The 137,616-nt window shown below is 41.8% G+C and overlaps 1 protein-coding gene across 1 annotated transcript; it reads right to left on the bottom strand.

Moving 5' to 3' along the window:
• Positions 1 to 69,667: 69,667 nt before the first annotated feature.
• Positions 69,668 to 136,714, bottom strand: Tecta (tectorin alpha). The gene is made up of 23 exons (XM_063255946.1): positions 136,651 to 136,714; positions 133,431 to 133,564; positions 130,433 to 130,720; positions 126,756 to 126,893; positions 126,096 to 126,261; positions 121,996 to 122,408; positions 116,170 to 116,740; positions 113,681 to 114,273; positions 111,880 to 112,453; positions 105,889 to 106,490; positions 97,884 to 98,445; positions 91,625 to 91,824; positions 87,059 to 87,442; positions 84,846 to 85,132; positions 82,862 to 83,142; positions 80,191 to 80,301; positions 78,791 to 78,993; positions 77,687 to 77,850; positions 76,983 to 77,231; positions 72,402 to 72,564; positions 71,342 to 71,429; positions 70,964 to 71,080; positions 69,668 to 70,444 (listed from the first exon to the last, which is right to left on the bottom strand). The coding sequence occupies exons 1-23, from the start codon at positions 136,712 to 136,714 to the stop codon at positions 70,344 to 70,346; spliced, it is 6,453 nt and encodes a 2,150-aa protein (XP_063112016.1). The 3' UTR covers positions 69,668 to 70,343.
• Positions 136,715 to 137,616: the final 902 nt, after the last annotated feature.

The following is a 137,616-nucleotide window of genomic DNA, read 5'->3' as shown; positions in this document are numbered from 1 at the left end:
CACTTAAGTATTTAACCATACTCAATATGAAAATGTTTTAAGCCAACCAACATACCAGAAACAAAATGCTTTAATTTAGATTGTGTCCCGCCTACTGTCTTATTTGTCCATATAGCTTACAAATGTAGTCCTCTTGCTGTCTATTCCCCACATTAGGCACTACAGTTATTATTTTAAATGGAAAATTTCTTTACATTCAGTCACATAAAAGAGATCATTTACCATTATTTCTTGTATCTCAGACCTTTATTATAAGAAAAATTTTCCTTTATTCTGAAATATAAACTTTAGAACTCTCTTTAGGAGGATTTATTAGTGGTAAATTCTCTGTTTTGTTTATCTAAAATTGTTTTATTACTCCCTCATCACTGAATTTTTTTTAGGGAATAAAATTTTAAGTGAGCATAGCTTTTTGCTCAGCAGTTTGTTTTCCATTGTTTTCTGGCTGTTGTTGCTATTAACAATCTGTTGTCAATTCATATTCCTTCATAGATATTAGGTCTTTGCTTTCTGTTGCTTTTACAGTAATCTCATTATCTTTAAGGTGTTGCACAGTTTCATTATTATTGTATAAATGTGGCTTCTTTAAATTTAGGATTTATTTTTTTTCTGTATCCAAGGATTCTTGCCTTCTATTAATTTTGCAAAATTCCTAACTATTGTTACTTTGATTATTTCCTTTCTCTTGTTCTTATCCTGTGCTACATATCTCCTAACCATCAGATATGTTTCTAAAATTTAATACCTTATGGTTTCTTGAACTATGTGATTTCTACAAAATTCAAACTTTGGAGTCACTATGCATAGACAATGTCTACAAATTTTCAAAGCTTACTTTTATCCTTTCGACAGCTCATGTCAACACAAATAATTTCCCTTATGGTTTTCCTTTGCTTCTATGTGAGTTTTTCTGGTTGATCCATTTTCATCATGAAAATTACCCTTTAAAGGTCCACAGATTCATTTTCTGTCTTCCATTAGTCATTAAAACAGCCATTTTGGAATTGCCAACATCACTAAATATAGAAAGGGAGAAAGTGAAAGTGGCCTTGTCCGTTTTCTGTTCTGATTTCCTACTACCTTTCATCCAGACAGGGTCTTGCTATGTTGACCAGGCTGATCTTAAACTCGTTAGTTTACCTAATCCTCCCAGCTCAGCCTCCCCAGGGGGAACTATAGGTGTTTGTAACTGAGCCCTTTTATTTTTGAATGATGGAATAGTTTTACTTCCTTGTTATTCATGTATACATTTGTAAATATGATAATCACATTTTATCTAGTCTTTCAAGGTGTTTGTAATTGAAGAAATGTTTAGTTTATTTGATCCATGATGTCACTGGGTGTATAAGCCCCTGATCCAACCACCCATCCTGTCCCACAATGTTGCCATTTGTAAAGACTGAGACCTCAAGACCTCCATGAAAAACATTATCTCTGCCATACAATCCATCCCCACCTTCCCATCCACCTATTGTCCTCTTAATTCCTGCTTAATTTTCACAACTCTAGAAGTCTTTGTTCACTTCTTCTTTACTGCTGCTTCAGGAATTACTTTCAATGAACAAGTTCCTCAGCTCTAGTTGACAAATAGACTACCACTACTCAGCATTTCCAAAATTGTACATAGCACCTCCATGTTCTGTTCTGAATTACAGTTCCTTTTTCGAAGTGAGCATTCCTGGCTACAGCAATAGCTCTGTCCTATCCCTGCAAAACCTTGACATCTACAAAACTATAGCTGCTTCTGCAGTCTGAAGTTCCGTGATATCCCTTCCTGCCTCAGAAGAAAGTTATCTGAGATGAGAACCCTATGTCCTCAGTTTAAAATCTTAGGCAATTTTTGGGCTAACATCAAACTGAATCCATTTTCTTGCCAATCTACTTACCATTTGGGACCACAGCAGCAGGCTGGGTACTCTGCCTGTGAATTCCAGCCGCCACCAGTTGTCAGACTGACAAGCACCCCTGTCACTCTCAGTGATCTCATTGCAGTTCACCTTAAAGTCCTGTTTCCATAGTTGGCAGGCTGCAGCACACAGTGTTCAGAGTGACACTAAATGACTTTAAACAGCACTATCCATTTTGCATTCACCACAGATGTATATTTATAAAGCTAATGATTGTGGCAGAAGACATCCAAATTCTCAAATCTTGAGAATTTGCTAATTCATGCAAAGACACCAGAAGCATTTCTACACATGGCAGTGTTCCCATATGCTGGTTTTTGGCACCAATATGCAAAATATTAGGGACTAGGAAATTAAATACCCTTTTATTTAGAGGTATGAGCAATATAGGCAATAAGTGATACTAGACAATAAGTTACTTGGAGAATTTAGCATAAACCAGAGAGCCTTTTGAGACCTGCTCCTGGATGCAATAAGCATTCTTCAGAGCAAACCACTCAATTTTAGAAGAGATACTGGGTCAGAACCTGCATGCATAGATATATCCCCTTTTCACAGAGTACACCTTTCCATGGGTAAAACATGTGCCAGCAATCTCCCAAAATACCAACAAGGAGAGGCTGCACTACGGATTACAAGTCCAGCATGGCAAGGCAGCATGCACCTGCCCCCAGCAGTGAAGCAGAAATGTGACAAGAGGGAACTGTAGCTTCATCTTCCCTCCTTTCTCTGTCACTCTTTATTATCTTGCTTTAAAAACTGCAGTGTGGTAAACAAGATGATATTACTTGAAAGAAATGTAAAATATTATTTGTAAATAAAATTAAAAATCTCAGAAAGGAACATACATATATATAGAAAATCATATTTTGACTTAAAGAGAAAAATATATATGAACTATGATAGCTCGGACCCTGGAATGAAATCCAAGGAAGCAAGAGATTGAAATTTGGGGAGCAAAGGCTTTATTTCCAGGCCTGGTGGCACAGTCTCTCTAGAATCGACCCAAAGACTGTGCACCTCACAGCTAGAAGTCAGGGCTTTTATCTTATAAAAACCACAAACAGCTGCTGGTCTCACAATGCAAGGAAGGGGGGCCTGGGGTGCACTATAGGACAGAAACGGGGCAATTACATTGGGAAGATCAAAGTTCAGATAAGGATTGGGCTAACAAGCAATTCTCCCTGCATTTAGATTGGGCAAACATCTTTTTTCCCTTAGCAGAGAATAGAGAAACCTAGCAGTAATTAACAACCCTTGTTAGCTTATTTTAGCACCATATCTGTTATTTGCAGAGGGCAACAATGGTTAACATATCAACTAGGTAAGATCTTTTTTTTTTAATTTTTATTTAAGGAGAAAAGAAAAGAAAGAAAAAAACAGTGAAGGGGTACAAGTTATACAGATTTACAGAAGAAAAAAATGCGCAGTAGGAAATCACTAGTTAATGGATTACATATTGCCATCTTAGAAATAATTGTTCAAGTCACAAAATTAAAGCTTGTAGAGTGGACATTCCAACAATGATACTGCAAACAGTTCTGTTCAATGATCCAATAAAACTCTGTGATATCATTTTCTATCTTATACATTTAAATATACATGCAGTTATATAGTTTAGAGCACTTTCTTTTCCTCTCTTTTGTACAGTGACTATTACACATTTTGGGTTTCATTGCTCCCACGGTTCTTATTGCTTTTTTGGAAGAGAGTAAAACCAAATGTGACATAACAGAACAGAATCGGTCAAGTCAAAAGGGTGGATATAATAGATAATATAAAAACATAATACAAGGTGATCAACAATGGTTACCATAATGCCTCCCGCTATTTCTAATAGAATTGCCTATATCATTAGTTGTAATACAATTGAACAAAACAGTAAAGAACAAAACCGACAAAACCAAAATATTGGAGACATTGTAGGTCTTCAAAAGTAGATAAAAGTCAACGAGAATGGGCGTTATAATGAATCTCATTATCTTCTCAGCTGATGCCTAAACTTTCGAACCTGATACTATCCAGCAAAACAGAATAGAGGAACCTCAGTCAAAAACAAGATGGTGAGAGTAATACAGGGCTTCAAATCGAGATAATAGAAAGTCAAAGTGGGTTACTATATTATATCCTGCTATATTTTTCCCTTTAATTAAATGGATAAAAATAAAAAAGTAAATAATGGAGTGGAGATTGAGAAAAAAGAGGGCATAACAGCAAAACAGGGCAGATCAAAACATAACCATTTAAGCAGAATAGTGTTTCACCACCAGATAATTGCGACCCAAAAGTAGTTACCATATTGACTCCCTCCCTGAAGTCCTTGAGTACAACTTCATATACTGTAGCATTAAGTATATCAAAACAATGTAAAACCATTTAAGAGAATGACAGCATTATAGAGTATTTAGAATCGACTAACAGAAAATGAACAATGGTCTCTGTATAATCTCCTTGTCTTTAAAAGGTTTTTGCTTATACTATCATACATAATAAAATCCAATAAGATACAACCTGTTTAGACCATTGGAGACAGAAGAACAAAAGCTAGATGAGACTTCAAAACAAGATGGTACTAAATCAGCATTACCTATTAAGATGTCATTTTCTCCAAAATAGCTGTTCCTATCATCCAATCTTCTCTGTCTCATTTCTGTTGAGCTCTTTTTCTGTCAGTAGCTGTCAGTTTGTCTTCTTCATTTTGTTCTCTGCTCCATTCGTTGTGGCCTCCCTGCCACTATTTCTGGGTTCTTTGTATTTTTCTTTTTTTAGAATATCCTGCAATACTTTCTGTAGGGTTGAATTGGTGGTTGCAAATTCCCCCAGTCCCTCTTTATCCTGGAAGCACCTCGTTTTTCCATCAATTTCCAGGGACAGTTCTGCAGGATATCTTAATCTTGGCTGGAGATTATTATCTTTCAAAGCTTGAATTATTTCCCCCCATGCTCTTCGTGATTTGATGGTTTGTGCAGAGAAATCTGCTGTAATTCTGATGGGTGTTCCCTTGTAAGTGATCTGTTTCTTGTCTCTTACAGCTTTTAATATTCTGTTCTTGTATTGAATTTCTGGAATTTTTATTATTATATGCCTGGGTGTTTCTCTGTTAGGGTTGTAGGTAGCTGGGGTCCTGTATGCCTCATACATCTGAGTATCTTTACCTTTTGCTAAATTAGGAAAATTCTCCTGGATTATTTCTGTGAGTAGCTTTTGTAGTTCACTTGTTTGTGTCCCTACTTCTTCTTTTATGTTCTTAATCCTTAAGTTATGCCTCCTCTTATCATCTTCTTGTCTTTGTATTATAGCTGTTTGTTTCTTTGTTATTTTTAAGAAGTTTTTCATTTCATTCTCCCATATTTCAAGTCTGCCCTCCAGTTCAGATAGTCTGTCCTTAGTTTCTTTCAAGCTGTTATGCCAGTCTTGGATAGACTTCTTAATTTCTTGATAGTCCCTTTGAACCTGCTTCACATACTCAATGCTTTCTCTGTTTTCTCCATCAAGCAATTCTCCCCTCTTTTTCTGTTCTTCCATTCCACCATCTGTTTTTTCCTGGGTGGTGCTTAGCATTTCTCTAACTATTCTGCATACTTCTAGCTTCAGGTCGTTGATAACTTCATTCCTGAATTGGTCTATGAGGCTCTTTATATGGCGCTTAATGTATATTGGTGCGGTGTCCACTATTGCCTGTTTCTCAGGATTGGGGGCCGAGGAGCCTTTTTTGTTGCTTCCCTTCCCCATATTTTCTGTTCCTTATAAAATGCAAGCTTACGTAGGAGGCCCGGCTTCCCTGCCTGTCAGCCACAGACTGATCAAATTGCGCTGGCTAGTTGTTCCCGCCCACCGCTGTGCACCAGGGAGTTGCGGAGGAGGCAGCCTACGCAGGAGTCAGTCGCTCCTCCGGGCCACCGTCAGGCTCTGGGATCTGGGTTAGGCCAGCCTAGGGAGTCCGCCAACAGCGTCACTCAGACCAGGCACTTTTCACCAATCCCGTCCAAGAGGGGAATGTGTGGCTGGAGTTGCCACCGCGCCCTGCTCTTACAGGACTGCCTGAGCCCAGAAAGTCCTCCGCTGGAGTCAAACTGTGGTAGGGGTTCAGTTTCTCACTCACCTTGCCACCAGTCAGTTTTCGTGTACGCCTCCTTGTCCGTCCTGTTTTCGACTCCATTCGCAGACTCCCGTTCCCAGAGCTCTACGCGTCTCTCCTTGCCGAGCCGCTGTGGAGGCAGCCAGCCGCCGGGCGGCAGGAAACCCAAATCGCGGTTTCCAATGGCGCGGGGTCGAGCCTCTACACTGAGTCTTTTCTGTTCCTATTTTAGCGCCAGGACTGTATTCTAAGTTGGTTTCTCTCAGCCCAGTTCGTTCCTGAGTCAGCAGAGCATATCTCTACTGGTTCGTGTCTCCTTAGTCCGCATCATTCCTGGCCTCTGAGCCGAGCCTTTCAGAGAGCCTCCGGTAGTTGCTGATGTCTGTCCGCCATGTTCTCCCGGAGTCCTTGGGCCTCTAGGTAAGATCTTACAATCTTTATAGAGGAGAGCATTTCTTAAAGAATAGCAAATTTTATTACAGATAGCCGGATGAGGGGTAGGGGAGTGGGTTACAGGAAACCGATACCTAAGGCTTTTATAGCCTTTTAAGAATTGAAATTTAACCTAGCTGGATAGAAAGGGGAAATGGGGAGGGGGAGGCTGAATCACGCATACAGAACAGACAATGAGGTGCAAGGGTTAGATTTAGGCTATAACATTCCCCTCTGATGTTGTGACTGAAGTCAAATCTTTGACCTAATTTTGAGGACTTCTGGGGACTAGTTCATATGTTTGTTGTCTAACCATCATTAATTTTATGTTTTGCATCTGGTGTCTGATAGATGTAGTCAACTTGATTATGCAGGGACCTAAAGTAACTAACACTAGAATCATAACAAGAGGACCAGCTACAGTCTCTATTATACTAGTCATCCTAGTCATCCACGGTGGGAGGGAGAACATTTGTTTCATCCACCCTGGAGTTTCTTGCCTTAGTCTTTTTCTTCCTTATATACTTTTCTGGAGTTCAGCTAAATTTTGTTTTACTATCCCAGACTTATTAGCATATAGGCGGCATTGTTCTCCCAAAGTCAAACATAACCTTCCTTTTTTGGCTAATAGGAGGTCTAGCCCTCTATGGTTTTGGAGAGCTACTTCACCTAATGAATCAATTGAGTTCTCTAAGGCCTCAATGGCATTGTGAATCCATTTTATTCCCTCATCTACCTGTTTGGATAGCATATTGTACTGGTGTATACTAACCCCCAAGGAGGCAGACCCCAGCCCGAGGGCTGAGAATATACTGATCCCAGCCATAACAGGAAGAATCAGACTTTTCTTGTCTATTTGGTGGCTAGTTGAGATAAGATCCCTATTTTCTTCTTTTTCAGAATGCCAGTAAATTCTAGGCAAGATCTGGGTTAGTACACAAACTTCATCTTGGTCAATAACAAACTTTTTTTGAAACAATACAGGGGTACCATCCTGAAGTATAAGCCCACCAATGACTGGCTGGGGCCACAATGGGAGTGTAGTCACCAGCCACCGTAATGCAATAGGAATGAGAGAGATCACAATATTCAGGAGCTATGTGACTGAAGTGATATATGCAGGTGCCATTTATGCCCTCTAGATTGGTACTTCTCCACAGAGATTGAGAGAGGAATATATCACATCTGGAGGGATTAGGCACCAGTTTATTGGTGACTGTAATGTATCCCTCATAGAAAGGAGGTTCAGGGGACAAACATAGCCAACATAAGGTTGTCAGCCCACTGTCAATGGTGTTATTAATTAGCTCAGCTACTATCTCTAAGGGCTGAAATATCTCCGTCGCCAAGCAAGGCGGTATAGGCTCAGTAAATGCTTGTCTAGTCTTTCCTGAACTCGTCTCTTGCGGCCTCTGAGTGGTTGTAGGTTGAATTAGGGTCTCATTATATAGGGCCCCAGCCACCGGAGGCACCAGAGTGTGCCTCCGGAGCTGACTGTGTATGGACTTAGTAGGCACTTTTACTGAAATGGGGACCACCACTGGGTGACACTCTTCCCTGTATTGAACTATAGGAGTCTTTCTAGGTGGTTTATATAGGATATTAATACTAACTCCGAGGTCATATCCAGTTTTATAGATCTTAATAGTATGAGTAAGCCCCTGTCCTAGCCACCGAAAATCTCTTGGATTTAGAAAGGTTAGCTGGACTGGGTTACAAGTATATATAGTTTGACAATTTTTGTTTCCTATGTACTTGACAGCGAGGTATTTTTCAGAGTTATAATACCCATTTAGGCCTCCTGTAATACATGACTATGCATAACAATATTGTTGCTTTGGATTCGAGGCACAATAAACATTATAATTGGGGTCAGGTTGGTTTTTGGGACACACATACAAGGATACACTCTGAATTTGAAACATAACTTGCAGACTTTTCGGTCCACAGCCAGTATAGAGGTTGCGTGGGACCGTTTCACCCATTCTGCTGACCATAGTATCATCATTAACTATATTACCATCAAAGAGTGTACATAGGTCAATGGTGATTTGATTGGTCGTGCCTTTAGCCCTACCTAATTCCTTTTTAGTTTTCTCATCTGAAATAATCCAATCCCTATTTTTGGGGCTCACGGTTACAATTTAGCACCAAATCAAATACCACAATATAGTCATTTTTTTTATGGTTAAGGGTCTTTAACAAATTTTAACTTTTTCGGTTACCATTCCATTGTACAATCCACCAAGAGTGTTCCTTGTCGTCAGTTGCGCCCAGAGGCTTGACGTGGGTGTGGTGAATCCAAACAATCTTTCCTGCTACCTTGACAGCTGTGGGAGTGCTGAGCACCATGATGAAACCAGCGAGGTTCAAGAGAGTCCTGGTGGTGACATTGCACCAGGACTGAAGTGCCCAGCTCAATAGGCACCTTCAGTGGTGTCTGTGATGGCTGGTCTGGATGTTTTTGTCTAAACAGCTGGTGGGTTGAGGTCAGCACAGGCTGCAGACTCTGCAGGGACTTAATGAGATCTTGATTAGTAATTTCAGCTAGTTTGTCTTCTGACAACTTAGGGACTAATGGCAGAGGCCTTCCAAACATAGCTTCAAAGGGGGAAATTCCAGAAATATATGGGGTACACCTGGCCCTTAACAGTGCAAAGGGAAGAAGGCTCACCCAATATCGCCAGTTTCCAAGGATAATTTAGTTAAAGTATCCTTGATAGTCCGATTCATACGCTCTACTTGCCCTGAACTTTGTGGCCGATAGGTACAGTGAAGTTTTTAATCAATCTTTAATGCCTGGGCTAACTTTTGGGTGACTTGGGCTATGAAAGCTGGGCCATTATCGGACCCCATTGATACTGGGAGGCCAAATTGAGGTATGATCTCATGCAATAGCTTTTTAACTACCACTAAGGCTGACTCGGACTTAGTAGGGAAAGCCTCTACCCAACCAGTGAAGGTGTCTACTAATACCAAGAGATAGCGGTGCCCCTGTAAACCAGGCTTTACCATGTCTGTGAAATCTACTTCCCAATGTTCTCCTGGAACAATTCCTCAATGTCTGGTGGTCTCCAGCGTAGAGCCCTTGGCTGAGTTGACTAATGAGCACTGTGGACATCTGGAGCTCAAAGAGGCAGTCAGTTTGGAGAGTTTTGGAATAAAAAACCAAGTTCTGAACAATTCAGCAAGTTTAGTTCTCCCTAAATGGGTAGTTTGGTGAGCCCAGTGTAACAGCTCCCACCCTAGTGCCTCCGGTAACAGTACCCATTTATCAGGTAACTGGTATCAGCCCCCTGGGGTGCAGGACTTCACTCCAAGCTGAGATGCTAACTGTAGGTCTTTCTTTGTGTAGACTGGTTCTGACAAGGTCGGAGGGACTAGCATCAGAGCAGTTACTTCCTTGGTTGGCCCCTCTGATGTTGTTATTTTTTGAGCGGCTTGATCTGCCAAACTGTTTCCTAAGGTGACAGGGTCATCTCCTGTCTGGTGAGCCTTGTAATGAATAATAGCAACCTGTTGAGGCAGCCAGACAGCTGCCAGCAAGTCTAGAAACTGTGGAGCATTTTTAACCTTAGTCCCAGCCAAGATTAAGAGACCTCGCTCCTGATAGATGGCTCCATGTACATGTACAGTAGCAAAAGCATATCTACTGTCAGTATAGATGTTTACCCTCTTTTCCAGGGCTAGTTTTAACACCTCAGTCAAAGCAATGAGCTCCGCCTTTTGGGCAGAGGTGCCAGGCTCTAACTGCTTAACCCAGAGTTCCTCCTTTTTGGTGGTCACTGCTGCCCCAGCCACTCATTTGCCATTCTAGATGAAGCTGCTTCCATCAGTGAAATAGTTGTTGGCTTGTTGACATTTCCCAAAGGCTGGTTGGTAAGATCAGCCCGTAGGTTCTGCTGCAGTTTGAAGAATGTCAGCACACTCATGAAGAGGTGTCCTTTGTTCCTCCAGGTCATTGTCAGGCATAAGGATGGCTGGGTTTAAAGCTGAAGAAGTCTTAAAAACTACTGCCTCTGGGTCTAGAAGCAGGGCCTGATAGTGTAAAATTCTAGCGTTCAAGAGCCTTTTTTCAGGAGGGGTTTTGATAAGAGTCTCTAAACTGTGGATCACCACAGAAATCTTTTGTCCATAAGTAAGTATTTTAGCCTCTTTAAGTAACATTGCCACAGCAGCTAGGATTCTCAGGCAGGGAGGCCATCCTCCTGTCACTGGATCAAGTCTTTTGGAGAGGTAAGATATAGGCCTCTTCCAAGGGCCAATGTCCTGGGTTAGGACTCCTTTGGCAATGCCCCTGAGTTTATCTATGAACAAGGTGAATGGCTTGGTAACGTCAGGGAGTCCCAGGGCCAGGGCCTCTGTCAAGGCCCACTTGAGCTGCTGGAAGGCCCACATTTATCATCCAGTTCAGTGAGTTTTGAGTTTCTAGAGGCAAGCTTTTCAGTAAAATTTAGCCTATAGTATCCAACCACCCCCAGAAACTCTCATCTGTTTTTTTAAAAAATTTTCTCTCATAGAGCAATTCTAACACTTTGGTTATCTTCTTGTTGGTAGCTTCTTGTAAATTCTTCCTTTTTTAAAAGACCTTTTGTGCTATCTCTATTAACTGGCTGAGGGGAATTTTCCCAAATCTCTCAGACCTTTGCAATTTTTTTTTCTAACATGTGGGGCCGACTAAGTTGCAAAGAGAACAACTGGCAATATTCGGGAAACCTCCTTACCCCTGGTTGTCCAATCAGGGTGGGACAAAAGGAAAACATGTTTTTGGCATTCCAGATCAGAGAGCAGGCTTCATCTGGATGGCACACTGCTTTTTGTCCCAGGGTGCTGCATGGCGGGCCATCATTTTACTGAAATTACATTCTTAACAAAAAAGGGTGCTTTTTTTTATTTAAAGAGAGAAGAAAAAAAAAGAAAGGACATAAAAAACAATACAGTTAAAGGGTACAAGTAATACAGTATTTCTAGAAAAAAATATGTACAGTACGAAATCACCAGTTAACAGGCTACACATTATCTTCCCATAAACAGTTGTCCATATCACTATATTAAAGCATATAAAGTGAACATTCATACAGTGAAATTGGAGACAAAAGCTCAGTTATATGGTTTTCCATCTACACTCTCAAACATACCTGTGGTTATATCCCTTAGTCCACCTTACTTTAAAAGGGCTTTTTCATAGGTAACAAAATTGTGCTGCATAATCTCCCAGATGTTTACAGCACATACAAGAACTTGTATCTCATCTCTATAATCACCTATAATCTCATTTTGATGGAAACATTTTGCAGCAAAGGTTTACCAATCTTATGAATAAATCTACCAAAACTGATCTAATACTGTCAAATTCTGAACACATTTACTTCTTGTCAAACCTGTTATTTGCAGTACTATAAACCAAGACAAATAAAATTCACATCCTCTCGAGCTTTCTACAACTGACAATATACCCCCAAGTTGAGCTTTTATCTTCTTCTACATTCTGGCATAGCCAGACATTTTTACTTGAAGACAAAACCACTTTCTTTGTCCCTCTTTTTTTTTTTACCAGTCAATTACCTTTTTTCTCGCTTCTCAGACAACATTAAAACTCTCAACAAAACCCTTGAAATCACCTTTTAGTAGTCTAAAACATATTTAATTATTTTATGTCTTTTTACCACATAAAAATGCTGTATTTAAAAAAAAAACTAACTTTTTAACTATCTCAAATATAGTATGACCTGGTTTTTACTTGGTAAAGTTGATGTGATTCTTCAAAACCATAAATATACATATATATGTGCACACATGTTTACATTTTAACCAGAAAGAAAATACTCTTTTTAAAAGGCATTCTGAGGTTGCAAGTAATCAATTGAGAACTAAACATTAAACAAAGCACCACGACATTAAAGACACAAACAAAGGTTGCTTCATGCACAGTTTGGTCAGCTAAAGGAAATAATTTTTTACTATGAACCTTGAGTCTAATAAGCCATATGGATCCTGCAACAGAAATGGGCAGTGAGCCCCTAAGTTAGTAACAAATCCAAACTGGCAGACAATTCTAAAGTAGAAAAACACTGAACATAAATATCTAAATCCCTTTGTCCATTTTGGGCTCGTAGAACAGGTTCCTAGGAGAGAATATTTTGTTAGATTTGGGGTAACCAAAAGGAGAACAATTAGAACAAATGGACACACAGACAGACATACAAGATAAGACAAGCTGCAGCAAAAATGGCCTTTTCTCAAAAATTGGTCAAATTTTGGGATCTGGAGGAATTAATAAATTAACCAACAGAGCGGTTTCCCACCCAGGGCCGAGTAACAAATGGACAAAGTTCGTCCTGAAAACTATACAAATGGACAAGATTTGTCCCAAAAAACCAATTGACTCTGTCCTCGGGAAGTCTTTGCTTCCCAAATTGAGGGTGTCCCCTCCCCAAGAGTACAAACTGACCATGGCCCAAACAAATCCTCCGGAGTACTTACTTTCAAATGTTCAGAAATGAGTTTGGGGTCTTGCTCCCATCCCGGACGAGCCCCCAAATGTGATAGCTCAGACCCCAGAATAAAATCTAAGGAAGCAAAAGATTGAAATTTGGGGAGCAAAGGCTTTATTTCCAGGCCTGGCAGCACAGTCTCTCTAGGATCGACCCAAAGACTGCGTGCCTCACAGCTAGAAGTCAGAGCTTTTATCTTGTAAAAACCACAAACAGCTGCTAGTCTCACAATGCAAGGAAGGGGGGGGCTGGGGTCTATAGGACAGAAATGGGGCAATTTCATTAGGAAGAGCAAAGTTCAGATAAGGGTTGGGCTAACAAGCAAGTCTCCCTGCATTCAAGCGAGTTTAGATTGGGCAAACATATTTTTTTACCTTAGCAGAGAATAGAGAAACCTGCAGTAATTAACAACCCCTGTTAGCTTATTTTAGCACCACATCTGTTATTTGCAGAGGGCAACAATGGTTAACATATCAACTAGGTAAGATCTTATAATCTTTATAGAGGAGAGCATTTCTTAAAGAACAGCAAATTTTATTACAGATAGCTGGATGAGGGGTAGGGGAGGGGGTTACAGGAAACTGATACCTAAGGCTTTTATAGCCTTTTAGGAATTGAAACTTAACCTAGCTGGATAGAAAGGGGAAGTGGGGAGGGGAAGGCTGAATGACACATACAGAACAGAAAATGAGGTGCAACAGTTAGATTTAGGTTATAACATGAACCATTAAATATATAATAGTAGTTTTTAGATATGAAAATCCATTTAAACTAAGATGTTAAATGCCAGTGGATTGTAGTTGAAACATTCTTTGCTTTCCTTTATTTTTAATACTACTCTTCAAAAATTCATTTCCATGATAAAAAATTTTGTAATAAAAAGGTATTATTTTAAATGAAATACAAATATCCTGAGAAATAAGCTTAGAGTTAGTTGTGACAATTAGAGAGAAACTCTAGTAAAGTAAAAATAAAAGACTATAACTTAGCCTGGGAATTGTGTGTTTACATAAGATAAGATTTGAAATAAACTGGGGTACAGAAAAGAATATTTTAGAGATCTATGATACAGTAGTGAGAAATAATTTCCAAATTATCAGATAGTTTGTATTAATATCAATCAAAATTTTAATTTGTTTTATGAACTCATTGAATAATATTAACATCACTTTGGATAAATTGGCAACCTATAAGGATAATAAATAATCTAATATTCAAGAAGACTGTTGAGGACCACAAATAATAAATTAACACAGAGTCTGCCTGCGGACTTGCTTTCCATGTAGGCCCATTGGAATGTGAAATCCCACTTTTTCTTTTGGGCACAGTTGAGACCTCAGTGGCCCATGGTGGCACAGGGCAGGATGAGGTCTGCAGAGGATAACACAAGGAGGGTTAGTACCAATATGTATTAACGAGTTTCTTTTGTGATGTTAAACTAGTCCATTCCACCAGTACTTTGATGATGTTCTAGAAAAAGTACCCTCCCCTCCCCTTGTACTGACCAATAAAAATAGTGGCAAGGTGGAGGGACTTTGTCTTTGCCCATCTTGAGGCACTGATCTCTTAGCCCCCTTTTTAAGAATTACTAAATTTGTTTCTGTTTTTTTCTTCAACCTCTACCATAGCTCTCCTGCAGGCAGCTGGGGAACTTGGCCAGGTCCCTGATAGAAGATGATGAAGGACAGAAAGGAAAAAGGTGTTTTGGTTCTCAGGGCTTTCACATTTTAGAATCTATTTTAAATGTGATGCTGACACACAGAAATTTCAAATAGTGTATAAAATCCATAAAAATAGGAAATTATACATAAAAATTTATATTTAATGAAATGAGTATCTTACGAATATATGTGTGTATATATGTGTATGTATACCCATGTATCAGACCTTATTATTCTTTGTAATCTCATTGGTAAAGACATGAATAGTCCCACTGCAGAAAATAAAAAACAATTATTAAACATTTTAAAATCTCACCTTCCTAGTCATTATTACACAAATCTAAATAAGAAGATCTCATTTAGATTAATTAAGCAAATAAGAAAAATAAGCATATTTTATTTAGGTCTGTCTTAAGATAACTGGTGACTTCTTGATATGTTTAGGAATCATTTATTAATCTCTTTTGAATCTCTATTTGACAATATGCATCAAATCAATAAAAATTTCTACATTCCTTGTTCTAGTGATGATCATGAAGATTTATTTTAAAGTAGGTCAAAGGATAAAACTACATTCATGATGATGTTTACTTCAACATTAATGGTATAAGTGGAAATTAGGGCAAATTTAAATGTTTGACAGGACCAGGAGCTGTGGCAACAGGCAGGAAGAGGTCTCAGTAGGGCTTTTGTTCAAGTCATTGACCCAGAGTCAATGCATGTGGCAGGAAGGGTATCTGAGAAAGGCTTGTGCTCCCTCCACTGACGCCTCAGGGGCCAGAGACCATTGGGAGGACCCCTGTTAGGTATACACAATGGACAGGTGGGATTAGTGATGGAGAAAAGTCCAAAGCAACAGTAAGAATAAGAGGCAGCAGGTTCCCCAAGACACAAGACAGCTGGGACACAGTTCACAGGTGCACACATGCCTTTGCAGAGCAGAGTAATCTGCAAGACCAGAAATGAGGAGGGGTGGGGAGAGCAGCCAGGAACCACCAATTGGGCTATGGAGAATTCCATGGGAGACCAGTCCCAGCCCCACATGCAGCAGGAGGCAAAGACCAGCTGCACACCCAACACATTTGTCAGATCTAACTTGGACCCTATCACAGAACTGTAAACACCAGAGTATTTTATTACTTTCATTCTTTCTTGCGTTTTTGATTGAGTACCCCATTCCTGTCTGGTTGGACATTGTCTTGTTTTGTTTATTGTGCTTATTTTTATTTTAGGACTTTCCCCCCTTTCTTTCCCTGGTCTCCTCTTTCTTTCCTTCCTTCTGTTGTTCTCTTTCTTCCTTCCTGTTTTCATTATTTAGATTTCTTACCTTTCTTTTTCATTTTCTTCTGTTGATCCTCTTCTTTTTCCTCAACTATTTCTTGAATTTAAATCTTCAAGTGAGTAATCATTGCCTCGGCCCTTTCTGATTACTCTTTCACACTCTATTTCATTCTTTCCCTCTTGTATCCTCCAGTTTCCTAAAACTCAGGTGATCATCCTTTGACCTCCAGACTTGACCCTACTATACATGAACTCATTCCTCTGTTTGTCTTATCCCCTAACCATCTTAACACCCCCCACTTCTGCAGAAGGGTAAAATCACCCCAGTAAGTGGTAAATCACTGCATTAAAGTGCATGATATGTTTGATTTTGCTATATAACCCTAGAGTTTGCTCCTGTGGATGGAGGTAGCAGGATAATAGTTACCATAGTTTGCCAGTAGTCAAGCTGTACTTGAAATTAACATTATTACTAACCATACTACTTTAGTCAGAATGGGATACATAGACAGTTTTTGTCTCCTGTGTGATAACACTGGATTGTATGTAGTCCTAATCATCACCAGAGTCCAGTACCAAAGGATTGAGAGCTGAGCCAAATAGTAACTTTCCATCCTTTACAAATTGTGAAGGTAGGGTTTTGGGGTAGCTATAAAGAGCTTCCTATATCTAGAAGAAATCCCTGAAGCACAGACATCTCCTAGGGAAGCCTCAATTCTAGTGATAAAGCTATCTGTCATAAGACATTGTCAAGTATCAACATAGAAAACAAAATAAAAAAGAGGAAATAGAAAATGACAAGACACAGAAACAAAATGCAACCCCAAACCCCCAGCCCACCTAGGACAGGTCCAAAACTCAATGAGATAGATGAAACTAAAAGTCAAACACTGAAACTTCCTGAAATGATAGCAACAGAAGTGAAAAAACAAGGAGAAAAGCTACAGAAAATAATCTTTCATGTACAAAAAGAATGATACTTAAAATCAAAGATATTAGTGAAGATACAGATAAAAGAATAGATGGTCTTAGAAAAATGATGAAAACAAAAAATGCCCAACACAGGAAATATATGAAATGCATTAAACAGATCCAAACACAAATTCAACACATTAAAACCTTCATTGAAAGTATATGCAATGGACTGAATGGAGAGGATAGAACTTCAGATGTTAAAGACAGAATTGCAGCTACTGATCATGAAAAGGAAGATATCTTAAAATAGCAAAAGACAATAAAAATTCAACCCAACAGCTACAAGATAAAACAAAGAAGAATAGTAGAAGATTGATTGGGATCAATGAGAAAGTTGGAGGAAGCTCAAATGCCATAAAAAACACTCTTTGCCAGGTGTGGTGGCTCATGCCTGTAACCCCAGCACTCGGGAGCCTGAGGTGGGAGGATCGTTGCGAGTTCAAAACCAGCCTGGGCTACAAAGTGAGCTCAAGGCCAGTCTGAACTGCATAGCGAGACCCCATCTCAAAAAAGACAAAAAACAAAACAAACAAACAAACAAAAAAACACTCTTCACAGAAATAATGACAGAAAACTTCTCAAGTATGGATAAAGAATTGAACATATAAATAAAGGAAGCATATAGAACTCCAAACAGCTATGACCAAAATAAAACTATACCAGTACTGTCATGGTTTATGTCTGTGACCCCCAGGCCTCATGAGTTTGCATTGTGTATTTGTGATTGGTTCATTGTCTAGTGCTTGAATTGATGGTGTCAGTGCTCCACCCACATAGGGATAGAGCCAGGATGTGATGTAATGGCAGGAAGATGTGTCTTGCTCTTTTCCAGTTCCTGTTTGCTGTTTGCAGCCGCCATGGACAGCAGCTCAGCCATGCCTGCCTGCCTTGGATCCAACTGAGTGTGGACTGAAACCTCCAAAAACTGTAAGAAATAAACCTTTCCTTTTCCAACTTTGGGCTTCAGGTGTTTTGTCTCAGCAATGAGCATAAAGTAACCAAGACAAGTATGTATAATAATGAAGATTCCAGAAATTCAGCACAAAAACAGAATATTTAAAACTGTTAGAGAAAAGAGACAGGTCATCTGTAGAGAAAAACAACATCATAATACGGCAGACTTCTCCACACAAACTCTCAAGAAGAAGTTGCGGTGAAATATTTTAAGTCCTTAAAGAAAACAGCTTTCAACCCAGATTGAAGTACCCTGTAAAACTGTCTTTGAAAATTCATGAAGAATTCTATGACAAAGAACAACTGACGAAATTCAGGGCCACCAAACCAACTCTAGAAAGAGTACTGAAAGATATTCTAGACAGAGAAAAAAAATGACCACAATTCCAGGAACACAAAGAAACCAACAGTCAAGGCAAGCAATTAAATTGCAGAGAAAAGCAGAGGACCAACAGCAGGAATACACCACAACAAAGATATGCCAGTATATATCAGTTATAACCATTGATGTAAATGGCCTCAATTCCCCAATCAAAAGAAATAGACTGGAATTATCCCATGCCTATTATCTGGCCATAGTGCAATGAAAATGGAAATTAATGGAAAAAGAAAGAGCAAAAGTTCCATAAACAAGTAGAAATTAAATAACACCCTCCTAAATGACCAGTGAGTCACAGATGAAATTAAGGAAGTAATTAAATAGTGTCTCCTATGAAACAAGAATGCAGATACAGCATGCTGGAACTTATGGGATGCAATGAAAGTAATTCTGAGAGCAAAATTGTAATGGGGAAACCAGATTAAATCTCTCACTCAGGGCAGGGAGAGGTGTAGTTGCCCTAGATGCCTGCAAATCCAAAGTGGGTCAAAGTAGAAAGGCCCTGCCAGTAGGAGAAGCCCTTAGCAGAAACCAGAATGAACAGAAATAAACCACCTCACATTGCACTTCAGTCTTCTAGGAAAAGGAGAGCAAGACAATATTCATACATGGGAGAGAATTATAAAGATCAAGCAGAAATTAATACAGTTGAGACTAAGGAAACAATACAGAGAACTAGTGAATTGAAGAGTTGTTCTTTGAAAGAATAAATCCTTAGCTAACCATATCTTTAAAAAAGGAAAGAAAAGACTCAAATTCATGCAATGAGGAATGAAAAGGGTGAAATCACTACAGATCCTGTGGAAATTCAGAAGATCAGCAATGCTTACTCTTAAATTTTTACTCTCATAGAATGGAAACACATAAGAAATGGACAGATTTCTAAGTATGTATGAATTACCAAAGCTGCATTCAGAGGTTATAAAAATTCTGAATAATCTAATATCAGTTAATGAGATTTAAAATGTACTTAAAAACTTACCAACAAAGAAAAGCCCAGGTCCTGATAGATTCACTGGTGAATTCCACAAGAAATATAGAGAAGATTTAATGCCAGTATGCCTCAACATCTTTCTCCAGTGGCCCATTCTGTATTCTGCAGAGTATAATTCTTTCCCTGCTTTTAATTCAGCTACACTCACTCTTCAGAGCATATTTTTCTCCTTATCTTTAATAAATGTAAAACCTCACTATTTTTTGTGCTTGTCTTGACAAATTATTTATTCATAACAACAAATACCTAGAAAGTCTCTCTAGCAGGAGTGCACAGCTTCCCAGAACCCCAATAAAAGAAGAGTCACAAGTTCAAGACCAATATGGGCCTTGTTTCAAAAAAAATTTAAACACTGAATTTGAAGCATGTGTGTCACCACTATTGAGGACTTTCAGTAAGGTAGATATCTGTGTGTGTGTGTGTGTGTGTGTGTGTGTGTGTGTGTATTCTATGGCTCTCACAATTACTCTGCAAATGAAATACTTTTCATTTTCAATGTAAAGTGCTGAAATCTAGTGCTCTCATGAGATTAAATCTCTTACCCAGGGCAGTGAGAGGTGTAGTTGCTCTAGATGCCTGCAAATTCAAAGTGGGTCACAGTAGAAAGGCCCTGCCAATAGCAGAAGCCCTTGGCAGGTACACTCTGCCCTCTAATTTCTTATCTTTTATCTACATTGCCCTTCTCCTTATCTTTTATCTACATTGCTCTTCATACCATCATCACGCCTGAGTCTGACTTGAGGGCAGCCAATGTGAGATCAGGCTAGTTCTTTTGATATGGTCTGACAGAGAAAGTGCTTCCAGAGAGAAGAGCAGAATCATCAAAATCATCTAACTCTCTCATTGGTTAAGGTTTAAAAATATATTGAAGGTTGGAGGAGGAGCAAAGATGGTAGATAGATAATAACTGGCTACAGAGGCTCCCTGAGATAGTGAACTTAGAATTCAACATAATACAGAGTGGGGAGCCCCAAAAGAGAGAGATGAATCCTTTCATCCCAAGAAGGAATGAAGGCAACTTGCCAACCATCCGAGGTCCTGCCGTGACTTGCTGAGCCATCTGAGGTCCTGCTGCTTCGACTCACTGGAGGCACAGCTACATTGAGTTCAGGGTAGGCAAGCCAAATGGAGAGCTGAGTTGGCCTACATTGACCTGTGGTGAGCAACAGGAGTAGAGCCATTCCATAAATAGAGGAGCTTCAGCAGATGACATTCTGGAACTGGGCAGGACTGGCAAGTACAAGGGGCAGCAGTGACTTCAGTCAGTTGTTCCCTTTCTGAATGAGATTGGTGGAGTAAGGTAGGCCTAGGTCACGTGACCTGGCTGAGACCCAATAGGTTATCCAGAAGCAAGTCCCTACAGCAGTGGTGCACACTAACCACACTAACCTAGGGAAGCCTCAGAAGTTTGACTGATCTGGAGGGGAGGTGGCACAAAGAAATACAGTGCAGGCCACAGCAGCTTGACTGATAAAGAGGGGAGGGGCCAGCATACGCTGTCCCTGTCTGCAACTCACTAGCACACTGCTGTAGGAAGGGTCACCTAGCTAGGGCGATTCAGAAGAATTGTAACCAACAAAGAAAGAAACTGGGTCCTCCTGGAAGAAGCAAAAAAGATGGGAAGAGGAAACAACAACAAAAAGTCCCCAGGCCCCCAACCCTGAGAACATTGACCCAGGACAGGTGAATACAAAGGAGAATGAGAACAGCAAACATGCAATATCAGACACAGCACCAATGGACATAAGAGATATATTCAGGACCTCATAGACAAGTTCAAAGGTGAAATATTTAGCCAAATAAAGCAAGATATAAGAAGATTAATAAAAGAAATACTAAGTGTAGGGAGCAGCTCAGAATGGCAGCTGCTGCCCTGCCCCTACCACCTGAGGGCATTTTGTATGTCAGCCTACATTTCCCATGATCCTCCCCTTGCCTACAATGCGCATGATGTAAGCAACTTCCCGCTTCAGCCTACATTTCCCATGATCCTCATGTCTGCCTACATTACCCATAATCCTCTCCTGCTCACGTCATATATCCAGATGTGACAATGACCTATCAGATAACACTCCGTGCCCTCTTCCTGCCCCATTGGCCCGCCTCCACCCTATATAAGTTGTAGCCATTTTAAAAATAAACGAGACTTGAATGGAATCCCTCCAAGTCTCGGTCTCTCTTTTTTCTTGCCCTGCCCTTCATCCCCGTCCCCTCTCCAGGCGAAGGCCCATGGACTAATCCACAGGATGGATCAAGCGGCACCCAACCGTGGGGCAGACCTGGCACGAGAGATAATGACATGGGACCATTCACGGGAGTAAAGCGCTGGCCAGCGTGACTGTTTCGGGACTTCATTCCTGTGATCTGTGCAGACAGCCACCTTACATCTCACCTGAATCACGGTAAGTGAACGGAATTAGCATGGGGCAAGCACTCAGTGAGCACGAATTGTTTGTGACTAGCCTCAGGACTAGAAGGATTAAGGTTAAGACAAAAGAATTGATAAGGTACTTTCAGTTTATACATTCAGTGTGTCCATGGATCCCCCTAGAGGGTACCATTAATTTAAACAGGTGGAAAAGAGTAGGAGACACGCTTAAAGACTATTATGAAGTTTTTGGCCCAAAAAAGATTCCCGTAACTGCTTTTTCATATTGAATTTTAATCTCTGAGCTGCTGACACAACGTCATGCAGATCCCCAGGTCATGGAGACACTCACCCAGGGTGAGGCTGCATTATCTGCCTCCCGCAATTGTACTCCACCACCACTGGACTTATCTAAGGCGCCCAGCCCTCCCGGCTCTGTGGTTCTTGATATCCTGGAGTTTTTTCAAGATGGCGACTTGCTGCCACTTCCTTTGTCTAGAGACCACGAGGGTACTCAAAATGGCGTGCACTGCCCCGGTACCCAAAATGGCATGCATGGCCCCGATACTCAAAATGGCTCTGCCTCCATACTGACTCTGGTGGTGAAAAAAAAAAATAGGGGCTGAGGATTTAGCTCAGCGGCATAAACGCCTGCCTTGCAAGCAGGCGGTCGTGAGTTTGATCCCTGGTACCGATAAAAAGGAAAAAGACAAAAAAAAAAAAAAAGCAGCAATTAGATGATGCAGAAGAAACTCATTCTAAAATCAAGTCAAGAAAACAACTGGATAGGATCATGCTGAAATATTAGTCTACTGCAAAGTGTCTCCAACTAGAAATGATCAGTGAATTAAGAAAGCAGTGAGAAGCAATGACAGGCAATTAAAATAAATGTCAATTACAGTGTGTACCCATATAAAAAAGGCAGCTAATTAAGTGGTTTGCCTTGGGAGTATTTGTAAAATGTTTGTTCATATTGTTTTGTCTACCCTTATGTTTTTACTGGGGGCAATAAATGTAGGGTTGTTTTTATTAAAAAAAGACAAAAAAAAAAATGGCGCTGCCATGCTCCCTTCTCCGTACCGCCCTATCTACCCTGGAAATAGGAGCTTATCCATTCTTACAAGTCAAGGTTTAAAAAAAAAATGGGAGCTTAGTCGCTGGAAAGACCAAGAGGTGGTTTGGACTTGGGTAGGATCAGGAAGTCCATGGTTTGCGCCCACACCCTGTTGGTTCTTTCCGGGCTCCAATGTCCCAGACAAAGTCAATTCTACCTTTGTCCGGCAGCAACAGGGGGCAGATCATATTGTAATTCCCCAGGAGAATATTTTTGTGCTCGTTGGGGCTGCAAAACAGTTGCAACAGGATGGCAACCCGCCTTCCCTGTTAAACACCTTAAACTGACATAGGGGCCGCCAGGGTGCAGCCTAGATGACTACCCACCGGCCAATCAAAGACCCTGTCAGGTTCTAAACATCACTGTCACCACTTCTGAAGACCCTGGCTGGCTGACAGAATGCACCTGGAGACTTCTAGTCTATGAGTCAGGCAAAGACAGGGGAAATCTTATTCTCATAAAAAAGGTTCCCCTACAGATTTCATCCACGCCCATAGACCCAAATCCTGCTCTAAAGCCAAAATATAATCCAAATCCAAAATACAATCAGTCTAATGCAGATCCTGTTACTGCTGTTCAAACAACCACAGTAAGTTACCCAACCATAAGGGTTTCTCAAGCCCAGCCACACCAGGCAGATCATATACCTGCCCCTCAATATTCACATTCTAACCTATTCAGTTTGATTAAAGGGGCATACACGGCTTTAAATCATACCCAACCTGATCTCACCCAATCCTGTTGGTTATGCTTGGCTGCTCCTCCCCCATATTATAAAGGAAAGGCCCTCAATTTAACCTTTAACAGTTCTTCTATCTCATCTGCCTGTGACTGGGGCAATCACCACAAGCTGACTCTCCCTGATGTCTCAGGTAGAGGGACTTGTCTTGGGGACTCCAGCCATCCACCAGCACTGGCAGCACGACTCTGTGCCCAGCTTCATTCAGAGTTTAAGCCAAATAATTACCTTATTCCACTCCCAGGAACGTCTTGGGCCTGCAATTTTGGCCTCTCACCCTGTATAGCAACTACTGTTTTCAACAAGTCTACAGATTTTTGTGTTCTTGTACAGGTTCTTCCTCACATAACCTTCCACCCAGGAGACTACTACCTCCAGGCATCACAGACCGGTTATATATATATAAAAGAGAACCCGTGACACTCACCTTAGCTGTATTGCTAGGGTTAGGAGTAGCAACAAGAATAGGAACAGGGACTACAGCTCTAGTGTTGGGAAATCAGCATCTAGCTCAATTACAGGCAGCGGTAGATCAGGATTTAAAAGAAATAGAAACATCTGTGATGGCTCTACAGGCATCCCTGACATCTCTATCTGAGGTAGTCCTGCAGAATAGAAGAGGGCTAGACCTCCTATTTACGAAGGAGGGTGGCTTATGTGCTGCGCTCAAGGAAGAATGTTGTTTTTATGCTGATCACTCGGGAGTTGTCAAACAGTCCATGAATAAACTAAGAGAGCGCCTCAAAGAGAGAAAAAGAGCATCTCGGAGAAACCATCTTCTTCTCCATGTGGGGGGGGGTCTCTTCCCTTACATTGCCCCCCCTCTTGGGACCCCTAGCCGCCTTGCTGTTACTGCTTACTGTAGGACCTTGTATTTTTCAGAGGATCATGACGCTCATTAATAACGTTAATAATAGGATTGACACATTTATGGCAAAGCCCATTCAGGTACATTACCACCAGTTGGAAATGGCAGAACAACAAACTTATCAGGAAAGAACATCCACCAACGGCCCACATGATACTGTAGCCCAAATGCCCTGAGGCACTGGACAGGCAGCCAGAGACGGGCAACTAGGACACATATGTAGTGCCAATCGACCACCTAAGACAGGTTCAGGACCAACAGCTGTCCTGCAGGCCCATGACGGGTAAGGCTCGATTGGGTTCATATGAGGAGTCCTTGACCCAAGACAGGCGCTGTCCTCCCAGGGCCAACCATGTTCCTAAAAAATATATAAAATAATAAGGGAGGAGATGTAGGGAGCAGCTCAGAATGGCAGCTGCTGCCCTGCCCCTCCCACCTGAGGGCATTTTGTATGTCAGCCTACATTTCCCATGATCCTCCCCTTGCCTAAAATATGCATGACGTAAGCAACTTCCCACTTCAGCCTACATTTCCCATGATCCTCATGTCTGCCTACATTACCTATAATCCTCTCCTGCCTACATCATATATCCGGATGTGATGATGACCTATCAGATAACACTCCATGCCCTCTTCCTGCCCCATTGGCCCGCCTCCACCCTATATAAGTTGTAGCCATTTTAAAAATAAACGAGACTTGAATGGAATCCCACCAAGTCTTCATCTCTCTTTTCTCTTGCCCTGCCCTTCATCCCCGTCCCCTCTCCAGGCGAAGGCCCATGGGCTGATCCGCGGGACAGATCAACTAAGCACCCCTCAAGCAGACACAGATGGAAGAAGGGAGGAATTCAAACAAAGGAGAGAACCATTTGATGAAGAATATAAAAAATATAGAATACGTGGGCGGATCCGGAGTCCCTGCAGAAGCCCGTTCCTTTGTCTGAAGGACTGAATACTTCTGCAAGCAGAGAGGCATCGCAGCTTCCTGAGGCACCTCAGCCTGTGGTGAGTGCCCAGCACAGTCTGCCCAAATCTCAGACTGTTCCGGACCCCCCAGGCTTCTGGGTGCAGAGAAGTGGAACAGTGGGTTAGAGGCCACTACAGCTGCCTCCCCATCCCCCCCGGCTACACTTGGAAGTCTGCTGAGCTCCTGACGGATGGGCGGGCCTACACTAACCCCCGAGCCCAGCCGCACCTAGCCATCTCCTGCAGAGGAGGAGCTGGGCGGATCCGGAGTCCCTGCAGAAGCCCGTTCCTTTGTCTGAAGGACTGAATACTTCTGCAAGCAGGGAGGCATCGCAGCTTCCTGAGGCACCTCAGCCTGTGGTGAGTGCCCAGCACAGTCTGCCCAAATCTCAGACGGTTCCGGACCCCCCAGGCTTCTGGGTGCAGTGAAGTGGAGCAGTGGGTTAGAGGCCACTACAGCTGCCTCCCCCCCCCCCCGGCTACACTTGGAAGTCTGCTGAGCTCCTGACGGATGGGCGGGCCTACACTAAACCCCGAGCCCAGCCGCGCCTAGCCATCTGCCTGCAGAGGAGGAGCTGGGCGGATCTGGAGTGCCTGCAGAAGTCCCTTCCTTTGCCTAGAGGACTGTGGATATCTCTGCAAGCAGGGAGGGATCACAGGCTCCTGAGGCACTGTGGCCTGTGGAGAGCACCCTAACCCGGCTGCAATTGAAGAGCTGTGGATCTTCCAAGGGGCAGGTGGGTGCACAGTGTCCCTGAGGCCCAGCTTGTCTGGAACTGCAGAGTTCTGAGCAGGCAGAGGAGGGACACTGGTTCTGCAGGCCCAATGGCTTGGGGTAGTGCGGTGTCAGAGGCTCAGTAGCTCCAAGCATAGAAGGGGATTTTCAACAGATCCTGAGGAAGCTTTCAAATAACACTTGAAACACAGAAATATACAAAATGACAAAACGAAAGACCAAATTACAACCTCAAACCTCCAGCCCATCTCAGGAAACCCTAGGAGCAATGTATATAGAAGAAAATATATCCCATCCACCTCATATATCGGACATAATAGCTACTGAAGTTGACAAACAACTCCAGGAAGCTTTAAAGAAATTCAAACTCGAAATAATCTCCCAGATAAAAGAAGAAATGATAAAAGAAATGAAAGAGATTCTAAATATATCTAAAGAAAACACAGATAAAAAATTGGAGGAACTAAACAAAAAGATAGAATCCCTAGACGAGCAATATAAGAAACAAACAGAATACATAATGCAGATGCACAGAGATATACAGGAAATAAAAAACTCCACTGAAAGTTGTAAAAACCGCCTTAATGAAAGTGAAGATAGAATTTCAGACCTTGAAGACATGATTGCAGCTAGTGAACAGGAAAGGAAAGATCTTTTGAAAATAACAAGGAATCAGGAAACAACAATTCAACAACTGCAAGACGATGCAAAGAAGAATAACATAAGAATGATAGGGATTAATGAAAGAGAGGGAGACAACATAAAGGATGTCAAGCGGATATTTAGAGAAGTAATAGCTGAAAATTTCCCAAGCATGAGATCAGAAACTGACATCAAGATCAGTGAAGCATATAGAACTCCAAACACTCATAACCAAAATAAAACTACACCCAGACATATAATAATCACCATCCCAGAAACCCAACACAAGAATAGATTACTAAAAGCTGTCAGAGAGAAAAGACAGATCACTTATAAAGGAAAACCTATCAGAATCACAGCAGACTTCTCAGCACAAACGATAAAGTCAAGAAGAGCATGGAGTGAAATATTCCAGATCCTAAAGCAAAATGATTTCCAACCAAGACTGATATATCCTGCAAAACTATCATTCAAAATAGATGGTGCAATACGATACTTCCATGACAAAGAACAGCTGAAGAACTTCATGAACACCAAACCGACCCTGCAAAAAATATTGAAAGACAGTTTAGATACACAAAGGAAAAAACCACTAAGCAAAGCAAATAATTAAACAGAACAGAAAGATAAAGATGCAACAGCAGAGAGATAACATTCCTACAATTAACCAGCATTTAACAGTAATAACCATTAATGTAAATGGTCTCAATGCACCAATCAAAAGAAACAGACTAGCAGAATGGATCAAGAAACAAAATCCAACCATATGCTGTTTACAGGAAACCCATCTAACCCAGAAGGACACTCACAGACTGAAAGTCAAAGGATGGAAAACAATTCTTCATGCAGCAGGAATCCAGAAAAAGGCAGGAGTAGCCATTCTGTTTGCAGACAACGTGAACTTTAAACCAACAATGACCATAAAGGACAAAGAAGGTCACTACATACTTGTAAGGGGAAAACTCCAAGAGGAAGAGATAACTATCTTAAATATATACGCACCAAACTCCAGAGCACCAAGTTATATAAAACAATTATTAACAGAAATGAAAACTCAAATTATCAGTAACACAATTGTAACAGGAGACCTTAATACGCCATTGACACCAAGGGACAGATCAACCAGACAGAAAATGAGCAAAGAAATAACAGAACTGAATCATACCTGTGAACAAATGGGTTTGATAGACATATACAGGATGTTCCACCCAACAACATCAGAATACACATTCTTCTCAGCAGTACATGGATCATTTTCTAAAATAGACCATATATTAGCTCACAGAACATATTTAAACAAGTGCAAAAGAGCTGAAATCATCCCTTGCATGTTATCGGATCATAGCGCTCTGAAATTAGAAATTAATGATAAAAGATACTGCAAAAATCCCACAAACACATGGAAACTGAATAACACACTCTTGAGTAATCAGTGGGTCACAGAGGAAATTAAAGAAGAAATCAAACAATACCTAAAAGAAAATGAAAATACAGATACAACTTACCGGAACCTGTGGGATGCAATGAAAGCCGTCCTGAGAGGAAAATTTATTGCACTGAGTTCCCACATCAGGAAAACAGAACGAATACAAATAAATAACTTGATGCTACACCTCAAACAGCTAGAAAAAGAAGAGCAAGTCAAGCCCAAAGCCAAAAGAAGAGAGGAAATTATAAAAATCAGAGCAGAAATCAATGCAATAGAGACTAAGAAAACAATCCAAAGAATCAACAAATCAAAGAGTTGGTTCTTTGAAAGAATAAATAAAATCGATAAGCCCCTAGCCAACCTTATTAAAAAAGGGAAGAAAAAGCTCAAATTCATGCAATAAGAAATGAAAAAGGAGAAATCACTACAGACCCAATAGAAATACAGAAGATCATCAACACCTACTTCGAAAACCTCTACTCTCAAAAGTTTGATAACACAGAAGAAATAGACAGATTCTTAGAAGCATATGAAGTGCCAAAGCTAGATCAAGAGGATGTAAAACTGTTGAATAACTCAATCTCTGTTACTGAAATTGAAAATGTAATTAAGTCCTTACCCACCAAGAAGAGCCCAGGCCCAGATGGATTCACTGCAGAATTCTACAAGAAATACAAAGAAGACCTAATGCCGACACTCCTCAAACTGTTCAATGAAATTGAAAGGGAAGCAATCCTTCCTAAGTCGTTCCTGGAAGCAAATATTACTCTAGTACCAAAACCTGAGAAAGACCCAACTAAAAAAGAGAACTATAGACCGATCTCCCTAATGAACACAGATGCAAAAATCCTCAATAAAATATTGGCAAATAGGATCCAGCAAATCATCAAGAAGATTATACACCATGACCAAGTGGGATTCATCCCAGGAATGCAAGGATGGTTCAACATACGCAAATCAATAAATGTAATCCACCATATCAATAAAGCCAAAAATAAGAATCACATGATCATTTCTATAGATGCAGAAAAAGCCTTCGATAAGGTCCAACATTTATTCATGATAAAAACTCTACAGAAAATTGGAATAGATGGTCTTTACCTCAATATAATAAAGGCCATTTATGACAAACCAACAGCCAGCATCATTCTAAATGGCCAAAAATTGAAAGCCTTTACTTTAAAATCAGGCACAAGACAAGGATGTCCTTTATCACCACTCCTATTTAATATAGTACTGGAAGTACTAGCCAGAGCAATTAGGCAAGAAAGAGAAATAAAAGGGGTAAAGATAGGAAAAGAAGAAGTTAAGTTATCATTGTTTGCAGATGACATGATACTCTACATAGAAGACCCCCTAAACTCCATTGAAATACTCTTACATACAATAAATAAATTCAGTAATGTGGCTGGATACAAAATCAATACTCAGAAATCAATAGCATTCCTATACACGAACAACAAAATTACAGAGAGGGAAATAAGAGAAACTGGACTATTCACATTAGCAAGCAAAAAAATGAAATATTTAGGAATTACTCTTACGAAAGAAGTGAAAGACTTATACAGTGAAAACTATAATACACTGAAAAAGGAAATTGAAAATGATCTCAGAAAATGGAAAGACATCCCTTGCTCATGGATAGGAAGAACAAACATTGTGAAGATGGCCATTCTCCCAAAACTCTTATACAGATTCAATGCAATCCCAATAGAAATACCATCAACATACCTTATAGATCTAGAGAAATCACTCCTAAATTTCATCTGGAACCAGAAGAGACCTAGAATCGCAAAGGCAATTCTAAGCAGCAAAGGCAAAGCAGGAGGCATCACAATCCCTGACTTGAAATTATACTACAAAGCAACAGTAGTAAAATCAACATGGTATTGGAATCAAAACAGAGGCGAAGATCAATGGAATAGATTAGAAGATACAACCACAACTACAAACACACTCAACCACCTTATCTTTGATAAAGGAGCCAAGCAGGTTCACTGGAAGAACGATAGTCTCTTTAATAAATGGTGCTGGAAAAACTGGCTCTCCATTTGCCGAAAACTAAAGCTAGACCCATGTCTATCACCATGTACTAAATTAAAATCTAAATGGGTCAAAGATCTGAATATTAAAACAGAAACACTAAATCTATTGGAAGACAAAGTGGGTAGAAACCTTGGAGACATAGGAGTAGGCAGAGAATTCATGAACAGGACTCAAACCGCACGGGAAACACTTCCCAGAATCAATAACTGGGACCACATCTTATTAAAAAGTTTCTGCATGTCAAAAGAAATCTCCAGCATAGTGAAAAGAAAACCCACAAACTGGGAAAAGATTTTAGTGAACTCTCTCTCAGACAAGGGACTCTTGTCTAAAACATATAAAGAATTAAAAAAACTCAGACCTCCAAAATTCAAAGATCCAATCCAAAAATGGGCATCTGAGATGAATACGCAATTCTCAGATGAAGAAATGCAAATGGCAAATAAATATATGAAAACATGCTCATCATCATTGGTCATCAGAGAAATGCAAATTAAAACCACACTGAGATTCCATCTCACTCCTGAAAGAATGGCCAGGATCAAGAAAACCAACAACAACAAATGCTGGAGAGGATGTGGGGAAAAAGGAACTCTCCTGCACTGTTGGTGGGAGTGTAGACTGGTACAGCCTTTGTGGAGGTCTGTCTGGAGGTTTCTCAAAAAGTTGGGATTGGAAATCCCATTTATTCCAGCTATTCCACTTCTAGGCATATTCCCAGAAGAACTGAAAGCATCATACCACAGTGATTTATGTGCACCTATGTTTATAGCAGCACAATTTGTAATCGCCAGATCTTGGAAACAACCCAAGTGTCCATCAACTGAGGAATGGATAAAAAAGTTGTGGTATTTCTATACAATGGAATATTATTCAGCTATAAAGAAGGATCACATTGAGATATTTATCAATAAATGGGCGCAGCTTGAGACCATACTCATAAGTGAAATAAATCAATCTCGCATGTATGAATACCAAATAGTTTCCCTAATGTAAGTAATGATTCAAATATATGAAAATATGTGGCAATCATGATTCCCCATTATGTGGCCTTGAAGCCTTATAAAATTTTCACTTATTAATTAGAAAGGCTTTATTCCGGGCTTCTTGATATGGAAATATTTGAAGCTATAGTATATGAAGTTTTATCCAAATATCTCAAGGAAAAAGACAGACACTATGGTAACTATTATTCTTTAAAAAAATTATTTAGTTATTTCTTATGTTTATTTTAATTAAGGGAAAAATTTAAAAAATTAGGATATATAATAGTAACTCTTTTCAATTTCCTATTAACTTGTTTTGAAGTCCTGTAATGCTCCCACGATCTTGTTTTGACTGATTAGACTCTGTTCCATTCTGTGGGATAGTATCAGGTCCGAGGGTATAGGCAACTACTTTGAAGGCAGTAAGATTCACTAAGATGCCCATTCTGGTTTGACTATTGTCTCCTTTGGAAGTCCTGTAATGTTTACAATGTCTAAGTTTTATTGGTCTTGTTCTCTACTGTTTTGTCCAACTTTATAATATCTAATGAGATAGACAAATCTTTTTAAGGAAACAAGAGACAACATTGATAACTATTGTTAATAACCGTATACTCTGTTCTACATCATGTGCTAAGTCTATCCTTGGTTTTCACTGACAGCTTTGTTCTGCCATATTTGACTTTATTCTCCCCCCCCAAAAAAAGTAATAAGAACTAAGGAGTAATAAAATCTAAAATGTGTAAATTTTGGTGTAAAAAGAGAGGAAGGGGAAAAAAGAGCTCTAACGGATATAACAGCAAGTGTGTATAGGGATGTTGAATAGCTGACTATATTAATGTTTTTGGATCATTGAACACAGCTGTTTGTAGTCTCTCTGTTTGAATGTCTACTTTGTATTCTTTGATACTGTGATTTGAGCAACTATTTCCAAGATGATAATATGTAATCTATTAACAGGTGATTTCTTACTGTTATGCTTTTTTTTGTAGTTCTGTATTATATGTAACCTTACACTGCTTTGTTTTGTTTTGTGTTTTTCTCTTTTTCCTCTTAAATAAAAAAAAATATATAGAATACATGAAGCAGATTCAAAGAGATCACCAGGAAATTAAAAATTCTATGGAAAGATGGAAAATCGCCTTGTAAGAAACAGGATAGATTATCCAAACTGGAGGGCCATTTTGCAATGTGGGAGTATGAAAGGGAAAACTTTTTAAAAATAACAAGAAACAGTAACAATACAAAGGCTAGAAGATGACAAAAGGATCTATAATTTGAGAATAAAGAAGCTGGGGTACAAACAAAGGAACTACAAAGGTTATTCACAGAAATTAAGGAAAACTTCCCAAACATAGGAAAAGGAAATATTCTGATATTCTGATATATGAGGCATACAGAACTCCAGCCACCTACAACCAAAACAGAGCTATACCCAGGCATATAATAATCAAGATCCCAGAAATTCAATATAAGAACAGAATATTAAAAGCTGTTAGAGACAAGAAACAGATAACCCATAGAGGAAGGCCCATCAGAACAATGGCAGACTTCTCGACACAAGCCATCAAGTCAAGAAGAGTCTGGAGCGAAATATTCCAAGCCCTGAAAGAAAATAATCTCCATTTCAGATTGATATACTCTGCTAAACTGTCTCTAGAAAGTAATGGAGAAACAAGATGCTTCCAAGACAAAGAGGAACTTAGGAAATTTGCAACCACCAATCTAACTCTACAGAGAATACTGCAGGGCATTCTAGAAAGAGAGAAAAGTACTAGGATTCCAGGAACAGTGGCAGAGAAGCCTCAATGAATGGAGCAGAAAACAGAATGAAGAAGATAAGCAGACAACCTATGGCAAAAAAAAAGAGCATAACAGAAATGAGGCAGAGAAGATGTTATTCAAAACTGATATAATTGATAGTATCAAGTCTGCAAATATAGGCAAGTACACAGGATGACAAGACTCTGCGATACACATTCTGGCTTGATAACTGCCGGTTTTTGAAGTTCTATACTATATATACTATATACAAAGTTGTGTTCTATACTATATACTATATAAGTTCTATACTATATACTATATACAAAGTTGTGTTTTTTATTAATACTGTTATATACTGATATATTCAATTATACTATGCCTGATGATATAGCCACTATTGGAGATAACAAGAGACAACACAGGAACTATGGTGGAATTCTTTGTACAATGGTCTTATATGTTTACTTCATTTCATGTGTTTAAAGGAATATGTTTTGTTTTGCCTTGCTTGTTTTGTTTCTCCCTCTAATATAGAAAGGATAGAAATACATGTTAAGACTCATGCATGTGTAGAATCTATAAACAGTTTATAAGAACTGATCTTATGACACATGATGAAATGAACAGATACTCAGAAGAAAAAAAGACACTGAAATACCCAGTGCTGATCCTGGAGTGTCGTAATGTGAAACCCAGCAATAGTATTATTCTTTGCTCAGAGCAATATTAGCCCGCTTGGGTTTATTCAATCTCAACATAATTGAAGATATGGATAACAGCATGTATGTTTAAGTATATAGGATTGTTAACCATATTTCTAAGTTTTTGTTGGATAGTTGAACAGAACTGGTTGCAATCTCAGTGTTTGAATCCCCACTTTATATGCTCCACTTTAGTATCTTGAATAACTATTTGTAAGAAGACAATCTGTAATCATCAACTAGTGATTTCTTACTATTTATTTTTTTCTTTGAAATTATATATTATTTCTACCATTTTCTGTTTTGTTTAGTCTTTCTTTAAATTAAATTTTTAAAAAAAGACACTACAGTACTCAGTACTGATCACGGAGTGTAGTGTCATGATGTGAAATCCATCAATACTATTATTCTTTGTTCAGAATGATTTTAACCAGCTTTAGTTTGTTTAATCTAAACATAAATGAAGATATGGATAATTGCATGTATGTTTAAGTGTATAGGATTGATAACCATGTTACTAAGTTTTTGTTGGACAGTTGAACAGAACTGTTTGCCGTCTCACTGTTTGAATTCCCACTTTACATGTTCCATTTTTGTATCTTAAACAACTATTTGTAAAACAACAATATGTAAACATCAACTAGTGATTTCTTACTGTTTATTTTTTTTCTCTGAACGTATGTATTATTTCTGCCTATTTTCTGTTTTGTTTAGTCTTTCTTTAAATAAAATTTTAAAAATAAAATTAAAATATATAGAAGATCAAGCAATTGTTGGAAGCTGACGCTGGGAGCATATGTGATAAATATAGAATGTCTGTTCAATAAAAGTGACCCGGGTCACTACTGTGACTTAGCTGGGGTAGGGCTGTAACAGGTCACATTAAAAATTAGAATGGAGTCACTCATGCTAAAGTTCGACCAAACTGAAACTACATTATTAAGTAACTTGAGAAATCAAGAGAGATTAGCCAAATTTCCAAACTGTGCCTTTTGCAACCATGATAATAAATTATCTTCTGTTTATCTTTACCTCCTCCCCTTCAAAAAAAACTGGTCAACCAGGATATTTTTTTTCTATTGTTCTCATTCTGTCTTGCCTTATAAGGAGAGTAACTTTTAAATAGCAGCCCATTCTTTTTTTTTTTTTTTCTTTGTTTCTGCTTTCTTCAGACCTTCAGGTAACTGAGATGACTCCTCTCTTTTCACTGGCAGATAATTCAGTCAAACCATATCAAGGACTACTAGCCTGGTCTTTCACTGGCTGCCCTGAGATCAGATTCAAGGCTGCTAGTGGCAGAAAGGGCAAAGTGGATAAAAGATAAGACATACAATTCATGAGCAGAAATGATTTTCTGATCACCTCATTGGTTTGGTTTGATTTGATTTGATTTGTTTAGTTCAGGTAGACTAAAACTCACTATGCACCCCGGGCTAGCCTCAAACTCACAGCAACCCTCTTGCCTAAGCCTCCACCTACTCTATTTTATGGAAGGACAGATTGATTCCTGAATCACAAATAAAGCCAAGTAAGATCATTAAAACTAAATGTGTTGTAATTTTGTCTCCTAGCTTATCTAAAATTTGAATGTTTTTCCCTAGAGGCTATGTATGGATGCCCTTAATTCCCAGTACTACCATGTGGAGAGGGGATCTTTAAGAAGTGATTAGGTTGACTATGCAGGTCTTGTGAGAACGGTTTGTCATCGTGACAGTGGTTTGTTAGAAAGCCATTTGCCCCCTTGTTCAGCTGTCTCCCCTTCAGCCATAAAATCAGGAATCACAAAGACTCTTTCCTACATCTCTGGATTTGGACTTTTCCACCAGTAGAACTGTAAAAATAAAAGTCTTTTTTTGTAAATTACTCAGTATTCCACTATAGGTACACAAAACAAAGGCCAAGAGCACTTAAGAAAGCTTTCAAGAACAACTACTACTAAAGTGTTAGATCTTGAGTGACAGAAAGGCATGCGTAACATGGGATGAATGGAAGAACTGAGGCAAGTAAAGGGAGATAGTTCTCATCGCAGTCCATTCTGCAAACAGTGTACAAGCTATGAAATCAGGCTCTTTTTATGATCTCATCCCTTCCTGATCTCGCCACATCTTCTGGTTCATCTCCTGCAAGCCCCTGCCTGATCTCTGCTCTCCAGTTACCCAAACTGCTGATATTTTTGCAATTGCACTGTGATGGCTGTTAGCATATTACCTCTCTTCTTCAAATGTTCCTTTTTGTCTAGACTAGTAAGTATACTGCCCTGGAGGACAGTATGTTAGCCTGGATTTTTCCATACATCCTCCAAGACCTGGCTTAAGAGAAACAGCCTCAGAGAAGCTTTCTAGGAGCTTTTCCATCAGATTAAATCCATCTAAGCACAATCTCCTTGAGACTTCCTTGGCTACTACGTTAAAGATGTTAGTCAGAGAGCTTTAAGCAATGAGCAGGCAGGAAACATGTAGAAAACTAGAGAGAACATTTAATTACAATCAAATGATCAATTGATCAATTAATCAATTGATCAATCAATTAATCAATTACAGCAAGTACTGATTCAAGAATGGGAAATATACCAGAAAGTATGCTGTGGAGAGAAGGAGGCAGATGCTTGGGTTACAATCATTCTCACTTCCTTATTTTACCTCCTGAGTTAAAGTAGATAAATTTTAGGATATAGCTGAAGACACACATACACACATATTCAAGGGATCTTATTGAGAGTCTAAAGGGAAAGAAACTGCTCAAAAGGATAGAACAACTGGGATGGGGGAGAGGAGACTAGAAGAAAAGGAATATAAAATATATAGCTAAGATAATTGTACTCCTCATTCTATTAGTTCATTGAAAGGAACAGTTAATGCTTATATTTATTGATCAGTTTTGCATGCCTGTACCTGGTAATCTTAGCAACTATTCTGAAGACAACAATATGCAATATAATAACCATTGTTAGTTTCCTATCATCTTGTTTTGAAATTCTGTGTTGCTTTTATTACTTTTTAAAAAATTCTCTTTAAAATAAAATGAACAGACTTTTTAATCCATTTTAACTCACGCAAACCTGATCTGGTCCTAAGCTAATGAGAGTAGCACACTGAAATAATGATTTGTTATAAAGGATTTTGAGATAACCATCTGTACTGCAACAAATGAAATTGCCTCTGAAACTACATGGCAGCATTCCGCTGAGCCTACAGAGAATGCCCATGCTAATTTGCCTGGCTTGGTGCCTTTGCTTTATCCATTTGGCTCACCAGCTTGTGAGCAAATTTCTATATAAAATTTCAAAAACTGGCTGAGGACCCTAGAGTGGATGAAAAATAATGGCAGTAATTTGTATTTGTGTAAGTAGAATACTTGTCCTAAATGATCAGATCATTTCAAAATATTCTCATTCATTTCTACCATAATTCCACAAGCTTGGGGAGAATAAACACACATTTAGAAAGGATGATTTGGTAAGACACATTCCCAGTCATGTACATTAACTTGAACAAAACATGAGTGCTGTGATATATATGTTCCTAGGGAATGATTTTTGTTTAAATTCCTAAATAGATTTTCCCCCAACTGACTGAGATAGGATTGATTTTATTTCTTAATCTCCTGTATATATCTAAGATCCACCAAATGTAAACTTGAAACTAGAAATAAAGTCATAAGACACAAACTGTGTAATACAAGAAATTTACAGTCATTATGCATTATTCTTTTAAAATTAAATTTGTTGGTACAATTTAGGAATATCATAGGGAATTTGTTCCTGTACATGATATATCTTGATTCTTTTCCTCCTTCCTAGTTCCCATTCCCAGATTAACATTTTCTTCCTATTTCAGAATATCAGTTACACAGTTTGGTCCTTATTTACACTTTTGGCTTCTCACACCAGTGAAACCAAGTGGTATTTCCACATGTATATTTGATCTATTTCATTTAAGAGTGTGGTCTCAGGGTGCATCCATTTACCTAGAAGTGTCTCAGTTCTACTTTGTGGATGAGTAGTACCTCATGTACATGTAAAAAAAAATCACATCTTTATCCAGTCATTGGTTGATGGGCATTTGGGCTGTTTCCAAGATTTAACTATTACAAACTGTGCTGCTATAAACATGGGTGTACGTATATCTCTGTGGTAGGATGCTTGTAATTCTATCGGAAAGATACCAAGAAGGGGAATAGCTGGGTCCAATGCAACTCTAGTCCTAGTTTTTTGAAGAGTTTCCTCACTCATGTCTACGGTGGTTGCAACATTCTACATTCCCACCAACAGTGAAGATGGTTCCTTTTGTCCCACAGTTCCACCAGCATTTGTTTTTGGATGACTTCTGGAGAATAGCTATTCTTTCTGGAATGAGATGGAATCTTAAGTGTTGTTTTAATTTGCATCTCTTGAATGAACAGTGATGTTGAACATTTTTTCATATATTATTTGCTGTTCCTACTTCTTCATCTGAAAAGTGTATATTGGTCTCAGTAGCTCATTTTTGGATTGAGTCATTAAATTTGGGGGAGGTCAGATTTTGTTGAATTCTTTATATATTGTAGATAGTAGTCCTTTGTTTGAGGAACTGCTGGGGAAAAACTTCTTCCACACTATGGGTTGTTTCTTCACTCTGATAGTGATTTCTCTTGCTGTGCAAAAAGTCTTTAATAAGATGAGTTCCCAGTTGTTGATTCTTTGTCATAGTTCTTGTGTGACTGCAGTTTTTTGTAAAGCCTTTGTCTACTCCAAGAATTCTGCCTGTTCTTTTCTCCAGCATATTCAGTGTTTCTGTTTTAATAGTTAAATCTTTGATTCATTTTGATTTTTGTTCAGTGCATGATGGAAAATATTTTTAATCTTTAGCATGTGGGAAGCCAGATTTTTCTACACTGTTTTTTAAAGGGTCATCTTTTTTCAAGTGAAGGTGTCTGTTCCTTTGTCAAGGATAAGGTGACTGAGCATGTCTAGAGTTGTTTCTACATCTTCTAATCTGTTCCACTGATCCTCAGGTCCACTTTTTTGCCAGAACAATGTGTTTTTATCATAGTAGCTCTGTAGTAAAATTTCAAGTTGGATGTTGTGACACTCCCTATCTTGCATTTGTTGCCCAGAATTGCCTTTGCTATTTTAGGTCTTTTCTGGTTCCAAATGAATTTTAGGATTGTTTTCTCTAATTCTATGAGATATATTGTTATAATTTTGATAGGAATTGCACTATATCTGTGTAACAATTTTGGAAGTGTGACCATTTTCACTGTATTGGTTCTTCTTACCCAAGAACAAATGATATCTTTTCATTTTCTGATATCCTCTTCAATCTCCTGTTTCAGAGTACTGTAATTTTCATTGTAAAGATCTTTTATTTCCTTTGGTGAATTTATTCCTAAGTATTTCATATTTTCGGATGCTATTGTGAAGATTTCCCTAATTTCTCATGCAGTGAATTTGTTTTTCTGTCAGGAGTGCTGTTGATTTTTTAGTACTAACCTTGTATCAGTATACTATTGAATGAGGTTATTAAATTTAGAAGCCTTTTGGTGGAGTTTCTGGGGTCTTCTGTGTACAGTATTGTGTCATCTTCAAATAATAATAATTTAAATTCTTCCTTTCCCATCCTTATTCTTTTTATTTCTTTCTTTTGTCTAACTTTTCTGGCTAATATTTCCAGAACTATATTTTATAATAGTTGTGACAGTGGATGTTCTTGTCTTGTTCCTGATTTTACAATGAGAGCTTTCAGTTAATGACCATTTATTATGATGTTGGTTGTTATAGATCTAATAAAAGACAGCTTTTATTAGATTGAGGTAAGGGCCATCTATTTCAATTTTCTTTTTTTTAGAAAAACAAGTTTTCTATTTACTTGAAAATAAGTTTATAGTTACTACATTGCAGAGTTAGAAATTCTTACACATACATTCTAGTTTGCATAAAAGGATCCAAAGAATTACACATCAAAACTAACATAGAAGCATCCATGTAATAGTAAAGAAAGGTCCAATCAGTATATATGAAAAGAAAGGAGACTGCTGTTGTGGTGTGAGACTACTGTTTATAACTTGATACTCTAGGTCTGGAAGGAAAAATACAAAACCTTAATGAGGCTAAGTCATTAATTTGCTTTTAATTCTGTGTTATCACATACAACAGATTCACATTTGGACTGTTTAACCTCGTTGTCCCCTGAGTTTCCCTTTAGTGAGTTGGAAGTCTGAGGTTGCATCTCGTTTGTCTTCTCAATTTCTCTTTCTTTTTCTTTGTTTACATGAAATTATTCCTACCTCCTGCTGTACTAAACACATATGGGAATTTCTGTCCCACACTTCCTCCTGCTTCAATGCCTCTGCTCTTTCCTACGTGCATGGCCTCTTTCTCACGCTGGCTTCCTACATATGGCAGGAGATAGGTCCTTAGCAGCTGCCCTGGTACCATACCTGTGTATGGTAGGCTTGACCTGTGCAGCTTTCTCCTGCAAAAGAAGCCCAACTCTTCTTAGTGTCCAAAGTGGAAAACTCAGGAGTGGAACTTTGATGGGCTTGGTTTAGGTTGAGCACAAACCCCTGAGAAAAATGGGTCATGGCCAGTAGCAGGCCATGAGAAGGCAGAAAGTTGGGGCCTTCCCTCTCCCATCACTGTAATACAAGAAGCAACGGCATTCAGATATGGGGTGAGTGAAACAGAGAATGATCTGGCAAATATGGCTCATCTTCTGAGCATGCTACATTTATAGGACCTGGGTAAAAGGTATGAGTGTGCTTTACAATGAATAAGGAAACTTTTGAGCTATTTTTGAACTTTTTATGCCTTAGATTATCCTGAAATAAAATTGTTTAGCAAATGTTATATGTATGTCTTTACCACAGTTTTTAAAAGGGTCAAATAAAAGCAGAGCATAGTGCCGCATGCATGTAATCCCAGAATTTGGGAGGCGGAGGCCAGAGGAGCACCATGAGTTCAAGGCCAGCCTGCCTCAAAAAAGACCAAAACAAGGGTAAAATAAAATGTTTAAAAATGACAATGAAGTGGGGTCTATGTGCTCCAGTTTCTGCAGGGCAAACACCCCCACTCCCTTATGCTGGATTGCACAGGTGCTGTACCAGGCTGGCCTCCTCAGGCATGCAGATGAGGTGACCGAGAGCACTTAGGGGGCTGGTGTCATCTTATGTCCACAGGTAGGTCATCAGAGGTTATGAAGAGTAGAGCCATATTGCTTAGGAAAAGAATTCTACATGGAGGATGATTTGGAGGGGAAGAGACTTCCAGAACAATGAAACAGGACATTGTCATGGGAAAGGAAAGGAAAGATGTGAACTGAATTTTAAAGGATGAATTGACAGAATTTGGCTACTGCTAGCGATGTCATAATGAACACAGAGGACCCTGTTGGTTGGCAGTAAAGAGACAGGGCCAGAGGAGAAGCAGAACAATTTCACTGTGGATAAATTGAATTTGGAGTGCTCGAAGGGTATTGTAGGCAATAATTAGTTAATTAGCATTAGAGGTGCAGATCTGCAGATAATCCTATGGAGGGGACAGATGAAACGGTGGAGGAGAGGGAGGTTGTCCCTAAGCTACTAAAGTGACACAGGGTCAGACATGAACCTTTAGCAGAAACCACCCATTTAAAAAAATGATGGAGGAAGAAAAATTCGGGAAGCACAGTGAGAAAGAAGCAAAAGAACTCCCCCCACAATGCCAAAGCCTCAAATGTGAGCCAGATCACATTGCAAAGGATTAACGAAGTGTTCCCTTCCCCCCAGTCCCACTTGTCTCATACCCTGAGCCCCCTCATGCCACACAAGTGTTTATCGCTTTGCTCTGCTTTGTCTATTTGCAAATTATATTTTTAATTATATTTTAAACTCAGTTATCTATTTTTAAAGTATAGATTAACTGAATACCAAAGGCCGTGTGATTTATAAAGAATGGAGGTTTATTTAATTCCTGGTTCTGGAGGCTGGGCACCAAGGTGCTGACATCTGCTGAGGGTCTTGCTACATCATAACACAGTTAAGGCATCATCACATGGTGAGACAGAGCCAGTACACTAGCTGTACCTCTTTTCTTTTTCTTATAAAGTCACCAATACCACTGGGAAGACCCCACTCAAATGACCCCATCTTATTGCTGTTACCCCAGAAGGTCCCACGTCCAAACACAATCAACATATGAATTTGGAGATTAAATTTCAACATGGGTCTCAGGGGCCTTTCAAACCATGGCACGACTTTGGCAAACAGACATAAAGTGAAATAGGAAAGACAAATGCTTGGATTTTGAGTTTCAAAATACCAGGTCCAACCTTTAAGGTACAATAATAAGAAAGCAAAGAAAGCAAATTAAAAACAGGCTAAAAATCTGAACGGACACCTCATCAAATAAGGTATATATGTGGCAAATAAGCATATTAAAAGATAGTCAATCTCATTTGTCATTAAGAAATTGCAAATTAAAACTACAATGAGGTACCACTGGGTACTTACTAAGAACTGATAAAATCCAAAACCAAAACAAAAATTGACAATAACAAATGCTGGCGAGGATGCACCAGGCACTCTGACTCCCTGCTGTGGTGATGCAAAACTGCAGAGACACTTTGGAAGATAGTCTAGCAGCTTTGTCACGTTCAACTTGGGCAAATTGTAATTTTTAAATTGGAAAACAAATATACAATTTGGAATGAACTGAGGAAAATTACACCATATGCAGATTTCCTTTAGGTGGCTAAACAAAATGTAAAAAGCAGGAAACAATAAAAGAAACTGTTTCTTGTACAGGAACAGCAGTACCAAAGAGTAAGTACTTGTATAATAAGCCAATCTTGCTGTAATACAACTTTATACACATGCTCGCTTCCATAGTCCATGAAGTTATCCTCTGTCTTCAACAGCATCACACTGACAATTCTAAGGAAAACTATTCCTTAAAAAGCATACGTCCACCAATAGAGGAATGGATGAAAAGCTGGTCTTACCATGTTTTCTTTGGGTCCATGAAAAAGAGACTTTTGATCCCTGGCAGGGTAGCGTCAATCTCCTCCTCATAAGAAGATGACTCTATGGGCCTTCTATGTTCTTTAAGAATAAGCAATCAAAGCTGGGAGAATGAGACAGAAAAAGAAACATACAATCAATAGAAAAGAACAAGAAAATAGTAATTTTTAAATTATACATTTAATAAAAGCTGCAGGTGCAAGACACAAACCCTGTCAGAGTGCTAAGGTCCTTAAAACATAGTACATCAGGGTCATTCCCTGTTACCTGTAAATAAGCCTGGACCATTCCCTTTTACCTGTAAATCACCTGTAATTGGGCCTTTTTTACTTATGAATGGACCATCCCTATTAAAATAGGCCTTTCCCTATGGCTGAGCTACAACTCTGTCACCTGTGATGGCTGTCATCTATGACAGGATATCACCCTTTTCCTGCAGAAAGAGCTGTTGCCTTTCATCTGTAATTGAATCCTCTGTTTCTATAGATTTATGGGTTCTATAGATTTCTACCCTTTCTGCAAAAAATATCCGGCTGAGACTATAGTGCACCTCTATCTCTCTTGAGGATCCAATCTATATTTCTTTTAGTACATACTTTTAAAATTCTGCTTAATAAATCCTTCTATGCCTCTTTAAAAAAGAAAAAATGAAGAAAGATGACGGGCTCACCAATCACACATATTAGAGAAAAGGTTAAGAACGGACAGTTTAAAGACCAGTGCTTGCCAAGGGATGCTTGCCAAGGAATGAATGCACGGAGCGTAGAGAGTTTTTATGGCAATGAGACTATTTTGTAAGACACAGTAATGTTAGATACACGACTCACAGATTTGTGGAAACCCGTAGACATTTACTGGTCTTTCCTAGCTTCTAGAAGCTGCTGTGTTCTTCTGCTTATGGTGCCTCCTCCCATCTTCGAGCCAGAATCGCAGCACCTGTAGGTCTCTCTCTGCACATCTGGCTTCTGCCTCTGTCGTTTCCTCTCCTCTCACTATGACCCCCCACCCACCCACACACACACTCCTGGCTCCCTTTTGTAAAGACCCTGTAATTGTACCAGGCCCATTCAGACACTTCAGCGTAATGTTCCCCTGTGAAGATCTTGGCTGAATCACATCTGCAAAGTCTTCTGCTCTCCTGTCATCACAGGTTCTGGGGATTAGGATGTGGATGTCTTGGTTGGGGGTAGCATTACTCTGTCTGCCAAAGATGGTTACAGCACTTTGCATAAGTGTAAGTTCGTACACATACATACATCCCCTTTTCCTGTCAGGTAGGAGGACCTGGACCAGTGACACCACCCGAGTCTCACACTGTGCTCAGATCTTGTGTTTGGGAAACAATCTTCCAATTACAACTACCCAGAGCTGATTGAAGAAATGGTTGGTTTTAGGACTGGAGCCCCTTGCAGTTAGCAGGAAGTAAAGAAGCTCTACTCAAACAAACAAGATCTCGTGATGGCACTGTGTCACAAAGACTCAGGACTCAACCTGCAGCTCGCAACCCTGCTGTTGCAGTCAATGCTGCAAACGGACTGACTGCTCCTGACAGGTGACTCCAAGCAGACTGCAGATTTGCTGATAGGAGACATCAACAAACTGGATGAGATGCTGTTGGTACCACTGGGTCCAAAAAGGGTCAGATCCACTGCCATTTTTTTTAAAACTTTTTTCATTTTGTGGCTCAAAAAAACACACAGGTTTTCCAAGGGAGTCCGTGGGGTCACTTTCGTTATGACGTGGTTCTTCCTACTGTCTTGGAGGCTGAGAAGCTGCAAATGGAGGGGGAGTGGCAACCTAAGCAGCAGCAGCAGATTCTCCTGGTGACTAACAGGGGCTGTCAGGAACAAGGCCAGGTGTGCTCCCTCCATCTGCTGTAAAGATCTAGAATGTTGCTGCTCTAGATAACATGGAAAGTGAGAACTTCAACACTTGTGATTATTTGAATTTTTTTTAACTTTGACAGGCTCATGGGTCCAGAGAACTCTTCCCACACTGTCTCATGGAGAGGCTCCCAGTGTGCACCTGGGCCTTCCAGGCTATTCTGACTCATCTCTTCTGTCCTCTCTCCAGTGCCAGAGAACAGACGCGCAGCCAGGTGATCAGCTCTGGTTAGCCCCCATCCCACCCCGCACAGTGTTCTCTCAGACTCATAACGGGGTAGGAACTAAAGCCGTGGGAGAGGAAGGACCCTGCCCATCCATGACTGTGCTTTCGCCGTTTGTTTCTTGAGGAATGAAGATGTTGAGAGGGGCTTGCCCACAGTGTGAAACGAGCAAATGCAGCCAGCAACCGTGAGTTTCCATGGGGCAGGGCAGCAGCTTCTACCACGGGCTGAAGTTGTGGAGGACCAAGCAGGAGCTCGTCTCCTTGGCTGCTAGGCCTGTGGGTGCAGGGTGTGAAAAGTAATCAGTGCCTGCCTTTTTGCATTTAAATATTTTAAATGTTTCCAGCTGGGGCCGGAAGAAGATGCAGGATCCAACTGATGGAGACCCCAAGGCTGACCTGGGAAGGATTTGAACAAGATAAAGTAGTATTGGGTTACAAGGCACAATGTATCTACGAGCTCACACTCATATAAATGAAGGGAGGAAGGACGGAGAACAGACAACTCTTGTGTGGAGAAGAATTCCAGAGAATACTCTGCACTTAGCCATCTAAAGCAAAGCCTCCCTGCTCTTCAAGAGTTCAGTGCTCTTTCCAAAGAGTTCAGTGTGGAGGAAAAAATACAAAAGACTAAACTTGCAGTGGTGAAAAGTAACACTACCTCAGCCCAGACAATCAAAGTTAGCATCAGTAGTGATACTTCACACTGATGTGCTGTGATGACAACCGCGTTTTGCCTCTGTGGTCTTCCTCCCCAAAATACTCGATCCCAGCCTAATTACAAGACAAATAACAAGGAAATCCCACTGAGGGTTATTCTATGCCATTTCTGTAACCTAACTGACTAGTTCTCCTGAAAACTATCAAGATCATCAAAAATGAGGGCAAACTTGAGAAATGTCACAGCCAAGAAGTGCCCAAGGAGATACAATGACTAAATATAATACAGGAAGTCATCCCAAAACAAAAAACACTAGATAAGAATTATGGAAATTGAATATAAAGTACAGACCTTAGTTAAACAAATCAATATTACCTTATCAGTTATAACAAATGTACCATGCCAATTTTGATATTTGATAATAGGGGAAACTTGGTATGAGTATATGGGAACTTTATAGGATAGGCAATTTTTTGGTAAGTCTAAAATGGATCTGAAGTATCAAATTTATTTTAAAAATCGTAATGCATGAGGGAAAAATGCCTGGGTGGAAAATGACAGATTTGGAAGAATACTGGTTAGTCAAAGCCAATTTTTTTACCACCCATAGAGGAAAAAAAAGATTTCCTGTGTGGGAGAGAAAAAGAGGAGTTGGTGGAAGGGAAAAATTTACATTTCCCAAAGAAAGAAGCCCGTGCAATGCCCATTCCCCTCCAGGCTAAATTCAGAGACCCTTGGGAATTATACCCTGCTTCTCTGAGGAGGCAAACCTGACCGGTCCTCAGCATGTCCATGACCAAAGCAGCAGAGATGCCTGCGCAGGGACTTCTAGGTAGATTTCCATGAGACAGCTTCGCAGTCTCTGCAGGTCCCAGCATGGTGCAGAAACCAGCAGAATGTTGTCCTGTGTAGCTGGGAATATGGGGCTGTGTCCAGGGTGTCAGCAGACTTGAACAGATTTGCTGTCACAGTTGGTACAGTGACTGGAGACCAGACAACAATAGGAATATATAAATAAATTTCACAATAGGCAGATAACAAAGTCCTGTATGTTCTTTCTCCTTTCAAAACCTTGGCAATTTGTAAACCTCCTAAGCTAAGACGAAATCTCAAGGAGGCCATCATGAGGCAAATGAGATGCTCCTCATCGTGGCGTGCCCGGAATCCTCCTGGGTGTGCTTTCCTGTGAGCCCTCTCCTCTTTCACTTGGCCCAAGCTCATTGTGAGGAGCCAGTTTCTCTCTCAATCTTCACTTTTATCTTTTCAAATAAAATTTACCACTGCTTAATAAATCTCAAGGAAAGAGAACAAAAATCTCAGTAGTGGTTGGTATTTCTCAAGTTAACTAAAGTTCAGATTCTATCGCCTGAGAAACAAAGACTAGCTACAGGGAAATAAAATATATGTCTTGTACTACCAAGAGGATGAGCTCTCAATTCATACGTGTGAACAGTGAGCACAGAACAAAGCTGATCCAAATGTTGGGCAAATGATACATGTTCGTTTCCTACAGCTGTCAAGAGTTTACCACAAGCAAGTGGTTTACAACAAAAATATAGTCTGTCACAGTTCTGGGGTCCAAAATCAAAGTGTTGGCAGGGTCATGCTCTCTCTCTCTCTCTCTCTCTCTCTCTCTCTCTCTCTGAAGGCCTACAGAAGGTTCGGATTTTGACTTTCCTTGCCTTGAGAGTCATGACTCCAAGTCCTGATTCCTTCATAATACAGCCCCCTTCCTTGTGTGTCTGTCTGCCTTCCTCTCTGTTCTCTATTAAGACATTGGTCATTGGACTTAGGACTCACCTTGATCCAGTATGATATCGCCTTAATTTGATTTATATGTGCAACGATTCTTTTTCCAAATAAGGTGACATTCAAGGTGGGAAGCTAGGTTAGGATTTCAACACCACAGGGTGTTGAAATTTGACCTTCAGTAGAATTGGAGGTCCATCAGAGTTAGAAATTCATTGGCATCCTTCGAAGGTGTTTCAAAAGCATAGTGAGGCCAAACCCAGGTACAAGGTTATATTATGAAAGAAAGCGATAGTTTGTGGTTTACAGTGTTCAAAGATCATTTTGAAATTAAGGATATTTGAATGTGTTATAGCTTTCGGTTTCACAATGAATTAAACTACTATTTAAAACAAATAGTTAGCCTTTTAAAACTTTTGACCCTTGTCAAATTTTTAGTTCAAAGCAAGTAAGTCTATACATCAGTTTGGAGAACATTCCTTTTTGAAATAAATTCTTAAATAGCTACAATTTTTTTTTTGTACTGGGGATTGAACTCATGACCTCACACTTGCCAGGCAGGTACTAATGTCATTGAGCTAATGTCATTGAATCCCAACCCCTTGAAATAAATTGTTAGCAAATAAATTATTGATGCATTATTCTGGTGATTACAAATCTCCCTTCTATTGTAATTTTTAAAAATCATTTGTTTATGGTGAATACATTCAAAATCCTCTCTTCTATCTGTTTTGAGATATCTAACAAAAAAATAGTTAATTTTAACTGGAACTAAGCTTTAAATGTAAAATAATCATAAATATCTCAGAAAAAGAAGGATGGATAGATAGAGAGAAGAGAGAGCTTCTAAATATGATGTAAAAAGAAACTTTGTATGAAATTAAAAATTATATAGGTTCTTAAAAACCTCATATTAAAATTTGTGCAAGTCAAAAAGTATCAACCTGAGAATAAATAATGCATATTTATATTTTTATTTAAGATGTATTCTCAGTATAATATAAATCAATAAGAAAATGCAAGTTCCCAAAAGTAAAACGGTTAAGGGGTAGGATATTAATAGCAAATTCATAAAAGAAAACATAAGAAAGGGAGAGAGACAAATAGAGGCAGAGACACACAGAGATCAATCTAATGAGTAATCAAATAAATTACAAAAAGATATTATTACCCACTTATCAAATGACAATGGTTAAAAATGATAATAAGCTGGGGAGATGGGGGTAATGTAAAGGAAAGAGCAGGTAGGGCGTGGCTGATGAGATGGAATGGCCTTCTGGAAGAAAGAGGCATATCATTGTCCTAGCTATTTCTTTTCTAGAAATTAATCCAGAGCAAGTAATTAAAAGTAGGAGCAGTAATTTAGCTACAAGAACAGTAATTACAATGTTTAAAAATTAAAAATTAAAAGCTACTTAAGTGTATAAAGTAGGGGATTGCTTAAATTATATCCATAAAATATGCATCCTGCTGGGCTCTGTGCTCTTGATTTGCAACATAAATCTGGCTAAAAGCCCCCAATAATAGCCATGCCACTGCCTCAACATTCAACTGCCTTGAAGTTTCTTCTGCCAGATTAATTAATCCACTGCCTTTAATCTCAGTCTTAGGCAAAGTCTCTGGATGTGAGTAAAACACAGACAAAATTTCTGCCAAGTCTTAACACATGTTGTCTGAAATGCAGCAGCCAATGAAGACCTTTCCAGCAGAAACCTCACAAGCCTGATCATTCCTGGTTTTCTAGTCTTCTGAATTTTAACCAGAATCTTCTGCACAGCACAGCGTAAGGCATTCCAGCACTTCTCTTTCAGGTGACATCTCCAAACCTTCCCAAACTCTTCCCATAAGCCTTTTCCAAAGGCTCTTGAACCACATGGTCAGGTGTAGTCACAGCAATAAACCCACTTCTCTGGTACCAAATTATGTCTTGGCTACTTTTCTCTCCTTGCTGGACAAAACATCTGATGCCCAAAATGAACAAAGGAAAGGTTTATTTAGTTCACAGTTTGTGGAGGCTTCAGTTCATAAGCAGCTAGCTCAAAAGCAGGGTGGTGTGGCACAGGGGCAACCGTTCATGGCAGTGGAAAATAGCAAAGCAACAAGACCAAAAAGGGACAAAAGAGGGGAGCAATTCTCTCTGTCTCCCTTGTATTATAGGCTCCTCACCCTACAGTGGATGTAGCACTCACACACATAATCCCATCAGTGGACCATGAATCAGTCACAGACTCTAGAAGCTCATCCCCATGCTGCTTGAGGCTTTGGGGGGACATCCAGACACAAACCATAACATCGTGACAAATGATACAGTGGATATCATTTGAGAAAGGGGTTAAGTGTCTGCTTACACTGTACATAACCAACATTGATGTAAATCTTCTGGAAGCAAAATATTTTATTGTGCAATGAGATGCTAAGGAAAGGCAACTAGGAAGTGAAGAGCTCGCTTTACATCCTGATGCCATGAGTGATCTGCAGAGCTGGGAGCTGCATGGAAACATCGGCTTGGAGACAGTTCATTTAGATGTTAAGTGAAGTAGAAATAAGTGTCCATATCCCTCAAATACTATTAATAAAAATTGAAGATGTTGCATAGAGTTAAGGAGGCCAGTGTAGCTATGTAAAAGACTACTAAGGAATGTTTTCCTTTGAAAATTCAACCCTTCTTAGTACTTGGAACCCACCTTATAATTTTTGCCTCTTCTTTCTTTCCAATGAAACTTTACAATAAAACCTCCCATATTCTGTTGTCTCTTTTGACAATCTCCAGCCTTCAGATATTTTAAGACCTTAAGGAGATGCATGGGAGGCACTCTCCTCTGGCCAGTAGATCAGCATGACAGCAGTGCTATGCTCCAAAACAATGGCAGTCCTCAGCCTTTCCTTGCCACTGTCACTAGATAAACGATCCTCTTACATGTGGTACACTGCCAAGAACACACTCGTATTTTGACAAATGTCTCCCAAGTTTGGAAGTCATGCACTCGGATAATTTGTAATCATCAGAACAGCTTACCATCCATCTGCCTTGGGAACTCCTGTGACCTAGCGTAGAGATGAACTTGGGCTCTGTATGAGGACTGTGCTCAGCACATTGGCTGTGACGCCGTTCCTTTCTTTCCACCCCACTAGTCATGAAGGTGATATCATAATATTGAGAGACTCCTTGACGTACATTCTGTTTTGAAGTATTCTAGATAAATTAGTGGATAGATTGAGAGATGACAGACACAGACACGACAGATAGGGTTTTTTTGTGGTGGCGGTTGGGTTTTTGTGGTTGTTTTGTTTTGCTTTGTTTAGGAAACAAGGAAGTGAAGAGCTCATTTCCTTTGGTGTTTAGGACCATTACATCTCACAAGCTTATCCAGAGCATTCCGTATGTGTGTTGAGGCATGCCTTCAACACCTACACAGAGGTTCGCAACTTCATTTCACCCTTCACCTGCTGCTTCAGTAGAGCACAAGTTGAGAATGTACTGAACGCCTTCTCAGGAGTTTCAGTTGCTTTAACCAGAAAGCAACTTAACATACTGCTATTAGTGTTTCTGCACAGCCTATGGTGCAGATTGCATAGAATGGGATCCGAATCCAGAATGGACTGCTTATGTGGCCCCCCAGCACTGTGCATGTCTCCATGCTTTAGTTCCTGCACTGCCAATGGAGATGGTAACAGTGTCTGGGTCTGAGGCAGTTGTCTTCGGCAATATCAATGAGTAGTGAGGACACCTGAGGAATGGGATATAAAGAACCTATTTTGCTTTTCACACTGGGCCTTCTTTTGTTTGGAATGAATCATTATAATTCACCTTATGGGCGGAATTCCCTAAAAATCTATTGTTGAGTTTTTTCAGATGTTTAAGTCACTGTACCCAGTGGTTTTGAAAACTTTTGACTTCAGAGATTGAATCTTTTACTCACATGAAATATTACTGAGTCCCATGTAGAAAACAAAAGCAAAGTGAGGGTGCTGGGTTTATGGTAAGGTTGGAGGGGAGGTCTGCAGCCCCGTGCACTCTGTCTGCAGCTGTTCTTGCAAAGAAGCATGGAATTCGAGGAGTCTGAAGAACACAACTGGAAGTCTGTTTTGTCATCTTATTTCTGTCACCTTATTTCATGGTCAGCATTCTCTTATTTTCTTGACAACCTGTGAATATGTAAAATCATGTCTAACTTTGCATATACATATCATCAAAAGGTCAGCGTATCATCTAGAAGGTATGCCGTCTGCATTATTCAGGTTGTAACCGCAGTTGGAGAATTCAACAATGTGTGAGTTCAGGAAAGTTTTCACCTATAAATGCAGCAGGCACACCAGTTCAGCTGGTGAAATTGCCACAGGTAGTGATTCACAGATACCGACACACGTCAGGAACTTATTTGCAATAAATCTATACTAATCTGAAGTCTTACAAACTTTTGAAGTTTTATTTATGTCAATTTAACAGGTTCCTACTATGGGCCAAGAAAGTCCTTTGATAAATACTGAGTAAAACAGATTAACAGTTCCTTGAGAAAGATCATAATCTAGTGTGAGGCAGATAAGTAAACAGGTAATTACAGTAGGATATGATGAGTACTGGAAAATAATGGGAACTCCAATGTGTGCTCCAACCTATATCACTTTTAGGACTCAGGGAAGGCTTGGGTCTTAGGAGATGGTCTACTCTCCTTCAAAAAATGAATGAATTAATTTTAATTGGCAGATATAGGTTGTCTATATTCATCATGTACATCATGATATCTTAAAATATGTATGCACTTTTGAATGGCTAAATTAAGCTAATCAACATATGTATTACCTCCTACATGATATTTTTGTGGTTAAAACACCTGAATTATACTCTCTTAGCTCTTTTAAAGAACACAATATATCATTATCATTAACTAGTCATCATGTTATTCAAGAGCTCTCTTCAAATGATCTCTCCTGTCTGAATAAAATTTTGTATTATTTCACCAACATCTTCGCAACATTTCTCTTTACATCTATTCTGTTTTCCTCTGATACAGATTTTCTTTAAATTTCTCAATTACCCCATTTGGGCTTATATTTGTGATACTGCTACCTAAACCTCAGACTTTCATAGTGCTGAGATTATAGACGTACCACAATGCTTGGCCCACATGTATTCTTAAAAATCATAAGCCACTGTTTCCTAAAAGACACTCTAAGAAATATTAGGTAGGTCTTTTCTATAGTTAGCTTTCATAAGCTGAAACAATCTTGTCAGGGAGTCTAATATTCACTCTGTCTTTTTACATTCATTATTTTAAGAACTGAGAAGTTTCTGGCAAATCATGGGAGCGTGACCCTTCACACAAGCAAATGAAGAAAGTGAAATTCTTGTTCTTTATGCTTGAGCAACTAGAACAGTAATAGGAGAGATTCCTGTAAGCAGTGTTCACTTCTGTTCCTTTTAAAGTGTAATTGGAATGACTGGTCTATCATATAGGTTACAATATTTGCTAGTAAACAACTTACTGATATGTCTCATCTGAAACACTAGACAAGGGTGATTAAAATGCATGAGGCTGTGTTTTCCGGAATGACTCATGCAAAAATCATTTCAGATGGTGAGCGCTGAATTGTAACAAAGAAAGCTCGCATCACTGCAATATCCCTAAAAGTCTCTATGTGGTATTTTCCCTATAACAGGATTCTCACATACTTCATAAATGTTACCTGACTTGGTAATATTAATCATTTAAACTGTTTTTCATAACACCCATTTCAGTGAATGAGATGTCAAAAACTAACATGATTTTTGACTACTACTTATGGTCCTTGGTTGTCATGATGCCCCTGCTTCCTCACACCCATTCCCAATTTTAATTTGGATGAAAAGAAGCAGACAGTGGAAATTTTGGAAACTGTGGCAGAAATGGGAATAATCATGCCTGGTGTGTACTGAGAATCTATTTTGCAGGACTTTCAGCTCGACTGCGTAAAAACAGTCATGGCAACAGAGCCTTGCTGTCCACCAGGTATGGAAAACCCAGGACCTACCAGCTTGGTGAAGAGGGGGAACCTGGATTTGCATATTCTAGTCTTTCTTCCTTATGTACAATGCTTCTTCACTGTTTTCAGTACTGGAGGCTCCCATGATAAATGTGAAATTCTCCCCCTCCTCCTCCCAGAAATAGTAGTGGGCTCTGTTCTTGAGGATCACCACTCAAGATGGTCATCTCTGCATCAGAAATGTGTCCCCATGTCTCTATGGGGTCCGTGGGTGAAAACAGCTACTCCAGATGATGGACTCCAGGTCCACTGAGAAAGGATGAGAAGACGTCAGACTTTTATCTACATCATTATTACTACTTTAGTTAACAGGAGAAATAAATTAAACTTTACTAATAATCAACACGTTCTTTAACATTGAGACATTCACTTGATTAGTAAATCAGACAGTTGCCTGTGACATCCGGGTTCTGAATATTCTAGGGAAGAAGGAGAACATCAAAGCATAGAAGTGTAACAGTGACACAGTCACTCACTTCTTATCTACCACTAATACCTTGACGTAGGCCATTTATTTACACTAAATAAAGAGGAATTTATGGTTTCCGAATGAATGTGGCTTTAAAAGTTTCTTACAAAGAAACAACAGATAAATACAGTAACATTGTAAGTGGTACAACAGAATAAGGAGGTTAAAATTCAGTGCCCAAAATGTGAAAACAAGCCTGCGCCATATCAGATGAAGTTTAGCATCTTGAAATACTATAAATAGCTCCAAAAATTTCACTGAACTTCATACTAAATTTTATAGTAGAAATTAGAAAATACTTTCAAATGAGTAATAATAGGAAATGCTATGTGTCAAAACTTTTAAGATTGGACTAACACAGTTCTTTGACAGAAATTTACAGCTTTCAATATTACTATTAGAAATTACTTCAAATTAATTAGCTATGGTTACATTTTGAAAAGTTAAAAAGAAATAAAGTTAACTAAAAATATATATGATGAAAATAACAAGTTAGTAAAGCAGAAAGCTTTTCTAGCAAATATTAGCAAAATCAGTTTGATGTGGTGTGGTGTGGTGTGGTGTGGTGTGTCTGTGTGTGTGTGTGTGTTGTCTGGTACTGGGGACTGAATGCAGGGTGTTGGTACTGATCTATGTCCTCAGACTTTTTTTTTTTTTTTTTTGAGACAGGGTCTCACCTAATTACCTATGTTAGGCTCAAACTTGTGATCCTCCTGCCTCAGCCGCCCTGAGTACTGGGATTACAGCATACAGATGTGAATGACCAGGAGCAGTCAGAAATTGGTTTTTTAAAAGCTTAATAAAACTGATAAGCCTCTATTGAGATTAGCTACGGGCAAAAAAGCCAAAATAATCAATATCAGTAATAAAAAAGAACACAATTGCAATTGTAAACATTAAAAGCATAATAAAAAGATATAAAGAATTCTATGCTAATAACATTTATAATTTTTAAGTAGAAAAATTCCTATAAAAATGAAAAACCAAAACTTAAGAAGAAATGGAAAAATCAGAAGATATTATGAGTATGAAAGAAATTTAATCAGTAACTAAAAATTATTACACACACACCAAACTCAAAAACTCTAAGGCTACATGGGTTCTATAAAATGTCAAAGGAAAAACAATTCCAATCTTGGAGAATTTGAAAAAATAGGAAACAGTCTAGGATTCATTTTATGAAGGTAGCATAGTTTGGCATGAAAATTCAACAAAAATGGTATGAGAAGAAAAATACAGGACAATATAAGTTAATTATTAGCAATTCAGCAATGTTTTAAAAGATTCATGTTTCATAAGCAATTTTTTTTTTAAATTCCAGGAATGCAATATGAGAAAATCAATGAAGCAATTGACCACATTAATAAGTTGAGAGAGAAAAATGCTATGATAAACTCAATAAATGCTGAAAAACTATTTGGGAAAATTTAGTATCCAATCATAATGAAAGCTATTAGCAAAGTAGTTAGTCTTCAGCATGTAGAGAGCAGTTTTTCCGGCACCATTTATTAAAGAGGCTGTCTTCCTTCCAGTGAGCATGTTTGGCTCTTTTGCCAAGGCAGCTGAGTATCTTTGTAGTTGTGTCTGCATTTTCTAATCTGTTCCACTGATCCTCAGGTCTGTTTTTTGCCAATAGCATGCAGATTTTATCACAGTAGCTTTGTAGTATAATTAAAGTCAGGGATTGTGACGTGTCCTGCCTTGCCTTTGTTGCCCAGGTTTGCCTTTGCTGTTCTAGGTCTCCTCTGTTTCCAAAGGAATTTGGGAATGTTTCATCTAGTTCTGTGAGGTGTGCTAAAAGTATGTGATTCAGGATTGCATTAAAGCTGTGTAACAGTTTTGGGAGCATGGTCATCTTCACTATGTTGATTCTTTCTATCCATGAGCAAGGAATATCTTTCATGTCCTGATATTAGAACTTTTTTCGGAGTACTGCAATTTCCCTTTAATTCTTTTGTTAGATTGATTCCTAAGTATTTCATTTCTTTGGGTACTATTGGGAAGGGTGTGGTTTCCCTAATTTCTCTCTCTGTGAGTGTTGATTTTTGTATCAAGCTACACTACTGAATTTGGTTATTAAATGTAGAAGTCTTTTGCTGGAGTTTTGGGGGTCTTCTATGTAGAATATCTTGTTAAATGTAAATAATGATAATTAACTTCTTTCTTTCTTATCCATATTATTTTTGTGCCTCTCACTTGTCTAATTGTTCTGTATAATATTTTCAGAACGATATTAAATAAGAATGGTACTAGTGGACATCCTTGTCTTGTTCCTGATTTTAGAGTGAAAGCTTTCAATTTTTGTCCATTTGTATGATGTTGGCTATTGGTTTGCCACAGATGGCTTTCATCAGATTGCTTACCAGTTTTTTCTTTTCTTTTGTTTTGTTTTTTTGTGATTGTTTTGAATTTAGAGAATTTAAGGAGCTGATTTAAAATGTATATGTAAAAGCAGACACCTAAAAATAGCCAAGATGCCTTGACAAAAGGAATAAAGGACAAAGATATGCCCTTCTGTGTATGAAGCTATAGTAATTAAGATTGTAATTTTAGGACAATGATAAATAAGCCAATAAATTAACTAGCTCAGAAAAATCCACATATAAAAATAGGTACTAAAACACAATTAAGAAAAACAGACAATCATATAATGTATTTAGAATATTTGTTACCAAATGGGAAGAAAATTTAAATTGTATTTCAATCCCCCACAAAGCTAAATCATAGTGTATTAAAAATATAATTTATAAAATTTGAAGTTTAAAAATTTTTTAAAGAATATCTTAATGAACTTGGGGTAAGAAAGCATTTCTCAAATACACACAGATAATACTAACCACTGGTTAGCCAACTGTATTAAAATTGATAATTTATCATTGGATAAATGCCTGTCATCCCAGCACTCAGGCGGCTGAGGCAGCAGGATCACTGCATTTGGGGCCAACCTAAACTGTATTATGAGACTCTATCTTAAAGAAAAATTAAGAACTTGTATTCCTTTTCAAGAACAGAAAGGTGAGAATAAAAATGGCTCTCAAATTGTGGGATATATTTTCAGTATATATAAGTATAAAAGAGTTCAGAATATAAAAATTTTATGAATCAATAAGAAAGTGATGAACAACTTATTAGAAAATTTAACAAAAGACACAAAGAAATGGTACAGAAGAGGTGCCCAAAATGAATCATAAATTCGTAAAATAATACTTAACCTTGGTAGTAATCAAGAAAATTAAAATTAAGATTGTGAGCTACCATTTCAGATCCAGAAGGTCAGAAAAACAGATAAACTTTACAAAGTCAAGTGTGGGTGAGGAAACAAAGCAATATCCATTTTCATGTACTGAGAACAAATACACACACACACACACACACTCACACACACACACATCAATCAGATGCCACCACTATTGATTTTGCATAGGAAAGCTGCACATTTTCCACGATCCAGGATATGCACTCCTGTGTGTATACTTGAGAAGCTCTTAGACCTGTGCCCCAGAAGATGTGTACAAAAATATAGATGGAATCATGCTTTATTAAAAAAAAAATGAATACAATCTAGATGACCACCTGCAAGGGAATGGCAAATGTAGGTTATTTCTACGATGAGCTACAGATATAAAAATACAGATATAAAAATGAACTCACCCTACACATAGTAGTACGCATGGATCTCACAATGACAGTGTGTGGTAAAAAGGTAAGTGAGAAACACATATAATATAGCTTCTCTTACATTACAGTTTGAACAAAGGAAAAGAAAGCAATACATTGTGTGGAAGTACATATGTAGCTGCTGAAATTGTAGAGAAAAACAGAAGCATGATTACTAAGATGGAGGTCGCATTGCAGTGGGGTGTGTACGAAGGCGTGACAAGGGTCATCCGAGGAGACAGAAGATACAGTGACATCCTGTTTCAAACCTGGAGTTTGTATATAAGTGTTCGGTTTCTCGTACTTCTTTAAATTGTTTGTGTATTCTATAAATGTGACCTGTTTCACAAGACAAATTTTAATTAGACATTCACAATCCTGTAAAGTAAATACTTGGACATTTTCTGAATATTTGCAAACATGTTTCTCAAAATATTTTAACAAATTAGCAATCATATTCAAAAATAACATTAGCACTAGAAAACCTTATTAATTTGCTAGTATCTGCTTAATGCTTATGAAATTCCCAGGTATCTACAAATTTTCAAAATTAACAGAGTTTATCTTTTTTCCCTAGTAAGATATTATTGTATGACAATTATTTAAAATATCATCCTTTAACATTGTTTGTAAGCTTTGCAACATACAGTCAGGTGGTATTGGTATCTAATTTGAACATAAACACAGATACTGAACTGGAAAAGTCTGCTCAAAACATTTCTTACTGGGCAATCCAGATGTTTTGGAGATAATTGCTCAAGACACCGGCAGCAATTCTCAAAGTGGAAGTGCCCGTGATTCACTTGAGTGCATGTGGAACGTTCTGTCCCTGGAAAATGACCTCCAGGATTCTGATGCAGTGAGTCTGGAATACTGTTTACACTCCAGGCAATTCTGTAACATGTAGTTCACCACCCACTTTTTTGCTCCAGGCTTAAACCACGATTCAGTCACGTCCTTAGACAGCTGTGCATCCTGTGCAGAATTGCTCTTCCTGAGTTGAACTTTAGTGCACTGCTATTGACCTGTATCAAAGGGCTCCAGAAGGAAAGCACAGCCCTTCTAAGTCCATGCAATCTACTAGAATGGAGAAGTAATTGATACATCATGTGGAGAGGGCAGATCTCAGAGCTCGGTACACATAAGTACTAAGTCCATAGTGGCTTCTTACCGCTGCAAGACTGTGTCTATCTACTTAGAGCACTTGACAGCTATTTTTGTTTGTTGGCTTCTTGTTCTTACCATGGAGAAGGATTATGCTATTTTTGTAATACAGTGACTTGATGGTCTGGTTCTGTTAGATTTATTTGTATTCATGGTTTAAATGGCTGTCATAGCAGACAAAAGTTACCTCCCCTGGGTAGGTAAATCCCAACAGAAGCTGGTCTTACTGAATGGTTATATGTACATCTCATCTACTAGCTACCTTAGTCTGTTTTTATTTTATAGATACTTGAGTGACTTTTGGATTATTTGCTGGAGAGCTTAGAATCAAATACACAATCAGATTGTTTTTATTCTGTTCTATTCTGTTTGATTTTATTATGCCTGATGAAATGGGCAGTTATTTGAAGATAACAAGAGGCATTATGGTAGCCATTATTGATTTCCTCTTATTTTGTTTTGAAGTCCTGTACCATGTTCATTGTTTTGTTTTGATTGACTCTATTCTGTTCTATTTCACTTGGTTTTATTCTCTTCAAAAAAAAAAAAAAAAAACACAATCAGGCAGCAGTTCTCAAACTAAGATTCACCTGAGTGCATATTAAACATGCCGTGCCCTGAACATGACCCCCGAGTTACTGATTCAACTACTCTGACCCATCCTTAGCATTTATGTAACATCTCATGCGGTACAAAAGGTGTCAAAGTTCGGTACAATTTTACATTCTTACTTCCCCTTTCTCACCTTCTAACGAGTTATATTTTAATTTCTTTATTCCCAATATTGCCTTATAGAATTCTTGGAATACAGTGAGAGGAGAGAAAGGAAGAGAGCACAAGCAGAACATAAATGAAAGGGAAGAAATGAGAAGGCACACGAGTATCTGGACCAAGTGAAGCTTATGCATGCATCCTTGCTGCAATAATCCGAATTAGCGTCTGTGTATACAGCTCAGATCACAGTCTTTCACGAGCTTTTCCTTCTTTGACATTTATACACTGATTCTATATTGATTGGATGAGCTAAGAACCAATTAATAACTCTTAAGGAGAATTATCTGTTATTTTTGCTTATAAAATGGTCTCCATTGCTTCATCAAAAGTTGTTTAGGTAGCGGAAAAAATGTGTTTTAGTTAGTTGAAAAAAATTTCCACATGTTCAATTTGGAAAACGTTGCATAGCTGTCCTTCGATTTCTCTTGCATTCTTTTTGCTACTTTAAAAAGTTCATTTTAAGTCTTTAAAGTTTTACTGGTCAAATTTTCCTAGGCTACAGTAATTGTGATCACTTCAAAGAGTCTTAATAGAATTCTGTGAGGGTCATTGAAAAGAAATTTCTGTGATTTGAATGATCGGGAAGAGCAGATTTGCATCTTGTATTTCTACCTGCTGATAACATTTAGCATAAAGACCTAAGTACAGTAATAATGGATCTGAAGTGAGTATGTTTACATAATTTTTAATAAATGAATTCTGTTCATTTTCTTTTCATTAATGCATTAGTGCTTTTAATAGCTTTTAATTTCTCTTGCCTTTTAGGAAAGCCTGCCTGCTTGATCATCTTCCTTTTGAAATAGCACTTCAGCATTCAGAAATACCAGTGAGCTTTTTGGAAACTATTCCCAGAGGAGACGTCTGTAGAATAGCTTTTGCCATAAATGGTTTAGTGTTTTAAAAATGTTAATAACTTTGCTGATTTGGTCCCTCTTTAGGTTGCAGTTAAAGTTAATTGGAAAACAACAACAAAACACTCCCGCACTTTACCTGGAAACCAAACAGTATTAGACAGTGACGGGCACTTCTACAGTGACTGAGGACATTAAGATATTTTACAAGACTCCCCAAACTACTGTATAATTAATATACACAAAAGTAACTGAAATTTGTCATTTCACTTATTCTCTGAACAGCTATTGGGTCAAGTGGTGCTTATATTTTCATCTATTTATAAATTTTATACATTCACAAAGGTTAAATATTTTGTCTAAGATCCTCCTATACTTAGCAATTAGCCATTTTCCCCTGCATCTCCATCCTTGGGATTAGTCACATAATCATCTTGAGTTTCTGTTAGTTTCTTTATGTAATTTCTCCTTCTGTTCCTAAATTTAGACCCCATACATTGTTAAGCTTCTTGTTCTTGAGGTTCCTTTCATTTATTCTCTCTCTCTCTCTCTGTCTCCCTCTTTCTCTCTCCCCAACCTCCTAAATTTAAAATACCATTTAAATGTATATAATTCCTATATGGCTTATCACGATCCCAGCCTCATCTGGTGAGCTCCTGTCATCCGCTGCCTACTTGACACCTCTGCTTGGAACCCTCACAGACATCTCACTCTCTGTGTGTACAAAACTCAACACTTGATTTTCTCCCTGAAACTATTTCTCACCAAAATCTTCCCAGATCAGTAAAGCTGTGTCATCATCCATTTGCTTATGCAGATCAGAAACGGCTTGAATTTCTCCTACCCCTCTTCAAATCCAGATATATTCTAATCCCATACATCTACCCCCAAATCCAGCCTAAAGCCACCCACTTCTTCCAATATCCCATGTCCCTGTACTTTTACTAACATGAGTACTCCTCAGTATCCACTAAGACCCAGGACTCCCCTCTGACACAAAAATCTGTGGCACTCAAATTGGCATAGTAGTTGCATATGCGGGGTTATAGGTAACCCCGCGTAAATTTTAGATAACCTCAGGGTGCCACCATACATGATACAATGTAAAGGCAGGTAACTAGTTGCTAGAATGTATTGCTTAGGGAATAATGATGAGAAAAAAGTCTGCCCATGTTCAGTACAGGTGCAATTTTAAAAAATATTTGCAATCCATAGCTGATTAAATCCATGACTGTGCAACCTCTGGATATACAGAACAAACTGTGCTCCAACCATGGACTAATAAAATAATTATTGTTTTCTTCAATTCTCTTTTTCCCTCCTGACTCCATCTCTGTGTAGTATTTGTAATTATGCTGGAGTATAAATTGGGTGGTACCAATTTACCTGTTTACAACCCTTTAGTAACTCAGTGTTTTCTCCCATAATTATTTCAGGCTCCTTATATGACTGACAAGTTCCTTTCAACCACTGCAGCCCTAACTCACGCCCTTCTAGAATATTCCATCCACACTAGCTGCTTCTTATCCCAGAAACCTGCTACCCACACATTTTGGACCTTGCCCCTGTCCTGGCCTCCATCTGAGCCCTCTCTGATTCCCTCCCTGATGGGGGAGTCATGCTGACTTACGTCCTCCTTAATCCTTCATCTCAGCTAAAATGCTACCACCTGAGCACACTGGCTTCACTGCTTGACCTCAGTGAGTTCTCTACCATTTTTTCTGTAGCATTCTGTTTCTTCATAGGACTTGGTTTGCTTGCCTGTTTGTTATTGCTGTGTCCCATTAAACAAGAAATTCTCTGAGGGCAGGGGCTATACCTAGTTCATTTAACACGGTATCCCTAACACCTACTACTAGGCAGACAATAATATTTGATGAATATAGAAACGAAGTTTATCACCTAGAAGCAATGAAACTAGAATTCCAATTCAGATCTCCATCGCCAGCATCTGTGCTCTGAACTGCTATACAGAGTAAGATTAACTCACATTGGGTGGAATTTCACTGTGAAATTAATTTTAATATAAGAATTAAAATTCTCTTAAAATTTTGTAATCCATGTGATACCCAGCATTAACAATTGTTCACTTGGCTGATTTCTACCTTCCAAACAGGTCTTGATGTTGGATAACAAATTATGCATGTGGTTTTTAGGATGTTCCTTGCAATGATCTTTCAACTCTATCAAAAATTCTGTGGAATAAAATAAAATGACTGAACAAGTCACTTAACCTTTGTGAACCACCATTTATTCACCTTTAAAATCAAGAAAACATTGATTCATAAAATCCTTGACGGGGAACTAGAGGAAATAACAGATGCTAACCTCTCACCACAGGGCTTTGTACATCATAAATGAGTAATAACTGCTTTGTAAAGAATATCTTTAGTACACTACAAGAATTTAATCTTCACAGTCAGCAACCAGTGTTTTTTTTTTTAATTGTCTATAAATCATAACATAGTCTAGGTGAGTTGATTGACAGGACAAATCACCAAAGACTAAAGAAACAGGAAAGGTTACCTCTTTTCCTTGCAACTCACTTAAGACCTAAAATTTACATGAAATGGAGAGAGTGAGAGAGGCAGAGAGAGACAGAGACAGAGACAGAGACAGAGAGAGGACCTCATAGAAATAAGGAAGTGAGTATGAGGAAATGATTAACAAAATTCTGGGGAAAAATAATCAGATTGGTTTTAATATTTATTTACTTACTCTTTAAGCTAATTTATTTTGACTAAGCAACAATAACAAAAAGATAAAACTATTGACTTGTTTACTGATGAAAATGTCTTCTCTCTCTCTCTCTCTCTCCTTTTTCTCCCCCACACTGATACAGAGGATTGAAACTCCCAACCTACTATATGTTCAGTACGAGTTCGTGTTCTCTAAAATTGAAGAATGAATTTTAGGAACAATGGAGGTTAAGAGTGGAATATATTTATTTAGAGAAAGAAAGCTTCTGTCTGAGAGACAGAAAGGGTCCTGAGTAGGGACTCTTTTTTTTTTTTTTTTTTGAGACGGGGTCTCACTTTGCAGGTCAGGCTGGCATTGAGCTCACTTTGTAGCCCAGGCTGGTCTCGAACTCACAAGGATCCTCCCACCTCAGCCTACCAAGTGCTGGGGTTACAGGTGTGAGCCACCATGCCCGGCTGGGACTCTGTCTTTTCTAGGGACTTTTATAGAATAAAATCATGAGATCAGATGGGTCAAAGGTGGGGAAAAATTGGAATTTGCAAGGTGGACAATAGGCGGTACAGAACCGTGGCCAACCAGTAAGATTAATTGCTTAGGTAAAATTGATTAAATTAGGAGCAAATGGGGAAGAGTCCCATAGTAAGCAGTCATGCTTAAGAGCAATGACAGTTTCTGTAGGGGGTGGGATGCTGACCCCTGACTTCCTCAGGGTGACAGAGAACTATTTGGACTGTGGACCCTTAGCATGTGAGTGTATTTGCTTGGCCTTTTGTCTTGAGATCTGGCTCTCAGCAGGAGGTGTTTGTCTCTTCCAAGGCTGCAAGGCATCTGAACTTCTGCTCTGGCTCCTTTGAGGGCCCAGCCCTGTCTGCCTGCCTATAATATTTCTAACTAACTCAGCTGCCTGTAACACCACCACTCAGAGGACTTTGTTATCCAGTATTTGCCATGTGCTCTATTTCATGTGGTTTTAATAAAAATCTTGGATCTCATTTTCCTTCCAAATCTGTTTCAAAGAATCATATTTCTTTGACAAAAACAAAACACAACCAAACCTCAAAATTTCTTTTCAACCGCTCAGGGTTTGAATAGTATCATGACAAAACTAAGGCCAGCAGGCAGAGAAAGACACATGTATTCTTTGAGGCTCTGGAAGACTAGTAAATGGAGATAAATGGATACTGAAAAATACATTCCTGGTCCTATCTAACTTTAAGGGGAAGTAAAGTTTTGTTTTTGTAAATAATAACATGTTTTAGAGAAAAAACTCTTAGGGCTAAGTACTAAAAATTTAAGAATCAACAGAAGGAAATTCTTTCCTTGCAACTCACCTGAAATTTACACGAGAGAGAGAGAGAGAGAGAGAGAGAGAGAGAGAGAGAGAGAGACAGAGAGACAGAGACAGAGAGACAGAGAGGACTCCACAGAAATAAAGTGAACCTTCTCTTAGTGACTGTGAGGAAATGGTTAATAACATCCTAGGAGAAAAATAGTGAGTGTGTCTTATGTATCTTCTATTGGCTTTCATATTTATTTACTTACTCTTTAGGGTAATTTGTTTAGGTTTTTCTCATTTAGAAGATCTTGTGTTTATTCACAGATAATAGTGTCAAAACACCTTGTTTTTGCCTTTAGTGTTCACACAGACTTATTTTGTTAAATTCAACTTTTTTCCTTGGGGAAATGCTGTTTTTATTCTAAGTATCTCAGCATTAAGACCTCCCCCCCTACCCTCAGTAGGAATCAAACTCAGGACCTTGCATTTGCCAGGTAGTCGCTTATGCTGCTGAGCTGTATCTCTGGCCATTCTTTGCCTTTTAATAAAATCTGCTGAGGAGTTTTGAAAACAAGTGACCTTTCCCTTGCTGACATTTCTGGAAAGGGACATGCCCTCAGTGGGATCTGGTGGACCTGGCTAACCCAGGGACCACAGGAGGAGGGGGCGGGGCTCACCTGCAGCCCCTGGGCCTGCCCTGCCCTTTACCATCCTCAGCTGCATGGTGTTACACATTTGAATGACATTTTCTTATCTCATCTTCAGAAAATTAAAATGTTCTGCCTGCCTCATTTTCCCACTCATGTGCATGTCCATTCTTCCACTGAGAAGAAAATCTCACCATAGGATTGGGGTCAGTAATGTAGACAATGATTAAAAGGCTTGCATTTTTCAGTTGTTTATCAAGTGAAATCGTAAGAGTGATTAGGGTTAGGGTCTCAAAGTTCTTGCTTTCTGGGTGGTATTTTTCAAAACTCACCTTTAGAAAGAGCCCCCAAAATGACAAGTTTTATCATGGATTTTGCTGCTCACATGAGAGCCGGAATGATGCTTTCTGGCAAAAGACTTAGAAACATACACATCTGATAATATTTGACTGGAGAGCAGGTAGTGAGGATGCACAACTGTAATCCCAGCACTTGGCGGGGCTGAGACAGGAGAATTGCTGCACGTTTGAGTTCAGCCTGTACTACAGTACCGATGCAGATTTGAGCTGTGAATGGGGTGCTTCTTAACAGTCTACAGGGGAAAGCTGACTTTTGTTGAATTTGTTTTTGAGAGTATAATATCTAAAAATTTAGCAAAGTTCTTGTGCATTATGACTATCCAAAATTATTTTTCATAATAAAAATATGACGGAGACATGTTCCTAGGTGACTTAGTCAGCTGCAGCTTTGGGCAATTTGTCTAAATATCATACATTTAAACTGGCTTCAATCACTGCCTTTCCTGTGGTCTGGGGGATTTCTCACCACCTGTTAGCTTAGTTCCTGGGCTCCACTTACATCTGACTCACGAAATAATTGTCTCTGTAAAGAACCAGGTTAAAAACGTCCTTAGACCGTGTTGAGAGAGACACAAATAAAACCTAGAAACGCCAAGCAGCTCTAGGCTCAAGAACTTCCTGCTAATCTTGAATTGATATTCAGAATACTTTCACTAGTGTTCTTGCTTGGATGTTCAAAGTAAGCACTTAGAACCTAGAGGGGTTTCTAAGGGTGAAAATTGTGTTCTGTGCTATTCCCAGATCCTTTTCTCATTTTGTACTGTGAATTTTCTGATACGACACCTGGATGCGTTCACATGAGGTGTCACATCATTTTCTGCTTGTCAAATTCGTTGGCCAAGTTGCTTTCTGACTGTGCTTCTTCAGGAGGACTGACTCTGCCCTATCTGAATATAGCTATTCCTTAACAGGATTCTGTAGTCATCAATGTAAAGACTGATAGAGAGAATAAGCACACTCTGGGATTTCTGGATTCCACTCCTATGTGGCTGTATAAACGACCTTTAGAGACCAGATGATGACTGAATTAATATTTGTGACAAGCAAAAGGAAAACACTAGCAACCATGCATTCTTTGTCTTGGGTTAACACATAAACAATTTAGTAGCATATTTCTGTGTAACTATAGTGTGTGTTTGTTTTGGAGTGCTGGGGATTGAGCCCAGGATCTCTGCATGCTAAGCAGTGCTCAGCCATGGAGCTATATCCACAGCCCAAGTAGTCTTTAAATAAATAAGCCCTCTACGAATGAATTCTGGGTAGATCCAGTGTAAAGATTTGAAAGCCTTAAGGTGATTAAATATGTTATCTTCTTGAGTAAAAGAATGGATGCTCGCCCAGTGGATTTTTGTACTCTAAGTATTCCACAAAGATAATTTTAAAATTAGGGAGAAAATCCAGAATTGTATTTCTTTGATTCTTTGCTCTTCAAAGGCTATTATCATGCTAATATGTCTCATTAGAAACTGAAAACTACCAAATAAATTTATGCAGACAAGCACACATATATACGTGGGCTTGCATTTTTCTTTAGCTAGTACTCTATGCCATGTACAGTATAACTTCATCTTAATCCTTTTTTAATCTCTTTGCCAAAACACAGCCTGATTGAAGATTAATCAGCGTTGAACACAGGTAAGAAGGCATTAGAGATGGTACATTAGCATAAAGTATTGTCATTTTATCTAGTGGAAGAACACTTTATTTTCAAAAGCACTTCACAATCAGTGTTTTATGTAAGGAATAAAAGAGTCGCTAACCTAGAGGCTATGTGCAAACAGAAACACAACAAGTACACAGTGAGTTTCCCTCTTCTGTTTGTTTCTTTAGCAAATAGAATTGGATTGCTGAGTTCGTCATGGAACGATGAGTCTTTTGTATTTTATTTCTATCTATAGACACTGCGATCTGTCCCTCTGCCACAGCGATGTTGTCTTAGAGGAGAATCGTATTTCAGCAAACATAATTAAACCATCACAAACAGAGCCTTCCATTAGTCAGAGCAGAGTTATTGCTCTAGTGCTGCTGATGCAAAAAAAGTATTTCACATGCTGCTGGGGGAGAAAAGGCCGCTAAATATTTTATGGGCTTTTCTTAATCGGATTGTTTATTTCTCAACATTTTAAAGAGATACTTAATTTTTCTCGGCGGCTGTTTTTGTCATCATGTTAGAGAAATAGATATTAAGGGCAAAATTTGCACAAGAAGACAAACGTTGGTATTTTCCTGGAATAAGGCTTACTGTGAGCATAAAAATAAATCTCATACTGTTCTCCAGAAAATGTCCTTGGCATTTGATGTGTTTTCTAAAGCTATATTCTGGTAATGTTCTGGGATTGGGGGTGGAAATCATAATTTGATTGGTGTGATTTGATATACATTTGGGTTTGTGGAACAGTAAAAAGTGGACACTAGAGGGTACTGTTTGATCTTCTTTCACACAGGGCTGCCCGTCAGTGCACGAGGCACTGAGAAATGTCCTCATATTCTAAACAGGACCAAATTGCAATAACATACAAGATGTAGAAATGATTTAAGTTTTGGGAAGGCATCTGGGAGACTCAGAATGGGGTGGTGATTAATTAATTCAGAACAGGTAAAGAAAAGAAATTATTCTTTATTTCCCTAGTCTTGCATGACTGTCATCTTTTGATAATTACTTAATTCCTTTGGTTGAAAGAAATTTTATTAGATTTCAAGCTCTTGTTAAATGTCAAATGGTTCTAAAAATAGAATATTAGACTATGCTAAACAAGTAGTGCTCTCAACATTTGCCATTAGGAGTTTGGGCAGAGCACATACCTAATATGGTATATATATATATTAATTATAGAATTCCCAGTTGTCAGAAATGCCAGCTCCCAAAATGCTATTTGTTTGCAAAAAGTCAGCAAGATTCCCAGTTAATTTGCCATTTAACGTTTGCTAAGCACGGGCTTGCTTTCTTCCTCTCTTTGTCTTCCTCGTGGCAAGTCTTTCTGAGTACAACGAAAAGACAATGTTCTGGCATTATCTCACTGTGCACTGTCACGTGTCTTGTGTTCCACTAGTGTCATTTTCTAACAGAAGAATATTTGAAAAGAAGCTTAATGTTCTCATTACATAGACAGGAAAACAAAATGTGGAGGCATCAAGTGGCCCACTGAGTAGGAAGGTCAAGATCACATCCCAGTTCTTCGGCTCTCCATGGAGTTCGCTAAGAGTGTGTGTTGTAGGCTCTGTTGGGAGCGTTCCTCAAACCAGACAGAAGCAATCGATGTGAAGCCAAGGTGACAACCACAGGAGGACCAGCTCCTCCTGTGGGGCATATGGGAAGTTTCCACTTCTGAGTCTCTGAAAGTTTGTTACAACCATGATTTGCATGGACCAATGGGATGGGAACAGCAGCACTAAGCACCATTTCAGTACGAAGACGTGAAAGAGCTAGGATATGAGTGTCTGTGTCCTTATCCCCTGCTGACAGTGATCTTGAAGCCACATGTTAAGCTGGTGACCTCCAAAGATAATGAAGCCTCCGTCAATCTCCTCTCAGGAGGAAGATTATTCCACAGGCAAGAAACCAAGCTATAGAGACCCTGGGGTCTCTCGTTAGGACACCGTAATGTGGCTTATTCCAATGACAGGCAAATGAGAGACACCACTGAAGGGAGAAAGCCAGGTACCAAAAACAAAAATGTGCCAAGAAAGGATCTAATTAAAAAGCTTTTAAAAAGAGAACCTATAATTTTTACTTTAGCGATTTCTTAGGACTTTTGTAGAAGAATCAATAGAAAGAAGTTACCACATACATAACATTTAATTTCCCATTTTTACTTAAAATTCATTTAAGGAACTCAGGTAAAACAACTCAACAAGCAGAATTATATTCAATCCATATGCTATCTGATATGCACATCTTAACTTCTGTGGTGTGAATAGAAATAGTACAATTAATTCATCTGAATCTTCCGAACCTGAAGTCTGGGACAGTCAAGGGTTGTGTTTTCATGTAAGCAATGAACATTCTCATGACACCAGTTTCTGTCACAGAAAGGGAAAAACATTGCGACGCGGGTTGAATAGGTCACTTGCCTCTTCATCTATCTCGTTGTTCACTATTTTTCCAAAGGATCTTAAGACACCAAGCACAAGCAGATGCCTGTTTTTCTCATCACTATCATTTGTTCTCTTAGCCACTTCGCATGTGCGCCTGCTGAGATCAGCTAGAATTTGCTGGCTGTCCCAGGAGGGGAGGGCTGGGAGAACAAAGCATCTCAAGGTGGACCTGGTCTACGCCCTTCTCTGTCAGCCCAGGCACCTATGAGGCAAGTGCCTTTGACATGAATTGCATCGTGCCCATGTGATGCTAAGCACTTTTGCTCAACTTTTCAGAGTGCCAAGAAAAATAAAAGGAATGCTATTAATTTTAATCTAGTGCAGCTTCAAAATAAACTTGCAGCAGGTATCGACTTGTGTTTAACTTTAAAAAGTGAGGGACTCCACGGGTGTATTTAGCAGGCCCTCTACTTTGTAGCTAATTACAGGATGTGTTTATGTGCTGCCTACTTTTCTGCAAAGCACCCTGCCGCTCCCCTAATGCTCTGTAAGCACTCACAACAGGAACGCAACAAAGCACATGAAAGCTCTGGCCCACGGCACCTACCTAGCCAGTGGCTGCTGCCTATTCTTTCCTGTTTTTAATCATAGTTTGATGTTTATTATCAAAGCTTAACATCACTAAGAATGATTTCAGCCACCAAACAATGAGAATACTCAAACACAAGTTTATTGAAGGAGAAAACACGTTTAAAATTTGGTTGATTCATAAAAAGAGAAAGAACTGAGTTTGAGGAATGAAACGGGGTTGGGAGTGGAGTGAGCTTCCCCCCAGATGGCCAAACCCAACACGGCAAGGGGGAGGGCCACGGGGTGGGAAGGAACTTCTCATGACAGAAGACAGCAACACATACATATCAGAGATCAGACACCTCCCAAAGTCAGCAAGGTTCCTTAGAGGGAGCCAAACCTTCCAGGCTTTACTTCAAAATCACTGCAGCAGGCCTTCTCTCAGTAAAAGCTGGGATGCAGAAACAGCAGTGGCTTGATAGACTTCTCTGGTCAGTATTAGGTTAAACTTCTATCGGCAAAATTTTTCCTTTACTGACTTTTTGTGTGAACCAAAGTTCCTTGCGGCAACTGTGTGAGAATTTTAGGTATACAAATGCCTGCCGCAACTGGCTTTTGGAAGCCCCTGTGCATACTTTGGAAGGAACCTGGAATGTCACTCACCTCCAGACCTCAGACTGCTGGAGGAAGGAGGCGTGACTTTGAGATGCTGGACATTTTCAAATAGACTCTGATTTGGGGACACACACTCTTTATCCTACAGCGAGTTGAAGTTAAGTAAATTACAGTACTTTATATAGCAACCTTGAGTAAATTATGAGGTCATGCCTGATTTATAGACAAAATGCCACAGTGAAATCTGGGTCACGATGAGGAGCAGCGTCCATACTTGAAGTTCGCTTGAAGAATTGGAGGCTGTGGACACAGAGGAACATAGTCCACAAGGGACAATGTCAGTTTGACATGGATCTGACATCTCTATGGCACTCAAATAAATAAAGGGCATTTAATGGCTGAGAACTCTACCCAAATGACCCTAAGACAGCAAAGAATTAGAATTAATTCAACCTTGAAGGGAGTCCTGCTAACCTCACAGGGTACCAGGGAAACATGTGTAAGCTATCTTATTTGCTGATGCAAACACCCCAATTCTTGACCCATCCTAGTGGACATGGGGGGGCTAGACTGATGACCAGTATATGTCCTGAAATGGTAAGTACTCTTTAAAAAATATCTTTTGGGTGACAAAGCAAGGATTCAATTTTTTTTTTCCCCAAATGAGCTAGAATTCCACAGGCCCTCCCTGTGTCTCTCCTTCTTCATGTCTAGAATCTTCGTAAGTAAATTGCTGAGTGGGCCCCAAATATGAGCTTGTCACCAGGGTGAGGAACGCCCTGTCCCTGGCTGCCTGCACTAATCTGGAGGAGCCATTACCTCTGCAACTTCGGCCGTCCTCTTGCAGGGTCCCCGTCACACAGCTGCACAGAGGCCCGTCCACCCGGCTCGTGCAAATCTGCTCACAACCCCCATTGTCTTCACACCAGTCCAGCCCTGAAAATGAGCAGGGGGCGATTTAATTATAGACAGTTCCACTCTTCAATTCATACCGCAGGGAAGGCTTTAAAAGAGAGGAGGGGACAAAGCAAAGCCCATTCGTTTTTAAAAGCCAATAAAAAGATTTGCAGGACGCACTGGGCAGTCAGCTTCTTACACTGCTGTCCCCAATGCCACCTGCACATCCACTAGACACATTTGAACCTCCAAATCCCATTGTTTCAATAATTGATGGTGTGTTTTAGGGAGTATACATACTTTTTCTCCTAATAGGTCCCACTGAAATGATCTGTTCTTTAGGTTCTTTTGTATAATCTGTTGCAATCCTGGAATTTTGCGGGCAATCCTGAAAGACAGAACACCAGAGGGAAAATTTCACACAATTAAACTAATCAGTTATTCCTCACCACATTTCCACCTCCAAAAGAGGTAGTGGCTCCGGCCTGCAGCACTAGTGCTGCTCAGATTAATTAGAACCAATGCATTCTTGATCACTGAGCCCACTGGGACTCTAAGCTTTATGTCGAGCAGAATTAAATATATTCTCCACACTGGAATTAGATTCAAAGAAGCGCTGTGCTTAGAAATGAGGAGCGCTGTAGCTCATCGGACACTAATGTATGCTGCACCATCTGTAGCTCCAGCCATAATTCACATTGGTTCAACAAACATGGGATAATCAAAACCTGGAACTTTAAAGGTTAGAGGCCAGGTACCAGTGCAATCAAACCTTAATGACATAGCCATACATGGCGGGGGCGTAAAACAGGCACAGAAGAGATGCTTCCCCTCTAGAGCCAACCCCTTTAGAGCCACAGGCTCTGTTATAGATCAGAAGAACTGTAAGACACTGAGTAAACTGTGTTCTGAGCCCAGGAGTTTGGTCCCATAGTAGAGTACAGCTCAGCCCAATGGTCATCAGACCAGTTCCCTGAGATTCTGGTCAAGTGGCACTCATCCAGGCCACTTCTTTCCCCCAGAGAATATTTGGCAACTTGCAAAATTTTTAGGCTGTTGCAACTAGAGGGCAGATGCTACTGGCATCTGGTGGGTAGAGGCCAGGATGCTGCAGATATTCATGCCAAAATGTGCAAAGTACCAAGGGGCCCTAGCCCAGTGTTAAGCCAAGACCAGCAGACACTTCAGAGGCAGAGGTGTCGGTGGGCACTGTTCCATTGTGTTCTCCTTCCCAAAGACGACTGCCCACTCCTAAATGTGCACAGGTGATTTCATTTAACCACCCAACATGCCTGATTGCCATGTTGGGAAAATCAGGACCATGAGAAAACATTCCGCCCGTTTTCATGCTCTCACTTACAATTTTGCAGGAGTACTTTTCTGAATCACAAAGGGACACTGCACAGTGAAGATGAACTTCATCATAATCGCCAATGAATTTAAAGACAGTAACGTGGAATCGGCAGGTGAGGGAGACTCCATTCTCCTCGATGCCGATGGTGTTATCTTTAATGTTCTGGCACCTGTTCAGGACAAATAATAGAATCTTTGCTTCACTTTTTTGTTGTTGTGGTTCATACATTAATCACCATCTTCATTTCAAAATTTTGAATCTCACATAAAACCATCACAAGTGGTAAAAATGACTTTGCATTTGAAAGTGACCTCTGGATGGCATAAGTTTGTCATTTATTATCGCTCCCTCACTGTCCTCTTTGAAAGGTCTAATGTCACCTTCAGTTAGTGTCTTCACTACAACTAATAACTAAATGACGACAGGGACTGTACTCGATTTCCTTACGCTTCAGGTCCTCAGTCCGCCCCCTCATAATGCTGTGTTTTACTGGTAACAATTTAACAAACACGAGATTGTTTCTTACTGCCCTGTACCTTCTTCGGTTCATTATCAGTGTTGGCAGGGGCTTTCTATTCCAACTTGAATGGGAACTCTTCCCACGCATTGAAAGAGGTGGGAGCTAGAGAGAAAAGCAGTGCCGTGGAGGATGCACCGGGGAATCATCTTGGCTGAGGTGCTCACCTCTTCTCACAGTTCCCTTCCCTCGTGTGGTATTGTGTCAATGTCCAGTCACATGCTCAGGCACAGAGATTTTGTTTCAGTTACTTAAAAGCTCCTCAAACGCATCCTGGTCTCTTGTGCCCCATCACCTTCATGGAATGCTTTCCCCACCGGAAGGTATTTTTGTTCTCTTCCCATGAAAATTCCCACTTTTCCCTCGGTGTGGTCTAACCCCATCTCCAGGTACGCCCTGACTGAGCAAGCAGGAATGGGTGCCTTTCCTAATCTGCCAACTGCACCCACTTGAGTTCCTGAAGTACAAGAATCAAGCCACCATCTCTACTGTGGTTCCAGCACACTGCATGGTCGGAATAGGCACATTAACATCTTTGTTGCACGAATGAATGAATAAATTGTCCTATCATGACCAAGGTGGGCCTATAAGAGACAAGAGGCTCTTTAAATGATAATGCTAAAGGAGGTGATTCTTTTCTTTCTAATGTTTCTTTCCTCCAAACTCACAGGATTAAATAGCTTAGCAATAATTAAAATTAAAAATTAAAGTTATCCCTTTGGCACCCTCACACCTATTAAGTTTCGTAATTAGTCTTCTAGGCAAATTACAAGATGATGTTCAAGACCAGAGTCTCTTAAATGCTTTGAAAGAAAAACAACTTGCCCTGCTTCTTATCTTACTTCGTGTGGATGATCTAAATCAGCTCACAGGTTCTGAAACGCTAACAGCCTCCAGTGTTTACACAGACCTTTCTTCTAAGTCAGACCATCGCCTCTCCTCCAGGGAGAGGGCTTGAAGTTTAGGCAACAGAGAGACATGGAGCAGAGGGAAGGGGCCTAGGGGTCAAGTCTGAGTGCTTCTCTTAGAGAAGGCAAATGAGCTAAGCATGAGAACTTTCAGTCCCCTGACCAGGATCACTTGTCCTCTCCCTGTCCTGAAGAGAAGAACGAAGAGAAGCCAGATGTGGCCAGTGTTTTCCCTGCTTCTAAGCTCCTGACACAGCTGGCCTCCCAAAACTCGAAGTAATTCATTTTGTTGCTCATTCATTGACAAAGAGCATCAGTTTTCCTGTAAGTTCAACAGAGAAAAACAAATAACCACACCTCTCCAAGGAAGGTTAGAAGAACTGATGGATTCAAATCTTCCCAAATGACAAAGTCATTTCCCACCTAACAACAGTTTAATCTGAAGGCCTTTATTCAAACAGGCCCTGGGGTACGCGGAGATTTATGAACATGTTCGCTGGCTCTCTCCCTCTTTGGGTCAAGTGCATTAAATATTGTTTTAAAAATGCTAAATACCACATTGTCCTTCAAAGGAAACACAGCTCTATAATCTAGGTTTGCATTTGTAGAGGGGCTCGGGTCTTAACTCTTTTACTTTGGGAATGGAAGGGGAGGCAAGAAACATGAACAAAACAGAAGCGTGACATTAACAGCCTCGAGGACTGGAAAAGACCAGGAAGTCACCAAATCCCTCCCTTCATTTCTGACAAGGCTGAACACCAAATCAAAGAGGCAAATGCCTGAGCAGAGACTTTGAAAAAGATCCTACAACACAATAGCAACCTGTGTCATGCACCATGCCTGGTCCATTAGGAAACTGTGTGTCCTGGCACCCAGGAAGATTCCTTCTCTGTCCCTTGCTAGTTGGGTGGCTGCAGACAAACACTATGCTTAACTGCTCCGAGCTTGTTCCATCTGCAAAACACCATATGTCTATTATTTGTCCAGAAGCAAACCCCTATTCTTTTGAAGCACCATTCCTCTTTCCCCCAAACACAAAGCTAATATAGTACACATTAGCACCTCCCACCCACCATAGGGCTGAGTGCTGACCCAGCCCAGGCAATTCCAATGGTCCATTCATCAAAAGAAGGACAGACAATTGATCCAAGACAAGTGAGTTATACTCCTTCTTTGGAATTATCTGAGCAGGAATTAAAAATGCTCTCTCTTCTGTGCTGACAATGATGTAAGTATGTAAGGGCATCATTGCTGGTGACTAACAAGGTCAAAGAGAGATAAAGACAAAAGACAGAGCAAGAAGAGTATCTTGACAGCTACTTTTACTCATGTGATTTGGTTTTATAATCATTAAGTACCTTGCTCTTTTGCATAAACTAATTTAAATTGGTTGCTACCAATTATAATAGAATTCTGATTAATATAACCACTTGCTTTAAGAACTATTTTATTGGGTGATGGAACTGTTCTAAAATTAGATCATGGTGATACTGTATTCCTCTTCAGATTTACTTAAATCACTGAAACTTACACTTAACGCAAGTAAATTTCACTGCATTTAAATTATGTACATAATAAAGCTGCTGAGAATGAATTATTGCAAAACATTATTATATGCACAAATTGCCTGACATAATCATTAAGTGTTTTTTTAAAAATTAAGATAATTATTTTTGGTTGTTTGGTCTATACTCTTTTTTCCCTCATTTATTTATTCATTTTATTCATTCATTTCTTCAATAAATGTTGTAGTGTAACCAATATGTTACAAGAAATAAATGCAGTCATAGGCACATACAGTGGAGAATAAAAAGAAAACTATTGAGCTTATAGGCCTTTATGTTGCTATAATTTATATCTAGATGTCCTCCTAAAGCCTCGTAGAATCACAGGTTGTACTTTTGGAAGGTAACTGGGTTATGCAGGCTTATCGATGACCTGTTAGGAGTTGGGTGTGGTCAGAAGAGGCAGGTCACTGTGGTGAGACCCAGAAGGCAATCTCTCCGTTCCTGGCTCTCCCTTTGCTTTCTGTCCACCGTGCCATGAGCAGCTCTCCCTCTTCAGTGCCCCTCTGCCTCTGCTGTGCTGTTCTGACTTGACAGACACATGTGCCAGAGTAAACTTCTCTTTCCTTCAATGTAGGAGTCAGGCACTTGGTCCTAGTAACCAAGACACACAGTATGTCTTACCCACAGTCTCACTTTCTATAGTTTCTATCAGCTGTACAAAAATATCAAATGGAAAATTCCAGAAATAACTCACAAATTTGGAATTGCGTGCCACTCTAAGTAGCATGAGGATATCTTAGGCTGTCCTGCTTTATCCTTCTAGGACATGAATCATCCTTTGCCTAGTGTACCCGTTATCGATGCTACCTGCCCCTAGTCACTCAGGAGCCGTCTACTGCTGTGGTATCCCAATGCTTGTGTTCAAGCGACCCTTATATGGTATTCTGCCACCACACGTGTCGCCTGCACCCCGTGCCTCTGCCATGTTATCAGGTCAGCAAGATTTTGAAACGAGAGACAGAGTAGCTCGTATTGCAGCATAATGTTATAATAGTTCTATTTTATTATTAGTTACAGGTGTCAAACTCTTACTGTGCCTAATTCACGAATTAAACTTTATTACTGATCCGATATTTCAGAAAAGGGACAGGAGACAGAGGGTTCAATACTATGTAGGTGTTTACTAAAGATCTTGGGATGTGCTTCCCTCAGAAAAGAGGGGGATAAATGTATTCTGGTTTCTGTTTGGTTTTGAGATGCCTTATTCTTTAGCCATTACCTACTTTCATTGCATTCGTCCATTGCTAGAAATCCACACTCCTTTCAAGCTGAAAGTTAAAGTAACAGGACAGAATTCCCTGCTGTGTGATCACAATGAGAATAAAGCATCTGTAAGTGCCACATGACTTAAGGATCTGCCACTGACTTGTACGGCTATAAAGCAAGCTACTTGACTTCACCTACAAGTGTAAATGAGGTTTCCAAAACCTGCTGCATGAGTTGTAAAGATTAGATGAACTTCCTAGTACAAAATGCTGTTTCTATTGGTGCCAAGAAATGCTGGCTCCTATTCCCTTCCCTAAAAAGTAATGCAGACAGTATTACACCAAACCTCGAAACCTCGAAGACTCTCATCAGTCAAAAGGTCACTCACCCTCCTTCAATGATGAAGTACCGGAGTTTGTCATTGCTGTCCCGGGAGGGGGTGGCATAGCATTTGTTGAGTGTGAGAATCAAATGAGTAGAGTCGGCCCCAACTACAAAGACCCCTACATACAGCACATCTCGAGTAGTCAAAACCACTTCACCCTGGCGGTAAGGATGCTTGTAGGAGGCATTTTTGTAGAGTGCCATCTTGGTAGTGAAGCTGCCTTCTTGAGTTGGAACTGTCAGGTTAATGACACTAAAAGAGAAATGGTCAGGAGAGAGAGAATCGGGGAAAAATTATTTATTCAATTACCTACCATTTTTCAAGTCAAGAAAACAGAAGAAAGGCAAAGCACAGAGTAGTGAAGTCTAAGACTAGGATGTCCAGCAGGATATGAACTAGGTGCAAAGGGTTTACATTTAAATAAATTAAAATAAGCACAATTAAAAATTCAATTCCTAAACCCCCTGAGCCATGCTGCAAGTGTTCAGAGGCCATATGTAGCTACTGTATTGGCTCAATCAAATATGGAACATTTCCAGCATCAAAGAAAACCCACTGATCAATGCTGGTCTAGAGCATTTAGGTTCAGGAAATAGGAATTATATTTTCTCTAGTGTTTCAAAGACAAATGTGATCAGTTTTGATCATGCTAACCTTACCTGTCAAGGAAAGACAGAGCAGTAAGCATGGCCCATGTAGTCATTTACCTTAGCATAGGCTTCACGACAGAATCCAAGGAGATCTTGATATCCAGCTCATAAGCACAAGAAAACTCCACATTGATCGTGCGGTCCCTGGTGATAATGTTGCCTGTGTTGTTGGCGCTTTCAATCCAGATCGTGTTTTTATACATGATGTGAGTGGCATTGGACTGCAGACCAAGGAGAGGTCAGAAATCATTAAATCTGAGAGTGAGCATGTGGCTTGCATTTCAAATGCATATCCCTGAAAGTGGAGAAATGGCTTCATTCCATATATAACCCAGAGGCCAGTGTAAATCAGAGTGACGTTGGCCTCAACATGTAGGGCAAAAAATACCCTAACAGATGCCAATGATACCCTTCAGTCTGATAACCTTGAGTGCCCACAGAAAGTAGATTCCGTGTCCCGCTGAATCCTAACTACCACCAGCCCTCAGTTATCTATGGGCACCTGAGCCGGGGAAAGAGTGAAATATTGTCATAGTGAGGTAATATAAATTGAACTGGAAAGTCTTTCTGCAGTCCTTAATTCAAAAACCTCTCCTCCACTAAATCTTTTACCAGACAAACCTATAAGTAGCAAAATGAGCGTCAGAGTTTCAGCTCCATATCCCTTTCACCCTCTGATAAAAGTGTTCAGAAACACAACAAAGGAAGGACACATCACAGGAAGCTCCGGAAGAGAAGAAAGACGTTTCGCTAATGGACACATTAGCCGAGAAGTTGGGACCGTGCGGTACTTTGCTAGGCTGTCAAATGATGTTTTTGAAATCCTTACTCTCCCAAACAGCTAACCCCGGCTATATTTACCCAAAAGGACAATAGAAGCGTAAGAGGGGCAACAATCTGGAGACACACAGAACAAATGAGGACAGCAGGCATCACAGAGCAAGGAAAGAAACACATAATTTATTGTTGTCTTTCAGTTCAAGCAACCACTTAGCACCAAATGATGGCTGCCCCAGCTGCTTTTTATTTTTTACATCCCTTTTGCTGATCTCCAAAGAGCGTATTTCTAACTAGACCACCCTGATTCAGGGACAATCAATGTGGGAACACCAGGAGCTGTCACTTCCTCTGCCAATGCTCTTTTCTGACCCATTTTCTCACCTGCACAATGTTCCCACAATTCCCTTTGGTGTTGTTGATCTGAAAGGAGATAAAATCTTCTCCCTCAATGTGGGAACACTGCCTGTCATTGATCCGCACACCCTCTCTCTCAAAGCCGAGCTGGAAGAGTTTGCATTTTGATATGGACACTTCCATCTGGGACGCCTTACAGGTCACCTCTGCGTCAATGATGTCATGTGAGTCTGAAAACAGTTATCATAAAGCCAGTCGGTAGGAGTCAGCCTTGCCACAGGGGTAGGGGAAAGCATCCCACTGCCATTCATTTTAAAAGAAGCAAAGGATCTACACTCAGAGACTGCAAGCACTGCTAATAAAGCTTTGATCACACCAAATGAGTATATTACTTCATTCAAAGCAGCAACATGTAGAGTCTCATTAAAAAGACAAAATGCTAATAAAGTGCATTTTGTCTTTTCCTTGTAACCCAGGCCTTCCTCCCCTACACACTGGGGGGCAGCTACTTTCCTGTAAGTGAGCTACAGAAGCTGGTACACTGTGACCTGGGCGCACACCCCCAGGTAGGGCAGCACTAGCCTGGCCACACCCAAAGCCCTGGCTGAATCTAGCTCTGAAAACCTCGTGAGTCCCAGCCAGGCACCAGCTATTGGCTTTTTGATCCAGTGATGGACCCATTGCCATTTTCTCTGAGTATATAAACTCTCAATAAGAAGCACTAGAGAAACAGAGAAATATTTGTAGCTACTGAGGAGATGTAACGGTCCCTTCTATGGAGCCTTTAGTTAATTACACTTTCATTCTCAAATGGTGTTAAATTTAGCACCACTCTGAGGTGCTGGGTTAGGGAATGATGCAGAGCTGGAAAGCAGCTCATCTTTAGGCCCACATCCGGTGGGCTGACTCAGAAACTACAGTCAGGAACGCAACCAAGAGAGGATCCTAATTATTAGTTGCTCGCTTCAAACATTTTAGTTGCATCTTCAGGACCAAAAAGCATCAGGCCAGGTAAAGCTGTCTCTTCTCTAGCCTCCAGACACCTGGCCCTCTCCTCAAAATTTGTTCCCGTTTATGTCCAAACTAACTTTTTCATGAGCCTAAAAGATCACCTTGGATCTTTGATGTTCATGGTGGCCTCTCATGGAATCGGTTGATTCCATTTATACGCTGTACAAATTTGAGGGTTACAGCGTATTGGAGAATTGGAGAAAAGGATATAGCTGTGAGGAAATGAACACCGGCCTGCTTTGAAGTGGTCAGACTGCTGCTTTGTTCTGCTTCAATGCCCTTGAACGTTTTGCTATTTGGGTTTCTAACCAGTGGAGTGGGACACATGAAAGCTCTTCCCCAGAGCTTTCTACACAGCTCCTGCCAGGCTCCCCTCCTCGGGCGTTTCAAGATGGGTGGTGACACCTGTCACTCACTGTTTCCATAGGGCGGTGGCTCGATGCAGCCACACAGCTCCCCTCCGTTTTCCAGCTCACAAGTTCGGTTGGGACAGTCCGCCCCCACACAAGGATCTTCAACCACTCCTGCTAAAAAGGAAAACACAGAAACACAACGTGATTTTCACACCCACACGAAGCAGCATGTGGGTCCAGCAGGACGTGCCACTGTAGTCCAGCTGGATATGCTTGGATGGCAGCTGCAAGTTACAAGACAAGGCAGCCTTGTGGTGAGTAACAGCACTAGCGAGCAGTAGATGCATGTAAGGGCCTGCCGCTGAGACACGGGCTTCCAGCGAGTTAGTGCACTTGGCTTTCACATCCACTCCTCTAGCTAAGTGTCGTAAGCCCATTTCAAAGCCCATTTCAAAGGGTAGAACAATAAGTAAAATATATTTACAAGTGTGCATAATACCTCACACCCAGGTTATTAGAGACAATGCTTCTATAACAGACTGCCCTCAAGTCTCAGCACCTCCACTGGAGAGGAACTAACTTAGAGCCTTTTGTTAAGAGGAAAATGTTTACTTCAATCTAGGCTTTATAAATTCCTTAATTAAAGAATCTCTTTCCTGTCAAGATTGAAGAAGCCTTGTTCATCACCATGGTTAGTGCTAAAGAAAAAAACATTCAGCATGTGCTAAGTTAGCACAGAGAATTTTTAAAAACAGTTTTAGAAAGATACAAAATTTCAGTTAGGAATACGCTGGAGAGATCTACTGTACCTCCTGGTAATCATTAATAGCAATATATTCAGGTACAATATATTTGAAAAGGCTACGGGTGTCAATTTTAAGCATTCATGACATACATATTGTTGCATACAGAAAAAAAAAGTGAAAAACAAAATACCGCTCCATGTACCTCATCTGATTCAGCTGCCACAGCCCCGTGATAAATAAGTAATTGAGGCAGAACACGGATGGCCTGGTGCCAGCCTGTCTTAATTTCTGGGAAGCCATCAGCATCACATAGACATATTTATGTGTAAAGGCTGCCTGTCACTAAGACCCTTTCACTCACCAGGGGTTTCAGTATATAACACGGTGCCAACCACACGGCAGCCAGTCAGTGAACGGTGCAGCTAATTAACACAGCATGAGGACAACCAAGGGAATTCAGAGCGAAGGTGCAGTTTTAGTCCATAGGAAGAAAAGAGAATTTCTTATTTAAACTGTGGTAGCCCATCTGCCAACTGGCAATCAAGATGTGCTCTTAGACAAAGGGAGAGATATCTATCTATATCTATATCTAGATATATAGATATCTATCTATAGATAGATATATAGATATATATAGAGATACCATATATATCTATATATATCTATCTATAATAGATATTATATCTTATATAATATATAATATAATATATAAATATACTATATATTATATATCTATATATAATAGATATTATATCTATCTTATATAATATATATAATATATAATATATAAATATATTATATATTATATACCTATATATAATAGATATTATATCTGTTTATCTATATATATATCTCAGATAATTTTGAAAGTTCAAAACACTTCATTTTAAAGTTATCTGAAGTGTTTCTTTTAATATAGCAGAGTAAAATATTAAGTTACCATACAAAACTTTTCTGTTGATTTCCAACATACTAGCAATCTGCTTAGAAATTTTTGAAGTCATTAAATATGTATCTTAATTAGTTATAGTACAATGTGTTTAAATTCTAAATAGTGCATTACTATACTTGATTGGGTTTAGTCTGTACACTTACCAGTGTGCATTTACAGTCTTGGGTTGGGCCTGTATGCACACTGGTACCTATGTACACACATAGGGTAGGTGTTTGTATCTGGAACACACATTCTGTTGGCTACAGCATCACCCACATTCATGGGAATGGCCATTTATATATACGGATACACGTGTATATATGGCAAGTTTATATGTGTTTTAATGCATTTATGCCCATCTATTTGACTAACACAGAAAGAAAATGAATAATGGAAATACCAAAGACAATGAAATGAAAAGGTTTTTGAGACAGGATCTCGAACTCACTATGGAGCCAGGTTGGCCTCCAATGTGTAGTGACCCTACTGCCGCGGCCTCCCTAGTGCTGGGATTACAGGCATGCATCACCATTCCCAGCTTGAAATAATTTTCTTACTAAAAAACAAAAAACCACAAGAACCTATAGGCCTCTATTTTACAATCTAGCTTATGGAATCCCTGTATAAATGGAGCTGCAGCTTCCTTCCAACTGGCAGATGAGCCAGCTCGATTTCAGTTCAGCTTGCCTCCAGCACACACCTCCCTTTCTGAAACAGGCTGTGACCCATGCTAACGAGAGAGAGTTGAGTTTATGAACCAGCATTAATCACAAGTCTTATACTATGTCTCCTTGCTCCTGCAGCCAAGAGACCCTCATCTCCCCAAGTTTTTGTTTTGTCTTATTGTTGTTTGTTTGTTTGTTTTTCAGATTGCGCCACTGGTCAGGGGGGTTAGCGACCCTGGAAGTGCTCCCCACTGAACCTTCTCTACAGTTCACAACTCCCCTCTCTCCATCCCTGGAGGCAGGTACATGGGAAAGATGGAGAGGACCAGTCATCTCTAAACGAAGCAACGCTATCAGCGAGAGTCACAGAAACAAAATAATTCTCTTACAGCAATTCTCCTTCTCAATCCACTCCGTGCTGAGGGTGCCGAAGGAGCGGCAGGCCTCCCCGTAGGCGGCCAGGGAGCCACACAGCTGGAACTTCTTGTGGTTGTAGCAGCCATCCAGGTAGCAGGACTCGTAGAAGGGGAGGGGATCGAGGAGGCCGTAGCAGGGCTGGAAGAAGCCCTTCATGTCGGTGAGCTTCAGGCAGTAGCCGTCACCCTGCATCGTCTGGATGTGGACGTTGTCACACGCGGCTGCATACTGTGAGAACTGCAGCTCGTTGCAGCTGGGGGCGAAAGGGCTGGTCAGAATCAGCAAAGTCAAAATGACCGCCTGAGACCCTTCCCTGGTAGGCAGGACCACATCCGAGCCTGTGCAGTGCGCCAGCCTGAAGTCAGCATCATGTGGTAATTCCCACAAAAATCATCTGCACGTCCTGCAGGGTGTCAGGTACCAGTGGTGTCTGTCTATCCGTATAAGAAAGCAAAACAGAAATTCCTACTGTTTATATACCTGTGATACAGTAGAAGTAAAATAAGACTGATAGCCAAAATGCCACACAAAAGGTAGATAATGGTATAATAACCATAGATACTGTGATATAATTGATTTATATCATTGACATTGATATCATAGCCATTGACTGATGTCATTGATATAGACCTTGATACTGATATCATTGATATGGATATCGACAGATATGGACGGAATAACCAATCACTGTAGCAATAGTAATAGTAATAATGCTTGGCAGAATTAATGATTTGAATGGAAATCCAAGAGTCTTGTAAACCAGTTCTAGTTAAGGTGTCAGAGACCAAAGGTAAGGTTTCCCTTAATTGGTGCCCAACTAGTTATAGTTAGAAAAAAGAAAGGAAGGGAAGGGAAGAATAGAGGGAGGGAGGTAGGAAAGGAAATGAATTTAGATCCATAGTGGCTTAAATGTTCAATATTGTATTTTTTTCTAAAGAACTGTTTTCTTTTTGGTGGTGCGGGGATCAAACCCGGGGCCTCATGCATGTTGGCCAAGGTCTCTACCACTGAGTTGCACCCTCACCCCAAAATTGTCTTCTTCTATCTATGGGTCACTAGCTATCATCCCAGAGAAAGCATCAAACTAGGATTCCTGCAGTCTAGTGCTGGTTGTCACCTCCAGGTACCCTCATGTAGGCAAGCCATTGTCCTGGCTTCAGTGTTACCGGGCAGAACACACTGGACTAGATATTATCCAAGGTTCTTTGTGTCCCGTAAGTCACAGGATAATCTAACATATAATACACATTCAGGTTACACTTGGGGCAAGGTCAAAGAGGGCTTGAAACATCATTTCTACAGCTATGTATTTACCTGATGCCTTGCATATAAACCTTAAAAAGGGTTCACACCATTTTGAAAGCAAAGAAAACCAGAAAACAGAAGCCTGTCTGTAATTGCAGAAAGCAATCAATATAATTCCACAGCCCAGAGGGATCCTAATTAAAAAACCTTTGGAATAACTTGCTTGGCTCATTCATCTCAGCTATCCTGAAGTGGGTCTGATAATAACCTTCATGACACATACGCTTTTTAAAAAAGGCTTTGCTCATTCCCACCAGCCTCTGCCTGTACCACCCTGATTAAGTCTCCTAGTAAAAGTCAAGGTCTCTTAATTAGGTCTAGTGCTAAAAAGCAAAGGGTTGCTTTCCTTCTTCTGAATCAACCCCTAATTCTGCCTCCAGCAAGGGGCAGCTAGGTCCCAGGCTTGCACCTGGTTAAAACCTCAGAGTTCTAATCCGGAGAACACTCTGCTGTTTAGCCGAGGGCTGGATGACATGATCATTTAGTCAAACTGCCTAAGTGCAGCTCATTCCTTTCCAGTTCAAGGAATTTCTGGGATCACTGATGTGCCTATCTGCAACATCAAAACTCCAGTGCTGTGCTCTGTAGGAGAGAAAGGTGAGGGATGTTAAGGGACGAGCAATCAGTGGTCTGAACTGCGCGTTTGCTCACCTCTTCTGCATGCCATTGGTTTTCCAGCTCTGAGCAAGCACCACGCTGCTCACCACCGGCTTTCCCCGTAGGGTCACGTAGTCGTCAGTCAGGTCCCCATTGAAGTTGCCACAGAGGCCGCACACTTTGTTCTGCAGCCTCTCGCTGATGCTGATTTTAATGACATTGAAACCATTGTAGTGTATCTGGATGTCAGGACTGGTGTCGATTACCAGAAACCCCTCGCTGCTATAGATTTTGGTTGCCAAGCCAGTTATAAATGGAACATTCACTTGGGTGCCATTCACCTGTTGGAGGAGGGGAGAAGGAAGTCATTCTCCTTAGAGCTGAGGTTGACTGACTTTTCCATAAAGGGCCAGGGCTGTTGCAGGCCCTAGGACTGTTATGGTAACTACAGGGCTCTGCTCCTCTGGCATGTCAGAAGCCACAGACAACACGTAACTAGATGAGCATAGCTGTGTTCCAATAAAACTTTATTTACAAAACACGCATGGATTGGCCAATGGCCATAGGATTGGATTAGGATCCGTAACAATGGATTTGGCCATAGGCCATAGTTTGCAAGCCACTGCCCTCCAGCTTAAGGGTTTACACTAACTTTATTCTCTGCAGTGGCCCCAAAGGAAGCAAACTATGGAGAAGAGGAGGGAGAAGAAAGAGAGAGAAGAACATTTTAGAGCATTGTAACTCATAGTCAGTGGCTGGATAGTTGTGTAAAACTTTCTCTAGCATAAGCCAGTTACTGAAAATGGCATTCTAATCCTGTACCAGAGAGAGCCCAGTGCAGTTAAAATGAATCTGTCCTATCTACTACTTTCTTGTTTATAATGTTCGACCTTGAGGTCCCCCCTCCACCGTGAGGTCCTATAGGCACAGTATTTTCTGCATTGGTCATTTTTCTGATTTACAACATTTTCTTTTCTTAGCCCTTGGGATACAGTATAATGTGCATTTCTCTACTTACAAAGAAATTGTTTCCCCCAACACACAGGTTAATAGTAACTTTTGTTTCATAAAAAAGTAGATGTCTTTTTTAAAAAATGCCTTTACTATTTCGGCCAGCTTGGGGTATTTTATTCAGCAACAATGTCAATTTAATGATCTCAAGTGGACACTTTCCTGTTCTTGTTCCTGTACCGTGGACCAATGGAGTTGTGTCCTTGTGGGCCAATTTACAACAGGAATTGGAAAGTCAAAAACAGTACAGCTTTCACTGAAGTTAAAAACCAGTATTAAAATCTTGATTCTTCCTTTTGAGCTTGTAAAATACAGCCAGTCTTTTCCCTAATGCTGGATACTAACCTATTTGATGAGTCTACAAATAAAGGTGCACTCAGCCCAGTAAAGCTAGCAGTGGAAAGCAGATATAGAAACTCAATTTCAAAAACAAAAGTTAATGTAGCTCTCTCCCCATCACCCTATCTGTGCCCTTAGCGATGGGACCTGGTCCCTCCGCTATGATCATCGTGGTTCACAGCTGAGGGACTGGAGCCACTGTCAGAATTTCATCAGAGCTGATTATCTTCTTACGGGGAAGAGGTAGAGGAGATCAAGTCATATGTTAGTTACAGGGGTGGACAGGAGCTTAACATTTATTTACACATTGGCGAGAGAGACAGACAGAGACACAGACAGAGACAGAGAGGCAGAGACAGACAGAGACAGAGACAGAGAGACAGAGGCAGACAGACAGACAGAGAGCCTCAGGAAGAGTCAGCCTAAGGAAAAAAATCCCCATTTGGGCCTCCTTTTGTGCCTCAGTCCCCTACTTTCTCTCCAGGGCATCTCTGACACTGGAGGATGCTCTCCTAGGTTTCATCTAGGTAGTTCTTGGTTTGGAGAAGAATAGCAGAGATCAGTGCTGGTCTAGGCACAAGTGGAAGAGTCAAGAGTAATTTTAACGCCTCTTAAAAACAAACGAGATGCTTTTGGAAATTAATCCAAAGCAAAAGCTGGTTTAGGTACCATTTTACCACCGGAAGCTCTATTTCCACCCAGGCCATTCTTACAGCCCGAGACCTAAGCTTCCTGCAAGGCCTTTGGAAGACGCTCCTGTTTCAATTCTTCGCTATCTGGCCATCTGTGTACGGCCAGCAATCACCTATTTACTACTCGAGAACTTGCTTAGCAGGAAAACCACAGCACACCCAGCCCACTAGCCCACCCCGCGTTTCCCGGGGACGCTTCTCTCGAAGGAAGGTCCGGCGGGTCACCTTGACCGTGTGGCGGTCGCTGATGAGAATCTGCTCCTCGTTGATGTAGAAATAGACGGGCGAAATGACGGTGAGGTTGGGCGAGGACCACTTGTCGAAGTTGATGATGAGCTGGAAGGAGATGTCGGGCAGCTTCTGGCAGATGGTGGACAGCACGAAGGCGCAGTTGGCGGGGAAGCGCAGGAAGGCGCCGTCGAAGGTGCGGAAGACGCCGCCGCCGGCCGCCAGGCAGTAGGAGGTGCGCGTGCTGAAGCAGCCCCGCACCCCGTGGCGCAGCGCGCACGCCTCCTCCGACTTGCACTGGCGCGGGTCGCACTGGATCAGGTTGCGCCGGAAGCAGCGGCAGCGCCGCGTGCAGTCGCTGTTCCAGAAGAGCTGCTTGGGCTGCAAGAGAATCGTGCGCCTGAAGGCCCGGCCTGTGGTCAGCAGCGGGGGCCCCAAGCCCAGTGCATGCGGACCCCTGAGCAGCCTCTCTTTAGTGGGGCTGGAGTTGCATCAGGGAGCAGAAGGCAGGCCGTATCGATTCAGATGCATGCAACTCAGAGGCCAGATAATATGCAATTCAGACTTTATAAGTTTCAGTCAAGAACTCTGGAATCTTTATGGCTGGGTTGTAGGGCTAATCACTGCCAACCTGCGTGCGCAGCTGTTAGCGGAACTAAGCAAAAAGGAGAAATACTCTGTAGATTTCTTTTCCCTTTCCCCTTCCTTCTTCCCTTCCTCTTTCTCTCTCTTTCTTTCTTTCTTCCCTTCCTCTCTCTCTCTCTTTCTCTTTCTTTCTTTCTTTCTTTCTTTCTTTCTTTCTTTCTTTCTTTCTTTCTTTCTTTCTTTCTTTCTTTCTTTCTGACTCTCTCCTCCTCTCCTCCCTCTCTCTCTCCCTTCTCTTCCTCTTCCCCTCTCTTTTTTTTCAACCAAGAAATCATGTTTAACAAATGCAGCTCGCTTCAAGGATGAAATTTAAATTCACTCAAGAGTGAGAATCCAGCCCTTCAAAATATTCGAAAGAAAGTGATAATCAACTCTCAGTGTTAACCGTCCCAACATTTCGTAGAACTCACTCTTCCTGGTATTTCCCTCTTGTGTCTTATTCTACTGCAGGGACCTCCTTTTCACTAGGTTTTGAACTGTGAACAATGTATCAGCCAGGTTTTGGAGAAAGGCAGCTTTCCTGCTGCCACAGACTGCTTTGGTGTCAGTCTCAGCCCTGTCACCCTACATGTGCTATCCTGAAGAACACTGTTGACTCCCCAGAGTGTCGGCTTGTTCATCTCTAAATTGGAAATCAAAGCCATATCTTGCAGGGGAAATGTGAAGGTTAAATTGATGCGTCCAGGGCAGAGAGGGTATTTGTTAAATAACAGCTGCTATATTTACATTCATCTTCTTTCGGATGCTGAAGAGATTATATGAAATCATTAAAATACCTGAAATATAGTGTACCCTTGGATGGAGATAGGAGTGATTTTCAGGCAACAATCTCCAGTAAACATAATTCTATTTAGTGAAGTATGTATCCTTGATCTTGTACTAAGGGAACTAATTAATCATAATTGTCCAAGTGGGGTGTGACCTGGATAAGTGTACTATGAACTAGAAATAGGGGCACACAATGCATTATGAGCTTAATATCCTGGTTGAATATCCCTTATCTGAAGTGCCTAGGACCAGAAGTGTTTTAAAATTTTGGATTTTTCAGATTTTGGAACATTTATATAAAGTATAAATAACAGGTAAATAGATAGATCTGGGGGATGCGATCCAATCTAAAACAAAATTCACTTACGTTTCATATCCATTTTTATACATAGCCTCGAGGTAATTTAAAACATTTTTAATATATTTTTGTTCAAAACAAAGTTCCATGGGGTGGAATTTTTTCTTTTGGCATCGTATCAATCCTTTAAGAGTTTTGGAGCATTTCAGAGTTCAGCTTTTCAGATTAGAGATGCTCAACTTACATCAATTTCCTAAAACAGTGCTATCCAGAAAATGTGTTAATGTCACAAAAATGTATGATTTTGTCTTTTCATTGTTTTCTGCTTTAACTATAGATTTATCAAAACTCTGGATGTCAACTGCAGCTAACGCTCAGAGGTAAGTATAAATAGGCTGAGAGTGAATATTTCCTTCCACACCCAGGCACTTTAAGATGCCACTGTTGATTCTTTCGTCCCTAAAGTGAAGCCGTCCCTAGAACCACATCTTCTCTTCTTCCAAATCTATAACATATTTCTGGTGCCAGCAGCCGTACAAATTGACTTCATTTCTCTTATCAGATTTACAGAATAACTGAGTGGTTGGTCTGGCCTCTCTCTGATAAGAACTCAGACATTACATTGGTGGGAAGAGAAAAACAACTTGATGTATGTGGATATGATCGAGGGTAAATAACTCAACCACAGGAGAACTTGATCATGAAACTAGCATTGCGAGGAACTGGCTGGCCCCACGCTGTTTTCTTTACCTTAATTAGACATGACAGCGACAGCTGGGTGATTACCCTATATGCTAATGGTTAGATGTGTTCTCTCTTTATTTCCAAAGAAATGTGCAATATAAACAAGCCCTCAAGCCTGTTTGAATTGTGGTAAGTGGATGTGGATTATTTATTCTTTGAGTTCACTACTTCCCAGATATAAGCAGGTGTCAAAACCCACTGACTTTCTGATGGAAAACAGATAATACTATTTACAGTAACTATAGCTGCTGAGAAGCATACTGTGCCTTTTCTGAGAGTTCCAAGGGTTTCATATGCATCATTTCATTAACATGCCTGAAATTTTTTTATATACAAAATGCTTCTCAAGAGATTAACAACAACAATAGCAGCTACCAATTACTGAATGACTAGGTGACAAGTACCAGGCCTGGCACCACTGCAGAGTAGAGAACAACCCTACTGAGTTTATTTTAACCCTCCTTCATTCAGCAGGAAAGAGAGGCTCAGGGAAATGACACGGTTGGTTCAGTGTGACACCTCCAGCAGTGGTGGAGCTGGGATCAGATCCGGTCCCATTTGGTTCTGCCACACTGACACTCAGCATCACAGTGAGGAGTGCTCAGCGCAGTTGGTGAACACACTTCGGTTAGTTTCTGGGTCAGGGAGCAGTTTAGGAGCACGTGCTTTGAGTTTTGAGCCTGGTCGTATCTTCTCCCAGATTATAAAAAGACAGAATTATTATTGTTTTCTCCTATGTATTTTGCCTCTTTGTTTACATATTCCTCAGATTACCATAAATACTACCTCTCCCAAGAAATTAGTTCTACTATTTTATTATGCTTCTTTTCTGCTTCTAGTATAGCACTTAAACGCATTTTCTCATGAAATCGAAGGTAACATCTGCATTACTGTGCTTTTATTTTTTCCCAAGGTAAAGAAGACTTAGTTGGTTCTGAACAAGTCAATGCATCTTTGCTAAAAGGAGACATTATTTATTGTTTGCCTGGCTGATTTCCAATTCAGATATTTCAATTAGATTTCTTTTAAATGCTACTATTGAGTTTCATTTAAAATTGATTAGTTCTGTAGGGTATTATTTTTCACTTGTTAATATGTTATTTTGCAATATTTCTCTTGTTCTTTAAAGCACAACTTTTTCTATCTTGAATAGAATTTTAGTTCCTTAGGCAGGGAACGTGCATTCTCATATGACACAATACCACCAGTACAAATTTACAAACAGCAGGTATTCAGTTTTTGCAGTTGTTAATTGTCTGCTTACCCACAGGAGGTTTTGGCATCATTTAAACAGGGAGTGGGCTTGAGGCATAACCATAAACAAAGAGCATCACTAGCAAGGCCTTTCCTACCTCTGTATCATGGCACATTAGAAAAGACTACGAGCTTGGGTGTCTCTCAGTAGAACAGACATTGCCTGGTGTGCCACTGGCCCTAGTTTTGATCTCTAGTACAGGGTAGGGCTGCGAGGGTGGGAGATTAAAAAGTTTACAAAGTAAAATGATTTAGGGAGCTGATATATCTTACTGGAAAACATCGATGTGAAGCCTCTTCATCTATGTTTAAGCTGCCATAAAGGGAAAGAGAAGGGATGTCAGTACATAGCAGAAAGCAGCCCAGACCCAACTCTCTGGGGATGATATCAGAGTGATAAATAGCACATTTGGAGATGGTAACTGTAGCTCACTCTCTGGGAGTTGCAATCACCAGAAAGGGAAGGTCACTCCTCCAGCCTCGAGCTCCATATATTTCAGTTAAAACATGTTCTTCACTGAGACAGATACAAATGTCAGATTCACAGCCACCATATTTCCAAACAACAACCTTTCAAACTCAGACATGCGGAGAGGAACTCAGAAGGGCCTCCAGAGAAAGGCACTGGACAGAGAAAGAGGCTTTGCCCACTTAGAGGAGAGAGGAGATGAGGCCTGGAGATTTCCCAAACCCCACAGTGAGCGAGAGCCTCCTCCGAACAGTGCTGGACCTCTTTGCCACCCCTGTCAATCAGGAGCACATTCTGCACCATGGGGTGGGAAGACTGGTCAACTCCACCCACGCTGGAGTGAAGCCTTGGGATTGGCAGAAAGGAAACCCGGGGCCTCCCATACCTCATAGTATTTGCCGTCCGCATAGCAGCCACAGTTGTGAGGCAGGATGCAGCTCTTGCCGTTGAGCACGTAGCCCGCGTCACACTGACAGCCTTCCACACAGTAGTGATTGCAGTCGCTCTTCAGGCGGATGGCTGCACAGCGGGGCTGGCAGACGCTCACACAGCTCTCATAATGGCTGTTGGGAGGGCAAGTGACCGCTGGAACAGAAGACACAAATCAGGACTTGCCCAGTCTCATGCAATAGCTTTCTTACAGCCTTTGCTCAGGGAGATGGAGGCATGGGCGTGAGGCTGGCCACTGGTCTTCACTATGCTTTCCGCTTCTTGGAAGCATCTATGGCTCCCTCAGGCTTAGATCATAGGTCAATGTGCAGATGGAAGTTTCTGGAATTTTTGTCCTATCATCAGCCTTGGTTTCCAAGATCTCCATTACCAGCCATCTCCCATGTGGAACTCCATGCCAGTTAGTGTCACCTACGCCATTCCTGACTTGAGGTCTCCACTCACACTGATCTTTCTTTTCATGCCCTTAATTTGTCCTCTCACCGTATCCCAGTTCCCCATTCTTCAAGTCCCAGTTGGAATCTCATCCATATGCCCCCCTCTTTCTGGACCAATGCCTCAGAACTTTCGTAGAACATTTCTTTAACATTAGTTGATCAACAGGAGACCCCTGAGCCCCATGATGTGTTGTGTCAGTGTATGTGAAAGCATGCCACCTGACTCAGGTTGGTTATAGTCTCCCATTTTCCAATATATCTAGGTGCATCTATGGAAGCCATTCAAGGTCCCAGGTACGAACACAGGCTCTGATCCGTGAAGCAGGTGAGTTGCTTAGGCTGTCTGAGCCTCAGCTTCCTTGTCTGTAAGATGCAGACACCAATAGCATCTACCTCGCACCTGGTTGCAAGAATTAACTGTAGAACAGTGCTGGGAACTAAGGCATTCAATAGATTGGTTTGTTCAAAGGATTTGTAGATGCTAAGACATTCATATATACTCTAGTACAATTACAATTACATGGGAACTAATATATATAATAAAACATAGCATCTATATGGAGGCTTATTTTTTATCTAGTGGCAAAATGCACTTTTGGAATGCACAGATTTATGAATTTGAACACATCTATACATTCATATTACCACTGCGACAGTATACTATATAATTTTAGAAACACTTAATTCAAAAGGTAATATCTATATGCGATGGCAAATGCAAAGTACAAAGCAAAGGCAACTTCTGAAAACAAATTATGATAAAGTCTTCCAGAAATTTCCTCTGCATGCACAAGCATGTGTGCACGTCTTCCACCTGCTTTTCACCTGAATCACAACACAGTCTACAGCTCATTGATTTTTCGTGAAAACCTTTCTTCCATTTAGTCCGGAATCAATGTTCTTGCACAGCTGCACACTGTGTGTATTTTATGTGCTTAGGGTGATGTGGCTGTGAGGATCACCACACTGTACCCCTGCCCTCTGAAGTGAGCCTCCAAAACCAGTTCCTGGAGGTGGAAGTTCTGAGTTTTAAGCTACATAACATTTAAATTTTTTGGTGATGCTGCAAATGGAACCCAGGGCCTCGTGCATGCTAGGCAAGCGCTCTACCATTGATCCACACCCTCCCAGCTGCTTACATTTTTGATGCTTGCCACTGAGCTGCCCTCTGGAGAGACTGTAGCAGTGTATCCTACGAGGGCTTAACAAGGAAGTCTGTTTTCCCACATCCTCACTTAGTGCTTATCACCAAATTTTCTGATTCCTAGAAATATGAAAAGTGGAAAATGCTGTATCTGCTATGTGCATATTTATTTTGCATTTCCTTGAGACGTTGATCAGATTTTAATTTGCTTATAATCCATTTTTATGTCTTTTGCTGTGAATACTTGGTGTTTTGTATTCATTGCATATCTTGTGTTGGAACTTTTTTATTAATTTGCGAAAGTGCTTTCTAAATTAAAAATAAACTTTTATGTGTCATGTATTATAAAATATTTATCACTTGACTTTCTTTAGAAATTTTTTCTATTATTTTGAGTTTTGATTAGGTTTTTGTTATGTAAAGATATAAAATTTTAATATAGTTAAATTTATCAGGTTTTCCCTCACTGCCTTGAATGTTTTGCTCTCTGTGCAAGATTACTAAAAAAATAACAACAAAAACTCCTTTTTTTCTTCTAGTGCTTTTATAATTCATTTTTCCCATTCAGTTTTGATCATTGTTCTTTCAGACTTTATTTTGCAGCAAAGAATAAAGGAGAGATGTAGCTAATTTTTTGCAGCTATGCTCTTTACCCCATTGTTATTTACTAAATAATACATTTCTTCCAATGAGTTGAAATGCAGTTTTACGTACACTAATTTTCCTTTAGTGTTCAGGCCTATTTCCTTTAGCTACTCTCATCTCATCTTGGCCAATCTTTCTATTCATATGCCAGCAGCTTGTATTGCTGTATTTTTATTATTTAACTTGTTCATGTACTGGAATTAACAGTTATAGAAGCTCTATAATGCATTCGAATATCTGGTTATATGCGCATTGCTCTTTCAAGTCTTTCAAATGAATCCTATTTCTTCAACAAAACTGTAAACTTCTTATTTGATACTTTTAGATTCTTCCATGACTCCCAAAATAATACTGAGAACATGGCAAACGGTGAGTGGGCATTTGACTCTCAGGAGTGAATTTTCACGTTCTTCACACTGGTTTGCTGCTTCCCTTTCTCCCTCCATGAAGTCTCAAAAGCTGTGGTGACAAGCTCTACACCTAGCTGTGACCATGAACAAGACACGTCCTTTCCTTCAGCCAGGCCAGAAGGCAGCCTTCGCGTGTGTGCCTTGGGAGGACGCAAGTATGAATGGACTCCCCCGAGAAGCCATCTACCACAATGGAATGGAGGAAGGCTTCGGAGTCAGCTCTGCAAGTGACTCCTGAGTCTGTCACCAACAACGGGCACGGTCCTTACCCTCCCTGAACATCTGTCTTCTCATCTGTCACATGGGCATCGTATCTCTCCCTCATCAAGTAGGTGTGGAGCTAAAAAGAGATGCAGTCTGTGAAGCCCCTCAAACTTTCCTCTTCCTTCCCCTGGAGGACAGAGTGCCTGGTACTTCCGCGATAACTTCTGCTGGGGATGGTAAGCAATAGGAGCTTACTAAAATTAGTCAACAGAATTTATTGGCTGGGCAGAGAAATAAGAAAAGCCCTAGTTGTCAGACTTTGAACCCAAGACTCTGACGCAGCAAAAGGTTCTTCTGATAAAAATGGAAAAGAATAATGATGGGTGACCTTGACCGACCACCTCCCATGTGTCAGGCGCTAGTGTGCAGAATCAGAGAGGCAGCCTTGCCATCCCCCATTCACCCAGTGCTCCTCCCTGGCCCCCATTCACCCAGTGCTCCTCCCTGGAGAGTATCTGTGTCTCTCGGCTTCCTCCACTTGGGGACAGAATTCTCCCTACAGTAGAGTCAGGGTAAAGAGTGGAGTCTCACTCACAACCCCGATGGGACAGGCACACGGTACCAGCTAAGAGAACAGATGCTCAGTTAGTGACTACCTGTTTCTCTAACTCCATTCCCACCATCTACTGCTCCCATTTAAGTCCTTCACGTGGCTCTGGCAGAATAATAGACTCAGCTGAACAAATTTTAAGGAGGGTTAGTGGTTAAGGCAATTTACCACCTTTCTCCCGTAAGCCTATTCATCCAATTTGCATGAAGAAGTTTTCCGATGCATTTGCAAACAAACTAATTGGTAATAAATTATCCCATCCATAAGGATGGCCAAATCACTGAAAAACATTGACATTCTACCTTGTTACCAATACAAGTTTAATGGCACTCTGATTTTACTCTTTTTCTCCCGAAAACAACCCTTTACCATGTCTCAACACATGTGTTGGAATGGACCAATTTTTAGTACGATAATGGGGTGTATCAGTCCCGGTCCTGCTCCTCCAAAGTCAAGGTCAACTCGAATATAGTTACACATGACCACGTTCATGCCAGCTGTGTGTTGAATCACTGGTGTAGCGCTCAGTATCTCATTGTATTTCTCTGCTTCTGGTATTCGAAATGGAAACTAGATGGCCTCCCACTGCACCTTGCCCCCACCCTCAAACCACAGAGTGTATACTTGCTCTCTGAACTTTTCTCTTGGCTATTCATGACTAGCAACTCCCCAGATGCGCTGTCTTTTAGATCCTGGTTCTGAAATGCTGAAGCAGAGGAAGGTCAAAGGGCCACGTGCTGGAAACTTTTCTTAGTTTTTTGTTGGCCCTGATGCATCAGACTGGGCCATGCCAGCAACAGCAGGGAAGGGACCTGAGGCTGAGGCAGGCTGACTTGGCTCTGAATGCCCAGGAGAACCCCCTAGGACTAGTTTATGTAGCTAATGTAAGGGAAGGCAACCAACATTTGGACAGAACTTTGGGCAGAGGAAAGGGCAGTGTTAAATTGGTAGGCAGGACAGGAGGACAAGAAAAGTGTTCTTCACGTCCTCCACCACCGGCCAGACTCCATAGGAGTGTGGTGACCTTCTTCCTTGAAGGGAAGGTTACTGGGCCTGCCAGTTCCCATAAGGGACAAAAATCAAAACCAATCAGCTAAGTTGAGAATTCCTCACATTCACCCCATGAATGCCTTTGCCTATTCATTGTAGTTAGAAACAATGATTCCTGGCATGCATGATGACTCTGATCCCAGCCCACCTCGGAGAGCAGTCTGGGAACACATGTAGTTACAGGAGAAGGGGACGCTTCTGTATAGGTTTAAGAAGAAACATGCTGACCCTTCCCTTCCAAATCTGTTTGTTTTGTTGTTGTTGTTAATCCTGTGCCACTTTTAGACCTGTAGGTCCAAAAACTGGTTTCCAGATTTAGAGGAAGGCAAGTCATCTAGTCCCACTGTGGTAACCCCAATGAATCCCAAGAAGCACTGGAGGTTTCTCTAGACCAGGCTTTTTAAAGACACCAGAGGACAGTTTGAACAGTCCCCCCTACCAACACCCCCCTTGCTCAGGACTCAGTCTGGATGAAATGGTGCTAGAACCTTCCCCATTCTTCCCTTCTATATTTTTCCAACACTCTTCCACAATTCCCATGAATCCAGTGACCGCATGTGATTGTAAACTGACTGTCTGGACATTAACTCATAATTCTATTTCTGGCTTTTCATCCACATTTCCCTTTTCCAGGATGAAAATGGATGTTTATTCTCTGGGAACCCTGCTGGGCACCTTAGTTAGAGCTCCAGGCGTTCAGCATCAATTTGCAGGCTTTTTGTACAGTCAGAACTTCTGAAAGAAATTTGCTATAGTTAATGAGATTGAGGCAGGAAAAGAGACCTTCGAGGGTTAGCCAAAGACCAACAGTGGTTTCTCCTTTTGACCTCTTCTTATTTGCACATGCTAAATGTAGGCAAATATCTCAGCACACAGTCCACTATGATAGGGTGTAGGCTTTGGGGTTAGAAGATCAAATCCTGACTTTGCCACTGAGATTATATGACCGTAAGCAAGTTATTTAACTCCTTTGAGTCTCAATTTCTCTTTGCCTAATTGGGTTATTGAAAAGAATAAATGAGATAATGTTGCTAAAGTGCTGTTGCACTGTGGTTGGCTCAGAGCAAGTTATTATTACAACCACACCACTTAGCATGCACTGTGCATGCTGGTACTCCAGTTATCTAAGTGGATCCTCCTGACATTTCTGTAGCATCCATGCTATAGGCAGCATTACCCTTGCTTTTCAGAGGGCGAAACTAGCACTGGAGGAGAGAAATGAATTGCAGAATCCAGGAGTTTCTAATTTCATGTCTAAGACTCTAAATATTCTGCTATGTTTCACAAGCACAAAGACTGGAACATGCCATTGGCACACTGAAAGAAAGCATGTAAGCCTTTCAGAAGTTATGGACTCATGAGGTTCTAGGATAAACTAACCAACTAACTAATTCTTTCCTGATTAATCTCTGGTCAATATTTTTTTGGGCACTTGTTGAATCCAAATGCTACACATAGTGCTCTGTTTATTCTCCAGGAAAATCTCTGAAACGAGTGACACTAAGTCCATTGTATAGATAAAGAAATGGAGGCTTTGGAAGATTACCTATTCTGTTTCTAATAATGAATTTAATTCCAAAGGGTGTATTCTTTGATCACTCTATTCAATTTGAGCTAAAATTTACGGAGTTAGAAAGTGGCCTCCCACACCAATCACAAATAAGAAGCTACAAGAAGATGTGAGAAGGACTCACAGCAGGACGTGTAGTTCCTCCAGCCAGTCACTGCGATCCCCTGCGTCTGGCAGGTGCTGGCATAGTTCTGCAGCCAGCTGCAGGCTGTCTGTACTGCACCCCCATCGATGCACGAGTCGAAGAGGCAGTTCTTGTAGAAGAAAGTGGGGTTGACTTTGCTGTGGCACTTGGAGAAGACAGCGTTCTGGTTGGGGATCAGGCCGCACAGCTGCTGTACCTTAGAGAAACCTTCCACCTTGGCACAGGATGGACAGCGGTCCCCACAGCCCACCTGGCAGAAAGTGTCCCTCTTCACCCAGCTCTGCCCAAACTCATTGATACTCAATGCAAGCAGACCCATGGGCATCTCCAGGTCATCATCTGGGTTGCCGTTGTAGCGGCCACACAGGCCATAAGTGCTGTTCTGCATGCTCCGAGGAACCGTGATGGATAGGAAGGTCTTCCAGTCATACACGACCTTCAAGCCAAAGTCGGTTTCCACCACCACGTGGAAGCCAAAGGAAAAGATGTTTATCTTCCCTTGCCCCAACTTCAAGGGCAGATACAGCCGCTCATTGTTGACCTGTATAAAAAAGCAAAGGTAGAAAAATACAGCCAGCCCAGTGCCACGGTAGAAACATACAGACGTCCCCCAACTCTATTGATTGGTCTCTAGAAAGACAAGTCCCCAAAGGGAGCTGGCACAGGTTGCATGCAACTGTGCATGCAGTGTTGTTTATGTCAGTCAAGTATTATTATTAGAATTTGAACAGACTTAAATGACTATCCTTTGTATACTAATATACCTATTTATTTCAGTGCCTTCTGTTTATATAGCATTATTTTTCCCCAGGAGTTCAAATTGTTTCCTCCAAGGTAATGAAAGGGTAATAAGAACTCAATTAAAGTTTAGACTACAATACCAAAACCTAGTATTTCAGTGTTTCTATTTCCAGCTCTACTGTGGATTTATTCTACTTAGACAAACCCCAATTTATTAGTAACTTTGGGATTTTTTTTCCCTTGGAGGATGACTTCACTTTGCTGGTCTTTCTGCCGGCAAGCCAGTCCTCACCAGTCAGCATCCCTCTCCTCCTTCCCTCTGTCCAGCAAAGCACAGTCTTCTGATTCTGAGATCGGGCTCAGGATCACTTGTTCCCTGCCTAGGTGAACAGATCATATTGTGTATATATCTCTTGTATCCTTCTCTGCTTTGGGCTTTCGGACATGTGTTTGCTCCTCTGCAGCACACACACATCACAGTGAGACTCAGATTATAGACAGCCACCTGCTTCTGCCTCACCTATGAGACTATGAGCACCCTGACGGCAGGAATTGCATTGTATGGATTTTTGCGTCCGCTTTCCCTGAGACTCCTCAAACTGCTGCACGACAGGATGCCACTCAAACACGAGGGCTCTTGAAAAATATTTCCTCCATATATTTCTAAATTTACACTGAACTCCAGAAGTGCTCTTCCTCTGAAGTCTTCTGATTTAGATGAGACACATCTTATAGCCCGTGACTGAGTTGGAACAGGAGGCAAACAGATTTCCAGCCCCTTACTGCAGTCAGGGTAAACTGAATAGGTTTTCCTTGCAGAGAAATGAGTATTTTCAGAGTGCTTTGGCTAGAAATTCTCTTAACCTCCTTCTCATTCTTTCAGCTGATACTCTTCCCAGTTCCACAGCCCCTGCCTTAGTTCAAGTTCCTCCTCTTTCCCCTTGATGACTGAATCACCTCCTCACTGGACTCCCTGGCTCCAAACCTGCCCTTCTGTCTCCATCCCTCACCCCTGCCATGCTAACATTATGAAAAATGCAATCAAAAGCGATGGAATCAACACACTCCTGGACCTGATTCAATGCCTGACATACTGAGCAAGTCCCCCTGGGGTCCCCAAGTGCTGGTCCAGCCTCTCTGCACTATCTGGCTTCCTTCCTCCTCTCCAGCTCCACCCTACAGTGTAGTTTCCTAAATGGACCGAGTTGTGACATCCTATTCTACTGTTCCCTGTGTCTCAAGTGTGATGGGCCCTTCTGTGTTCCTCCCATAATCCCTAATCCCGTCACTGTGATTGGATTACTGGTAACTCAGCTGGTCTGTCCCTTGTGGAGCCACTTTATAGACAGTTGTGAGCTCTCACTCCCAATCCTCACCCTGATCAATTCTGAGGACCAATTCTGTGCCGTGGGTCAGGCTGAGAGCTTCTGGTAGCCTAAGTAGACGCTGATCTCCAGTTTAGAATGTGCCCCAACTGAGCCTCTTCTGGTGCTTCTTCTCTTTCCTAGTGGTAAAACTTATTCTAGGAAACCTGCTCTCAGACAGCAAGGAAACCCTTTCACTGCCACCTTTCCTCAGGGGAATGCCTACCCTTCAGTGCCCAGCTCCTCTCTTCTGTGAAGACTCATCTGGGCAGAATGTGGTCATTCAGCCAGTAGACATGAGTTTGGCCCTTAGCTATGCCAGGCACTATGCTATGCTGGGTTAAGTACAGAGCCCTTTCTTAGGAGCTCATTGTCGTGTGGCAGAGAAAAAAACACACACAGATCATAAGAGCTGATGATAGTATTAAGTAAATAGATACAAAGCACCAGACAGTCTGGGAACTGAATCAGCTGGGGCTGCAGAGACAGAGCCCACACCAGCTCCCAAGGGATAGGCCAGGGGCGACTCTCCAAAAGGGCCAAGAGTGAAGGTTAGGGAATTCCAAGGAAAGGGCACAGCCCCAGCCCCAGCCCAGCTGGGAAGGAAAAGGCCCTAATAAATGTGAAGAATTGCCACGAGTTAGTGCTATTGGGGCATAAAATGTGGCCTCATGAGCAGCAGATGAGTTTGAAGACAGAGAGCCAGGAGGGCCTCATATGCAGAGTCACACACGGCAGAGGGGCCTTGACATGAACCCTGAAACATCCATTCATTTTTTTTGTCACTTGTGACTTTAATAAGAGAAGTTAAGCGGAATGATTACGCCCAATGTAGATTCCATAAGCCCACATCAGTAAAATGGCAAATATAGGCGGAGATGCAGGAGTTTGGCCAGGGAGGGAGAAGAGAAACAGGACAGCCGCGGAGAAGGGCGGAAGTCAAGGCCTGTGTTACAGAGAGGATGCTCATGGGCTACAGAAAGTACAGGGCTGGAGACCCAGAGCGGGGTGGGGATGACAGAGAGGCCAGATGGCTGGGACGGGGGTAACAGTGGCCAGGGAGACGCCTCATCTTCTGCACCTGGAGAACAGGCACAGGAGGCAGAGAGGAGTCCTTAAGTGACAAGGTGCCTGGATGAGTGGACAGGGAGGGAGAGTGCGCTGCTGGGCACAGCTGTCTCCGCCAGGAGCCCAGAGACAGAACACAGACAGGGCGAGTCACTCAGGGAACTCGAGGCTTTGAAGACTCCGGTCCTCCCAGAAGACTCACGAGCAGGAAAGCAAAAGCTATGTGTTCAAAGGCTGATGTATGCCGGTCTGCGTTCCCTGTGAGCTGAACTCCTGGCTACCTGGTGTCAGACAGGAGGCAATACCACAGAGGAACAAAATAATAAGATCAAAGCAAAGCTTGTGAATTCTGTCACTGCCGAGGAGAACCCCAAGAAAGGCGCATCCTTGACTCCAACAGGCTTGGAATTTCTGTCTTTGATGCCCCATGAGTGCTGCCTCCAACCCCTCCAGTGCCCTGACTCTGTCTCTGTCTCCTGTCTCTGTCTCTGTCTGTGTCTGTGTCTCTGTGTGTGTCTCTCTCACTTTTCCTCTGTCTCTCTATCTCTTTGTCTCTCCCTGGCAGTGAGAGATGGAGGGAGAGGGAGCAGAGAGAGGAGGTCAGAGGAAAGGAGAGGTTGGTATGGCAACAGAGCTTGATGGATAGAGGAGGCAAGTGCACAGGAGGACAAGAAGGAGGCGTACGGATGAATGCGGGCAGATGTGTTCTAGATACTTAGGTAAAATCATCCCTCAGTGTCTACAGGGGATCAGGCTCAGGGCCCCTGCAGGTAGCAATCTCTGATCACGCTAAGGTCCTTTGTATAGAACAGTGTCACATTTGCAAATAACCTACATGCATCCTCCTGTTCATTTTAAGTCACCTCTAGATTACTGTCTTATGGCACCTAATGCAATGCAGCATTATGTAAGTAGGGTTTTACTGCATTATTTAGGAATAATGTCCAAAACAATCTGTACATGTTCAGTGTGGATACAATTTTAAGTGGGTATGGTATGTGTTTTCACATTAGTTGAGTTTGTGGGTACAGAACCCGTAGATTACCGTATCAGAAATAAATTCATTATTAAGTTTCCTGGAGTTTTTCTTTAAACAACTGATCCTGGTTTCCTTTACAGCTTCCTCAGCCCTCACACTTCACACTGTGCTGTGCCCTGAGTTTGCTGTCTCATCGATGTTTCCTGTCCTTGGATACTTTCATCCGGCTCCCAGTCTGGCAGGTGGACTCCCTTTAGGTGTCAGACAAAGTCACCTCTTCCAGGAAGCCTTCCCTGAAGCCCCAGACTGGTGGAGGCAGTCCTCCACTGTGTGCTCATGGCACTCTATGAGGAACTTTTTTATGACACTTTGTATTACACTGTCATTCACTATTAGCAGGTCCAATTCTCCCCTAGACTTGGAGCTCTCTTAGAACAAACCATATTTGATTTTTTTTTTTTCATTTTCATGTTTCATACCACTTTTGAAGAAATTTTTCTTTCTTGGCAGAAAACTGGCATCAGTATAAGCTTGTGGAGCTACAGTGGCTATAGAAATGCTCAAAACTTCGCTCTTTCCTGGCCAACAGATTATTAATAAATGAAAAGGCACAGGCTTTGAGGCCCCATAAACCTCACTGTCGTCCTGGACCATCACAGAGATGGATGCGCGCGAGCCGTGGCAGGCAGGAGGCCATCTCCTCAGCTCTGGCTATAAACAGCTGAACTGGTCCCAGAGTGGCTCATTTCTGCCGCTCTCTCTTATCGCTCTGCCTAGTCTATAGATAGCATGTTTATGTCTAACCTCTTTTGGTTAGTGAATCTCCCCATAACCCATGGAGTTGCTTAATACAGAGAGAGGTCAGAGTCATAGAATGAATCTGATGTCCCAAGGAGTAACTGCTGTCACATCCTCCCTTTCTGAGAGCACTGGCAGGGACCTGGGACCCTGGGCTGTACTTTGTCCTGCACTTCATTTCCCACTGTCATTATGATGGCCATTATTCTTCAAGCTCAGGGAGAGACGGTGACTAATAATAACATCATGGGAGAAACAAATGCAAATCATCGAACAAGCAGATCCTGTAATGCATATTAATAATTCAAAGTAACTGCTAAATCTATCCCACAGGTCCCCTAAGAAAAGAACCTTCAGTGCATTGTGAACTTGGCCTTCTTATTGGCCATTTGAAAGCTGTCCACTCTGTTCCCATATGAGGTGCTTAGGAATTCCAGGAGACATGACAGGACAGAGTCCTCCTGTCCCTTTAATCAACTCCCCCTTTTTGCCAGTCTCTCTCCGATTGATCCTTGGTGTGGGTGAAATTATGTCCTCAAAAAGAAACGTTGAGGTGTGTACCGTCACTATAACCTCTTTTGGAAATGGGATATTTATAAATATAATAAGCTAAGACAAGATCAAATGGATAATAAAATTAGTCCTAATCCCAGTGACTGGTGTTCTTAAAAGTAGGAGACACAAAGAAACTGGAGAGAGAAGAAAGAAGGCACCCGAGATGGAAGTACAGGCTAGAGCTGTGCTGTCACAGGCAGGGAACACCGAAGGTAGCCTACAACGGCCAGAAACTAGGAGAAAGGCGTAGAAGAATTGGGCAACCCTGGCATTACCTTGAGCTTGAACTTCCAGCCTTCAGGACTGTGAGAGAATTAATTTCTGTTGTTGAAAGCACCCAGGTCATGGCACTTTGTTATAGCAGCATTAGGAAACTAACACATGCCTCACATTCTATCTGTCTACATGAGGAAGAAATCAGCCACGCAATTCCAGGGTTCTTGACTTTAGCCATGAATGCTTCTCATGAGATGGGAGCAAGGTACACACCTGGAATGTGATTAACTCGTTAGGGGCTGAGTCCTAAAGTGGAAGGAAAGAAAAAGAAACACTCAGAGACTGAGTCATCAGTTACTAGGAAGCGGAGAAAATCAGTTCCTACAACACAAAGAGGATTAAGAGTCATGAGAATCCCATGGTTGATGTGCAATCAGCTAGAAAGAGGTCAGAAAATACAGTGTGCAAACTCAGCCATATATGTAAAAGCTGAGAACATGGAGCACACGGCAGAAATGCAATTCATAATAAACTAAGAGGACAGGAACTATGAGCAGGTAATATTTTAAAAGAAAAGGAAAAAGATCCCAGAAAGATGGAAGAGTGGTAAATGTGAAGAGGATGAGTAATACATGAAAACGTGTAGGCCTGAGATAGAAATCCATCAGCTGAGCAGCTGAAAGGAAGAAAGGCAAACAGGATGGAGACCTCACTGACAACACGACTGATACATTCGTTCTAACCTACGGAACTGAGGGAAGGTCTTACAGTGGCCAGATTCAGCTTTTTAGGTGTCTGCTGGGAATCTCATGTGGCAAGCAAAGAAAGCCTCAGATGCTCTCCTGACTGACCTCTTTGACCATTCATCTCTCAGATTGCCAAAGAATGACCTGGAGCAAAACTCACATAAACCTTGGAAGACAAGAGTTATTACATCACCTCATTTGTTCATTTGACCAATGTTTGGAATGTCACTACATACAAGACACTATAGACTCATCCAATATAAAGATGAGTTCGGTGTGGTTCCTGTCCTTAAGAAGCTCATGGTTGGGATTGAAGAACTAGGTAAGACAAAAATTCAGATTAATGTAATAATGGGTACAGGAGTAAGTTGCTATGAGAAGCATAAAAGAAAATGCCGCGATTTAGGTTCATAATATCTAAGAAAGGGAGGAAGAAATGGATGCTGTCTTAGATGCTAAAAAAGATTTCCCAAGAAGTGTAAAGGGAAGATTATTCAGGAAGCTGGGATCTTCTACTTTATAGAGAAACTGAAGCAAATCCCAAATAAAGAAATCAGTAGAGTCGGTCAGGAAACTCGGGCTCCAGCTAGTCAGCTTAGAGGAGTTTATGTAAGAGTTTGGAGATGGAAAAGAGTCCCCTTGGAGATAGATGAGTTATGACACAGACCTGGGAAGAGAAAGTCAAGAAGCCCAAAGCCCTAAACCAGCTGCTCCAAAACGCCAAAGCAGAGGCTGCTGGTTTGCTTGTTAGTGCTTTACTCGCGCTCAGACGTGACAGTGGAGAGAAGGGCTGGGCCGGGCCTCTCTCTGAGGCTGCTAACATCAAGCAATTCAACAAGGGCTCAGAGCTTCCTTGACTCTTTGTTCTTTGCATTCATGACTCGGGGAAGGATCTTTGGGTGATAAAGAGGGAAAGGGCAGCAAGAGAACCCCGAAGCCCACATGAGTAAAGAGATTACTCACTCCAGACAATCTAGAGATGCTCCAGATTCGAGACTCTTAACCACGACAGCCAAGGTGAGGCTGCGAAGTGATGGGGGAACCAGAGCAGTCAGAGCTCATCCCCATCTCAGAAAAGAAAGGGAGTAGATGAGGACAGCAGTACCAGCCAGAGAGACCTCATCTGGACACGACATGAAGCCTCTCACAGATGAATGACACTGCCAGAGGCCAAGTGACCGGCCAAGGTCACACAGTGGTCACCGGCTGGGATTGAATTTAAATCTATGCTTGTTCTAACACACACTGCAATGACATGAAAGGTGCACTTCTAGAGGTGACTCAGCCTCCAATCTGGGGCCTCTGACTCGACCAAATCCTTTTTTTCTGAGCCTCTGTATCCTAATCTGTAAGATAAATTGACAGACGTTTTCCAAAGTTATTCTCTACTCTAACACGCATTGATTTACTTTGGATTCTGGGCTGGCCCGAGACAGCTGCAGCCTAGCTTACTGACCAGCACCCCTACCTTCATTTCTCCATCACTCTCTTCTCAAGGGTGGCTGGGGATCACTTACCAACACGGTGTGCTTATAGGCCCGGTGAACCACAATGTTGTAGCCAAACACGGTCACATCCACCTGTTTGACCCACAAGGCCAGGGATGGGTCCCGGTCCTCATTCTTGGCTGTCACGATGAACTTGGGGAAAGAGTCTGAGCTCAGCCTGCTTCCTGTGGTACACAAGATGAGTGGGCAGCTGGTCTGGAAGTCGAAGGGGTAGCCATCAAAGGTGAGGTAGTGGCCATAGCCCGAGATGATGCAGGAGGCGTCAGTGCGGGGCTGGCAATAATATAGGCCACCGTCATCCATGCAGAATTCATCGTCTCTGCAGGGAATGGTCTCACAATGGACACTGTTATCTGTGCCATTGCAATAGCAGAAGATCTGGCAGTCCTGGTCCACCCAGAAGGTCTCGTTGGTGGCCAGCTGGTGCCCCTCGAAGTTGCAGCCACACTCGCTTCGGGTGACACACTGGCTGCCTTGCAGGGCGTAGCCCTCATCACACTGACATCCCTCAGAGCAGCTGTCCACGCAGATGGGGCCCAGGGCCAGTGTCTCGCAGGTCTCTATACATGTCACACATTCCTCGAAATGGCTGTTCTCCGGGCATTCCAAGGCTGACGATGGTAAACAGAAGACAGAAATCAGAGACAGAAGTGTGTGTGCGGGTATATCTGTGAGAGCGTGTCTGTAGCTCATAATGTCCACCACACAGTGAGTTCAGTGAATGCCTTGCGATCAACACCATGCTCACCTTCCTTTGGGGTAGTCAAAGGCCCAGTGGCCACTCAGGCTCTGGCTTCCCATGTAGAAGGGTCTGAGAGTACAAGCCAGTAATGAACAACTTCGACAAGCCAAGCACCACCCTACACGGCTGTGTACCTTGTTTCAATCACCCCGACAGTGAGGCAAACCCTATCACCCCCATAATAGGTGAGGAAATTACAGTACAATGATGTCGTTTATCTACCTAGAAAGACTAAAATCCAAGCCTCCTGACTTAGACTCTGGAGAGGAAGTGTGGAAAGCTAGAAAGAAAACACAGCTTGGGGCCATATAGACCTGGGGCTGCTGCTCTCTTAATGCAAGTTTGTTGATGTCTCAGAGCTCTGGTTTCTTCTTTTATTAAATAAGGGCCATATTTACCTCATAGGATTGTTCTGATGATTAATAATTCAATATATCGAGTCTACAGCAGAATCTCAATAAATACTCTGTCCTTTACCTCTTCACGCCTCCTTTTCTTACACAGATCAATTTTTACATTTTTGGCTTTCATTTTTCTACTCCAGCACCCTCTAGCCGACCACACTGTACGTGGCCATTGCTCAATCTCTTCCCTGCCCAGAAATTCTCTCCCAAGCCAAAGCCTGCCCAGCCATCTCATTTTGTGTCAAACTACTTTTTAGAAGCCTTCCTGATAGCTCAAGTCTCTGATTCACAAAGCACAGCACATAAAATAACATTTTCTCTTCACTGCGGAGTTCTAGGCCAGTGTCTCATTTCTGTTTGTCACAACTTGACTGGGGCAAAGAAAGACTCCAGGAGCACGAAAGAGAAATGTCCCTCCAGGTTTGCCTAGTCTAAAGTCTACGCAGTTCTCCACTTCTAGGAAAATAAGACCCAGCCTTCAGAACTTGCTCTGACCCTTAGGCAAGCTTTCCTCAATAGTGTTTTACAACCCAAGGACATGAAGGACACTACAGAGAAGCAAAATGCATGGCAATAACAGCCCTGTTCACAAGTGCCAATGCTGTAGCTCTGCACTGTGTGCTGGAAGCCAAGCGATTTTTCCTCTGGGCTAAAGGACTCCCTCCATTTCCGCTGACAATACCACCACACGGCTTTGGAGTCGAAGGCTAGCAAAGCACTGATTATATATGTCTGAATAGAGGGATTTTCACATTTGTCTCTAAATTATGAATGTTATAACACTGACTGCAGGTTTATGGTGATAGCAAATAACATGACTTATTTAAATGCCTCTTGCTTTATGACTTATTGTGTTGTCTGAATTTGTCTGCAAGTCTGGAGCATGCAGACATGGACTCATAAAACTTCCCCCAGCCCCTGAAATGACTCTGTGAAATTATTTAATTGGGCAGCCTGGCTCTGCCAATGGGAAGGATGGATGAAATTATCTGAAGCCAGAAGCAGTGGTTGTCTCTCCCTGGGTTGAAAGAAGGAGGCGCTTTTGATAGGCAGCTGTAGCCCAGTTTTATCTCTTTTCTGCAGGACCTCAACTATATTAACCCCTGAGTAGCTGGAGAGTTGGTTAACGCAGCATGCACACTTTCTTCTTGCCAGACCCAAGGGCACAAGATTTAGACAAGACGTCCTGGGGATGTCGGAATGAACAGTGGCCCTCCACCTAAAGAAGCCCTGTTCTGAGTGGATGCTTCCACTTAATCTCTCTCCAAAAAGAGGCACAGCAAGAGCTTCCTCCTGCTTCAGGGTCCAGAGGAGATATAATGAGAAGAGCTTCCTCTGGACCCCAAAGCTGGTACAAAAAAGCCAAAACAAAACAAACAAATCCAGTAAAAGAGAGAGACTATCCTCATCATGCTGAGCTTACACAGTGCCACCATGCTGTGCCTTGCTCAGTACAAAAACAATCCAGAAACACTCCCTGCCAAGCAAGAGTTAGTCATCTGAAGGCGTGCACTGACATGGCCTGTCCACGAGGCAGATACGGTGTGGGAGACTCGGTAACTCACTATCATGAACAAAATACACCGAGAAAGTTAAGTAGGCAAGCAATCATGTTAGAGAAGGACCAAAGAGAATACCAAAGGTACATTACAGGGAAGGCTTTGGGGCAGTATCAAAGGTCGCCCTAGATGTGGTGGTCAATAGAAACAGTGTGGCTCTCCTGCTGCAGGCGCCTCTATGAAGAGCATGCTCCCAAGTCCAGCTTTAGGGTTCACAGCATCTGCTCTCAGTACCTCCCCTGGCTGTGTAAGGCTCAGCAGGAACACTCTGCCCTCCTCTGAGGTGACAGCCATCAAACATGCTCACTGGACTTCCCAGCAGGGTGTGTGTGTGTGTGGTGTGTGTGTGTGTGTGTGTGTGTGTGTGTGTGTGTGTGTGTATGCTTAACCTCTGTCTGTTGAAAGTACCAAGGGACAAAGCACAGACACCCCAAGAATAAAGGATAACCCCACCCAGATCCTACTTTCTAACAACATTCCCCACCAACAGAAATCAGTGTTTCTTGTAGCAATGGCTGATTCCACTCCAGAGCAGAGAAGGTTAAAGTATGGGTGTGGAGCATCTTGTTACATCAGAAAGCATAATACACATACACAAACAAAGCAAAAAATGACATAGACAAACCCAAAGACTTAGGAGCTTGAAGGGGCTCCCACAGGCCAAATCGGGAATATTTTTAACACCAAAAATAGTTGTTAAAACATTTTTTTTATCTTTTCCTTTTTTTTATTGGTACCAGGGATCAAACTCATGACCACACACTTGCAAGGCAGGAGCTTATGCCGCTGAGCTAAAACATAACATGAAACATAAGCTATGTTATAAAAACAGGAATCTACATCCACACTGATAAGATGAGAAAAAGAAGCAGAGAGCTGTGGTAGGACAAGGATGGACAATGGATAGACAGCAAAGGAAAAGGAAGGCCTCTTGTGCATGGTAGAGCTGCACCTGCTGGCTGGTTACAGCGGAGAGAGAGGTGGAGGCTGGACACTGTCAGTGTGTAATTTTCATGCAAGAGATTGATACAAACAAAAATCACCAGTGGTTACTGAATCAAGGAGGAGGATTGCAAAGAGGAGCAGGATATCTGCATAGGCATAAAGCTTCTCCCCACAGTGTGCTTGTTGGTTTCCAAGGGGAAACCATGGTGACTATATAGGGGAGATGTTTGGCCACACCCTGGCTGCGGCTCAGTGTCTACATCATCTAGGAAGGAGGCCGGACCGAGCACCACTCCCCTTCCACTGGGATCTCATGAGAAACCATGCGTGGACGTTGCATGGGGATGGACAGCTCATGGTCATGAGGAAACACCAAATCCAAAGGAGGGCAGTTCTATTTATTCTTCAGCAATATCAAGGCCATACAAGATAAAGAAAGCTAAGGAGTTATTTCAGATCAAAGGAGACTGAAGAGAGAAGACCATAAAATGCACTGACATATATGATCTTACACTGGAACTGTACTGAGCCACAGGGGAAAAGTGAGGCCATCACTGAGTTGATTGGCAAATGGAAATATGAATGCTAAAACATTGTATTGACATTAAGTTCTCTAAGGCGGATCACTGTGCTGTGGTTATACAACACAGTGTCCTTATTGCACGGAAATACATCCTGAAGACTTACAGGTGAAGGAGTATAATGATGTGGACTCTGCCTCCTGTGTGTAAAAGTCTTAGTCCCTAACTTGGCACTACTGGAAGCAGTGGAAACTTTTTTGAGGTAGGCTCTAGTGTGAGGTCTTCTGGTCACTGTGGAACGACTTTGAAGAGGATAGTTGGATCCCAGGCCCTCTTTTTTCTCTCCCATTTGTTCTGGCCATGAGGTAAATTGCTTTGCAACTCCAAATGTTTCTTACTATAAGCCCAAAGCCAATGGGGCCAACCAACAATGGACTAACACCTTGGAAACCATGAAACTAAGTCAATCTCTCTCTCTCTCTCTCTCTCTCTCTCTCTCTCTCTCTCTCTCTTCCTGTCTCTGTCTCTGTATTTATCTCATTGGAGATTGAATCTAGGTCCTTCTCACTTAGTTACATCTCCAGTGCTTTTTAAAAAAAAAAAAACTTTTTTGAGGCAGAGCCTCCGTAAGTCACTAAGTTGTCTAGGCTGAGCTTGAATTTGCGATCCTCCTGTTTCAGCCTCCCAGAGTGAGAAATTACTAGCATATACCACCATGCCCAGTCTAATCTTCTTTCTTTATAGTTGACTATCTCAAGGATTTGTTAGAGTGACAGAAAGCTGATCAACACAAGATATATGCAACTTTTTTCAAATGGAAAAGATTGGGGGAGAACAAATGTTTAGCAATGGGTCAGTCTAAGTAACAGGTAAACAAATATTTTTTCAACTTCTATATAGCTTTGAAATTATTTCAAAACAGAAAGTTAAACTTAGAAAGAAACTGGGCGAGAGCTAAACAGAAGCAGAGAATGGGATCTCAGGCTAACCACGGCTTTGCTTAGGACTGAACTTTTCGGCAGGAGGGGCTGTGTGCTGAAGCCCAGGGGAGGGGGCTCTCGCTTTAGGAGTGGGTCCTGCCTTCTCAGTCACTGCTCCTCTCTGCTGCCCTACTGCTGATAAGAGGGCGTTCTGTGCCAGGCCTTGCCAGCATCTTCTAATGACTACAAGTACTGTCACCGCCCTACCAAGAAGGGTCAGATCCCCTGGGAACAAAATGAAGAGCCAGCAACAGGGACCACACTTGATAGCGCTTGTCAGGCTTGCCCCAGGGAGTGGTAGGAATCACTAAACCCTGAAAGGCTTCCCAGCCAGTCATCACCTCCTATCACAATGAAAGGGCCCTTCTCTGTCCAGGGAAAAGGCACCTATGGAGATAACACCATGGGTCAACAGGATAGCTAGCTGACCTATGCGGACAGAGGGTATTTATGCCACAGAAATGAATGATGGTGAGCAGCACTCTAGTTTGGGCTGACAGACCTACTGGGCAGATTAGGAAAGGGTTACCCTCTAGTTAGACGGCCCTTGAAAGTCAGTCCTGCCACGTAGACCAGTTTTAAAAGTACATAAATTTGAGCTGATAATGGTGGCATTTGCCTGTAAACCTAGCACTTTGGGGAGCCAAGAGGATGGAAAGTTCGAGCCTAACTTGGGGAGCTTAACGACTCAGGGAAACCCTGCCTCAAAAATAAAAATAAAAAAGGCTGGCAATGTAATGTGAAGGCCCTGGGTCCAATCCCCTGTGCAGAGATAAAAGGAGAGGAAAGCGTGATTAAAATGCAACCCCCAGCTCTCCCTCCCTCCCCCATGGGGCAGCCCCAACTTACGGCAGAAGTCGTAGGTCCGCCAGGGACCCACCTCCACGTCGGCGTTCTTGCAAGCGCTCGCATATCGTGCCACCGAGTCACAGAGCTCAGACTCGTTGCCCCCGCTCTGGCACAGCCGGAAGAGGCAGGTGCGGTAGTAGGCGGTGACGTTGACCACGCCGTGGCACTCCAGGAAGGAGCTGTTGGAGGGGTCGTTGATGATGCCGCACCGGGAGCGGCTCCGGAAGAACTTGAGCAGCTCCGAGTCGTTGTTGCAGGCCTTCAGCAGGTCCCCACACTCCCCGTTGCAGATCTCCTCGAAGGTCGTCCAGCTCTCCAAGAACACCGCCAGGTTGTCTGTGCACTTGCCATTCGGGAGGCAGAATTCGTCGCTGGCATTGGCGTTGAAGAAGCCACACAGACCCCCGGTGCAGTTGAAGTAGGCCGTGGACAGCCGGATGGACAGCAGGCCGCTGTCTGAGTACTGGACAGTCACCACGCCCTTGGACTCCACCGTCGTACTGTTTTTGTTTCGATAAATCTCCAGCCTTCCCGAAGGATGGTAAAAAGGTAATTCCACTTCCTGACCATTCAGCTGAAAAATCAAAGCACTTCCATCAATTTTAGAGACACACAGAGCACCTGACCACTGTTTCTGAGGCTGGGGAATAAAGCCATAGCTCTCGGTCGACTAGTTCTTCAAATACCAAGAAGCTGATGGTCCGTGGAAACCACTGACCGTACCCCAAACATTTTAGGTTTCTTTGTGTCTTTGATTTGAAATTCTGATTTGGTCTTTCCTCATGCATCCTACACTCTAATGTAGCCCCACACTCTCTCCCAAAAATCCAAACTTGAAATGCAAGCAAAAATTGTCTCAGACAGCGACCCTCTCTCCTCACTTTCCTGGATCCTTATTTTCTTGTGTCCCAGCCCATGTAGGCATCTAGAGTATCTCTATTTAACAATCCACCACCCTATCTCTTGTAATTTTTCTTTTTTTTTTACTATTTTAATCTCTCCTAACATGGCAAGAGGAATGAGCACAGCTCTCTTCTAGCTGGTGGATGTGCACTTTTTATCTCGCTGAACTATACTGTGTTGATGTTTGTTTTCTAAACCAGACTCCAAGTGAGCCCATGAAACATATGTTAAACTGGGAAAAAAGATTCGTTTCCCATAACTCAGCTCTGCTTCAGTTAGCTATGGGGCACTCACTGAGCCCTTTGGGATCTTCATGGAAAGAAGAGTTGTACTAGAAGGCTCCAAGATTTTCTAGAGTTAGTGATCTATGAGTCTAGATGCCTCTTGATGGGTACTTTAGACCTGGGAAATACCCTTACATTGCCCCACCCGTCTATAGGGAGTAGATTTATACAACACAAGAGTTAAGAGCACAGATTCCAGAGCCTGCTCGGGCTTGAATCCCATGTGGTGGTTGTGTGTCGCTCAGGGAAGTGACTTAACTTTGTGTCTCGTGCTTTGCACCTGTAAACTAAGGGTGATAATCCTGTCTACTTCATAATTGTGCTGCAGCTTAGGGAGGGCTTGGAATAGTGCTTGGCACATAGCTAGCATTCTGTAAGCATTTGCTGTTAGGGCAAGTGATTCCTGCAGCCTCTCTCTCACTCAAGAAGTTCTAAATTCACTCCTTTTCTTCCCCTGATAGTCTTGCTTAGTGATGGTCATTAGAGAACATGTTCTATTTCCTTTTTAGAATTCACTCACCAGCAGAAGAAGAAAGGCCAACCTATTGCAAAGGCCGAGTTCCTTCCCTTGGTGAGATTCATCTGACGACCCTCGAGGGATCAAACCATCTTACCTTGACTTCCGAAGCCCCGACACCTCCTATCTTGACCTCCTGGTCAGCCACCAGGATCCGAAGACCCCGGAGCCAAGCTGGCCCTGCATCAGGTTTCTTCTTGTTGATATCTATCTCTAGGTACTCCGCACGCTCGGGGCAGGTCTTCAGGAGGGTGTAGGAGAACTCGGAGGGGAAGGCATAGGCGACACCGTCGAAGGTGTGCAGCACCTGGTTTTGGCTGAGCAGGCACACGGTCTCACGCTTGGGGAAGCAGCCCTGGTAGCCGTCCTCCACGGTGCACACCTCTCCGCTGCGGCAGGTCTTGTTGAAGCAGTAGACGTCCCCTCCCTCCTCACACAGGCACTGGACCGTGCAGTTGGCTGTGGCCCAGAAGAACTCCCCCATGGTGTAGTAGTGGCCATCGAACTCACAGCCACATTCGTGCAGCGGGACGCACTGGCTGGTGCTGAGGACGAAGCCCTCGTCGCACTCACAGCCCTCGGTGCAGGGCGTGGCGCAGTTCTGAGAGGCCGTCAGGTCTGAGCAGGTGTCGGGGCAGCTGCTGGTGCACACGGAATAGTGGCTGAAGCTGGGGCACTGCACCGTGGACACTGGTGCGAGGGAAAGGAGAGAGCCGGTGAGTGGATCCGGAAGGCGGACTCGTCAGAGTCAAACAGACAGCAGCCAGGAGAAAGAACGGCTGCCCTGATGGCTTAGGGGCCGCTTGTTTGTGAACAGACTCCAGTGACATCCGCACAAACCGCCTCAGTGGCTTTCCTAGTCACTACCGAGCAACATGGTTGGATTGTGAAATCCAACTGAATTTGACCATATCCACTGAAATAAGCTTTCAGTGCGATCTTCCCTCAGGAGACCAGTTACTCAGTACAGTGTTCTTACTTGGTGATCTCTGACCATCAGAAATGGTTTTAGAGCTTCAATGGATGCCCATAGGAGCTGACCTGATTTTAACGATCATGCTTCCCTCTTAGAAGGAAATCCCTTCCAGAAGCAATAGAAAATGGGGCTGTTAGAGGAGTGGTTTGAAAATATGAAATTCCTAACAGGGGGGTACTTAAAATATCTCAGTTTGACTGAGGCAGACAGTGGAAATGAATCCCCTGGGTATTACAAATAAGAAAGGGCACCAGCTACCTGCAAAGACTGTGTGCCTTGGATGAGAATTAGGTGCCTTCCGAAGGCTCTTCACGCTTTAGATCCCTCCTATTCTTATTTTAAGAGCATCTGAGTCTACATAAATGTTTGGATCTGCCCAGCAGGCAGGGGCCTAGTAAACTAGCTCTCTGAGTTAAATATAATTCATCACCCTAAAGTAAGAGAGAGACAGAGGGAGAGAGAGAGAAAAAAGCATGAAACATAGGAAAGCAGTGCCACTAGGAAAAATAGTCATTATATGTAAACATTTAGTTTGGCAATTTGGATGCTTTGGGATTATATAAGAATCAGAAAGAGGCCATATTCAATCTCTACCTGAATTATAACATAGCTACTCTGAGCATGTAGAGGCTGGTCTGTTCCATAGCAAGAAAAATAACTGCTGCTTTGTAGTTTGACCAGTATTCTAAGATTTGAATCTGACATATGATGATTTATGTGAATCCAGCCTATTCTTACAGGGAGGAAGGCCTCTGGCCTTAGAATTTAAAGAAACTTTAAAACCTTCTCACCTCCAGAGCACTCTTAAATGCATGGCTTACACTGTCTGTTTACTCATGTGAGGAGAAACCAAAGACTAGGAAGGAAATATAACATTTTTAGTTTCGAATTTTTTATGTAGCTAGGAAAAGAAAGAGAAATTGAAATGGCCTAGAAAGAAAAGAAGCTAAGTGATGCAAAATGCTTAACCCAAAGATGTAACTCAAAAGAATCTGGACCCCTCTCTCCCCAAAAATTGGGGCTTGTCTTAATGATGCTTTGCCTTTCAAAAGAAAGAGCTCCTCCTCTGGTACACTGTGTCCTGTCTACAGCCCTTTCTTTGACCAGCAGCACCAGTGAACTGAAAAGCTCCAGAGCAAAGGGCACAAACTCTAAAGGGACCAAAAATGGAAGACAGAGAGCCATGGAGCTATGGCTACAGGTTCCATTTGGGAAGTAAACTCTATTCCCAAAGGCAGGCACTGACACCCAAGCCAAGGATGGGAACACTAAGGCCAGAGCCACAAGGACCTCTGGAAGCCCCACCCTCTGCCCAGCCCTGGGCAAAGCCCTGCTCCCTGCCTTGAGGCTCGTTCCATCCAGCCACACATCTCCTGCCATCCTTTCTGTGTTCCCAGACCACTTGGGCTCACCATTGCACTCTGGGCTCTGCTATTGGGTAGGGTGGAGCAGAGGGGTCCCTTCACAGTTCATTCTTTGTAATTTGTAATTTTTCCTCACCCCCTCACCCTTAGGCCATGAATTTAACAAGGATATTTAGAGGAGCCCTAGACCCTATCCATGCCCCCAGCACAAGTGAAGCCTTTCACTGGGATTGGACGCCAGCTTACCACACCCAGCCTGGATTCGCCAGTCTCCAATTGGGATGCCAAGGGCTTGGCACACGAGGGCATAGGCCTGGATGGCTTGACAGAGGAGAGTGCCATTGTCCCTCACGCTACACAGGTCATACACGCAGCTATGCATGAAGTCTGTGGGGTCCACAACAGTGCCACACTCCCACAAGGGGCCATCCGTCTTGTTGAGGAAGCCACAATAGTCAGAGCCAAAGTAGAGGGCTTCGGTGGCAGCATCACACTGGGTGCAGTTATCCACACAGCCGGGGCCACATTTCCAGTCCTCGTGGTAGACGCGCCAGCTCTCTCCCAGGTCCAGTACAGACATGGCCGGCCTGCCGTCAGGGCGCAGGAAGTCATCCAGTGGGTTTTTATTGTAGTTCCCACAGAGCCCACAGGTGGAGTTTATATAGGAGCCTGGGATGGAAATGGAGGCGTAGTGCTGGCCATCAAATGTCACTAAGAGCCCAAAATCTGTTTCCACGGCAGTAGACATGCCACTCTGGTAGATTTTCACTGCCCCCAAGTCTAAGATGACGGGCAAAGAAGTCACTAGGTCATTAACCTGCCAACAACAGTAACAGTAAAAGGCAGGTGAGCAGGTGCCCAGGCAATGGGTGCCAGCAGACGTTAGAAAAGATCAGAGCAACTCAGCATTCCCGGGAGAATGGTCACCCAAAATATCTAGGCTCTGGTAGGCTTACCTCTTACTATAGCAAGGGCTGGAGAGAATGCTAGGAAAAGCTGCTTGGGCCAGCCCAGCACTGTGCATCTGAGCCAGGATAGCTGTGGCCTCTCCTGTGCCTCTACAGACACCTCTGGACATAGTGGCTGCAACCCTTGCCGGCTGGCTCCAGCTTGAGGCCTTTTCTGGCAAGATGCATCTCTGTGCCTTTCCTCTAGATTATTAAGCATCAAGTTGTCTCACATTTTCCAGGACTCCTAACAGCACAGACCCTTCTTCCAGCTGAAATGTGAACTGTTGAACCCCACGGAGATTTGGGGTTCCCTGGCACCACTCTACATACGTTTTATTGTGTGATTTCCTCATGACAGTGCCATGCCATATCATTTAATCACTCAAAAACAACAAATCTTAACACCTGCTAAGTACCAAGCACTATTTCAGGAGCTGAGAAGAACATGATTAAAAACAGTAATTGTCTTGGACCCTAAGGAGGTCTCAGCCTACCAAAGAAGAACACAATGACACTTATAGTAGATGGTTTTAAATATGAACCAATATATGATGCAATGAAAGAACAGTAAATGGATGTTTACTCCAGCCTGGGGGAATCAGATAAGGTTTCTAGAAGTAGTTAAATGTGACCTGGGTTTTAAAAGATAAACACAAGTGCTCAGAGGCAGATGGGTAGGGAGGCAGGGCCAGGTAAGAGAGACTTTCAGGACAAGTGGACAAAGACAGAGGGTTGGAGACCTTTGTGTGTGGGGTGTGTTGTGTTTCAGGGATGGAGATTCATGGAGTGTCCTGGACTGCAGGGGATACAGGTGGCCAGAGATGACTCTGGGGACACAGGCTAAGCCCACTATCCTGAAATCTTTCTATGGTCAGGCACTGTCGTAAGAGTTGAGATTGGCAATGACTGAAAGAGACAAAGGGTCCAGTGATGGACCCTGTATTTTAGCTGAGAGACCAAGAATATATGAAATCAATGAGTAAATATTTAATTATGTCAGAGAAGTGTCATGCAGAGAAATCAAACAGACTGTTAAGTGCTAAGGAAGAGAGTTTTTGATTTTTCGTAGGAAGGTTAGAGCACAGTTCCATGGGAACGGGAGGGGTAGGGAGAAGAAGAAGCCACGGCAGGACCCAGGTGAGAGGGAGTCTCAGGAGGGGTCAGCGAGCCTAAGTTGGGAATATCCTGGTGCAGGGGACCCAACACGGTTGGATCAGAGACGGCAGCTGAGGGCAGTGGTAGCTGACATCAGAACTGCAGCCAGAATAAGGAGGGCCTGTTCCTGTGTGTTAAGATTTTGGTTTGACTCTGAGCGAGCCACAAAACCAAGAGGGTGTTTAAAGCAAAGGATCCACATGCTCTGACTTCCACTTTAAAAATCCTGGCTTTGGGTAGAGAACAGATCCCGGGGGGCATTTTAAGCCATGTTAAAAACAACCAACCAACCAAGACGACACAAAATTTGGATTTCTATTCTGTCAGGAGAGCTCCTGAGCATCTTGAAGCAAGAGAATCACATAGTCTGCTTTGCTTTGTTGTTTTGGTTTTTTGAGGATGGGTCTCACTGTGCAGTTCAGGTTGACCTTGAACTCATTATGTAGGCCTCAAACTCATAGCTATCCTCCTGCCTCAGCATCCTGAGTGCTGTGATGAGAATGACACGGTCTGTTTGCATTTTAGAAAAATCCATTCTGGTAGCTTGAAAACCTTGCTGAACTACGATCAGAGTGAGAAGCAAAACCCAGACAACTGCTACAGGTATCCAGAGGGTGATGAGGATGAGAACTCAAGCTAGAGACGGACACGAGAGAGAGAGATGAGTTTATCAATCCATTCAGCTGGCCCTGGTGATCATAGCAGAAAGGATGAGAAATGGGAAGAAAGAAGAGTTCTAGGATCAAGATATTTTGGGCAAGTGCCTTGAAAAGTTTCTTCTGGGGGGCTGGGGATTTAGCTCAGCGGCATAAGCACCTGCCTTACAAGCAGGCAGTCGTGAGTTCGATCCCCGGTACCGATAAAAAAGAAAAAAAAGAAAGAAAGAAAGAAAAGCTTCTTCTGGCTTCCTTCTTTCCACTCACCATGCCCAGCACCTACAGATACTCAGGCTCAGGGGCCAGGAGGGGATGATTGGTCCAACACAGTCCTCAGTGGGCTTGACCGTCAGGGCACACCAACTTGCATCTGCCTCAGACCTATACTGGTTTTGGCATATGAGGAGGACAAGGGCCTGCTGGACTACCCTTTTCATTTCTGAATTGTGCAGAAAATTAGACAACAGACCTTCCACACATTCCTCCTGAGATTCGCCATGACACCAGTGCTCCTGGCAGCCCCTCCACTTTCGTCACGCAGGAAGGACTGGACCTGGGCTCCAAGGCTCAGAGAAGGCTTCCTGGAGACGCTGAGCCCGTCAGGCGCCTGCTCATGTCATCTGTCTAGCCCAGGCCTCACCTTGAGTTTAGCAATGGTAGGAAACCTCATTTCCTTTGCTTTCCCCTTCTCCCTGTGTTCTGATCATCTTCACTTCACCAGGATTTGTCCCGGGATGTGACCATGGGCAAGGCGAGGAGAAAGAAGAGGAACCATAGAAGCATAAGTCTTAGAACTGAAAGAGATTACAGTGGAGATAGCAATGTGGAGCCAGGATGTATGGAGTGTATGCTGTGTACCTGGACTTGCACCAGACGTTACACAGATAGCTATGCTTCTTCATGCTCATGATAACCATAGAAAGTCTGTATTAGTCTCCCATTTTACAGATGAGGAAATTGAGACTCAGGGCTAAGGTGACTCACAGGTGGCAGGACATGGCTCCTTCTGGTCATACTCTAAAGCCTGTTTTCACCAATGCTTCCTGAAGCCACTACCCCAGTCAAATTTAGGGGAAAGCCCAGGAATCCTGTCTGGGATACATGACTGCTCCTATTTTACAGATAAAGAAAATCAAGATGAACAAGGCCACTTGGCTTCCAGTAGTGATACGAGGATTTAAAAAGGTCGCACACCTCGGAGCTTTTCGTCACCGTGAACTAGCTGGCTATGGCTCTCTGTCCAGTGGAGGTCCCTAAACTGCCAGGATTCTTGTGGAGGAGAAGCAGGAAAGCCTGTGTTAGCTCAGAGACATTTTTCAGATCATGGATTTTTAGTTATGTTGGCTCTCTTTGGGCCCCGTTAGTATACACAAGCTTAAATTGTTTATTTTCTTAGTTGAGAACAGTTCAACATGGAAGAGTCTCTAGACAGAACACAGCTCCTAACCCCAGCATATGGAGTCATGATTTTGGAGAAAGAGGGACTGTAGTTTGGAAGAACAGACTTCAGTGTCTATTCCCAGCCTGGCACAATGTGGTTTAAGAAGTCAGCTGCTTCCCAGGCGTCTCAGGCTCTTTTCTGCTCCCAGGCCTCTGCCTGCCTGTCCCCACGTTACCCTGGGTCACGGCTCTGCCGTCCACCCAGCCTCTCTCCCAGCAGAGCAGGTGTATTCAAAGACACCAGAAACCATTTGGCAAAAGGAAAAGGAAGCCATTGTTAGTGTGCGGTTGGCGTCGCGTAACCTTTTCTTTCTGAAACATTTATATTCACATCCACATCTCCCTGTCGCTACAGAAAATTGAGGAATCCGTGCCCTGTGCCTGGACGATGGAATAAAGCCATGCAAAATTAGCAGAGCTGCTAGGCCTGAAAGAAACGACAGAACCTCTTTCTTTCTACAAAAAACAGCCTGACTGTGAGCAAAAAGGAATTTTAATCAAAATGGAAAGCAGGAATAAAGCATGAACCTTTCTTTTTCAACTATTGATATCATAAGTATCATCATCACAATTCAGCGAGTAGGGAAAAGCTAGTGAAAATTTTTTAGCTTGAAACGTTAGCATTAATCCACTAGGATAAGGCTAGTGCTCAACAGCATAATATAAATTTAACATGGAAAAACTCCAAACTTCTGGGCCCGAATTCTTAGCTTTGATTTGACATATGATGTTCTCCTGAAAAAGACTAACCAAATAACAAGCAAACTGGCATTTCAGTCACAGTAATAGCTCATTTTCCTAATTATGAGGTCGATAAGCTGCACAGACCAGGAAGGGCACAGTCAGAACAAAGTAGAATTAGTTCCCCAGTCCTGCCTTTTGTCAGACATGCTACATCAATTAAAATTACAACACTTCTTTTTTTAAAGAAAGGAATGCCTGTATTGGCGTCTGTTCTGATTTGTAATCTCTGTAATGACCTCCATGCATGAAGATTAAGGACTGCACAGGGTTGCAGCAATCAACCCCTTGTGGTCTTGGTTATTATTGTTGGAATAAATACACGGTCAAAACAAGGACTTCATTACCACATTGAAAATTGGGGCCTCCACGAGTTGAATAATTGCTAGTGGCTTTTTTTTCCTCCCCTTTTGTCAGTGTCTCTGCTTGAAATCCAGGTGGACAGCAATAAGAATCATTTGTGTAAGCTCCATAGGCCAGCAGAGACCCAAGTTCTCTGTTAGTTTAGGAGGTAGTAGGGGATTCTGGTAGAGGGGTTTTGGGCAAAGCTTTCATGGGACTTTTCCACTCAGCCCTCACTAAGGAATTCACCAAGGCCATTCCAGGCACCTCCTCAACTGGTGTCTCTGGGGTTTCCAATAAATGTAGCAGTTTCTCTGCTAATAAGACAAGTGTTGGGCAAATAGGATATTGGCCGAGATGGGATGAGGCTATACTGAATTATAGGTTTGTACTTTGTGCATGTGCCATGCCCATATGATTACAACTTTGTAAGCAGATCTACAGGAAATTAAACTTACCCACTTTTCCTGTTACTTCTGAGCTGTGTGTGTGTGTGTGTGTGTGTGTGTGTGTGTGTGTGTGTGAACCAATGAGGAAACTAAGAATATATGTGTACTTTAAATTTAAAAGTGGACAGACATATTGAGGAGAGATCTTAGCAAAGCTCTTATACCCATAAAATTTTGCCAACATATGACAAGATATTCCCAAGGTGGGAAGAGCATGCATCTACCTCTTTGGTACCATAGAAAGAGAAACAGTAGACCTAGTAGACAAGAAGATGCCATCCTCAAGCTGAAGAATCTCCAGTTTCACCTTCTCCCCATGAAGGAAGGAAAGGGTCTCACCTTGACTTTTCCATAGCTTCCTTTAGGGATGAGAATCTTGTAGCCATTGACCTCAACAGAGAGCTCCTTCACCCAGGAAACAGCCGAACCACCTCGGTGCTCGTTCTTGGCCTCCACACTGAAGAAGGGTAGGCTAGAAGTCTGCAAACACTGTCGGGCCAGCAGATAGGCACAGGAGCCTTGGAAGTGGAAGAGGAAGCCATCAAAAGTGTGGTAGTGTGGCTCCCCAAACACCACACATGTGCTGGTTTCCACAGGGTTGCAGTAGAAGAATTTGCCTTTGGGCTCGCACACCTCGTAGGGGCTACACGAGGCCTCCTGGCAGTAGATCTCGTTGTTGAAATCCAGACAGCGGCACTTGATGGTGCAGTTCAGATCATCCCAAAACACTTCCCCTCGACGAAGGAACTGTCCTGGGGAATAAGGACAACAGAGCCAGCATTTACTGAGCACTTACCTTCTGGCCAGGTGTTGGGCTTCACGCTTTAACCCACTTAAGAACTCTCTTGGTTAGAGATTGTTGCCCACGTTTGACAAGTGAGGAACCTGAGGCGTAACAGCATTTGAGAGATTCATCCACAATCACTCAGCAGCTCAGTGGTGGAAACAAGACTCCAAGCTGAGTGTGTCTGGATCTTAGCATTATTAACCCACAACTGGTAAGCATACCCACATTCAAAGAAAGACACAAGACACATTGTCTTCAACTTTGGGAAAGACTATAATACTAAGGAATCATTTTCTTTTCAGGAATATGGGGAAGTGTATTTAGAAAAAAGACTCAAAAACACTCAGGGAACTCAGTAATACTGTTTGTTTATTTGCTAATCTGTTTGTGCAATCAACAGACATTTTTTGGAGGCTCAGTATGTGTCAAAAAGGCCAATAGCATAAATCATGAGTCAAATGCACAAATATAAATCCCAGATCCCTGGGAACATTCTGGAAAGACCACTTGTAGGGTGTTTTCAGAAGCTTGTAAATCCTCCTGACGCCACTTAGACAGAACTTCTGTTCAAGTTACCTTCTCCCCAGCTCCAAGCCCTGACCAAATCCAGTACTCTCCTCTCTTTATCCTTTTCTTGAAAATTCTAGATCAGGAGGAGAAGGAGGCTGACAAAAGGGAATGGTTTCAAAAGGTGTGCTAATATTTTAAAATATCCACTGCTATTTATTTGTAGACATTCCATCTCAGCAATCAACTTCCAATTGACTACTGACTTAAATTCCACATGTCTCTGTTTCTTTAACCTGTGGAACATGTACAATGCTGTGTTTTCGTCCCTTCCTTATGTGGGACAGGGATTCTGTGAAAGAGCTGACACCTAGTAACAGGGGCAGCAGCGTTAGTAGATCAAGGAAGTCTCACAGGAACATATCAAAGGTGCAGTATTAAGAAACGTAAATAAAATCCTGGGTTTAACCTCTAGCATGAAAAAAAAGTGATGCACTAGGAGTAAACAGTTTGAAAAGAGTCAGCCGAGATTTCTCAAGTATTTAGAAAATTGAATACCTTACGAGCTGCACAAGGCTACAAGCTTAACCTATGGCAAAGACCTGGGCACCTCAGGAATAGTACTGTCTATATCTAACAGGACCACAGCTCTGTGTTCAACTACATTTTGCGCCTGTTGAGAACAGGACCTAAAAATGACATAATGCATTTATTCCCAGTCTCAGTAGGTCATGTGCATCAGCCCTGAAAGCAGACCTTCATCCTCAATACTCTCTGGCACTGGTTCAATGATGCATATTTTGTAACAGCCTCTGTTCAGTATCATTTCCAGTCTCTGCTTTTTCGGGCTTCCAATAAGTGAGAGGAAAATGCCTTCAAATAGAGGAGGTTTGGATCAAAAGGCAGACGCTCTGTGATAATTTTGTTTATGAAATGATGATATAATAAACCAGCTCTATGGAACTGCATCCCTGCTACAAGCCAGGCCAAGTCTCAGTCTCATTATATTGATATATATCCATGGTACGTGAAAATGCACAGCAGTCTGCATAAGGATATTGAATTTGTCCTGTGTATGAAACCCAAGCCCATAACTCAGGAGGCAAGAAATAAAGTTGGAATGGTGGCTTTGTACACAGCTGGCATCTGACCAACTTCACAGCTCTGCAAGCCAATGTTTTCCATTATCACAACATTTCATTTCCAGGACTCAGGTGAGAGGCTGTAGCTGGGCACTTACATTGCAGGTCCACAGCCAGTCAGCCTTGTGATGCTTGGACAAGGGAAGAGGTGTCTGGGTAAGAGTCTGCACCTTATCAGGCTTGGGTCCAGGCCAGAACAGGGAGAGATAACGAGGCAGGGAAGCGGCATCTCTCGCGGACCTAAGTGATGTTGTATTTACACTCTATGAGCTAAGAGCGCACAATCTCAGAAATCCTGGTGAGCTTTGAGAGTAGCTTCTCTCCTATCCATTTTAATGCCAGCTGAGCCCCAAAGCATTTATTTGCTACTCTGAACATGAGAGATTTCTTTGAATCCAAAGGTACGCACCTTAGGGCAGGAATGCTTCACACATGACCTTGCCCTAGCAGCAAGGCAGAGGTTTGATAAACCTCACCATACTGCAAAGAGTGAGGGCAGAGGGCATGGGCATTTCTGGCCATGTGAATGATTTTTGTATACACAGGTGCTAAACAATTGAGTCAAAAGAAGCTAAAGCTTCTCTCTCTAATAGAGATGCCAAAACTCATGGGTTATGCTTTCTATCCAAGGAAAAGAAGAGACTTCCCTATCCCAACCCAAAGCTTTCTTGAAGATCTGAAAAGGCTTTGCCCAAGGTCTTTCTCTGTGTTTCCACACTAGCTTGCACTGGTGTCTACCATAATATATCTATGGTGTGTTAGCACTGTTGCTGTGGCTATCTCTTCTGTCACAGAGGTGTCATGGGAGACTACAGTACTGTCACATTTAGCACCTAACAGCATGACTGTCGCCTCATGGCAGCTCTCAGAATGTTCTTTGAAAAGGCATGATGGCTGGATGGCTGGTTTGATGGGAAAATGTGTGGACAGATGGATGTGTGGGTGGAGATGGGTGGGTGGATGGCTGCATGGGAGGGAGAGAAGAAAGGAAGGAAGGAAAGAAGGAAGGAAGGAAGGAAGGAAGGAAGGAAGGAAGGAAGGAAGGAAGGTTGGTTGATAGAGTGGATGGGTAGGTAAGTGGGTGGGAATACAGGTGGATGGACAGGAGGACATGAGTTGGTGGGGAGATGACGGGCGAGGCGGCGGGGTGGTTGATGGTGGATGAATGGGTGGGGGAATGGATGGAGGGACAGGTAATTTTCTGCTGCTGCTGTAGCCTCTACTCCTGGAAGCAGAATTACTAACAGAAATCCTGTTTTCTGGATACTGTATGTTGAGCACAGAGGAGGCAGGAATCCTCACAGGGATTGCTCCTGTGAGAGTCCAGGGCTATTTTGCACATCTAAAGGGGTCTTGATAGTTCAGAGAAGGCTCCAACCCTTGGATGCCAGGATAAAGGAAGCCCACTAAAGTTCAGCTAAAGCTCCTTCAGAGCCCTAAAGTCACCTTTGATTTTCCCCAAATTCCTGCATGTTCTGTGACTGCAGGGAAGATTTTTTAGGAGAAGTTGCCTTTAAGACTGTGCTACTTTTTTCTTTCTAATCGTACTAGGAAGTGCTGATTTACCCTTGTAGGGTCTTGGCAACACTCCAAAATCACCCACTCCTGTGGATTTACAAAGTGCAGAAGGCAGAGCGAGAGAAGGAGAGGAGAAAAACTTAAGGGGAGGATGGCAAAGACAACAACAAAAATTATGTCAAATGGGAGGCCTCCTTTCTGGCAGCCTGACTAAGAAATCGTTAGAGGTCCTGGCCCACTTTGGAGTGGTTCTGAACTGTATCTGCCCTACAGGCAAGGGCTTGGAAAGCTGCAGTACAGAAAATGCAGGGTTTCAGCTCCCTGGGTGACGAATGTGCGTGCTAAAATTACCTTGATCTCCATTACCCAGCTGAGAGATGTCAAAAGAGTAAGGCATCAGAAACAAGCCCGCCCCAGTGGCTGAAAAGCTTGCCTGTCAATGTAAACAAACCCTCCTTTGCTACGGAGAAAAGGAAATACTTTACCCCTGGAGGTACAGCCATTGGCTGGGTCAATTTCCTTCCCGTCAACTTTAAATGCCCAGCGGCCAGGAACATTGACATTTGTGGTCTCTTGGATATTCACAATCTCAGGGGTTCTTGACCCTGGGAGGCTGAAGAAATTGGTGAGGTTTCCACCATTAAATCCTGCCTGGAGGACAAATGGAATATGCGATTTGTGAGCACACAGGTCAACCCATTGCTTAGCTGACCTAACATCCTTATTTTAGAATCTAGCACATCTGGAATCAAGAGATCTTCTTTTGCCAGGTGTGGTGGCAAACACTTGTCATTTCATTACTTGAGAGACTGAAGCAGAAGGAATGCTAGTTCAAGGCCAGCCTGGGCTGCATATAAGATTCTATCTCAAAAGAGAAACAAAACAAAGCCAAAAAACAACGCATAAACAAAATCAGAAAAAGACACACTGTCCCAGAGTTCAGGGAAAGTGCCTGTCTCATTCATCCATGGCTGGGTCAAGACATTAGAGACAGGCAAGACAGACTTCTTTGTCCCCCTGCAAATTCAGTACTTCTCTAGTTAAAAGCCATTGGCAGGCTCTGTCCACGATGCTGCGTGACACTGAGTGACACAAGCAGGGAGTGCAGTTCCTGCAGTCCAGGGGAAGCTGGGAGAGCCACCTACCTGAGCCATCACTCCGCCCAGACCTGTCAGGGGGTCCCCGCCACTCGCTGTCCCGGTGGTCCAGTTGATTTCGTAGTAATTGAAGAGAGTGAATGTGTAGGAGCCATCAGACACCAGCACAGCCTGGAAGGTGTTCACCTGCACGGTGGGACAGCACGGGCTCATGACTCACACTCCAGGAAGGTTCTCTCCCCAGTGGCAGCTCCTAACCCTGCGCCCCTCCACACATCGACACCCCTCACCCCCTTCAGGCAGCTCTGTGCCACCCTGCAGCCAGGCCTCGTGCTCTGCCTTCTCTCTGGGGGGAAAAGCAAGCAAGTGGAACGAGGCATCTAAAGGAGAAACTGCCTGAGATCACCCTGGATCTGACTCAGCACCCCGTTCACATCTCTGGCTTGGACCTGAAGATTCAGAGCTTGTGCTGCTATGGCAGCCCTATAGATGGCAGCATGAGAATAAATTATAGGAAACAGTGAAGCCAGGGCAGGGGACAGGGGATCAACTACCTGTTCCCAAAGCAGGGGAGGGAAGGGGAGAGTGAGCCAGCACAGGTCAGTGTGAGTGGAAGGGCCCCCTGGACGGTGCTCTCTTCATTCCTGGAAAACACTGCTAATCTTGACAAGACGCCTCTCCTCTTTAAAATGGAAGTTGGGCAGTGATGTTTAAAAAGCACTTTGTGGGAAGAAATTGCTCCTTTAATAGAGCATTTATGTATTACTTTCTATCCGTAAAATTCTCAGTGTTCATCTGTAACTCAGACAGCCGATGTTTTTGGCCTGTTCCTATCTTATCACTAAGAAAACCGAGGACTAAAAGAAATGAGTTGCTGGAAATATCAGTGACCCAGCCACAGAAAATGGGATTTGGACCAGAGCTCCAAGTCTCTCTGCTTGTGCAGTGTCATTATATGCTGTCTTAACTTTAAACTTTTCAGGACAGAGATGTTATATAAATTCAAACAAGCCTTGTAAACAGTTCTCAGAAATAAGCTGCAGCAAACTGCCCTTTGCTCTCTCTCTGTCCTAATCCTCACCCTTGGGCACATGTTTTTAGGAAATGCAAATTAAAATAGAACTAAAAGAAGAGGCCACATTAACCTTTCTCTATTCAAACACAGGCTTTTCCCCAGCTGCCTGATACCACACTAGTTAACATTCTGTCCAGTGTAGAGGAAGACCCGAATCCTTATCCTGTGTAATCAAACTGGGACAGAGGATCTTGGAAGCCCAAAATCTCCCCATTCTAGAAGGTCCCAGGGAGGGGCAAGGTGCAGGTAAAGAAAAGCCCTTTTTGTAAAGGAGAACTTTTTCCTCTAGCTGCATGCCTGCCACGGCCGATGGTGTGAATGATAGAATTGCCTAGCTATATGCCCTCATTCTTTGGCTCCATTCAACAAAAGAGGAAAGTGGGACACAGAGGTGAGTGGGGGATCAGCACAAGATTGCTATTATAAGGTTGCTAGTGAGGTCAGGTTCAAGAAATGGGTGCAATGTCAAGGTCACTTAAGGACTAATGCTAGACCCTCTCCCAGACTAGGATTCTCCCTCAGAAGTGAATTCGTCATCCCAGAACAAAGTTGGAAATATCTTTGGTCCAACCAGCTCTTGAGAACAACCTATCTGTTATCCATAAGTCACTCCAAACCAATGAGCCACACCAGTGATCCCCGACGGCTGCCTGTGACGCCCACATGCTTATGCACCCCCACAAACCCTCCTGATAGCTCTCCCACAGCCCGGCAGATACACATTTCTTCCGCATTCATTGTAAGGTTTTTCTGGATCAGTTTTTGTTTTTGTAAAGCCTTATTTTTCAGTTCTTAAAGGAATTTTTTGCTCCAAGGACTTCCCGTGACACCCAGGAGGAGGAGGCTGCTGAACAAAGAGCTCAGGATTCACTCAGCAGTCTCTAGTGTGTTCCCTGGCTCTCCCTATTGAGAGGTTCAAATCCTTCTTCTGTCACTTGGGCAGATTACTTTACCCTGAAAGTGGAGACAGTACATATTTGTTGGGGAATGTTTTTGGGTGGATTAAATGATGCCAAAAAATGTAGCCTTTTACAGTGCTGAGCACATAGTAAGCCCTCAGTAAATATTGATTTTCCTTCCTTGAAGTAAACAGCTCCTTCCCTTTTTTGGGGGGGCTTCTATGATGCTTTCTTTCTGCCCCTAAAACATCTCAAGCTCGAAGTGTAGCTCGCCAGACGATTTGCTTTCCTATGCGTAAGGGGGAGCTCATTTCAAAGGCAGGGATGAATGGACATTCTTGCAACTCTCGGGAATATCATTTTTTTTCTCCAAGGAGCTCACAGCAATTAGGTGTTTCCTCATTTATCCTCACAGAAAAAGATCTCACCTAGTCCAGAAATTCAACTCCGAAGTACAAACCAGAAAGTATCTAAATTATCTTGCCATTTTTATTGCCAGTGGAAAATTTTTGAAAAAAATGGTGGTCAGCATTTGATGGGCATTTCTTCTCTTTTTCCCCCCCACTGACACTAAAATTTATTGATTGCTGGCATCCTGCATTCTAACTCTGTAAGATATGAGGCTTAAAGGACATAAAACATCACCTGAAGAGTCGTTAGTGATCCATAACATGACAGAGGGAAATGTATGCTTCTTTAGAGGTTATTTCTAACCAATGCATCCACTCTTTAAACTTGTGTCTTTCTCTCTGCAGTGCCTCTTAACAATAAAGTGCTTTAAGATACTCCACACTAAAAGCTCTAGAACAGTGTTGCTCACTGTATTGCAGATATGAGTTGCATGACCAGCATTTTCTCAACTCTCTGATTCTTTCTGTTCCACTCCTAAACAACTGACTCATTGCCAAGGATTTGGGGAAACAGATGGAATTAGAAATAATCTTAAGCAAGTGGAGGGCAGATTTCTGAGTGTCTTTGCTTATTGGGGAATTACGCATTTGAAGATGCGTGCGTCTGCTACTTCCAAAATCTCCATTGTCAGAGTCACCCAAACAAGCTGTAGGTTTCTGTGAAAACTGCTGTCTGTCTCTTTATGCAGAAAGTTGATTATCTTTACGATAATGCCGGTGATAATCTTTCTTATTTGACTTTTATTTGACTGCTCATTTGGGAATTCTGAGCAGATGTTGAAACTTTATTCATGAAACGCTATAACTGCCCACTCTAATTAACATCAAATATGGATAATTTCAGTCTTGGTCACAACAGAGAAAATTCATAACATAATAAAATGAGCCAGGTCATTGGGGCCCAAATCCACCACCCTACTTTTTCTTTTCTAAAAATTTTATGGAGGAAATTATTGGTGGGGAGAATCATTTGTGCCTCTGACAAGAGGAAAAGACCTGTGAGCCCCTTCCTGGATCCCTAAATCACCTGCCGTGGAAAGGGCTCTGTGCTTCAAACCTCTCTTGTAAGACAGGAATGCTACCTACTGCGAGAACATTGGTGAGCAGTTCTTTTGAGGCATTTGTAACGGACTGTGATGGGTGACACCATCTGAAATATTACAGCTGACTGGACAGGTTTGCTTTGATATTTCCCTCTGTTTCCTGGAATGAGGATGGCAAGACCCATTAGTTTAACTCAAGCAAACTGACAGTCCTCGGCTCTCCCAATTAGACTCCTTCACGGTAGTGAGGACGGACAAGCATTAGATGTGAGGGTAAGTGGAAAATATGAATTATTACAGGTGTGGTGCTGCTGCCTCCATAAAACGTGACTTCCTCCCATGTCACAATGAAAACCCAAGTGGCAGAGAAGGTTGCCATGTCTTTGAAGTACTTCCTGATGTCCTTGGTGGCTCGTTTCAAGATGACAGGATCCATGGTCTCTCTGTAATAGATCTCGCCTCGAATCCCATTGTGCACATCTGCCCAAAAGGGGGCAATGAAGGCCCTCCCGTCGGTCAGGGGAAAGGACTCGGGGGTGAACTGGCTCACTAGCACATTGAAGGAAACAACACCGTTGTTATTGACCTAAAAAATAAGAGAGGTTTGCACAGTGCATCCAAAACCAGGACAATGTCAGAGTCATAAACCAAGACAGACATTTGCCAAGCTATATGAATGAAAATAAATTTTAAACTGCTGACTTAGAACCCCTAAATACCAGCTCCCATTGCTCAAATGAGGAGGTTCATTTACTTTTAGACACATTCATTGGTTTTCTTTCACTTTCAATTTGTTGTCTGCTTCGTTTCTTATTATTAAATTAGTCTCATTTTCATGTTCTCTATCCTGTCTCTATTTGCACTGACCAAATGTTACTGGGCTGTGTGTGTGTGTGCGCGCCTGGGTGTCTTAAACGTCTGTCTGTCTGTGTTTATGTATACATGCACACTAGGCCAGCCTGAAGGCAGTGTAGACAATAAAGATCCGTTCAGAGTCACAGATGCAAAATAAACAAGAAAACAAACATAGAGGCAAAGTTAAATTTGAAAATTGAGGAGGTTGATATTAGAGCTGATTCCTACTTTATGACAAAGGAGGAGTGTCAGAGAAAGATGAAATGGTCCTTTACTGAACTCAGACCTCAGGAAGAACCATATCCTTCCCTGGATGAGATTTCTATTGATGTCACAAACACTTTTAAACTCAGAACAAGGACAGGATCTATAGATGCCTAGTTCCACTCTGGCTCTTATAGTTTGACAGCTTTTTTGTACAATCGCTGCACAAAAAGTGAGCCACGAGTTCCTTTATATTGCAATGTACATGTAAATAAGTAGATAGTGGTGGCTTTTTTTTTTTTTTTTTGGTGATTTAGAAATGAATTAGTAAACTTAGGATACCTTTCTGCAAATCACAAGCTAGTATTTCACCTCAATTCCAGTAAGACCTACAAACAATCCAGCCTGTCCCTGAGTCTGAGATGAACTGATTGAACCTGGTGGCTTCCGAAGCAGGAATGCCTGCAATGGTAATCTTCACAACTCCGAGAAAGAGAAAACCTGGGGATCAATTCCTTCTACATCCCAGTTGTTTGTTATGTTCCTATGAATAAGTTATAACATAGACAGTAACAGGGACCCCAGTCCTGCAGGTTGATGGATTCAGGGTACATCAGCAGCCTTGGAAGCAAGCGTGTGGAGTTAGGGGAGCAAGATGGAGTCCAGGAACAGAGATCTTAAGAGCTGTTGTCTTCACTAACAAGGAATAACCCCAGAAACTTGCAGAAGAGTGTACTACTCAAATGGTAGAAACTTAAGGAACAATTTACGCTCAAATAAGTCTGCCCAAACTATAATCCATCCTTCTGCAAGGGCAAGAATCCTTCAGACTCATGTCACATTGTGCAGTGAGGAGAAAGAGGCACTTAACTAAATACATTTGTTCTAGAGGCCCAGGAGGCCAAGCCTTGGAGAATGAAAGCCTTGCACTCCACTCTTATCTCCAAAATCAGGTCAACACACTCTAAAAGTTACAGTCAGCACCGACAGACATAGGCTGGAGCCCCTGCTGTGAGAACGGCATAAGAGGCATTTCAGGATGTCTGAGCATCGGCTTTGCTAGAGGGTAACAGGTGTAATTAAAACACATAGACTCGCCAAGAAAGCTGGCGATGAGTCACATCTGTTTTGATTATGTTCTATGGCTAAGATCACAGCGTCTCAAAATTTTGTGGGCATCATAATCACCTGAAGTTGCTCATTAAACTGGATGGCCAGGCTCCTCTCCCAGAGTTTCTCATTCAGAACAATAGGAGTAGGGCCCAAGAACCAGCATTGTGAAAGGGTATCCATGTAGTGCTGACAGCTGCCAGTGCAGGGGCCACTAATGAGGTGATAACCACTGGTTAGGTAGTGGGAGAGGGAACTATTTTCCAGTGGGAATCAGCCCTGAATCACACACTGGGAGCTAGGGAAGCAGAGGTCTCAGGTGTGGAGATGGCCAGAGGTGGAGATGCTGAGCATTTCATGTATTCCCCTCAGGATACACAGTAGACTAGGATGTCCTGTGACCTGCACGTGTCTCCCTCAGTTCTTAAGCCCAAAGCTAAAGAGAGACTCAGCTGCTCTGAACCTTTCTGTTATCATGCAAGTCTCATTGGTGGCAAAACCAATGATCCAAAAGATAAAAATAAAATAAAATAATCAAATAAAAAAAAACTAGGAATGAAGTGTCCAGGAGAGCCCTGGCAACCCAAGGAATGATTTTGTAGTGCGTGTTTGACAATATAACCTTCCTGCACAGCTACAGACCTAAGGAAGGTGGCTAATCCTACAAGCAACCTTTATACAACAGTCAACCATCCATCAACTCCGCTGCAACCCTGCTTCAAATTGGTAGGAAACCTAAGAACAGCAGACGCCTAAAGTTTTCATGTCCCCAGAAGGGAAAGGAAAATGCCATTACTCCTGTTGTGGTTCACTGTATCTTTTTATCTTGTCGAGCAGCAAGAATAACGCTCATGGCGCTGGGGCCTCTGCTTCACTTCTGTGTTTAATCACTCACAAAAGCAATTTACCGCCCTGTACACTCCTCTTCTATGAACATTAGCCATTAAATATACCTTTGACTTTCTTAATCATAAAACCTATCAGCTCATGAAATCTCAAAACTTGTCATTTTGGCTGCCAATAAATCTATTCTCCAAGCCCTGGAAGAACATATTAAAATGCTTTCCTTAATGACAAACAAAAGGGAGAGAGCCACAGAGCAGCAGCTGGGCTAGTTTTCCACTTACATAGACGGTGCGGTAAGGAACACCAAAGAAGAACACGGGAATGGCCAACTTAATCTCGGACGAGCTGCCATCGTCTACTTTGGGGGTTTTGGTATCATTCTGCCAAAATGGGTACATGAGCTCCCTGGGCTGAGCTGTCAAGAGAGACGGTGGTTAGATAGACAGCAGCTCCCTCCTCTGCTGGGCAAGCTGCTTCCCCCAGCTAGTAAAACCAGATTCCCTGAGGATGGCTTACAAGTTAAACACAAGTCAGATGCCCTTGCCACTAATCCTACACCCAAGCCATGCGCTGGGTACCATCTTCTGCCTCCAGGAGAGGGAGAAAGAGAGTGATACTATTTCTCTTTGGAAGAAAGCTCTTCCGGCTTCATTCCCATGTCCTCTTGCATTTTGGAGACGTTCATGGTGACAAATGACTGGAAGGCTGGGGAATCACTGGGAAATACTGGGAGGCAGCTCTCAGGTCTGGCAAGCAGGGGAGGGCTTGCCTCTCAATGTGACAGCAGGGCAGAAAGAAGGTGACTGTGGGCCTCCCTTCCAGGCCAGGAATTCTAGTATCAGGTCTTTTTCTGAAAGGAGTCTCCTCACTCCTATGTCACAATAGGAAAAGATACCAAAGCCCAGAAGGAAATAAACAGCTGGAACCAGAACAAAAGTGGGAGGAGAGGGTTTGTAGTAACTGGCCTGGGAATGACCTTGATTGAGGGCCAGCCCTGAGAGGCTCTCTGCCCAGCTCCTTTTCACAAAGGGCGGAAATGGGATCCTGGGGCCCAGGGATGACGGGGCCCTTGAGAAGATCTCTCTGGAGAGACGGTACAGGGCTCTCCCTTGTCCTTCTGGTCAAAGGTGAGAGCCATCACACGAGCATTCACAGGCCCCTCCTGTTAGAGTGCCACCACCTCTTCAAAAGTGCCCCACCCACTCTTGTGATGTGTGAGTTGGTTTGATTCAGCAAGAGAAATGAGACAATTTACCCCAGGGTCTACTTTATTGAGAACCAAGTCCAATCACGTCAATAAAGTAATCTACATTTCAAGAATTTTGCTTTTGTTAGCATCCGTTCTTTCTTTTCTTGAATGAAAATAGATCATCTTTTAATCCCTTTAAAAATTATAGTTTTCAGGGCAGTGGCAGATCCATTCTGGGCTTTTAGCCACAGCTTCCGAGGCACCTGCTCCCAGCCACCCAGAGGCAGACACCTGTTCTCCTGTTGGCTCTCTCCGTGAGAAAGTCCTGTTTCTGTGCTGATGGAGCCAACAGGACAACAGGAAGTGAGCAACAAGCCAAAGACTGCCTTGCCCTTTGGGTGTCCTTTGGTGACAGAGGACAGCTCCTGCACAGGAGTGGCCAGATAGGGATCCAGTAGCATGAGGCAAATTACCAGCCCTCTAGTTCCGGATTTGAGAGCAGGAAGAGATCATCCTGCACAAAAAACTGATCCCTTTGTGATGGTTAACATCAGAGGAGAGCAGGAAAAATACCACAGTCATTAGTGTCCAGTACATGCATTGTTTCCTAGGCCCTAGAAGTTTTTAAGAGTTGATCAAGTCTTCACCCATGAAAGGCACTAGCGCAGGTTTCACAGCCATGTGCCACATTTTATGCCACAATCAGTAGTTGAGAAAAGATCTTCTAACATTACTGCACATGTAGGAGTAACAAAATCCAAATCCCTAGAAGACAGGAAGTTTATCTTTTTTTTCATTCTAATCCCTACTATGCCTTTGAACACAGGCACTTATTAAATTTGAAGGGTGATAAATTTTCTTGAATTAATAGTAGCAAAGTCATGCTATGAGTTTGTCCTTCACAGAGAACATTTTAGGAGTTTAACTTTATAATTAATCACAATCATTTTCAGGGAAAAGTTCATTGGTGTTTGGGGAAGCTTTGGTCAATCTGCCTAAGGAATGAAAAACCTGTAGCTTTTCATGGAGGAGACAGAAAATAAAGGCCATGGAGACTGTGTCCAATTTCTCTGTCTCTCCCAGACATGAGGGGAGTTCTACAGTGTTCCTCTGTTCCTGACAAGTTTGTTATTTTGTGCAGGAAAATATAGACTATTAAAATTTCTCAACCTTAGCAATGAAAGCAATAAAGATATCCAATATTGTAAATACTGAGTACTTTTTGAATGAAAAGTGCTGCTTAACAAAAGACAGTAGACCTAAACTACACTAACGTCCATCTCAGAAGTCAGAGAGTGTGTGTGTGTGTGTGTGTGTGTGTGTCTAACTGTTGACAGCACAGCCTATCAATATTATCAGAATTAGTAAAAAGAAGACAAGCCCTACCTATGCTTGCTTTGTGATAGAAATTTCAAATAAATATGTTTTTAGGATTTCTACTTTCACCAAGGAAATGTATTCTTTTTTCTTTTTCTTTCTTTCTTTTTTTTTTTTTTCTGGAGTAAGAGAGGGAGGTTGGAACCGGTGGGGCTATTGTGGGTTTACATAATACGTATGCTCTAACTGTTTAAATTCACCCAGCCTTGGAAAACTGTTAAGACTGTCCGTGGTCATACAGAGTCATTCATCTTAGACTTGTAACCGTGTGCCAACCGAATGTAACAAACAACTCAGCAAAATGAAGGTGCTGTTGCATTTTAGCCATAAAAGTTCAAGATCTGGGGGAACGGCCCCATTTTCCTTGCCTAAAATCCAAAATGGCAGTAAAAAGAAACACACGTGGCTTTTCATTTGCCCAGGAAAATGCTACAAAAGAAAAAACAAAGGAATCGCTTAGAGGGATCGCTATCTTATTTCACTTACAGTTTTAGATTTTTGGACGTCATTGATCAGTGGTAACAAGTGAGCCACAGCAGAGTTGCTATAACTTCCTAATTTTGGGATAAGATAAGTACATTCTTTAAAGTCTCCAAAGCAAGTTTAAAGCCTTAATGGAAATATGTGATAAGCCACATGATGTACACACACAGCTACTCTCTATATTTTAATGGAAATACTTTGCATTACCTTGAAGAACTTTGGAATATACAAATTGTGTTCCAAGTTAAATAAGAAAAAGTGGAAAGGTAAGTGAACATCATTCAAAGTTAATGTATTTTACCCTTGATAACAGAATTTAATTTACATTTGTTCTTGCTGTATCTGTAGACACATGTATCTCTGCCCTTACAATGATGGTTCCAACAAAAGTGTCTCTTTATAAATTCAAGAGCATGCTAATCAAGAGCTTTATGGAATTCTGTAGTACTCACCTTGGTGCCGTACAAGTGCGAAGATGAAAGAGACCCCAATTCTAAGTAATGATGAATAATTCATCCTGGAATTTTAAAAAGAAAAAGAAAAAAAATCCCCAGCTTGCCAGAGTAAATAGAACACCAGGTGTGTTTGGTGGCAAATCCCAAGACACATCACAATCATCACAGAACAAATTCACATTGCAACATCAATAGTTCTGAGTCATGCTGGAATTCCTTGAAGTGAGCAGGTCCTCCTAAGTTCAAGACTTCATGAACAAATTAGACCCCAGAAGAAGCCAGTCTGGAAATGCAATGAGATTATGCAAATTGCCCAGTAGCTTTATAAGATTAATGTGAGCAGCAAAAAAGAAATGGAACGTTTCTGCATCTGACAAAGCACTGAAGTATAGGACCCAATTCCAAGGGTTCGGGTCCCATTTGTTTCTAGAACAGAAACTCGGTCCTCTGTGAGACCTGGCTCTCCCAAACTTCACAATGGCTTTCCTTTACAATCAAAGCAAGGCTAGGTGAAACCCCACGTCCTTTCTCCAGGTAGCAGAATTTGGAGCTTGCTGTCACCCGCTGGATGACACGGAGTTTGTCACTTTACTGACCAGAGTCACAAATGGTCTAAGACTCTCCACTGCTTTTCATAGTGAAATGAATGATAGCAGCACTGGTAAGAAAAAAAGAATCACCCCAGGGTTGATCCTTGGAATTATAACAAGACTAGAACTCAATGCAAAAGCAAGTAATTAGTTCCAGCAAGTTAATTAAAGGAAGAACATCACAACAATGAACTTATTTGCATGATGTTTTGCAGTCAGTTCAACTGGTGGCTTTACTGTCCTTTAGAAGGGAGCAAGGTGTGTGCCACTCAGTAAGGCTGAGATGCAAACACAGACTCCAAGCTCAACATACCCCCCAGGGAAGAGCCAAAGAAGTGACTGCACCATGAAGCGTTTTCCCCACAATCATCTT

The sequence above is a fragment of the Cavia porcellus genome, unplaced genomic scaffold (genome assembly GCF_034190915.1).
Source record: "Cavia porcellus strain 051 isolate PalLab524CR breed Dunkin Hartley unplaced genomic scaffold, mCavPor4.1 scaffold_9, whole genome shotgun sequence".
Lineage (NCBI taxonomy): Eukaryota > Metazoa > Chordata > Mammalia > Rodentia > Caviidae > Cavia > Cavia porcellus.
The sequence above is the reverse complement of the archived record's forward strand: the minus strand, read 5'-3'. Positions and strand labels throughout refer to the sequence as shown.

What these genes read in the sequence shown, in the direction of transcription:
- Tecta (XM_063255946.1), bottom strand. Translation starts at nt 136,714, where the DNA reads ATGAATTATTCATCATTACTTAGAATTGGGGTCTCTTTCATCTTCGCA. An exon ending in GCGAATCCAGGCTGGGTGTG is followed by an intron (nt 114,274 to 116,169) that starts GTAAGCTGGCGT and finishes CCCTCGCACCAG; the next exon opens with TGTCCACGGTGCAGTGCCCC. An exon ending in AAAAGTACTCCTGCAAAATT is followed by an intron (nt 71,430 to 72,401) that starts GTAAGTGAGAGC and finishes TCTGTCTTTCAG; the next exon opens with GATTGCCCGCAAAATTCCAG.